The sequence below is a fragment of the Jatropha curcas genome, chromosome 4 (assembly GCF_041381405.1).
Source record: "Jatropha curcas cultivar XTBG-Jc1 chromosome 4, XTBG_Jcur_1.0, whole genome shotgun sequence".
Lineage (NCBI taxonomy): Eukaryota > Viridiplantae > Streptophyta > Magnoliopsida > Malpighiales > Euphorbiaceae > Jatropha > Jatropha curcas.
This window is the reverse complement of record NC_143154.1, coordinates 5,382,511-5,502,205: the sequence shown is the minus strand read 5'-3', so window position 1 is coordinate 5,502,205 and position 119,695 is coordinate 5,382,511. Positions and strand designations below refer to the sequence as shown.

The following is a 119,695-nucleotide window of genomic DNA, read 5'->3' as shown; positions in this document are numbered from 1 at the left end:
AGAAAAATCTAGGCCCATGGACATTTTCCTAGTAAATGAATAGCCTAACGCCATCTTTTAATCATTTAAGGGCTGTAAAAATATAAAATTTCATTCACATGAAAGCTAAATATAGCACATAGCTCTTATTGTAATGATATCTATATGATCTAAAGAGAAAGTTCATCGTTATTTTGAATTGAAAATTTAGGAAGAAGCAAAAGAGTACTTTGTGAAGTAAAGGAATCAAATCAACAGAGGTGAAATTATAGAAGTTGAATTATTGAAGCTTGGACTATGGAAGCTTCTGATGGAATTAACACTAGAAGAAAATATTTAATACAATAACTGTTTGGTAGTAGCGAGAGTGATTCTGAACCATCTGGAGAATCCAATGAATAGGGAAATGATATTGTGGAGTTAGTTACTGAACAAGAAGGTATTGACGAAGGCGTAGAATGCAATTTTGACGGATTACAAGTCGATGTGCATTGCGTTGATAAAGGGTCGAAACACAGTGTGAATTTTGCATTGACTCAATCTGTTTATGAGTTTTACAATGAACATGGAAGGCTGAAAGGATTTGGTGTGACAAAGAAATCAGAATATAAGTATGGGTACATATAAGTACTAGGTTATTAGCTGCAATAGGGGTCAAAAACCTTATTATGAAAAGACAAGCAAAAGGATAGATTGCCCTGCAAGAGTGCATGCAAGGTTGAGATGAACATGGATGGGGTAATTACAAAAGTAGTTTGAGATCATAATCATGAGCTTTTTCTTTTTTTGTACATTCTTATAGTTCCAACGATTATACAATTCATTGGAGGAGAGTTTTAGAACATTCCATGTCTAGGTTAATACCATGTCTAGGTTAATACCATGTCACAAGAAGATACCTCGTACAATAAAGAGAGTGCTTGAGGCAAACGACATATGTGGAATCAGACCTTGCAAGAGTTAAAAGATGCTTCAGGGCTATATGTGTTAGATTATTTAATAATCTATATGTGGCTCATGTAATTAAAGGCCTGGTTCTAATTAAAGTGGCCCAAGATGATGGTTATTGGGCTTAATGGATAAGGACCAGTTAGGGTTTTTAATACCCTTCCTCTGCCTTATAAAAGAGAAAGTAAATCAACAGCGTAGGTTAAGAAAAGAAAATAGAGAGTGTGACGGCTAACTCAAACACATACGGTGATAGGTTGTTTGAGAGAGTGTGAAAAGGAAACTCCCGTGCTGTTGATAATTCTCTGACCATTAAGAGAGCACTTACGGACAACAGGCCAGAGTGAAGAAACATAGATCTGCTGTTACGGTGAGAATCAAATTGCCGCAACGAGGTAATCAATAACTATGGATCAAGGTACGCTTCCGCTTATTGTGTATTCTTATTAAACAAATTCTATGAACTATAAGAGCTAGGCTATATTAAAGTTATTTTAACATGTGGTATCAGAGTCTAGTCCCTGTTCTAGATTTGTTTGATAGTGTTTTATTTGGCTTAATTAATGGAAATTAATTTCGTATTGTGAAGTTGATTAATCTGGTATAAACGAAGCCAAAATTATAGAAGTAGAAAACCGTTTGTTTACTTTATGCTTTATAAATTATTCTGCTGTTATTTATAAAGGAAGGTTATAACATCTTATTGTGTTGTGTCGTTAAAGTTTTGAGATCTTAATTCAATCTCATAAAAGTTTTGCATAAATCAATGTTTAATGAATGAAAAACTTGTTACTCACCAAAGTGGCCTTGTTTGGATTAGTTTAGATATTGATTATGCGGCTTTCAATTGTTCATGTTTGTATGATGCCGTTAAATGATATGAAAGTTAAAATTGAACAATTGAGATCATTGATTATAATTTGTTAGGTTATCCAAAGGTAGACCATTAATTATAATCAATGGCATTAAAGAGACTTATTATTGTACTAATTAATATGAATGTATATCCAAAGATAACATGCATATGGTATGGAGCATTATTGAAATAGTTGAAAGGAATAAAAAAAAAAACGTAACTAGATTCCAGAAAGAAGCACGGGCATGCTATGGACTCTAGAGAGAAGCACGGGGCGTGCTGTAATGAAGCATGGGCATGCCCTGACTTCTAGAGAGAAGCACGGGGCGTGCTATAATGAAGCATGGGCGTGCCCTGACTTCCAGAGAGAAGCACGGGGCGTGCTGTAGTGAAGCATGGGCGTGCTTCTCTCTGACTTGCATAAAGGTTCGCAAGTTGCTCCACATCAATGAAAGTCTGTTAAAGTATTTTCTTCTTGGCATCATTATTAGTTAAAGCTATGTATTTAAGTATTACCCAAAGGTAATTTTAAATGCATAATTTAAGATTGCTATTTGTTTGAATCCATTTATGTTTACTTAAAGTATTAACGTATGAGTATATGTATAATGTTGCAGTTTCTTTTAACATGTTTGCTATGGGCACTGGGTTGATTAAGTTCAACGGATTGAACTATGCTGATTGGTCCAAACAAATCCATTATCAGTTAGGAGTTTTGGACTTGGATTTGGCATTAGTCTCTGAAAAGCAAGTAGCCATTATAGAGACCAGCACTGAAGCTGACAAGTCCCATTATGAGGCTTGGGAGCGGTCTAACAAGTTGAGCTTAAACTTAATGAGGATGACAATGGCTGAAAATGTTAAGCCATCAATGCCCAAAATAGACAATGCTAGAGAGTACATGCTGAAAATTAAGGAATACTCCCAATCGGACATAACTAACAAGTCCATCGTAGGATCCTTAATGAGTGAGCTAACAACCAAGAAGTTTGATTGGTCACAATCCATTCAGAAATTATTCTTACTGTTCATATTATAATCAATATATATAATTATTTTTTTAAAAAATTCATTAAAGTATGGAAAATGCAGATCACAGCATCATGGAAGCTCCTCTCCATGATGTAGAAGGGAAACTTTGAATTCTTTAGGACTAACTTGCAAAAACACATAGTAGTCCTCATATTTTAAACTATAAAATCTCACCATTTTAGCCCAACCCTTCTCAAAGCACGCCACGTGAACTGCAATCCCATCTTTCCTCCTATGAGAAACCCTCACCATATACACAACCAGAAACAACGTCTAGTCGTCTGTTAGCATGCTCACAAGAATGTCTTCCTCTCATGATTTAACATTACAATCGCTTCATGAGGCATCTCCTGTTCAACATTGTGCAAAAAAAAATGTAAATGAACATAAGTGTAAAACTCACTTATCAAGCCTTTTTAAAGCAATCAAATCAAAAAAATTGACTTATGCAAATTGTCATGCTCACCACTTTGTACCTTCACTCTGAATTTTTACGATGCATAAAGAAAGTTAGACAATTTTGCATGTGTTGCACATCACATACTACATAATCATACAATTAAAAATGGCATTTTGAAAAAAAAAAAAAATCAAATTCTTAAAAAGAACAAACCACGATAAGAGTTTCAGTTTATCACTAACTTAGTGGATTTGCTACTGGCACAGGCTCTTCCTCGGTCTCGTTCAGGTTAAACTGCCATACTCAATCTCGTTGTGATCTTTGTCATAAATCCTCACTTTAAAATCCATAGGGAACACGTACAGAAGCTGTATCTCAAATCGAAACTCCATTTTGTAAAGTCCAAGAAATCATTGAACCCATCCCCTTTCATAATGGCGAATCTCAACTTCCCATGTTTTGTCACTAGTCAGATAGAGACGAAAAATATATTGTTCCTCCATAGTGGCCTCTTTCAAGTAACGTATCGGGATAAACTGTAACGTGAAACATTTAAAATAAGCTTTTCAAAGCCCCATTAAATATATCAACACAAATGAAAAGGCAGACTATACAAATGACTCAAAATGAAAATAAACAAAAAAAATCTTATCCTAGCAAAAAAAAAAAAAAAAAAAACATAGAATTACAAACTAGAAGCTTGCATTCAAGCGTGTTTCTAGTCACAATCCTAGTGCAACTACGGGTACCATTTTGAATTTCCAGTATCATTGTTTTTATTAAGGTTGGCTGAGGGAAGACAATATGGAGAGATGGAAGACCTATTGTCACACCTTACCTTACTGTAAGACATAACATGTCGTCCGTAATATACTTAATAAGCACTTAAGTCTTATAAATGCTTACTAAGTATACTACAAGGGACTTAATACTGTTGATTCTTTCATTTATATCTTGTAGAAAAGTAAATTTAGTTATTAAATGTAAAACTCCTTTTGGTTCTTTCACCTGTTATAAAGAAATGTCTTTTTCCGTAATTTACTAAACATATGAAACATAACTTCCATTAAGCTCAATATGATTTCTTAAACATCAATTATATTATCAAAAACATAAAATGGTTCCATAAATCATAAGCCCATGGATGATTTAATCACATACTAGAGTCCTTTTCAAACATTAGATACATAATAGAAAAATTCATACACTCATAATTTACATGTATCTGCTCAAATATACATAGATGTTCTGTTAATGTTTAATACATCATATATATTCCAAAAGAAGTCAAATATACAATAGCTACATCAGTAGCATACTATCTACATCAAATAAAAATGATCCTCTCCTAGTTCTTTTTCCTTGCCTTTTCCTGCGATAGCACAAAAGCAACTATTGCTAAGCATTTTGCTTAGTGGTGTACTATTATAAAAGAAACACAAATTTATCAAATCAAACTCTTTATAGGAAAATAATGAATCATAATTCATAAACCCACCATGTTAAAGGAAATAAGAAAAAAAAAAAACAATACCATTTAAATCATAAATTCATAATGTAGTCTTTACAGCTTTCATAGAGTCAATTCCGAGGGCCATCAGTGTCTAATGTGCATATCTAGACCTGCTATCTACAACCTCAATCTGTGATATGATTTCAACAGAAGAGGGAGCAATCTACAACCTCAACATGGAGGGAGAATTTCATATCAATCATATATCATCTAGTGATGATATCCATGTTCAATCGATCATAATATCAACTTCAACAAATGAAGGGATATTCGGGGTAATAACCATGTCTATATTAGCTGTAAGACTTTTAAACCATTCCATTCATGTAATAATATTAAAATCACTGTGGGCAACATTTCATTTCGCAAACACTACTAAAATCATTCAGTCACGGCCATCTCTCATACTACAGTTATCAATTGGCCAACATCCTTCTCTTTCAAGGTATAAGAATTATAAAATTTATTTGCATGTGTCATTAGGTCGTATGATTTAAAAATAAGCTTTATTCTTTAAAAACTTATGAAATCATTAATACTTTTTATAATTATGATTCATAAAGTAAATCCATTGAAAATATTTTGCAAAATCAATCTCATTTGTTTAAATAAAAGTAAGAAAGGCATAGTACACTAACCTGAGCTAGAAGGCTCCCCTAGCCTTTTTCCTCTAGCAACCACCCTCTCCTCAACTCCCTTACTCTCAGAAGCTGTAGCATGAGATTAATACTCACATTAACTTCATACTACACAATGTACACACATGCATTTCTATAGGAATGCAAATTAAGCATTAGAATGTTGTGTCATGCTTTTTCTTTCATTTTCACTATGCTTGTCCAAGTGTCATATGACCTTAGTTTAAGCATGAAACACTTCATATCCAACACTTAACCACATCCTAGAAACATAATAATAACAATTAAAACAATAGAAGTCAATGGCATGCTAAATTCATTAAATGTTTATGTAATGCAGAATTTCAACATTTGAATAGCTTGCATTCTGTTGGCTATATCTTAAATTCCTCATATTAATTTGCCCTGAAATTTTTACAGCATGTTCCCAACATCTTAGGGTACTACCCTGTAAAATTTCATAATTTTTAAAGCTCATTTGCATTTTCAAATGACATAATTATAGAATCTGAATTTCAGTTTTTCTCATGCTGCGCAGCCTGCATTGATTTAATTATAACTCCATTTCCTTTTATCCAATTGATAGAGATATACTATTAACCATGCATATGTAATAGTATAGCTATGAATGATTTTCTATTGACAATTATTTCTTTGTATTTAATTGGAAATTTGCATTAAATAAATGTTATTAGCATATGAACAATAATTGTGATTAGTACATTTTGTATGTATTTAATTGGACCAAGTAGAGAATGGATGTTTAGTACTGACTGTTAAACATATTCTCTAGGACATTAGAAATAATGTTTATTGTTCTTAATCTTGATTTATTTTAATATGAGCAAACATTGATTGTCTTGTGCTTTGATTCATTAAAGGGTGAGTTTCATTATTGGAATAATATTCTCGGTGAATTGGGCAAAGATATTTTGTGTTTGTGAAATATTAATTAATGATAGAATCCATGTCTCGGTTTAGAGATCGATGATGCACTTTAAGTAAGCTTATAAGGTTTCATAGTATAAACCCTGCAGGTGGATATTGAATCCGACACATGAAATAAGTTGAGCGACAATCTTAAAGTTATATTGTGATTTAAATAAATTGTCAGTAAATTATTTAAATGACAGCATCTGTAATCTTAACGTGGGGAACATTATTTTATTATGTTGTGGAATTGTAAAATAAATAAGGAGTTCAGTCATGAGTTTTTAGTGGAATAATTCATGATTAATTATCATAAGAATATGTTGGTCTACATAGGTTCTTATTATAATTAGTAGCCTGATTTATTTTATTCCTGCGGTCCCTGTAGTGCCCTAATTATTTGGAAAGTTAAGGGTGTATTAAATAATAGATAAATTATTTAGTTTTAAAATAATTGATAATTATTTTAATTAAATATTTTTTTATTTAATTTATTTTATATTAAAAAATATCTTCCTATCGAAGAGAGTTTTTTTTTAATATAAAATTGCAAAACCCTAAGAATAAAGAGACGCACGTTATTCTATTCTCTGCCACTCAGAGAGTTCCAAAAGAGAGATAGTTAGGGATTACTGCAGAAGATCATGGGTGACTCCAAGATCTCTGGAAAGAAGACCGGTGAGCGATTCTGCGCTTCAAGAGGTCAGTTTATTGATTTGTTCGATAATGTTTTTAGTTTGCCTCATATGGTTTCAAAGAGGGTTGTTTCCGCTTTATACCCGCTCCCATCACCAATGGCCTTTCCTTTTTAACATGACCTACCCAACATCTCAGCCTATCTCCATATAAAATTTCATGAATTTTGAAGTTCATTTGCTTAGTCAAATAGGTCAATTACAAAAGCTGAATTTCAGGCAGCCCAACTGTAACAAGTCCAACAATGATATGTTTGCTTAAGCATTCTCAGCTCACTGCTAGCGCCAATTCATGCAATTCAACTCTTCTATTACTTACATAACATCATAATATAAGATATATCAGAATCCCTAGGTCATGGCATATCAAGTACAAACTCAAAATCGTCCATCTTGGTGAATTATGCAAATTAGACTTTGAATTCATGTATAACTAGTTTCAATCATCTTAAATCACCTTAAAATCAATTCTAATCACTTCATCTTCACCAAATCAGAATGAACAAGCAAGAACCTCACTTCAAAGTTCATGGAATTCAAAAATTAATCCATAGAAAAGAAGGAGGAAGTGAAGATAACTAACCTTTTCTTAAGAATTACTTGAAAATTCTTTGATTTTCACCTCCTTTTTGCTTGGTTTTTAATCAAAACTCTCCTCCTCTCTTCTTGACCGACTTGGACTGCAAAAATGGGTGGAAAATGGCGTGGTTATCTCCACCTCTTCATAAAAATATATAATAAACATTATTAAAAATTCCTTCGATGTCCTTTAAATGAAAATTGCAATATAATCCTCCATTTTGTTTTCCCTTCATCCTTTGGCACTCTAATCTTTTAAATCACTTTACTTTAGTCCTAAAAGGTCTCAACCAAGTGTATTTAATATTCTAAACCCCACTTAAGAAAAGTCATACTCAAATTACCGTTTTTCGAGCTTTCCGGGTAAAATCGTGCTTTACCAAGAAGTCATTCCTCTTTACCTCATTTTTGATTTCCTTTAATCTTTCAAATTGATTTGTAATCACATTAATTACCATTTAATTAATATTCACATCCTCAATATATAGTGTTTCCCATTATTCTAGGTTTTCCTTTCATTCGGATAACCGAATTCATCGAAAAAGCTACAATAGCAAGAACTACAAAGTTGAGGATATTACACCTATAGTTATGAAGAAGATAACGTTATGAAAATGAGAGCCTTTAAATATATAGAAGCAAATTAACCCCCTGCAACAACTACGAGATCATTAAATGATCATTTAAATTGACTGTAGACATTTGGCCTAAAAAGATGGGTTGATAAAACTTTATAGGACCCTTGTCTTTTTTGGACGAAACCACACAAATTTTCAGTTCCTCAAGTTGACGATACATTGTCGTTTTTTATTCAGTTATAGTAAATAAAAATATTACGATACATTGTCGTTTTTTAACCAGCCATGGTAAATAGAAACATTATGATACATTGTCATTTTTTTTTATTTAGTTGTGGTACATAAAATCATTACAATATGTTGTCTTTTTTTATTTTTCTCCTTTTTAAGATCTAATTTTACTTGTATGAACTCCCAATAATAGATGGAATAGGAATTTCAAATTTTTCGAAATGATTACTTCGCATTTTTATTATTCTGCTTTATTCCTTTTTTTTCCACAAGGCAATTCGAATTTATTAGGTCAAGTGTAATTTAGGTCAAGTGTGCATATGTATTCTACTTTCATTTCATCGTTAGTCAATTGTTTTGATGTTCAATTGATTCAAATTTCTAATGGTTGAAAACCAATAATAGATGGAATATGAATTTCAAATTTTTCGAAATGACTAATTTGTATATTTATTACTCTCCTTTATCCTAAGCTCACAACAGGACAATTCAAATTTAGGTCAAGTGTAATTTAGGTCACTGTAACTTAGATGAAGTGTACACATGCACACTACTTTCATTTCATCATTAATAAATTGTTTTGATGTTCGATTGATTCAAATTTCTATTTTAATGGCTGAGAACCAATAATAGATGTCATTAGAATTTTAAATTTCCAAAATGAATAAATTGTATTTTTATTATTCTCATTTATTCTTTTTTTCCATAGCGCAATTTCAATTTAGGTGAAGTGTAATTTAGGTCACTGTAATTTAGGTCAAGTGTAAACATGTACACTACATTCATTTCATAGTTAATCAATTGTTTTGATGTTCGATTGATTCAAATTTCTATTTCAGATCTAGCTACAGGAAAACTAGGAACGGGGAGCCCCCTTTTTCGGCCCACTCTTTGGGCGAGTTCGTGGATATGTACTGCTCTAACGAAGACATTCACGAAATTCATTTTAGTTTTTTTGGAAATAATGCTTTCATTGTCATGCTACTTGACCATAGTGGTAGTGCCATTGTTATGGAAAATAGAGGAAATATTGGCACGCAGTTTAGCTTTTGAAACTCCAATTACAACAGTGTCCTCATGTTTGCACAAGACAATTCCAATGTTCAAAGCTATAGTCACACAATATAGTTTGGCTAAAATACTGGTAAATATGTCTTACTTTAAATTCTATTCACAGCTTAACATTTTTTTGGCTATTGTATCGTCCATAATTAATATACATCATTCACATTTTGGTATCCTAGTAAATATATTGTGTTCATGTTATGTAGCATGTCCTAGTCAAATTTGCAAAAACATTCATTTTCCTGACAATATCACTAAGAGAAGCTTTGATTTAAACTAACTCATTTGGAGTATTTACAGTAACTATCACCAAGAGCAAGAATGGGTTATAATTTTCAAGGGTGAGGATAGAGACTGAATGGCCTCAACCATGCTACGAATTAGGTTTGGAAGTGGAGGATGAGCTAACATTTCAAATCATTGATGTTGACAGATTATTCTTTAAACTATCCATCAAGAAGAAGAGAGAAAAGCAAACTAAAGCCATAACACCACAATAGGAACTACTTAAAATTTTAACTGAATTTTTAACTTTGACCCATCAATGTAAAGATGAAAACAACATAGATGTTATTTGACAATTTTATTTGTAACTTATGATTACCAACTAATTTATTGTTACACCCTCAATTATGTATTCATTTATCAGCCTTTTTATTAATAGTATCATTTTTTATGGATTATACCATCTTATAATCTCATTACTAACAATGCCTATGTCAAACTACATGTTTAAGGATAATTTGATTACATTAAAACCATAAATTGAAGTATTCCTATATGAACTTATCACAATATCAATTCTTATTGATATTAATAACTCAGAAAACCTTACGTACCCATTCACAGTCATACTCAAAACAATGCATAAAAAAAGTAAGTCCAACAACAACACTCAATAATTTCTACTTATTATACTAAATTCATGCATAGAAACCAATAAAAGGTCCATATTAGAATTGGTTGACAAAAAAAAAAAAAAAAAATTAAATGTGCAGTCACAGCCAATATGTGTATATAATATCTCCCTATTCCCATGCTTGGCCATACTATTTCCCAACGCACAATTTTCCCTCCAAAATATAGGTCCATAATAAAGGAGTATGCAAAAGGCCTACATAAACATGAACCTTATGCAACCAACCTCACTTCTAAAATAGTATCTGTTAGAAATGGATAGGACTCCTATTAGAAATGGCCAGAATAGTCTTGCTTCTCTGCCTGCGACTCCTGCAACCATCGATAGGTTGTACTCTTCATCTAGAGCCAATATATCTTTAATTAAGTAAGAGCTGAGGGAGTTCCTTAAGAGAATGATAAGATAGCTTGACTTCGATTATCAAAGAAATTCTTCTGAAGGAGAACGCTCTACTTAAATCATATGACATGTTTCTTGAAGTGGAAAAATTGGTTCGAAAAGGATCAGAGATCATCAATATTTCTGATGATGAAAACATCTCTGAAGAAATTTAGCCTTCATGCATTGTTTGTCTTATATGTCTATCATGGACACGTAGTGTAACATCCCTTCCCGGTCCACCCATTAACCCGAATGAACCGAGCTGAGGCGCTACAATCTAGTTGAACTTATGTCCTGTCATGCTGATATCATCCTGTATGCTAAATATGAATACAAAACACTCCCAATTAAACTCCAAACTTCCACCATCTCCAAATAATCATCATAACACAATAACACTTTATATATTTTCATAACTGTATAAATCCTCAATAGCATTTAATATCCAGCAATGAATTGCATTCATTATATATATCAAGTCTTCATGAACTAATCATTCCAACTATTTTAAAATATTTCATATTCAATCATTTCATAAGTATTCTTCTTATCTCCAAATACTTACGCCAAAATAATTACATGCTTCAATTATATTTCCAATCACATAAGCTCTAAAAAAAATGTAATAATTATACATGTCATAATTCTTAATGATACAACTCTCAATCTAGTACTACCAAATTAGTCACTTCTGCTTTGATAGTACTCTTCAAATCTTCAAGTAGCAACCACGATCTTCAACCTACGCGTGATAAAAATCGACGCGCTGAGTATAAAACTCAGTGGCGCTCATAATTCACATACTTACCAAAGTTGCGATGACAACTTACTTAAAATACAAATTTCATAAAATCATTGATAATCATAAAATCATTAAATTTCAACATAAATTTACATTTATAGCAAAGAATAAACTTCTAATTCATAACATAAATAATTTAGTTCTACTTATATCATAACTCCTTTACATAAACATTTAATCACACATATCATGATACTTTCATGATCTTACCTACTGTTCATTATACTGTATGAATTAAATAAATAAACATGTAAGCACACATAACATTATATTTTCATTATCTTACTTGCTGTTCATTATGTTGTATGACCTATGTACTTTTTAGTCAATATCGTATAAGTTATAAATAATAAAATCTCATAACTGTATGGCTCCATAAGAACTAAATAAATAAATAAATAAACTTGTAAGCACACATAACATTATACTTTTATGATCTTACCTGATGTTCCTTATGTTGTATGAATTCTGCAACTTTTATTAAAACTCAGTGGATATCTCAATGAATAAAGAAACTTGTAAGCACATACATATGTATAAATAAACATGTAATCACATATGGATAAATAAACATGTAAGCAATTTTTAGTCAATATAACTGTATAGCTCCATAAGGTATAGCTGCATAACCTTTAACTGTATAACTCCATAAGGTTATAGTGAAACCAAAGTGATAAGAAAAACTGTATGAAACTGGATGAATACTGTATGACTGGGCTGCTATGGCCCATATATAATCATATCCACTCAACGGCCTGTAGCCGGAGTACCAAACTGTATAGGGCACAAATCTGCTATCCTATGTTGCGACATAGCCTTATCTACGTGGTTTCTACCTAACCTCAATGGAGCATATTGTAAGTATATCAATAGGATAAAACAAAAGCCTATTAACTGCTTCATAAATGCATAAACCATATTGTTTACCTGTATGTTGATAGCCTCACAAAGCGGGCAACTTGTGTTATGTTAGTTTCACATCATTTGCATGATTGCATGTCATTTTACATTTGTTCTTATTGTCTTTTTGTTTTAAAGTGATTGTAGGCATACAAGTTAAGCAAAGGAATGCAATTTCATAGAAAAAGAGGTCCAAAAGGCATCAAAACACAAGTCGCGAGCGCGACATTAAAATTCGCGAGCGCGAGAAGCACATAAGAGAGTCAGAGAGTTTACAGGCACAATTCGCAAGCGCGACATGAAATTCGCGAGCGCGAGAAGCACATAAGAGAGTCAGAGAGTTTATAGGCACAATTCGCGAGCGCGACCATGAAATTCTCGAGCGCGAGTCGTGTTTCCACCCTACGCAGTTTGTACTATTTTGGTCATATCTCTCAATTTATAACTCCGATTTAGGTGATTCAAAAACCCACGGACAGCTAAAACATAGAGGAACAAATAACTCATGTATACCACTTCCTAATTCCATCATTAAACAGGGTCAAAATCAAGGTGAAGTTACTGGTCAATTCTCCAGCAAACCTGTTTCAGCATGAAATCAATATCTACTTCATTTATTCATTTCATCCCATGCTTTCTCACCATTTTCAGTCCTCTTACTCAACATTCAGCAACATATCTTCTCATTATCAACACACTACACAAGTTCTCATGCAAGAAAATTTGGTAAACTAAAAGAGATATCAAATCTTCACTTCAAAAGCTTGAAATCTTCTTCTTAACTTCCTTTTTCTTCTACCTTTGAGCTCACCTCTCCTATACATCAGAACTCTTATGAATAATCTAAAATATCACTAAATTAGAGGTTGAATAAAATAGAGCTTCAAGAAATTCTACTTACTTGGATAAAATAGAGGTTGAATTTAATGCTTGAATACCATTTAAAATTGATGAAGATCAAGATGAAGAAGGTAGAGAAAGAAGTTGAGTAAAGGAGATGAAGAAGATAAAGATGAAAATGGGAAAGTGAAATGGAAGTCTCGGGTAGGCTCCAAAATATCATTGATTGTAAGTGAAAAATTACCAAATGGTACCTTAATTGTCAATAGGTTACAACTTAATACCTAAACTTGATCTTTTAGTGCAAGTAAGTCCTAATCCTTATACTTTGATCTTTTTGCTTCATTCAAGTAAGTCCACTTCTTTTCATTATTTCAGTTACATCCCATTCTACCCCACTCTGGACTCTAATGGCTTGAACTGGGTTTTGAGTCAGCCCGACTCGACTCTATTCAACGACTCGATTCAGTAGGATGTCACAGGTAACTTACTATTTCAGACACAGAAAAATGGGGTGTGACACGTAGTCACCTATCTATTAATAAATCTAGTTTTTTCGCTAGCAATTTGTTTGTTTTTGCTTCAACTATTTAGGGTAAAATTTTAATATTCTAGCATTGTGTCTTTCATTTTAACTTGTTCTAGAGACAAAATTAGAAAGGAGAAAAAAAATACAATCTCACGAGTTACGTCTAATACAATCACTCGAAGCCCATTAGTATTATACATGACCTTCAAATTTACAAAAATTTTAAAAGTCCTACAAATGTAGCCCACTTGGAAAAATAAAAGCCCATGTCAAAACTGAAATCTAGTTAGGTCCATATAAACGAACTTGCCTTGCAGCCCACTATTAAACTAGTCCCATATAGAACTTAAATGAAGCCTACAAATAAACCACAAACTAACTACTTGCCCAAACCATATTGTTCATAATATTTTTAAAGAGATTCGAACTTTAATATTGCCCCTATATTTTTGCCATGTCTATTATTATAGCCTAAAACTAATTACGTGAGCCTAAACCCAATTGAAGATATCTTTACAATTTCTTCTAACAGCCTAAACGTCACTAACCGCCATGCTGTCAAAGATCATAAATCTTCAGGCATAGTTTTTCAATAATTAACAATTAAACTCATATATCAACAGAAGCTATAAATGCTAGCCTTCGTCCGGACTTTACCTCCTTCAAAAAGCAACCCATTCTCATAGAAAAATCAACCGCCATATTATAATCACTCAAACAAGAAATGTTTCGCTAAAAAAAGAACTTGAATAATTACAATGGCAGATGAATCATCTTCCCATAGGCTAAGGCTATCTAAAGATGAACACGCTCCTGACTTCTCCATATTAGACTATAATATTTTGGTTTAAATAGCAAGCAAAGTTGCTTCTGTAAACCCCATCAATTATGCCATGTTAACGCTAAGGTTTTTATCAAATTTTGCTTTACTATTTCATGCATGAAAATTTTTATTCTTCATCCTTCTTACATTACTCACTAAAAAAACTTCTGATTTTTCAATAAATCAACTTTGTAATACTATTTTTAATTTATAGTTATTAGAGCTTTTGTGTTGCTTGTAAAGATTCAACTATCTACAAGAACATGAAAATCCCTAGAAATCAACCATGAGAAAACTAGGGCCTTACTGCCTTTTAATAAAATGTTATGACATTGGAAATTCACAACTTCGTTACAAAGTCGAAATGGTACTTAATCACTCAATTAAAACTAAATTTATATTTCAATGGCTCCGTCTAAATTTTAACATAACTTCACCTCTCTGTGTTCTTATAAATCTTTCAGTTGTCTTATTTTTTGAAAAATGACTATGCAAGTGGGTTAAGTGATATGGTTCAAGCTTATAATTCAAGCCAAATGGATGCCATGTATGTCCTTGGGTGTTTATACTGCAACATGGAAGATGATAATAAGAGGAATGAAGGCATTTCGATACTGGCAAAAATCTGAGACTCGCGAAAACTTCACGTTTGTCATTTGAACTGCTCTTCAACTATTTATTCATTGGGTTTACATTGACGCTTCCATGAAATTGAACCAATGAGTCTAGGTTGTCCTAAATATGCTTGGCATGTTAGACATGGTGGTTTGTTTGAGAATAATGTTGACCACCCTGACCAATTTGTAGACTGCAATAGATGTTATGTAGAGAGGGAGCTAATTTTTTTTACCAACTACTGTATTGGCAAACCTAATTTCTTTTACAATTTAGTGTTGATGATCACAGTCTAGCATCATATTAATTGCAATCATTTTATTTTGCCTTATTTTTTTTCACTGATTATGATTACTTACACAGTTACAGGTTCATATATATTTTTTTCCTTCCTAAGCTGAACAATTATTACATTTGTAGTAGTATTTCATTACATATTTGATATTTTTCTCTTCACCATCTGGTCTAACTTTACAATCTATGTTGAAAGTACATTTGACCCATCCACATAATTAGACACGCTCATAATTATATGGCTACTCATTAATTACCTCACTTATCAATTTAAATTACAAAAATATTCAGCCAATTTGGGCCAACTTTATTTTCTAACCCACTTCAGTACCTAACTCAAAACAATCATCCATTGAGCTAATAAGCTGTCATTTTAAATTACCCATTTAATTTAGGTCTAACTTTCACACCTTGGCCCAATTGGCCCAACTTCATTATCTAACACATACATGTGGCTCAGTTATAACCTTTGTATTTCTTACCTTAAAGGTTTTATACCCTATTGCACTGTCTAAAACAAAATGGGCTCAAAATGCATAAGCCCAAAATGCACTTACCTTAAAGGTTTTACACCCTACTGCACCCCACTGAAGTTGTTCAAAAACTCTTTAACAGTATTCTTCTCCTGCATATAAAACTCTTACTAAATCATCCCAATTCAACAATAGTTTTACTTGTAACGTCCCATTTTCTATTGAATCGAGTTGATGCTTAGAGTCGAGTCGGGCTGATCTAAAACCCGGTTCGAGCCATTAGAGTCTAGAGTGGGCTAGAATGAAATAAGGAGAAGAAGTGGACTTACTTGAAGGGAAACAAAAAGATCAAAGTATAAGGATTAGGACTTGTTTGCACTAAATTATAAAGTTGAGGTCTTGAGTTGTACCATTTTGACACTTAAGGGACCATTTGGTAATTTTCACATAAAAATCATGATATTTTGGAGATGTACCCGTGAGTTCCATTTCATTTTCATTTCTTCATCCTTATCTTCATCTTCTTCCTCTACTTTCCTCTTCCACCTTCCTTTCTCCATCACTTTTAATGGTAGTGAAGATTTTAATGGGAGTTAAGCATTAATTCAACTTCTATTCTATCCAAGTAAGTAAACCTTCTTGAATTTCATAATTGAATCATTTGGTGATATTTTTAGATGATTCATAAGAATTCTTATGTATAGGAGAAGTGAGCTCAAAGGTAGAAGGAAGCTAAAAAGAAGAGTTCAAGCTTTTTGGAGTGAAGGTGTGCTATCTCTTTTAGTTTAATTCATTTCCTTGCATGATAATTTGTGTGATGTGTTGAAATGAGGAGATGTGTTGTTTAATGTTGAGAAAGATGACTGAAAATGGTGAAAAAGCATGAGATGAAATGAATAAATGAAGTAGATATTGAGTTTATGCTGAAACAGGTTTTGCTGGAAAAGTAATCAGTAACTTCACCTTGCTTTTGACCCTATTTAATGATGGAATTAGGAAGTGTCATAGAAGAGTTATTTTTTCCTCTATGTGTTAGCCTTCCATGGGTTTTTGAATCACCCAAATCGGAGTTGTAAATTGAGAGATATGACAAAAATAGTACAGACTGCGCAGGCTGAAAAACACGACGCGCGCTCGCGAATTTGGCCTGTGAACTCTCTGACTCTCATTTTGCACTTCTCGCGCTCGCGACTTTCATTGCGCGCTCGCGACTTTGGCCTATAAACTCACTAACCCTCATATGTACTTCTCGCGCTCGCGACTTTGCATGGCGCGCTCATGAATTGTGTTCTGATGCTCTTTTGGACTTCATTTTCAATGCAATTGTATTCCTTTGCTCAACTTGTATGTCTCCAATCATTTTAAAACAAAAAGACAACATGAGAACATGTATCAAACCAACATGCAAGCATGCAAATGATGTGAAATGAGGTAAACACTATGGTGTATGAAGTTATGAATTCTATGCAATTGTATTCCTTTTCTCAACTTGTATGCCTTCAATCATTTTAAAGCAAAAAGACAACATGAACACATGTATAAACACAAAATGCAAGCATTATGCTCCATTGAGGTTAGGTAGAAACCATGTAGATAAGGCTATGTCGCGACATAGGATAGTAGATCTGTGCCCCATACAGTTTGGTACTCCGGCTACAGGCCGTTGAGTGGATATGATTATATAGGGCATAGCAGCCAAGCATACAGTTTCATCCAGTTTCATACAGTTTTTCTTATCACTTTGGTTTCACTATAACCTTATGGAGCCATACAGATATCTTGACATAACATTGCATGAATCATACATTATACTAAACAGCAAGAAAGATCAGCAAGGTAAAATGAAAGTATCATGATATGTGTGCTTACACTCCATATGTGAGGACATGTTTATTTCTACATATGTATGTGCTTACACTACAAAAAAAACGCCATTTTGCGACCGACCAATCGGTCGCAAAATGGCAAAAATCGGTCGCTATTTGTACTCTGCGACCGATTTGCGACCGACAAAAGTCGGTCGCAAAATAACTGGTCGCAAATCTAAATTGCGACCGATGAGAAAATCGGTCGCAAATTAGAGACCGATAAGTCGGTCGCAAAATTGAATAATCGGTCGCAAATTTTGGTCGTGATTTAATTGGAAATTCAGTCGCAAATTTGGTCGCAGAATATCGGTCGCAAATGTTTAAAATCGGTCGCAAATCGGTCGCAATTTATAAATTCAAAAAGTTTTTTTTGGTCGTGAATCGGTCGCAAATCGGTCGCAAAAATGAAAAAGGGAATAAAAAAAATTAAATATTATTTTGAAACCAAAATTTTTCTACACCTGTGAAAGTTGACATAAATGCATATATACACACTCAATTCAAGAACAGTATAAAAATGTAATTTTTATTGTTCTGAACAAATTAAAAAATGAAAATACAAATGAAAAAATAAAAGGTCGGAAATCAAATCTATATATGCTGCTGCTCATCTGCAGGATCCGATGTCGGATCGCCGGGAGGAGTACCTGCTGGATGTGATGTAGCGCCAGGAGGGGTGAGCAAGGTATCGCCTGCAGCATCGGGATCAGGAGCCGATAGTGGCTGCTGCTGAGACGTCGAAACATGTCGGTCTGTAGCAGGCGCAGGATCAGAGGAAGAAGTACCAGCACGGTGCTCACCGGACAGCCGCAGCACATGCGCTCTAAGCTCTGCAATCTGTCTCTGCTGATCAGCAAGCTGAGCCCGTATATCATCATCACAGTGCGAGTCAGTGTGCTCCGGCTGCGGTGCTGCGCTGGCTGTAGAAGCGTGAGCTGCTGAGCCAGTGTAAAACTGTGATGCCTGAGACCCGATGCCGTATACCTTCCTCTTCTTCTCGCCCCCTACAGCCTCGAGATAAAGCGCTACCTCGTCAATTCTTGACTCAGCTTCGGATTCATCGGTCTGAGAAGTAACAATACGCTCCCGAGCTGTAGTATAGTTCTCCTGAAAATAAAAAATTAATTAATTAATGCAATTGCAAGCTTTATTATATTGAACTTTGTACATCTTCGCAATGATTAGAGGGTAAATGTAAATATTATTCATTGTTACTTACATTGACGCTCAGCGCACGTCTGTCGACAAAGGTATTACGATCGTGGTCCTTCGTGTGAGTGTATGTAAACACCTCCATCGGTGTGGGCTCACGACCTAATTCTTTAGCCTGTAATAAATTTTTATTCATGATATATTAATATATATAATGTCCTTTCATTAAACATCAGTTTATTGTAAATGGACTAGGTCACTTACTAATAATCGAGCTGTCTCTATAGCAGATATAGATCCGCCTGTGTGTCGCGAAGGTCCTGCTCCATCACCGCCAGTCTCACTACGCCTGTTTTGTGCAAATATCTCCCGCTTTCTCTTGAATGCAGGATCCTCCCAAGCCTTTTGCCAGCTCTCCCATATCTCCTGAGACACGCACTGCTGCTTCTTACCGCTTTTTCTCATCCTATACGTGAAGTCAGCGTATCGATCGGCGCATATCTTCTCCCAGGCTACTTTCAGCATAGCTGTAATGGCCTCGTCCCATATGAAATGTTTCTGCAAAAAAATGAAATATAGCGTTTAAACACTAAGGATTTATCTTGAATTGTAAACATTGAATGATGATATAACTTAAACCAAAGAGTACCTGGAACTCCTCCCAATAAAAGTCTCTCGCCTCTTGTGGTACGGCATCCCATGTGTATCCTTCTTTATGCAGCTGTAGCTTGATTATCTTCAAAATTTGCCTCGCTGCTCGAGAAGATGGATATATGCTGAAAAAAAAAAAACAAAAGGGAAATATAATTACACGAAAGCATCACAGATATGAATAAGTACAAAATATAATTACAAAATATGCCTACAGAAAATCTGAATAAGTACTTACTGTCCCGCTACCAAACTGAGGGTGATACGTGGATCTGATGAAGCTGCAAAATAAATGACAAATGTTATACATTTCTAGATAATTAATATATAATTAAAATGACAGTTATGACATTTATGATTACCTTGCACAGTGGGTGACTGTGCAGCTGCTGGAGTCTGTAATGGTCCAGAAACGGGGGTAGAAGAGGAAGGAGCAGAAGAGGAAGGAGCAGAAGGCTGTGATGGCGGCAGTACTGGACGCTGAGCAGAGGATGAAGCCCCAGACGTACCTGAAGAAGGATGTGATGGCGGCAGTACTGGTCGCTGAGCAGATGACGAAGCCCCAGACGTACCTGACGAAGGACGAGGGATCGACCCTACTCGTCCACGGGCACTGCGTCCAGGTCCACGACCTCCACGCGAACCACTGCCGGATGCGTCAGAATCAAACGCTCTGCCTCTAGCCATCTGTACTGCAGATATCAGAACCTAGATAAAATGAATTTATACAATTATATGAATTGTAGAACATGTGGTAAATACGAGCAAACAAAGTGAATACCATTGAAATTCTTCATTAATAATATTAATTGCATATACATTTATCAATTTGTAACAGTAAAATTGCTCTAAGTTTTAAGTGTCTTCAATATCATCTGCTTCCTCCTCTTCATCATCTTCCTCTTCTTCATATTCGTCTTCTGAGGTACCCATGATGATTTGATCTTCTTCCTCTTCATCATCTGATGCTCCTATTTCAACATAAGATCGGCTTTCATCATCCAACCTATCTGTTAAATCTTCAACAACTTGCATCGGTTGCGTTTCAACCCTAACTTCTTGAAATGCCTCCGATACTGCGAGTGAAGAAGATTGTTTCATTTCAAGTGCATGAACAACTGATCTAGCCTTGATTTTACACACTGCCATCCAATCGCATCTATCTCGTTTAAACGATGGATATGGGACATAGTACACTTGTGCAGCTTGCATTGCCAAAACAAAAGGTTCATACTTTGTATATCTTCTTCTTTGATTAATATCAACCAGATTATACTTAGGATGAACCTTCGTGCCAATGTTTGGCGTAGGATCAAACCATTCACATTTGAATAAGATTGTGCACTTCATTGGTAGGCCTGGATATTCTAACTCCAAAACCTCAACCAATTTCCCATAAAAATCGTTTGACACGTCACTGTAGTTTGATCCCTTTATGCACACACCGCTGTTCATTGTCTTTCTGCTTCTCCCATAGCCCTCAGTGTGAAACTTGTAACCGTTTACAAAGTAGCCAGAGTAGGCATTAGCAACCGGTAATGGCCCCTTTGCCAGATCCGTAATAAATCTGTTACGAATATCGCTTCCCGAGCTTCGAGCCTATGGGAAATAGTAATGACATGAGTCAGATTTAATAAATGTACATTCCGTGTTGTGTACATTGAAAGTAACTTACATAATATTTGAACCACTCTGCAAATTCCGTGTCCAGCTTTGCATCAACTGCAGTATCAGTCAAATTGAGATTTTGAAGCCGCAGAAGATTGATATATTCCCTATTTATGAACGAACCATATTAGCATAAGTATGCTTTAACAACGGCCCACGTCAAGTCTAGAATGTTTACATTATTTATACTTACTGTACATATGGTGTGATCTCTTCGCAATTCAATAAAATATAGGTTTGAGCCGCTTGTATCTCTGCATCAGTCAATCGTCTTTTTTTTGATTTACCAATCGTACGCCCAGGGTAGGTGAAAATTTTTAGATTTCCTTCAAACTCAGATTGAACGCGATCTCCTCCATCATCGTTACGTGGCACTCTCCGATGCTTGGTGAAAACATGTTGGTCAAAGTAGTGCGAACAGAATGTGGAAGCTTCTTCAACCAAATATGCATTGCAAATGGATCCCTCGACCTTTGCCTTATTGCGCACATTCTTTTTAATTTTCTGCAGGTGTCTGTGATTGTACAATGCCAATATGTAAGTATAAGTTCAAATAAATGATGTAATCATTAGAATGAGATGTTAGTGAATCACCTCTCAAATGGATACATCCATCGATATTGTACCGGTCCTGCTAAACGACATTCATAGGGCAAATGAACCGGCAGATGTTCCATAGAATCAAAGAAGCCGGGTGGAAATTGATAAGGCTGAACTTCTAAACTTACCGGAATGGAGTGGCCTGACCCACTGACAACTCGAGCTTCACCATGATGTATCCATTCATAATAATTTTCCACGAACCCATGTTTGCACAAATGAAGTTTCACTGTATCGATGTCTAAGAAGGCTCGATTTCGACACTTCTTGTGATTACATGGACACCTCAACTTATTACCATCCATAAAACTGGGATTACCAACTGCAAACTGTATAAACGCCTCCAATCCTTGCAGGAACTCTTGTCTTAATATCCCATTGACCTCGAACCTCCAGTACATCCAATCTCGATTATTTTGCATTTTTTTTACCTAATTAACAATGTGTTTATAAAGGGGGTCATGTCATGTAATTGCATTAGTCTAAATCATCCTTAAAACATGCACCTAATGTAAAGTTCAATTTGCAACACTTATAACTAACTAAGGTTATTTCTATAATAAGGGTAACTATATATAAATGTAAAATCACTAAGTTCATTTATTGAATACAAAGACTACTATAATAAAGGTCAGTGTACTATTCCAATTATTGAATTTTCCGGAAAAAAATTCGGCAGCATTTCGACACAACACAATCAAATCTCAACTCAAATACAAAAACAAATCAATAAACACTTCTATATCATACCAACATTCTCCAAAGGCAATATGGCCACTACTAGGCCTCCAATCCAAACTCATCATTCATTTAAGTCAAAAACATACTTAAGAGTAATAATGACAATAATATAAATTAAAGAAAAACACAGCCAAAACTTATCAAGAAAGAGTTGCCAATAATTAAGAACATGTAATAACCTAAACACACAAAAAATAGTTTATATAAATTCCAATTATTCTTCAAAAATCTATATTATATTCTGTCAAAGCAGACTTTGAAACTTGAACGAAGTGTATAAATATATTCTCATTATATTCTATTGCAAACCAAAGTATCGTCATTCCCCTCTGTATAAGATGTTGTTAGTGCCTGAACATGGCATAAGGCTCCTTGTAAGGAAATCATAAATATAGACAAACTATAGATTTTATTTATTTCAAATAAGCTGTTAATTAAGGCTCAGCACAATTTTGAAAAAAAAAAAATTGTTGTTTTAGTTGGATTTGGTTTGTCTTCTATATAATCGATTTTTTTATATTATTATTTTTTTCTATCCATAGCAATACACTTCTGATTACGTTTTTTTGAAAATAATCATTTTTTTTTTTAAATTGTGACATCAAATAAATCTTTTTTTTTTTTTAAAGAATCAAATAGGTCATTTATCTTTAAATACTTTAACAAAATTAAACCAGTGACTAATAAATGGGTTTAGCAAATAAGATGATTACCACCAAAATCTGATAAATTAAATAATTGTTTATCCTATATAAACCGGATGTAATAATTTAATATCTGAATTTTGATAAAAAAAAATTTGTGATATCATGAATTTAATATCTGAATTATTATATGAAGCTACAATAATACTAATAATAATAATAATAATAATAATAATAATTACAATCACAATAATAATAATAATAACATTAATAATAATATTAATAACAACAACAATAATACTAATAATACTAATACTAATAATAATAATAATAATAATAATAAGAACAGTAGTAATAATTTTAATAATAACAATAATAATAATAATAATAATAATAATAATAATAATAATAATAATAATAATAAGAACAGCAGTATATAATAATTATAATAATAACAATAATAATAATAATAATAATAAGAACAGCAGTAATAATTATAATAATAACAATAATAATAATAATAATAATAATAATAATAATAATAATAATAACAATCACAATAATAATAATAATAATAATAATAATAATAATAATAATAACAACAGCAATAATACTAGCTAATAATTATAATAATAATAAAATAAATTAACCATATACAAAATAAATTAATCGCAACCATATACAAAATTCTAACAACAATATACAAAATCAACCATATATAACTTAATATAATAAAAATAAATAAATTCGAAAAACAAATAAATTCGAAAAAAAAAATTTTGACAAATTAATCGCAAAATAAAACTAACCTGTGTGGCTGGCGGAGAGCAAAGGGGGCGGGACTGGCGGCGTCAGGCGAGCTGGAACGGTGTGAGGAAGGGGCTGTGTGGCGCTGCGGACGGAGGAGAGGAGAGGAGAAGGAGAAGAGAGAAAGAAGAAGAAAGAAAAAAGAGAGGGCGCGGCTTGTTTAAAGCCCTAATTTTTGCGACCGACTTATCGGTCGCAATTTCCATAAACTCGGTCGCAATTTTTAATGAGCCGACGTCGTTTGACTAGGCACAAGTTTTGCGACCGATTTGCGACAAAACATATCGGTCGCAAAAAAATCAGTCGCAATTCAGTCTCAAATCGGTCTCAGAACTTTGCCGCATTTTTTAAGCGCGAAATTTTGCGACCGATAAAACGTAGTCGCAAATCGGTCGCAAAATAGGTCGCAAATCCGTAGTAAGGAGGTCGCAAATCACTAACCATTCTCGCGGGAATTTTTCAGCGCCAATATTAGCGACCGATGTACTAGAAGTCGCAAATCGGTCGCAAAATTGCGACCCTTATATGTCGGTCGCAAAAATCGGTCGCAATTGAGCGTTTTTTTTGTAGTGTTATATGTTTCTTTATTCGTTGCGGTATTCACTGAATTTTAATGAAAGTTGCAGAATTCATACAGCATAAAGAACAGCAAGTAAGACAATAAAAATATACTGTTATGTATTCTTACATGTTTATTGATTTCATTCATACAACATAATGAACAGCAGATAAGATTATGATAGTATCATGATGTGTGTGATTAAAGGTTCATGTAAAGGAGTTATGAGATAATTAGAACTAAATTATTTATGGTATGAATTAGAAGTTTATTCTTTGCTATAAAGATACATTGATGTTGAAATTTACTGAATCTATGATTTTCAATGCTTTTATGCAATTTGTATTTTAAGTTAGTTGTCATCACACATTGTTAAGTATGTGAATTATGAGCATCACTGAGTTTTATACTCAGCGCGTCGATTTTTATCACGCGTAGGTTGAAGATCGTGGTTGCTACTTGAAGACTTGAAGAGTACTATCAAAGCAGAAGTGATTAATTTGGTCATAATAGATTGAGAGTTGTATAATTAAGAATTATGGCATGTATAATTATTACATTTGTTAGAGCTTATGTGATTGGAAATATCATTGAAGCATGTAATTATTTTGGTGTAAGTATTTGGAGGAAATGATTGAATATGAAATATTTTACTATAGTTGGTATGATTAGGTCATGAAGACTTGATATATAGAATGAATGCAATTAATTGCTGGATATAAAATGCTATTGAGGATTTATACAATTATGAAAAGATATATAAAGTATTATTGTGTTATGATGATTCTTTGGAGATGTTGGAAGTTTAGAGTTTAATTGGGAGTGTTTTGTATTCATATTTAGCATACATGATGATATCAGCATGACAGGACATAAGTTCAACCAGATTGTAGCGTCTCGGCTCGGTTCATTTGGGTTAACGGGTGGACTGAGCAGGGATGTTACATTACTATCACACTGTTTTGTTTTTCATTCAATCTCTAAACACACGCCTTATCTTTACAAACAATAAAATCGATTTTCTTAACTAAACAAATAGGGCAAAACAACATAAACATCTTTATTAATCAAACCTTCCAACATCAGAAGACATATATCAAGCCAAAATAATAACAAATACAATCATTGCATGAAATCCATATGAAGTCTTCAGCCTATAAAAACCATATTCTCTACCATTGCAAGACCTTGCATTCAAGACATTACAAATTTCAGTCCCTTCATTGTGCTCATATATGTCATAAGATTGTTTGCGTCCTAATTCCTCCTCCTTCAGTTTAGCTTCTTCTATTATGCATGATGAAGCAAAACTCGATTCACCTTTTCCTGTTGCCGGATATAAGACTTCATGTTGGCTTTTAAATAGAGCCAAAGCCTGTTTAGCCTCTTCTTCTGTATCAAAAGATTTGTATATGCTACAACTCACAACAAGAATAAAGGATGAACATTTTTCCTATGAATTATAAATTACAGGCTTCTTACCCTTGAATATTACATAAAACTTCTTTCTGATACCCCTTTTCCTCGACTGTTTCATGCTTTTCAAACTAATAGGGTTATAACCGAACCATATAAAATATGGAGGAGCTTAAAATTATATTCTCACTCCTCAAACATCCAAATATAAGTTCATTCAAAATTTAGTTAACGTTATAATTTTTTTTTTTCATTTAATCTAGGCCTATACATTTTACGATGATAATCTTTTCACGTTTACAAGGATGTGGTCCATAATACACTCATTTCAAATTCAACTTACACAAGGGTTTTTTTTTATATTTGACTTTCTAAAACCACTAAAGATATTTTCAAAACCGCTAATAATCTGGATTATTATGAGCCAAAAATCTTTTTCGATATTATAATAAACAATTTAGTGTAATTAAAATATTTCAAATTTTTCAATGCCAGGCTGGGCATATGTGGGGGTTCAATTTCCACTAAAAGCACCTACAGGAAGGCTAAGCCCCGAGCCGAATTAGACGGTTCGGTGGTTTACATAAAAAAAATTTATATGTATATTATATTTAGATAATTATTTATTAATTTGAGTTCAGATTCAAATTAAATCGACTTCAACCTTAATATAAAAATAAATTTACTTAAATTTTTAATACAAATAAGTGTAGTAAAGTTGAGTTGGAATATCTTAAACATTTTTTGAATCGAAATTTGATTATGAATATTAATGTCACGACCCGTTTCCATGGGCCGGATCGGCACTAGGGCCCATGTAAGCTTAAGGCTCCCGAGACCCGTAGTAAGCCTGAATCACTAATATCTATTATCTCAATATAAATTTCAAACATTCAGCCCATATTAATATGAAAAATATACCTCAAGATTTTATTATACCTCGGCCCAAATTTATCATCTTCAACATTCCACAGTTCGAGCCCCATTTACAATACAACACATTTCTAATATGGGCTAACAGAATTACTTCATCTATATTACTACACGACTAAAATGTATGTAAATTATATAACTGCGGAGTCACTAACCGTTTGATATACATAGCTTCTTATACATATAGTTACATAGCAAAATAATTATGGAACTAGGATAACTTCTTTATAGCCCTGCGGCGAAGAAACATAGCTTAAACCGAATTAAACAGAAACTTACTTCCTGAAAAATTAAACAAGACATGTGAGTTTTCTAAGGAGTAATAATTATTACACAACACACGCAGTCACACAAATGTGTAAACATATCAATCTAGTCATCCGACTAGTTATATGCTCACGCAACCAGTCACACAAATGGCACATCACCAGCACTCACAATTATTAACATCTTCATATAATCACATCACGTGGCAATTAGTCAGTGGAGTCACCGAAATCCGATGAGCCATCCTCCCACATGGCCTATCCACTCACATGTGCACCAGGGAGCCAATCCCCCATTCTGGCTGACCAATATAATCCTCACACTGCCAGTCCTCTGATTATTTTTCCAGTCTCTCTCTCTCTCTCTCTCTCTCTCTCTCTCTCTCTCTCTCTCTTTTATATACCAACAGGCGGCATCCCGGTCGTCTCCCTCAAATCTAGATCATCAGGCTCACACAATAGGAGGCCACCCTGCGGGCTGCGATCAAATCTAGATTATTAGGTGCGCCCAAAGAGACTAACCCGTGGTTTTTCCATATCATACAGATCAGAACAGTAGGTGCACACGGGGGCGCCGATCTCCCATTTACCCGGCTAACAAAAATCAGAATCAGGAACTGTAACGTCCCATTTTTCTATTGAATCGAGTCGTTGTTTAGAGTCGAGTCGGGCTGATCCAAAACCCGGTTCGAGCCATTAGAGTCTAGAGTGGGCTAGAATGGGATGTAACTGAAATAAGGAGAAGAAGTGGACTTACTTGAAGGAAATAAAAAGATCAAAGTATAAGGATTAGGACTTACTTGCACTAAAAGATAAAGCTTAGGTTTTAAGTTGTAACATATTGACAATTGAGGTACCATTTGGTAATTTTCACATAAAAATCATGGATATTTTGGAGATGTACCCGAGACTTCCATTTCATTTTCTCTTTTTCATCTTTATCTTCATCTTCTTCCTCTACTTCCTTTACTTTACTTTCCCTTCCTTTCTCCATCAATTTTCATGGGATTCAAGCATTAATTCAACTTCTATTTTATCCAAGTAAGTAGAATTTCTTGAAGCTCTATGTTATTCAACCTCTAATTTAGTTATATTGTAGATGTTTCATCAAAGTTCTTATGTATAGGAGAGGGGAGCTCAAAGGTAGAAGAAATAGGAAGCTTAAGAAGAGCTCAAGATTTTTGGAGTGAAGGTGTGCTATCTCTTTGAGTTTAATTAATTTCCTTGCATGAGAATTTGTGTGGTGTGTTGATAATGAGAAAATATGTTGCTTAATGTTGAGTAAGAAGACTGAAAATGGTGAAAAAGCATGAGATGAAATGAATAAATGAAGTAGATATTGAGTTCATGCTGAAACAGGTTTTGCTGGAAAAGTAACTAGTAACTTCACCATGATTTTGACCCTATTTAATGATGGAATTAGGAAGTGGTCTAGAAGAGTTATTTGTTCTCTATGTGTTAGCTTTCAATGGGTTTTTGAATCACCCAAATCAGAGTTGTAAATTGAGAGATATGACCAAAATAGTACAGACTGCGCAGGCTGGAAAATGCGACGCGCGCTCGCGAATTTCATGTAGTGCTCGCGAATTTGGCCTGTGAACTCTCTGACTCTCATTTTGCACTTCTCGCGCTCGCGACTTTCATTGCGCGCTCGCGACTTTGGCCTATAAACTCACTAACCCTCATATGTACTTCTCGCGCTCGCGACTTTGCATGGCGCGCTCGTGAATTGTGTTCTGATGCTCTTTTGGACTTCATTTTCAATGCAATTGTATTCCTTTGCTCAACTTGTATGTCTCCAATCATTTTAAAACAAAAAGACAACATGAGAACATGTATCAAAACAACATGTTAGCATGCAAATGATGTGAAATGAGGTAAACAATATGGTGTATGAAGTTATGAATTCTATGCAATTGTATTCCTTTGCTCAACTTGTATGCCTTCAATCATATTAAAATAAAAAGGCAACATGAACACATGTATAAACACAAAATGCAAGCATGCAAATGATGTGAAACTAACATGATGCAAATGATGTGAAACTAACATGACACAAGTTGCCCGCTTGGCGAGGCTATCAGCATACAGGTAAGCAGTATGGTTTATGAAATTATGAAGCAGTTAATATGCTTTTGTTTTATATATTGACATACCAATAATACGCTCCATTGAGGTTAGGTAGAAACCACTTAGATAAGGCTATGTCGCGACATAGGATAGCAGATCTGCGCCCCATACAGTTTGGTACTCCGACTACAGGCCGTTGAGTGGATATGATTATATAATGGCCATAGCAGCCCAGTCATACAGTATTCATCCAGTTTCATACAGTTTTTCTTATCACTTTGGTTTCACTATAACCTTATGGAGCTATACAGTTATATTGATTACAAATTGCATAATCATACAGTATAATGAGCAGCAAGTATGATAATGAAAGTATCATGATATGTGTGCTTACATTCCATATATGAGTACATGTTTATTTCTACATATGTATGTGCTTATATGTTTCTTTATTCGTTGCGATATTTACTGAGTTTTAATAAAAGTTGCAGAATTCATACAGCATAAAGAACACTAGGTAAGATCATGAAAGTATAATGCTATATATGCTTACAAGTTTATTTATTTAATTTTTAAGGAGCCATACAGTTATGAGATGTTGTTAATCATAACTTATATGATGTGACTAAAAGTGCATAAGTCATACAGCATAATGAACAGCAAGTAAGACAATAAAAATATACTGTTATGTGTTCTTACATGTTTATTTATTTATTTAATTCATACAGCATAATGAACAGTAGGTAAGATCATGATATGTGTGATTAAAGGTTCATGTAAAGGAGTTATGAGATAATTAGAACTAAATTCTTTATGTTTATGAATTAGAAGTTTATTCTTTGCTATAAAGATACATTTATGTTAAAATTTACTGATTCTATGATTATCAATGCTTTTATGAACTTTGTATTTTAAGTAAGTTGCCATCGCATTTTGTTAAGTATGTGAATTATGAGCACCACTGAGTTTTATACTCAGCGCGTCGATTTTTATCACGCGTAGGTTGAAGATCGTGGTTGCTACTTGAAGACTTGAAGAGTACTATCAAAGCAGAAGTTACTAATTTGGGAGTAGTAGATTGAGAGTTATATAATTAAGAATTATGGCATGTATAATTATTACATTTGTTAGAGCTTATGTGATTGGAAATATAAGTGAAGCATGTAATTATTTTGGCGTAAGTATTTGGAGATAAGAATAATACTTATGAAATGATTGAATATGAAATATTTTACAATAGTTGGTATGATTAGTTCATGAAGACTTGATATAGATCATGAATGCAATTAATTACTGGATATTAAATGCTATTGAAAATTTATACAGTTATGACTATATATATATAAAGTGTTATTGTGTTATGATGATTAGTTGGAGATATTGGAAGTTTGGAGTTTACTTGGGAGTGTTTTGTATTCATATTTAGCGTACAGGATGATATCATCATGACAGGACATAAGTTCAACCAGATTGTAGCGTCTCGGCTCGGTTCATTCGGGTTAACGGGTGGACCGGGAAGGGATGTTATATGATCTGTATAATAGAAACAGTCTCACAAACCCATGGTGACCCACTTCATCCTAATTCCACACAAACATGGCAAAACATTGTCACATCACAACCAATCAAACATTGCAATTAATTGCAGACATATTGATCAGTCAAACATCGTAATGCAATGCACAATTAGACATCCATACTCAAATGCAAATAAATAAATAATATTAACAATAAACGATAGCGATAAAATAAATAATAACAATAAACAATAATAATGAAAATAAGTAATTGAATAATTAAATGAATAATGATGATAATAATAAAATAATTAGAGCACTCTATGTATTATGTGTAACGCCCTATTTTTTTCTGTGTTGAAATAGTAGTTTATCTGTCTGTGAATAGTACTATCGGTCCGGGAGTCGGTATTATTTTGGTCTAGAAAAATTATTATATATAGGTAATAGGTTCTATCACATTTTTGGAGCATGCATGCATGGTTTTTATGGGTAGAAAGTAAGTAATGAATATTTTTGGAGAATTTTAGAGAATTAGTGCGTAGTGACTTAAGGTGTGATATTAATGAAGGAAATTAGAGGCAATAGTTGTGTGGATGAAATTTGAAATGGTGTTAGATTAATTAAGGAACTTCAAAGAATTATTTTTATGGAGTAAATTTGAGAATTTTGTTGTGTTACATAATATTTTGAAGGAATTTAATTTGGAGAATATTTGTAGCCATTAGATTAGATTTACATTCAATCCTAGCCATCCAATTTTTATGGAGTAAATCATTATCTCCTCCATTAATTGGGCAACACTATCCTTCTTCTTCTTTTCCTACGTCTTCTTCTTCTTCTTCTTCTTCTTCTTCTTCTTCAATTTTTCCTTAGTAAACACATCAAAATCACCCATACAACTTGAGTTAATTAAGACATATTAGAGATTGAAGCTAGAGAAGTAATATTTGGTGACTAATTTCAAGGAATTTGGTGATTTTTCCTACTTGGTAAGTGATTTTAGGATAAGGTATTTATGTTGGGGTTTAGAGTTTTCTTTAGCATATACATTCTAAATCATGCTCCACTTCTTCTTTTGTTTGTGTTTTCTTTGTTTGATTTTGAGTGTCTTACATGTAGAGGGTGGAGAGCCTTCCACCAAGGATAAGGGCAAGACCAAAGCTTGAGCTTGTTAAAGCTTGGTTTGAAGGTTAGTGCAATTATACTTTCACTTGTTTAAGTTGTTTTTACATGGTTAGGCTTTTGAATGAATTTTGGGAATTTTGTATGTATTGGTTAACTTGCTGAATTCATGTTAGATATGTTCTGCCGTGAGATTAGAACTCATTTTCGACCCCTTTATACTCCCCATCTGTTTCTGACTTCTTCATGAAAGTTGCAGCTCTATTTCTTAGCTTTCCAAAACATATTTTTATGTCTAATTCCAGTACTTGTAGCTCAACTTATGATTTAAATACCAAAACTGGTTCTGTTATGGTGTCTTACCAGTATATCCGAAATCATTGTCCATTTTGACCACATAAATGGCCAAATAACGTCTTATGTTCTTCATAAAAGTTTTAGCTTTACTTCTTGTCTTTCCAACCCATCTTCTTGTGTCCAATTTGGCGATACATAGCTCAACTTATGGCTAAAACACCCAAACTGACTCTGTTGTGACAGGCTCCAGGTATTACTCAATTGAGTGCCCATTTTGACCACTATAATGACATTAGTAGGTTCTGAGTTATTCATAAAAGTTGTTTCCCTGTGTCTTGAGAATTCTCTCGTTCTGGATTGGTTTCATTTGAGTGTTTGGTGAAGTAGGAATTCAAGAAACATTGGACTTGGTTCTGCTGAATCAGGTCTGATCTGTTGGTCTATGTTCTGAGCTTTTGTTTGCTATCTTACTCTTTGATCTGGGCTGTGGTCCCTTCTGAACATTTGTAGCATTTTGGCTTAGCTTTCTAATGAATCTAATTTCATTCAATTTGGAGACCCATAACTCAAATTATGTGTTAAAAACCCAGCAAAGGTCAAGTTTATAACAATGCTGAAAAGTTCTTGATTTATGTACTTTTATATTATATTAAGTATATATACATTTATAGTGTTTTGAGTAAAATATTTGAACTGATGAGTACTAAATGAAGAGGTTTTGATTAAGAATTATTGCTTTTGTGAAAGAATGCTTTTGATTTAGGCTCTACTATGCATGATTGAGACGTAGTATGATGAGATGGATTTTCTTATTGTGAAGCTATGATCATATGCTAGGGTTATCAACCCTTATAAATAGGCGGACGCGCTTATTTGTGTGATGGGGTGGTGCTTTCATAGGCCACGGTGGTGCTTTCATAGGCCACGATTGTGTGATGGGGGTGGTGCTTTCATAGGCCACGGTGGTGCTTTCATAGGCCACGAGTATGTGATGGGGGTGGCGCTAACATAGGCCACGATCAAATCTGCTTATGTTCATTCTGTATGAGTATGAGCCTTAACGAAAAATGAAATTTTATTGTTGCTATAAAAGAATGAAGACATATTTGTATTTATAATCTTCTCATTGCTTTCAAAGTATTTGAATTAAATGAATGCGATTTCGGTATTTATATAGTTGAGTAATTTAAGTTTTGCCTTGGCTATTGTTAATTAAATTGTTGGTTATTTAGCACCACTGAGTCTTCCACTCAGCGCGTTGATTTTTATCACGCGCAGGTTAGGAGCGGAGGGTGTTCTTCAAGACCAGAGGACGAGCATCAGAGTAGATATCACATCTTGGGTAGGATATTTTGTAAATGGTGATTTTTGGCATGTATATAAATATTGTGTTGTGAACGTTGGATATAATAAGTTTGTCATGTATTAAGAGTTATGATTATTTAAAGAAATAACACCTTATTATATTTTTGGTGTATGATGATTAGAGATTCCTTGAAAAGAATGTGTTTCGAATATTATGCGTATATTGATGGATATTTAGAAGTGCTTGTAGTATGTTGTTGAATTGGAGGTTTGGGGGTTTAAAAAAAAATTGGAAGTGTGTATATTTTCTTTGTGTGGCAAGTAAATTTTTAGGGGAAACTCTTGTGAAATTTTCGTAGGAATTTTCTTAAACATTATTTTTGTAAAAAAAATAAAAATTAATAATACAAAAAAAAACTGGTAATTACTTGCCTCCTTATGAAAATTTAACCACTTCTAATTTGTGATCTAGCTTTTATAGTGACATAAGATGGTGCTCCGGCACCGATTGTGGCATCCACCGTCTGGTTCTCTGAGATTGGTCTGTGGGTGTTACAATTTTTGGTATCAGAGCATAGGTTTAGACAATTCTAGGAGATATGATTTGGTATGAGAGTTTATCCACTTTGGAGTAATGATATAAGTGATTTAAGTTAAATACATGCCATATTAGTCTGTTGTGGGAATTTCTCTCTGATGCGACTCCGCTGGTCTTTGTAGGTGTTTAGTGATGTCTCAGAACTTGCCGGATGAGGAGGTGGATAGTTATGCCCCTCCAGAGGGTGCTATGGTAGAGGGTGATATGCCAGCTGGTGGTGTCGCTGGTGGCATTCTGGGTTCCGATGCAGTGCGTGCCTCGGTTGTAGGGCAGGCTACTATGGGTCCTGCGGGGCCTAATCAGGGTGATTTGGTACAACAGTTGGTAGCTGCATTGAGGCAAGCTGCGGGAGCTGTTCCCCAGACTCCAGTCGCACCAGCCCCTGTTCCAGTTCATACCCCGGTAGAGAGACTGAGGAAGTATCGTGTTGAGGATTTTATGGGTCGGAGAGATGATGATCCTTCTGCAGCAGAATTTTGGCTCCAAGCTACAGAGAGGGTTTTGGACCAGATGCAGTGTACTCCTGCAGATAGATTGATTTGTGCTGTTTCCTTGCTAAAGGAAGAGGCTTACCTATGGTGGGAGTCTATGGTGAAGACAGCAAAAGCTGAGGATGTTACTTGGGATTTCTTTCTCTCTGCTTTTCGGGAGAAATATGTAGGGGAGTTATACACGGATCAGAGGATAGCAGAGTTCCTTGAGCTTAGACAGGGACGGATGACTATCTCCGAGTATGAGCGAGAGTTTCTGCGGTTGAGTAGGTATGCTTGTAAGTTGGTCCCTACTGAGGCAGATCGGTGTAAGCGGTTTCGGAAGGGGTTACTGGATGAGTATAGGATGCACTTGACATCCCAGCCCCACACTACATTAGCTGGTTTAGTGAAGGCTGCTACAGAGCTTGAGCTTATTCGGAATGAGAGACAGGCTAGAGGTCAGAGGGCCCAGCAGAGTAGTCAGTATAAGAGATTTCAGAGTGCTACATCTGGACAGACTTTAGGGGTCCAGTCTAGTAGCAAGAGATTTAGAGGCGGACCGCAGATGGGGGTCAGACCAGGTCAGACAATTGGTCGGGGTATATATACGAGACCAGCTCCTCCGGCTTCATCTGTTGCTAGTGGTGGAGGTACTGCAGGGTTAGGTCTACCGATTTGCATTCACTGTGGCAGGAGACATGTGGGAGTGTGTTGGGGCATTAAACCTTGCTTTCGATGTGGATCCACTGAGCATATGATCAGGGATTGTCCTATGACAGTGACTAGTCCAACTCACCAGGTTGGGAGGCCAGCTCCCTATGGTCAGAGAGGCAGAGGTAGAGGCCGTAGTGAGGGCTCTGGTACGAGGAGTGAGAGACCAGTTTCTGAGACTGTGGAGAGACCCGAGGCTAGAGCACAGGCGAGGGCTTATGCCATCAGGACCAGGGAGCAGCGGGATGCACCGGATGTCATCGCAGGTACCTTCTCTATCTTTGACACTTTTGTACTTGCTTTGATTGATCCGGGCTCCACGCATTCATACATATGCATCCCTGTGGGTAGATTGGGTAGTATGCATGCTGATACATTAGAGCACAGCGTTGAGGTAACGAGCCCTTTGGGTCAAAGTGTAGTAGTTAATCGGGTGTATAGAGATTGCCCTTTAGTCATTCATGAGTATGTATTTCTAGGTGATTTGATAGAGTTGCCTTTTCAGGAGTATGATGTGATATTGGGTATGGATTGGCTGTCTAGACATGGGGTCATTGTTGATTGTAGACTTAAGAGGATTACACTCCAGACTTCATCTGGTGAGGAGATTATAGTTACGGGTGAGAGGTCGGATTACCTCTCTAATTTTATTTCTGCTTCTTCTGCTAGAAGACTGATCCAGCATGGTTGTGAGGCCTACTTAGCCTGTGTACTTGCTCCAGAGTCAGAATCTCCTAGTGTTCATGATATACCCACAGTATGTGATTTTTCGGATGTGTTTCCAGAGGAGTTGCCTGGTTTACCTCCTGAGAGAGAGGTTGAGTTTGGTATTGAGGTTATGCCTGGTACTGCACCGATATCCATTGCTCCGTATCGAATGGCACCTGCTGAATTGAAAGAGTTAAAAATACAGATTCAGGAGTTGCTTGATAAGGGTTTTATTCGTCCTAGTGTATCTCCATGGGGTGCTCCAGTATTGTTTGTAAAGAAGAAGGATGGCTCACTTAGATTGTGTATTGATTTCAGACAACTTAACAAAGTTACTGTGAAGAATCGATATCCATTGCCTCGGATAGATGATTTGTTTGATCAGTTGAGAGGGGCTAGTGTATTCTCGAAGATAGATCTAAGATCAGGTTATCATCAGCTAAGGGTGAAGGGATCAGATGTACCTAAGACTGCTTTCAGGACACGCTACGGTCACTATGAGTTTTTAGTGATGCCATTTGGGTTGACTAATGCTCCAGCAGTGTTTATGGACCTGATGAACCGGATCTTCCATCCTTATTTGGATCAGTTTGTGGTGGTTTTTATTGATGATATTTTGGTGTACTCTCCGACTAGAGAGGATCATGATCACCACCTACGAACAGTTCTACAGACCTTGAGAGACCGACAGTTATATGCCAAGCTCAGTAAGTGTGAATTTTGGTTGACTGAGATTGCTTTCTTAGGGCATGTTGTTTCTGCCAAGGGTATTCGGGTGGACCCGAAGAAGATTGAGGCAGTGCTTGATTGGAAGCCACCTACGAATGTTACAGAAATTCGAAGTTTCTTAGGTTTGGCTGGATATTACAGGAGGTTTGTCAAGGGGTTTTCTCTTATTGCAGCCCCTTTGACTAGACTTCTCTGTAAGGATGTCCGTTTTGAGTGGACTGATAGATGCCAGAGTAGTTTTGAGCAGCTTAAGGCGATGCTTACTGAGGCTCCAGTTTTGACACAGCCAGCTCCAGGCAGACCATATGATGTTTATAGTGATGCTTCGCATAATGGTTTGGGTTGTGTGCTTATGCAAGAGAGCAAGGTGATTGCTTATGCTTCCCGACAGCTTAAGCCACATGAGAAAAACTACCCTACTCATGATTTGGAGTTAGCAGCTATTGTGTTTGCCTTGAAGCTTTGGAGACATTACTTGTATGGTGAGAAATGCCACTTGTATACGGATCATAAGAGCCTTAAGTATCTGCTTACGCAGAGAGAGCTTAACTTGAGGCAGCGCAGATGGTTAGAGCTACTTAAGGACTATGATTTCACTATTGATTACCACCCGGGTAGAGCTAATGTCGTGGCAGATGCACTCAGTAGAAAGGCATTAGTTGCTCTTCGTGCTATGAATGCACGCTTATCTGTGACTAGAGATGGTACTCTTGTAGCAGAGCTGATGGTGAAACCTAGCCTACTACAACAGATTAGAGATGCACAGCAGGGTGATGAGACTATTACTTTGTGGAAAGGCCTAGTCAGAAAGGGTGAGAAAAAGAGATTTATGATTAAAGATGACGACTACTTGTACTTTGGGGATCGAATTTGTGTGCCTAAAATGACAGAGCTGAGAAAGAGTATCTTAAAGGAAGCTCATAGTAGTCCTTATGCTATGCATCCTGGCAGTAATAAGATGTATCAGGATTTGAAATCACAGTATTGGTGGCCGGCGATGAAGAGGGATATCACAGATTATGTGTCGAAGTGTTTGACGTGCCAGCAAGTGAAAGCAGAGCATCAGTTCCCTTCTGGTTTGTTACACCCTACTGCTATTCCAGAGTGGAAATGGGATAAGGTTACAATGGATTTCGTGACTGGATTGCCTTTAACTCCTAAAAAGAAAGATGCTGTATGGGTAATAGTTGACAGACTAACTAAGTCAGCACATTTTCTTCCTGTTAGGACCGACTTCACTATGGAGCAGTATGCAGAGCTTTATATAGATGAGATAGTGAGATTACATGGAGTTCCTTTATCCATCATTTCAGATAGAGATCCGAGATTTACTTCTAGATTTTGGAAGAAGCTACATGAGGCCCTGGGTACTAAACTGAATTTCAGTACAGCTTTTCATCCTCAGACAGATGGTCAGTCAGAGCGGGTTATTCAGATTTTGGAGGATATGTTACGAGCTTGTGTTATTGAGTTTGAGGGTAGTTGGGAGAAGTACATTCGACTTGTCGAATTCGCCTATAATAACAGTTATCAGTCGAGTATTCAGATGGCCCCTTTTGAAGCACTATATGGTAGGAGATGTAGGACGCCACTATGTTGGTCAGAGTTGAGTGAGGGCAAGATTATAGGTCCGGATTTGATTCGGGACACAGAGGATAAGGTCAGAATTATCAGAGATAGATTGAAAGCAGCTTCAGATCGTCAGAAGTCCTATGCCGACTTGAAGAGGAAAGATATAGAGTATGCAGTGGGAGATAAGGTTTTCCTTAAGGTATCTCCGTGGAAAAAGATATTGAGATTTGGAAGAAAGGGTAAGCTTAGTCCTAGGTTCATTGGTCCATATGAGATTATTGAGCGTGTGGGTCCATTAGCCTATAGACTAGCTTTACCACCAGACCTGGACAGGATACATAATGTTTTCCACGTATCTATGTTGAGAAGGTATCGGTCCGACCCATCACATGTGATAGCAGTGGAATCTATTACTATTGAGCAAGATTTAACTTATGAGGAAGAACCGGTGAGGATACTTGCTAGGGAAGTCAAGGAGCTAAGGAATAAGAGAATTCCTTTGGTAAAGGTTCTTTGGAGAAACCATAAGACCGAGGAAGCTACATGGGAAAGTGAAGACATTATGAGACAACAGCATCCTCAGTTATTTAATTCAGGTGAATTTCGAGGACGAAATTCTTTAAGGGGGGAAGAGCTGTAACGCCCTATTTTTTTCTGTGTTGAAATAGTAGTTTATCTGTCTGTGAATAGTACTATCGGTCCGGGAGTCGGTATTATTTTGGTCTAGAAAAATTATTATATATAGGTAATAGGTTCTATCACATTTTTGGAGCATGCATGCATGGTTTTTATGGGTAGAAAGTAAGTAATGAATATTTTTGGAGAATTTTAGAGAATTAGTGCGTAGTGACTTAAGGTGTGATATTAATGAAGGAAATTAGAGGCAATAGTTGTGTGGATGAAATTTGAAATGGTGTTAGATTAATTAAGGAACTTCAAAGAATTATTTTTATGGAGTAAATTTGAGAATTTTGTTGTGTTACATAATATTTTGAAGGAATTTAATTTGGAGAATATTTGTAGCCATTAGATTAGATTTACATTCAATCCTAGCCATCCAATTTTTATGGAGTAAATCATTATCTCCTCCATTAATTGGGCAACACTATCCTTCTTCTTCTTTTCCTACGTCTTCTTCTTCTTCTTCTTCTTCTTCTTCTTCTTCAATTTTTCCTTAGTAAACACATCAAAATCACCCATACAACTTGAGTTAATTAAGACATATTAGAGATTGAAGCTAGAGAAGTAATATTTGGTGACTAATTTCAAGGAATTTGGTGATTTTTCCTACTTGGTAAGTGATTTTAGGATAAGGTATTTATGTTGGGGTTTAGAGTTTTCTTTAGCATATACATTCTAAATCATGCTCCACTTCTTCTTTTGTTTGTGTTTTCTTTGTTTGATTTTGAGTGTCTTACATGTAGAGGGTGGAGAGCCTTCCACCAAGGATAAGGGCAAGACCAAAGCTTGAGCTTGTTAAAGCTTGGTTTGAAGGTTAGTGCAATTATACTTTCACTTGTTTAAGTTGTTTTTACATGGTTAGGCTTTTGAATGAATTTTGGGAATTTTGTATGTATTGGTTAACTTGCTGAATTCATGTTAGATATGTTCTGCCGTGAGATTAGAACTCATTTTCGACCCCTTTATACTCCCCATCTGTTTCTGACTTCTTCATGAAAGTTGCAGCTCTATTTCTTAGCTTTCCAAAACATATTTTTATGTCTAATTCCAGTACTTGTAGCTCAACTTATGATTTAAATACCAAAACTGGTTCTGTTATGGTGTCTTACCAGTATATCCGAAATCATTGTCCATTTTGACCACATAAATGGCCAAATAACGTCTTATGTTCTTCATAAAAGTTTTAGCTTTACTTCTTGTCTTTCCAACCCATCTTCTTGTGTCCAATTTGGCGATACATAGCTCAACTTATGGCTAAAACACCCAAACTGACTCTGTTGTGACAGGCTCCAGGTATTACTCAATTGAGTGCCCATTTTGACCACTATAATGACATTAGTAGGTTCTGAGTTATTCATAAAAGTTGTTTCCCTGTGTCTTGAGAATTCTCTCGTTCTGGATTGGTTTCATTTGAGTGTTTGGTGAAGTAGGAATTCAAGAAACATTGGACTTGGTTCTGCTGAATCAGGTCTGATCTGTTGGTCTATGTTCTGAGCTTTTGTTTGCTATCTTACTCTTTGATCTGGGCTGTGGTCCCTTCTGAACATTTGTAGCATTTTGGCTTAGCTTTCTAATGAATCTAATTTCATTCAATTTGGAGACCCATAACTCAAATTATGTGTTAAAAACCCAGCAAAGGTCAAGTTTATAACAATGCTGAAAAGTTCTTGATTTATGTACTTTTATATTATATTAAGTATATATACATTTATAGTGTTTTGAGTAAAATATTTGAACTGATGAGTACTAAATGAAGAGGTTTTGATTAAGAATTATTGCTTTTGTGAAAGAATGCTTTTGATTTAGGCTCTACTATGCATGATTGAGACGTAGTATGATGAGATGGATTTTCTTATTGTGAAGCTATGATCATATGCTAGGGTTATCAACCCTTATAAATAGGCGGACGCGCTTATTTGTGTGATGGGGTGGTGCTTTCATAGGCCACGGTGGTGCTTTCATAGGCCACGATTGTGTGATGGGGGTGGTGCTTTCATAGGCCACGGTGGTGCTTTCATAGGCCACGAGTATGTGATGGGGGTGGCGCTAACATAGGCCACGATCAAATCTGCTTATGTTCATTCTGTATGAGTATGAGCCTTAACGAAAAATGAAATTTTATTGTTGCTATAAAAGAATGAAGACATATTTGTATTTATAATCTTCTCATTGCTTTCAAAGTATTTGAATTAAATGAATGCGATTTCGGTATTTATATAGTTGAGTAATTTAAGTTTTGCCTTGGCTATTGTTAATTAAATTGTTGGTTATTTAGCACCACTGAGTCTTCCACTCAGCGCGTTGATTTTTATCACGCGCAGGTTAGGAGCGGAGGGTGTTCTTCAAGACCAGAGGACGAGCATCAGAGTAGATATCACATCTTGGGTAGGATATTTTGTAAATGGTGATTTTTGGCATGTATATAAATATTGTGTTGTGAACGTTGGATATAATAAGTTTGTCATGTATTAAGAGTTATGATTATTTAAAGAAATAACACCTTATTATATTTTTGGTGTATGATGATTAGAGATTCCTTGAAAAGAATGTGTTTCGAATATTATGCGTATATTGATGGATATTTAGAAGTGCTTGTAGTATGTTGTTGAATTGGAGGTTTGGGGGTTTAAAAAAAAATTGGAAGTGTGTATATTTTCTTTGTGTGGCAAGTAAATTTTTAGGGGAAACTCTTGTGAAATTTTCGTAGGAATTTTCTTAAACATTATTTTTGTAAAAAAAATAAAAATTAATAATACAAAAAAAAACTGGTAATTACTTGCCTCCTTATGAAAATTTAACCACTTCTAATTTGTGATCTAGCTTTTATAGTGACATAAGATGGTGCTCCGGCACCGATTGTGGCATCCACCGTCTGGTTCTCTGAGATTGGTCTGTGGGTGTTACATTATGTGTTAAGTTATAGAAGTAATCTAAATGAATTTATGAATTATGTTATTAATTAAAACTAGTCTAGGTCCTACCGAAATTTCGACAGCATCTCCCCTAAAAATAGGACTATCTACCTGTTTAAATATCACAATAATATTATATATTTATCAATCAATGCACGCAGCCCATCCGTCGGGCAATTCACAACAACTTAACCCGTCCGCCATAACCTTATGTTTCAATCATTAGATCAATCAATTCAGACAGCCCATCAACTTCAAGCTACATATATCATCCATCACACTTACATATATCCACTTAATAATTTCAACTAATTAACCTCCAAGCATGATTCAATAATAGTGTTAATTGCTTTATAACTATTTACTTTAAATTATAACTTCTCCTAACAATATTTATTAAAATTTCTAAATTAACTTACATAAATATTAGTTAGAAATTTTTATCTCAATATCAAACCTCCTAATTATAATTATAGCTCATGTAATTTATTTGACAATGTTCTAAACTAATTTGCAATTACGTTATTCTAAAATCCTAAACCAGTGAACTAATCATATTCGCTATCGCAATTACCGCACACTAACCAATCTAATTTATTTACAAAGGACTATAAATGTCTATATATATATATATATATATATATATATATATATATATATATATATATATATATATATTTAAGCTATTCCAATAACCTAATTTCTTATTATTCAATTTAATCTATTTAATTACTCAATTAAATTCATTAATCAATTAATTCTTTATATACAAAAATTGAGAATTGAGTCTTAGAACGTACCAATTGAGAATCGGGCGACGATTCCGTGATCAGCGTGAAGAGAAGAGAATTCTGTCTCTCGGGGCCTCGCCGGAGTGTCGCCTGTCGGTCACCGGAATGCCGCCGCCGGCAGCCATGCACGGTGGCCGTAAAGTCGATCTTGCCCAGAAAATTGCAAGATTACCACCACCCGACTCAAATTTGCGTAAGGAGTTCAAATCTACCATCAATTTGATGAGCCAATGGCTCGTTTGGCCGGAACAAGCCTGACAGTCAAAAAGAAAGCCACCGATCATGGTGGTTTCACCAATCTTCACCAGAAATCCGATCTAACAGAGGGGAAAGGTTCGCACGGAGGAGAAGAAACGATCAACGCCTCTCCTTCTTGCTATAACCGCCGAAAATAGCGAGGATCGCCGGAAATCTTATCTCGCGACCTTGAGATCTCCCAGTCGCGATCTTCGTCGATTCTGGCCTCTATTTTGCGAACCAACACTACCAATGAGCTTCTCTCGTCGAGAGGATGAAGATTGAGGGCTTGGTTGCCGGGGTCCATGGCCGTTGGTCGGAGATCGCAGTGAGCCAGTGGGGAGGGGCTGTCGTGCGCGCCAGAAGAAGAAGAGAGGAAGAAAAAAAAAGAAACTAAGTCGGTTTCTAGATCATTCCGGTTCGATTCGAATCGGTTTGGTCTGATTCAATGATTTGGCTCGATTTGCTTGGTTTTCGGGGTTTTCACATGGTTTGCGGATCCAATTAATTTATTTGAATTGATTTAATATTCAATGCCCAAAATAATTCTTGAAGAGTTTAGAAAATTCTCGGTCAGGGGTTACGGTACTATACTTTGGGCTTGGCCCAACTCTCGAATTAAGATTATACAGTACCTGCAGCCCATACAGTTGAAAATTCTAATTTTTGATTTAATAAAAATTCGAAAGTTTTGAAAATAAAAATTCGGAATATTACAATTAATTAAACCAGATTTCTTTTTTTAGAAGAAATCAAACTAGAAATTTCATTAATTGAAAATTGTATATAAATATGGGATACAGATCGATATGTTTCTATATTTTTGTATAGCAAGTCTAATATAAGCCACTTATACAAAAAATAAAAAAAACACAATCTTAATTTAAAGTATCTGACAGTGTTGACAGAGCATAATATTTATGCATAGACGATTGCTTATTCCTTTTGGTAACTATTCATGGCCATTATTCGACTCCATGGTCTTTCTACAAATCCAATCGGATTACTTTCAAATTTTTTCCTTTTATTGGAGATGAGATCTGCACTTCTTTCTTCATAATTATCCAAAACAATAAAAGACATTTACAAAATCACTATAATTGGAATAACAATAACTCAAAAATAGATCTGAGAATAAAATTCCAAGATATGGTCAACAATAAATTTCAATATTTTTGTGATAATAACTCATAAATAAATCTGAAGATTATTTGCAAAAAAAATAAATAAATAAATAAAGGGATGACCACCATTGAGAGTTCACCAGCGGTCACCTGTGGAAGAAGAAAAGAGAGTTTTAGGTTTTAAGTTTTGAGACGGATAGAGAAGAAAAGAGAGGTTTTAGGTTTTGAGAGGGAGAGAGACGGGACCTAAAGAAGCTTTTTAATTAAACCAGATTAGAGAATAAGGTTTAATCTAAAATATGTACTTTCTAATTGAGTAAAATTCAGATTTCAATTAATGTATCAAAATGATCCCATCACATCATTAATATATGATTATTTCATTTTCCTACGGTACCTTCTGAAAATATTCCTATGTTCGAGAGCAAAAATCGGAGTCTGACTGATATGCATACATCCACATCCGTCGGATTCAATTCATTTCCATCCAACGGTCCTATTCGCTGAAGACCGGCCGTTGAAACATGGACCAATTACATACAGTAACGTCTTCATCAACCTTCCGAGAATATAAGGGCCCTTTTTCTCTCTCCGCCCATTCTTATATATACATTCATTAAACATATTGAATCGATTCTTACATTGCATTTCACTTTCAGCAATTCTTTGTGAGTAACTAATTCTTATTTTATCTTCTTCAATGGCTCTAAACTTTTTGTATTCACTTTCTTTTTGCAATGTTTGCCCTTTCCGGTTTACTGATACTGTATTCTTGTTTTATTTCTTCCTTAAGCTTGTTAGTACTTTTTGGATTCTGCATCTGGTGTGCATGAAAAAAGTAAAAGAAGAACTTGTGGGTATTTTGTAACTATCAAATGGGTTAGGTTTAGTGTTTGCTTTGAAGTGTATATAGTGTTTGATTTACTTCATTCTACCTTTGCAGCTACCTAGTGGCCTGTGGGTTCTCTCTATTGGCTGGTTTTTGTTTCGCTTTCATTTCATTTCATTTTGTGTTTGATGGTACTGTTCTTTTTTTTTTTTTTTCCTCTCTCACTCTTTTTAGGTTGTTTAGAAGAACAAATCTTATTTTTGGGTGGTCATGTTTTGGAATCTGCATCTGGTCTAGAAACCCTCTTAAAAATAAAATTTTTTATATTTGTTAATTTTTAATGGGTTTGGTTTTTCATTGGAATGCAGTACTGTTGATTGATTTCATTGTAATTTGAAGCTTGCTTGTGGGTTCTCGCTGGTCTGAGTTCGCACAGTCTCTCTGCAATCTTTTTCTTCTTTTATCCTGATTTGATTTATGTGACTTTTCTCATCTTTGTTAAGTTTTTTATTTTTGATTTGTTTAGTATTAGCTAGAAAATCTGATTTTTAACTTTATTTTACTTTTTTGCTTGCTTGATTTGATCAAATCCCACAGTGTTTTTTCAGTAAGTATGCTTCTGGGCTTTTTGTTTAACTATTCTTTTTCTTTTTTCTTGGCTCTTGCTTCTCTTAATGGCTCAGAGTATATGATTTATGTAGTAGTCTAATTGAAATGGTTCTGTTCAGCTGGGGGTGATTGTGGTTTATTTGATTAAGCTATAGTGCAAAGTCAATATGGCTAATGATGGTGGAGAAGGAAGCGGGAAAAACTCAGGGTTTCCTCATGTTGTCCTCAATGAAAGGATTCTTTCTTCAATGTCGCGAAGATCTATTGCTGCTCATCCCTGGCATGACTTGGAGATTGGTAAATTTTCCCCAATGCTTTACCTTTAGTTTCTTAATCTTCTGTTTTGGGTACAGTTCCATGATTATAATATTTTGCAATCTGTGAATATTTGCATTCTCTCCTGATTACTTTCAATATTACATTTGGTGCAGGACCAGGTGCTCCAGCAGTTTTCAACTGTGTAAGTTTTGTTTACTTTAGTGTTCTGTAAGCTCTTACTTGGGTACCTACAAGGCATTCGACCAGCATTGATTGAATAATCTTTCTCTTCACATAGCAGAACTGGTGAGATTTGATTGTTCTTGTTTGATTGCATTTGTATTTAATGGAGGAATGAATCTATGGCTGCAGCCTGCAAGCCATGTGCATTAAATAGTAAAATAAATAAATAAATAAATAAATTCTTAAGTTCCAAAGGCAACTGCGAGCCTCAACTTGAAGTCATGTGCCTTAGGCATGGCTTGAGGCCATTGGAGGTGTGTGGCCAAGGGGGTGGATGAGCTTTGTGCCTAGGTGTGCTCATGGTAGTTGTTACTGCAACTTATAGAGTGATGCTTAAAATAGGGATTTATCACTTTGACAGACAGTTATCTCTTAATGCTCTTGTGAAGAAGATTATTGATTAATGAGTCTGGATACATGTATAATTGTTGCTCTTGGTAGATTAGGATGTAAGTTCTTCTGCTGAAGAGGATAATATGGATTTCCTAATGTGGATTTATAATGTCAGGTGGTTGAAATTGGCAAAGGTAGCAAGGTTAAGTATGAGCTTGACAAAATAAGTGGTCTTATAAAAGTACGAACTTCCTCCTTCTTCATCTCAGCTTCTGCATATATTTTGACGAACTAATACTTTGCTCTACTTTTCTGAATATTATTTCAAATGCATTCTTTTGTACAACAAGTTTGTCTCATTTTACTTTATATACTCATAAAATGGTAAAATGCTTGTTGCATTATGGACTTTGGATAAATGTGATGCTCCTTGTCTCTCATCTTTTCTTCTTATTTCAGTTTTAATTTTAAAATTTTCACAACTAGGAGTCCACCCAAATAAATTTTTGCCACTTAATATATTAGTGCAGAAGAACCCATCACTTGTGCATTGGAACCCATCACTTGTGCATTGGAACAAGACCATATGAGTTTCAAATCCTTGAAATATACTAAGGATCATTTGACATTATTGTTTGAGCTGTTGTTGAGGAGAATGCTGCTGAAAATGTTGATTAGATGTCATTAGATTTAACTTTTAAAACGAATTTCACATGTCCCAGTTATGAAAGCTTTAAAATAACTAAACATTCGCAAATGGCTTTAAATGAATTCTTACTTGCATACAATTAGCTTCATTATTTCAGCAGGTGTTCAGAAAATAATTGTCTTTGTTTCATATGATATTTATTGAGGTCACTGTGTTACTGGGGTATTGATGTGAATTTGTTGTGTGTTGTCTACTTGTCTTAAATGAAGAACAAGACAATGGCTAACATTTTCATGAATAGGTTGATCGTGTTCTCTATTCATCTGTTGTTTACCCACACAACTATGGTTTCATCCCTCGAACTATCTGCGAAGACAGTGATCCTATGGATGTTCTGGTACTTATGCAGGTAGTATCTTGTGCCTTGAACAGTTCCAAAATGAGAATAAACATGTGTGTAGATCTCTGTTTACTTTATAATGTGTTCTTGGATTTTCTCTGTCATAGGAGCCTGTGCTACCTGGTACTTTCCTCCGTGCACGTGCCATTGGTTTAATGCCCATGATAGACCAGGTAATAAGTTTTAAATTTCCATGCCTAAGTTTGTATTGTTAATAAACATTCTTAGATAACTGACAGCTGATCGGAAACAGAAGAAATAGCTATCTGAGGTGCACTTGAATGAAGTTTTATCTTTTCCCATGGGCTGATTGAAATTTCGAAGAATGTTTTTCAATCCATATGTCTTATCTGCCAACCTTTGTTGGTCTGAGAAGATAAACGACAATTACATCTTAGTTATAGATTAACTTGACATCAGTGTAACATATGTTATAGATATTTTAAAAGTGCAATATAGGTCTTTCACAAAATAAACCAAGTTAAATGATGTTATTTATTCTATGATATTCTCAATAAGGTCTTGCTTCTTGAAAATAGAATTTATTTGTCCTGCTACTGGCAAATTTCTGAATCAAGTTTAGAATTTTTTTTCCAGGGCGAAAAGGATGACAAAATCATAGCAGTATGTGCTGATGATCCTGAGTTTCGCCATTACACAGACATCAATGAGCTTCCTCCTCATCGTCTGCAAGAAATCCGCCGCTTTTTTGAGGACTGTATCCACACATTTGAACTCTATTGTTTGGGTCACTTGCAGCCATTATTCTTTCTGATAAATATTAAATTTGTTGCTATCCTGTTGAATTTTCTGAATAGTTTATACACCCGATTATGTTTACTATCTTTTGATCATCTGCACTATATGCTGTAAATCCTTTACCGTGAATAACAGACAAAAAGAATGAGAACAAGAAAGTTGATGTGGAAGACTTCTTGCCAGCTGAGGCTGCCATCAGTGCCATCAAGTACTCCATGTGAGTTTTTTTTTTTTTTTTTTCACTTTTTGGCATAAATTGTTAAATTTGTTTAACCTACTATTCATGATCTTTAAATGTGTTTAGTTTTCAGAATAATGAAGTAACCATCAAGTAATATATATCTTGCTAGATCAATACGTCAATTACCATTTCTCTTATATAAATGTAATATATTGCAGGGATCTTTATGCGTCTTACATTGTTGAAAGCTTGAGGCAGTGAATTTATTTGGAGAATGTTCAGTGACTATGACACAATTTAGTATTTATAATACTAAGGCTAGACTTCTTGCTATATGCCCGTTTGCTGAACTTCTATCACTTGAATGTTCAATGGCCAAGTTTCACTTGTGCTTATTATGAATATATAACTGGATATGCTTGTTTCAACTTGTTGAATGAAATTTACTTATGCTTGGGCTATGCTTGGTCAATATTAAAGTTCTAACTGTTTCTCAACCCTTCTTCCCTCGACTTTTCTTTTCTTTTTCTTTTTTTTTTTTTTTTTTTTTTTTTTTTTTTTTTTGTTTTAAATATCAAGACATGAAAAGCTAATTTTGAAAATGGCCGGATAAGGAGTGGAAAAAAAAAAAAAATATTTAGATGAATTTTCAGTTGTACCAAATTTTTAAAAATGTTTGATCGTACCTTAAACTTGAAAGACAGTTTCAGTTGCACCCAGCAGGAAAAATTGAAAAAGATGTTTTAGGCATTATTCGGTAATAATTTTTTTAGTAGTTTTTAGCATTTTGATTAAAAGTTATTTTTTATAGTATTCGATAATATAGTATTTGAATTAGCTTTTAGAGGTTAAAATAACATTTTATAAAAGGTTAATTTATATAATGTTTAGTTTTTTAGTGTTTTATGAAAAACTATTCATACAGTTAAATTAAATTAAACGTTACTAAAATAATTTATAACTATCAAAATAATTAAATTTTGCTGAACATGACCCTTAATATTGCTTTAAATAGTTCTTTCATTTGTTCTCTATTTCCCTCTTTCTGAGTCTAAATTCCATGCAATTTTTATCTTTTGTATGAGAAAAGATTAGATTGAAAAAAGTTGAAAAAAAAAAGCCTTTTTCCATTTAAAAAAGGGTTAAAAAAATGGATACCAAAAAAAAAAGGGGGGGAAATTACCTCTAAGGAGATTCTTTGGGCAACTGGGTATTGCCTAATTGCCTTGATGCAAGCCAGAGCTTGAGAGAGAATTAGTGAAGCAATGGTAGAATCGTTACACCTGTCTGTAATTAGAATATGATTGACATGTATACATGTTTTATATGAGAATGTTACTTGATAAAGTAAACATGTATCTACTTTGAACCTGGGCATTTTCTATAATGCCTTGAAGGAAAGGAAAATCAAGGTAATCAAATTTTTATAATAAATTAAATTTTTAAATGCATAATAATTTATAATAATTTAAAATATTTCTCAATATTCTGTAATAACTAATTATTTTCTGTAAAATAATTTTCACAAAATAAGAAATATGTTCATCAAATTTTGTAATATTTCTTCATATTTCATAAAACATGGATGTTCATTATAAAAATTGATGGGATAATTATAAATTTAGTGTTTAAACATTTTAAAATTTTCTATTTTGGTGTCTGATCGGAAAAGTTTTACAATTAAGTATTTAAATTATTTAAAATTTTTCAATTAAGTGTCTATTGCCTATATGGACAGCCGAAATTACTACTAGGACAGCTGGGATCCACAAAACAATAGTAAATATGCTGAATAGGCTGATTATGAGTGAGCCATGTAGGCTCATATGTACAGCATATGATCTGGTATCTAAAATTACTAACTTGCCCTTTTTATCTCTATCCCCTTCAAGCAGCAAACTAAAAGAGTCATGAAGTCTCAAACCCGGCTACTGTAGAATTTGTTTACATTACACCATCATCTTCCTTATACTCCTCCAAAACCATCCAACAAAATTTCACTCTAGAAATTTGCGAAACAATCTTAATCACGATATCAAAAGATACATTTTAGATCTTTTCCCTCTATCTCAGGACTGTTATACATTTAAGGCTTGCCGGAAAATTTGAAAAATCGATTCCGTTAGATTATTTGAAAAATCTGTTAATGGCAGTCTCTACGGTTGATGGTGATTTCTAAAGTTGACGGCAATATCTAACAATGATTTTTCATAAGTGTACGAAGTCGCAACAAGTAATATAGAATGAGAAGAATATCGTATTTACAGAGATTATATACCAAGTACAAAAATTATGTTAACTTATTGTTATTTAAACGGCAATAAGGGGAATTATATTTAAGAACTAACTTCAGTAAATAAAAGAGAATAAGAAGAAATCAAGCAAGACAATTTGATGAAAAGAAATCAAGGATTAAAAACTACTAGGGATTTTGACTTCACTTAATTCTATCCAATTTATTCTATTAGTTTGATAATCAATTTTAATTGTTCAAGTAGGAGAAACAACCCTAAAATCACTAACAAGCTCTCCCGATGTATTGTTAGTTATTTTAACCCAGTCTAATTATCTATCTTCCAATAGTGCAATCAAACATGAATTAAATCATTAAGTTTTATGGTTTGTTTATGAATTCATAACTTAAGGTCGTTAACTTATGAAAACCCCCCAATGAGTCAAACTATATAGCTTTCGCATCAAGTTATTATTCTCATGTAATTTATTACATTTTTATATCAAAAATCCTTCTCCCGATAGTGATTAAAGAAATAAATCAATCCAGGGAAGAAACTCTGCCTGGAAGTATTAAGTTTAATAATAAATTATGCTTTGAACAAAGAAAAGCAAATCTAATATTATAAATTGAAATCGAAATTAAGCAACATCAAATCCCTAGAACAAAAATTTAGTTCGACATAGTAATTAAATAAAATTCAATTAAACTTGTAAATAATCCTATAAAGAATAATAAGCAAAAAGAGAGTTGAGAAATAAAAACTAGTCAACGATAGGCTTGAACGGCTTCCTTGAATCTTGACACAACTCTTGAGCACTTAAAGTCTTGAAGAGAGAAAACTTTGTAGAAAATAATAGAATAAGAGATGTAATATACAATGAATGGCTCCCTTTCGAATAGATAGTCTCTCTCTTTATATAGACTCTCTGGGATATGTTCGTGTTCGTTTAGAAAAGTGAATCTTTATCGAGTAAGAAATCTTTTAGAGATAGAAAACTGTTTAGACTTTGTATTTCTTCCCAATTAGGACTCTTCCAATGCCTAGATAGGAAATAAGCTGATTTCCTATAAAAATCCTATAAAATTCCTCAAGATCAAGTGAAGTGAAATATGATTCCAGGACGCTTTACACAAAAATATAAATAAAACTAAATAAAAACTAATTAAAGTAATTAAAAAATACTAAAAATCCTAATACAAACTATATTAGATACTATAAAAATAACACCTATCAATATTTTTAGTATCATTTGAAAAATTGATTCTGACAGATCTGATTTTAGATCTGAGATGTGCATTTGTTGATGCTCCATTCAGATTTTACAAATCGATGGAGTTCCATTATTTAAGAATCATAGTCGCTTATTTAGCTTCCATCGACTTTTGTTTTCAAATTCAGATGGAGGATAAGGAAATTAGAAGTATATGTAGATTTGAATATAATGGAAGTAATTTTTAGTTTACGAAAAATAGTAAAGGGAAAGCTTTAATTTTTGGGTTTCTATCGTTTTGTTATGCATGAAGCTTTGATGAGAGAGAGAGAGAAAGAGAGAACAAGCTGGAAGCACAAGAAATCTGGTGGTGCCACTCATATTCTAGCACATTAGACATGAGAGATGGGCAAGGGATAACTTAGTCATTTCAATCTCAAAGACATGTGCATCTCCTACGAGTCCTACATGGCGCACTCATAATCAGCCTACTCAGCGTATTTACTACTGTTTTGTAGGTCCCAGCCGGCCTAATGATAATTCCGGCTGTCCATATAAACAATAAACACTTAATTGAAAAATTTTAAATGGTTTAAGCATATGATTGCAAACTTTTTCCCATTAGACACCAAAATAGAAAATTTTGAACAATTCAGATACCATATTTATAATTGTCTCAAAACTGACAATTTACAAGATAATAATAAGTATTATTGTAAATATGTAGTAACATTTTAAATATCTTATAAAAAATGATTATTTTTTGTAATAATTCCGATTACTAATATTTTGTAATGGTTCTCAATAATTTGTTAACAGTAGTAGTTTTTTATAAAATTAATGGATTACAAAATAATGGCTCCAATTGCCAAGATTTTGTAATATTTTCTGATACTTTGTAAAAAGTAATTGTTATTTGTGAAATTGCCCGATTCTAAAATAATAGCTTCAATGTCAATATTTTGTATAAAGGTGGTTGTTTATTTTTTGTTACTTAGAAAGTTTGCTTGATGTTGACTTAACATGTTTATGAACTGTGCATGTGAGAGAGGCATTCTTCAAGAAGTGAAGCAGAACAAGGAAGTGACAGAGGAGGAAACTAAGAACAAAGGCAGAAGCTTTTCCATTATAGATGGAAGGGAAACCATAGCATTGTATCGAAGGTTCTTCAACTCAACTATCCCTGCACACTATCCAGTTGAAATGATCGAGTATATGCAAAATAATTAAAGAGTAACATTGCTACTTTATATTAATGGACCCAGCAAAACTAAAAATTTAATTTTTTGAATTAATTATTCATTCTAATATTGATAATTAAGTTTAATTAATTAATAATACTATTTATATTCAACGTGCTTCTTCTTGCATCACAACCACTTCAATCTCTGAATTTTCAACAACGCCATAATGAGCCGGAGAAAATTAATCACTCATTACCTTATTTTTATGGGTTAAAATCAAATAACTATAAACAATACCCCATTTTCTTTCGATTTTGCCCCTCAAACTTGCCACAGCAGTTGTTGCTCTTACCCGCAAAACCGATTCTTTGTCAGAAAACTTCAACACAATATTGAATTTTGCAGAATTGGGAGGTACCAACTCAAGACCAAGCTTGACAAATTGTTTACAACCATAGGATTCAAGAGAGCGATCATCTTCCAATTTTTGATCATTACAAGAGAGACTTTGTGTTTAGACTTTGTACTTCAAACTCTTTTCAATCTTTTGCTTTACTTGAAGAATTGTTGCATTCAATGCAATATGAAAATCAGTTGATAATTGATCTATTGTGACCCTAACACTCACCATCTCAACTAAAGGAAAATAATCTTGTTCTTCCATTTTTTTTTTTTTTTCAATTTTTTTCCTTTGATTAGTATGCAAGTTATTAGTGAAATCAACTCTATATACGATAAGAAGAATAGAAGAATCATGATTTTTTTTTTTTAAATATGAAAAAGTCATTTCTTGAAAATTGAAACGTAATTAGATGAATTGTCTAATCACTCTAATGTATATCTAATGATATTTATCATTTATAATCACAATTATATTAACATTTAAAATTATGAAATTTTTTCAGAACATGGAAAAGTCATTTCTTGAAAGTTAATTGTGATAATCGTGTAAGTGTTATGCTTTCTGTCTCTGCTGGCTATGGTGGTGCACTTAAGACAATCCCTGAAGAGATAACAGAGATATATTAACTGCGTCTTATGGGGTCTATAGGATTGGGCTTCTTAGCTAGGGACTGACAAGGTGTTTTTTCAGCAACAAAAAATTTCTTTCTGCAGATAACAGAGGCTGAAGCAATGGCAATATGAGAGGCATTGAGCTGGATCAAAAATGTCTTAGTTTATGTTTATGCAAAGAGATCTGCGAATGAAGCTGCTCATTTGTTAGGAAGGTGGCTCATTTCGGGTCAATGCAGGGAGTGGATTGCTTGCCCTTATTTTATCATTCATGCTTTATGTTTTGAGTGGTCAGAGTTTCCATTATTTCCAAATATATATATTAGATACAAATATTACAATAAAACTTCCTTTCATATTTTTTATCTCAAACAAAACTTGGTGAGTTCTTTTTTCTTTTTTTAGAAAAAATGAAGTATAGAAATAAAAACTAGTCATGTTTACTTGCGATGCACGGATAATGCAAATTTATATTTTTATTGTTTTATATAAAAATTTTTCAGAAAATTCTAATAAAATGTTTACTTAATCACCTCTTATAAATGACAACCCAAAAAAATATAAAACACAATAAATTATAAATATGTTAGAGTAGTAAAATGTCTATATATATATATATTAACATCTTAATTAATTTCAAGAAAAAATATGATATCAAAAACTATGGTTAGTAAATAAATTAATATCCAAATATGAGCTAAAAATATAAAAGAAGTAAGGAATGCGCACAAAAGCCCAGCACCATTGGATATTGCCAACAGTTATATTATAATAGTTAAATATTAAAAAAGATAAAAAAATTCAATAAAAGTATTAAAAAAAGATGAAGCAAGAAAGAGAAAATTAGATATTGTATTTATTAGTGAACAATGGTGGTACATCGAAAAGGAGCCTTTCAATCAGAAAATTTAGTACGCTTAAAATTCTCAAGTTATAAAATAAAAATTTAATTAACATAATAAATTATCAGTAATTAATGGATATTGGATTTTTTTTTTTTTTAATTATAAAGCCTACAATCACCTATTTTTCCTTTATCAAATCAGCATTTCAAAGCTCTATATTCATGCCATGCAACTTTTAAGGTTCTGTTTTTATACATTTACTGGTGCTGAAAGTATATACATAAACAAAACTTTTTATAAACTTCCTAAAAATAACTCCTTATATGAATTCTTTTTTAATAACTTTAAAAAACAACAGAAACTATATAACTAATTATAAATTTAAAAATACAAATAGACACAGATATATTAACTGCTTCAACCCCCTTTCGCTGTCCGCTTGCGTTTAATTTCATATGTATTCCTGAATCGCTCACACAGCAACTATAATGTTTACTTCCCGCCGTTCTATTCGTTACCTCAACGTCCTCGCCGCAATACCCATTAACGGCAATTCTAAAACCACCACTTGTATTTTTAGCATAGCTAGATTTCATTACCGTTATGCTCAGGCCTATAACTTGTTCGATACATTTCCTCAAAGAGAGCTATACTCTCTCAACTCTCAACTCGCTTCTTTTACTCGTAACGGCAACTTTCTTGCCACTTGGTCTCTCTTTTGCGACATGCATTCTGCTTGCCTTGAGTTTGATCCTCACACTTTCACCCCACTTCTCTCCGCTTGCTCTGCTTTGCTTGACCCAAAACGCGGGAAGCAAGTCCATGCTTTGATGATAAAAAATGGAATTGATTTAGGAACTGTTACTAAAACTGCAGTTGTTAATATGTATTCCAAGTATGGTTACTTGAGTGATTCGATTAAGGCTTTTGAAGAAGTGGAATACCCAGATGTTGTAACTTGGAATTCTTTGCTTTCAAGCTTTTTAAGGCACAGTCTTGTGAAGGAAGCATTTGGTGTTTTTGGAGCAATGAGGAAGGAAGGAGTGGAATTTAGTGAGTTCACATTGTGTTCTTTGCTTAAGGCTTGCACCTCTTTTAAGGCTTTTCGACTAGGTAAACAGGTTCATGGCTTGGTAGTTGTGATGAGTCGTGATTTGGTGGTTTTGGGTACTGCTCTTATTGATTTTTATTCTAGTGTTGGGCATGTTAGTGAAGCAATGAAAGTCTTTTCTAGTTTGAGTTGGAGAAAGGATAATGTGATGTGTAATTCTTTGATTGCTGGATGTATTCAGAATAGGCAACATAAACAGGCATTTGCAATAATGAGTACTATGAAACCAAATGTTGTTGCACTTACTAGTGCTCTTGTAGCTTGTTCTGAGAATTCAGATTTGAGGGTTGGGATGCAGATTCATTGCGTGGCAACACGTTTTGGTTTTACCTCAGAAACTCAATTATGCAACAAATTAGTAGACATGTATGCAAAATGTGGAAAAATTTTGACAGCTAGATCATTGTTTGATAGGATTCGTGATAAGGATGTAGTTTCTTGGACTAGCATCATTGATGCATATGGAAGGCATGGGCATGGGCAGGAAGGCTTGGAACTGTTCAAGAAGATGGGACAGGAGGGAACTATGATCTCACCTAATTCAGTGACTTTTCTTGCTGTTTTATCAGCATGTGGGCATTCAGGATTAGTCGAAGAAGGCCGAGAGCTTTTCAATTTGGTGAGGGAAAAATATGGTCTGGAGCCAGGTGTAGAACATTATTCTTGCTGCATAGATATCTTAGGCCGAGCTGGCAGAATAGAGGATGTATGGCACCTTTTTCATGATATGAATAAGAATGGCACTAGACCTTCAACTGAAATATGGGCAGCATTGCTGAATGCTTGCAGGCTTAATCTGGATGTCTTGAGGGGTGAGTTTGCAGCAAAGCAGTTGTTGGAATTACAACCAAATAACCCAGCGAATTATGTAATGCTTTCAAATTTCTATGCATCAGTTGGAAGGTGGGACTTAGTAGAAAGCTTGAGAAGCCATATGAAAGATAATGCACTAATTAAAGAGGCAGGGAGTAGCTGGGTTTCTGTTGCACATTGATTCCAACTTAACTATAAATTTGAAAATGAAGAAGTGTTTAAATTTCTTCACCTTTTAGGCACCGGATGATCTGACAAGCAAAAAAATTTTTTGAGAGGCAGAGACACTGTGAATGAGAACAGAATAAAAGACAAAAGAGGTTTGTCAAAGATAAAAGAATGAGAAGAGATTATACGAGACTAGAGAAGGAAGAATAACAGAGGAGCCTGAAAGAGACTAGAGAAGGAAGAATAATATAGGAGCCTGAAAGAGACAATCCCCAACAGTGTGTTAATGGATGTCAAAAGGCCGCATCTAATTGCACCCAGGCACAAGAATATTGTAGCGATTCAAGATGTAGAAATTCTACTGGTCACAGAGGTAAATGATTTATTCTTCTTTTACTTGTTGCTTGTAATCCTATTCCACCTGAATTTGTTAACCAGCATGTGTGATAGAGCCAGCTGGGCTAAAGATTGTGCCACTTGATTTGTTTTGCGATGCACATATGTGAGAGTAAACTGAACCTGTTAAGTAAATAATTAATGTCTCCTACAGCAGCACCATAATAGGTTTGCTTTGGCTGTTTATGGGCAAGAGTGCAATGATGACAGTGATGCAATCAATCTCAAAGTCCAAGTTAGCAAATCCAAGCTCCAGCGCCATCTGGATTCCAAAACGCATAGCTTGAGCTTCTGCAACTTCAATGTCAAAACAGGCTTAGTCCTTTTCAAACCCTGCTGCTGTTGCTTCCCCTTTGTGGTTTTACACCATTAAGACGAGTTCCAGCTTCCCTGAAGAGCCAAGCGTCTGCCTTAAGTTTGCATTGACCATCAGATGGAGATGTCCATTTATTGGGTCTGCTATGCAGAAAGATCTGAACCTCAGAGGTGTAGAGCTAGATTACAGAGATGCTGAAGAACAGCTGAACTTGTGGTGTGATTTTCATTCCTTAATAGCACAGTGAGTTTTCTGAAATATATATATATATATATATATATATATGTTTTTCTTTTATGTCAAGGAAATCTAACTCTTAAACTTTCAGTCTTATTGCTCATTGGAATGAGGAATTTTTTGATTAAAGAAAGTTAGTTTTTTAGTTTTAACTAACCCTTATCTTTTGGCCCTGCAGGGAAAAACTCCAGCAGAGAAAACATTCGTGAACCTCTAGCTCAGGGAAAAGGCAGAGAGCAATGTAATTAATCAGCTAAAAGAATTATTAAAGTTTTCCATCTCTTCTTTCTTTTTTTAAATTACATTTTTCAATGACTTTTTTATTCACAATTTGTTTGTAGATATTAGCAAAGTCTAGATGGTACTATCAGGTCAAGTACAGAAGAACTGGACTTGCTTGCATTGTTTTGAATGACATGTATGTAGCATTTTCCTTGCAGTACTTTTCCTTTGCATGATTTTGTTCATCTATTTTTTATTTTTTAGTTTTCCTTTGAGTTTAACAATGTCAAAACGGGCTGTCCAGCCGGCGCAGCCCGTGCGGACTCGATCCCAAAACGGACCGAGTCAAAAGTTCGTTAAAAAATATGCCTCTAATATTCAGGCTCGGCCCGGCCCGCACGAGCCCGGACATGTCTGTTTTCTAAAAATGCTTTTTTACTACTTTGGAAATAAAATGCTGTCTTTGTACGGGGATTTTGACGTGAAATGTGTTGTAATAAAATGTTGAACATATTATTACAACAGATTCTTCTGTTGGCAGATACTTGGGCTTCATAGTGATCGGTGCCAGTTCTACGTACTGAAGCTGCTTTAACTTAAGCTTACAGAAAAGCTACTCTTGTGTAAAGTCAAGACAAATTACAACTATGTGATGCCATCATTCAGCTGATGCATAATTGTAAGAAGTTCATTACTCTCTCCAAGGTGCAATCCTGGCATTCTAAATCATATAAATATAAATTGAATGCTCAAAAATTAACACTGAATGCTTTACAATCTTAATCTGGATATTTTAATGTGTGACTTAGCTGCAGAGTGACCCCTTGGAATTGGAAAAAGAAAATTTCAGGGAAGTTTCTGCTTCTAAAATTTCCTTTACATCTTCTTCTATGCTTATTTTTTTATCCCTGCCATTTTCTAGATGCTCAACTAAGTTAAGCTAGAGGTGTATTTGAGTATCCAGAACTTATGATATTTGGTCAAGCTATTTTTCTTGACAATGACTTCTTGTTAAAAAGGGAATAAAGATTGAACTAGCCTCAAGAAAGTTGCGAAAGCTCATATTCAAAAACCCACCAATTAGTGATTCAGTACTTTGTGCCATAGCCGTTACTTATTTGTCAACCACTATAAGTCATCAAAGATCACAGTATTCCAACTGTCTAACATCATGAAGATTATTTTTGCTTGAATTCTGGAGAAAAATATGTTATTGAAAATATTGGTTAAAGGGCATTAAAGCTTTTTTTTTTTTTAATAAATTTGCATATTTTAGTCATATGCTTTTTTTTTTTTTTTTTGGGTAATTCATATTCCATTGCCGGTTTATTGAATTAAAACCGTTGATTTATTGAACTGAGCCTTACCTCTGAAGGAGAAGTTGGATCTTGACTTTAAAGAAAAAATGAAAAAAATTTACAGAAACGGTCAAACTTGAATTTGAAGAAAAAGACATGGCAAGTGATATTTATCTACACATATTAAAAATGACTAATTCTTCTTTCAAAAAAAAAAAAAAAAAGACTAATTCTTAATTAATTATGTATAGCTAATTCATATAAAATAATTAAGTTATTTCTAATATTTGTATTTATAAGACAAGTGTATTAGCTATGTATAAATAATTTTATATGGCAAGTGTATAACCATGCTCGATAGACTTAACAATAGGAATGACCATTGAAGTAGTTTAGACCCAATCAAATTTAAAATAGCAAAGGAATTCCAATCCTAAACCAGTTTTGGATATCAAAACTAATTGAATTGAGACTGGTTAATCATCTGGTTCTACTCTCCCATGTCTTGAATTACTGATTCATCAAATTGAGACCGGTTAGTTTATTCAATCAGAACTATTTATGCAGTGAATCAAAGAATTCTAACCTAAAAAAAAAAAAAGTTTAAATTTGATAGTATGTTAAAGTATAACCTGGCGCTAAATGCATGTATGACTTAAAATAATCTAACTTCCTTTTTTTTTTTTATGCTCAACAACAGAAAAATTGACATTAAGTGGACTTGGCTCCTCACTTTTCAAATTAAAACACATCGTTTCACTTATAAGCGAACTTAAAAATTAGTGGATAAGTGATTGGAAAAATTTAAGTGTTTGATTAATAAGTATTTGAAAATTATTTAATTTCTCATAATTACATAAAAAAACATATACTAATCAAATGAAATTCTAAAAAAATTTAAAAAAAATAGAATATTGTTATTATTTTTTTACTTATTAAAATTTTATAATATACTAGTTAATTAGGTGTAATCTAGTTGATTTTCTAAGTAAAAGATCTTGAATTCAAGTACTCGTTTAAACAAGTAACATTTTATAACCTATTCTCAAATTTTAAATATCAGTATAAACGCTGTGTTAGCCGGTGTTAGTGTTTTGATTGAAAAATAATTGAGAGCTGGCCTTGGAAGTAACTTCGACTGACTTGAAGCGAAATTAATCATTTTTCCTAAAAAAAAAAAAAAATGTCTAGTGATTTTGATCTACAATTATTGAGAATGCATGATTAGGCTCATTTTCCATGAGGGGCTTTGAAATCTGAATTTCAAAATTTTTTTTTTAAAAAAAGAAAAACTTGTTGCGGTGGTTGGAGCTGCACAAGAAGTCAAAAGAAAGTCGGAAGTAGCCACCTTCTTCTCTTCACGATAGGACGAAGAAGAAGAGCCGTGACCGCCTTAAAAAATCTACAGCCTCACCAAACTTGCATTAAACAATACAAACCGTAAGTAACAATTAGCAAACCAATTATGACTGTCTAACCAATAAATATTCTAAACTAAGAAAGCTTAGACAATTTCCTTTCTTAGCTTCCATCATCCATCCCCACCTAATCTCTCTCTCTCTCTCTCTCTCTCTCTCTCTATTTCTTGTAGGTGAAGTCGTGAACTTTATCTTGCAATTCCCATTCATTTCCTTTTACCATCAAAACCCATGTTTAGAGCACTGAGCACAAGAAGAAGCCAACACGGCGGCTATGAAAAGTTGGCCGATGAGTCTACCATCGGTCTTCTTCCACCGGCCGAGGCACCAACTTTGAAGAGGTCTAAAACTGTGCCGTCTAGAGTGCTTGTTTCTTCGACTAAATTACCCTCAGAATTGCCCTTGCCAAAGGTGAAGAAAGCTAATTCTAAGAGTCACCCGCTATTCAGTCTCTTTGATTCTCGCCGGAAAAAGAAAGCTACGGCTAAGCCCGAGTTTACGAGGTATTTAGAGTATGTGAAGGAAGGAGGAGTGTGGGATGTTAATTCAAATATGCCTGTTATATATTATAAATGAGAAGCTATTTATTTATTAATCAATCTTGATTTGTATATATGTTTAGCTCTATTGAATTTATAAGGTTTCATATTCAAATTTTTTGGATTGAAGATTTCAAATTTCATTTTTATGTTGAGTAGTAAGAGATCAACTTCTAAAAATTTTTTTAAAAAAAACTACAGATAAATTTTAGTATATTATTTAAATTATTAGTCCATTAAATATTTAATTTGACTAAACTTGAATATGTGTTTTCATTTTTACAGGATTAAAATCACTTATTATTCTAATTTTTCGGTAAATTTACTCCTTTATTACAAGCATAAAATAGAAATTCATGTGTGGGCGCACATTATTTACATTTTTAACAAAAAAACAATACTCTATAAAATTTTTCTATTCTAAATAGAAAATTTTCTAATCAATTAATCTATTGTTTCTCTTATTTATGTTCAAACAAGTTCAATTATTGTTAAAATTTTGAAAATATAAAGGCATCATTATTTTTTTTTTTCTCTCGATAAATAATTCATTATTATATATTACCTTCGTTCTATAATATTTGACACATTTAAAAAAAAAATTTATTCAAAAAAAATTTATTCTAAAATAATTATCACATTTGTGATTTCAACGAGTAATTAAATTTTTTTTTCCACGTTTATCATTTTTATATGACTAATAATTATTGCTTCAATTCTTCAAAAAGATTTCTTTCTCTTTATTTATTGCTACTTGTTTGTGTTCTCAAAATCTCTTAACCATTATGATCAGACAAAACATGAGAATTGAAGAGTCTAAAATTTAATTTGGTGTTTAGATATATTAAATTAAGGATAGCATAGTCAATTTACTCAATCATTTATTATAATTTAAACAAATTTAATGATTTTCTTAAGAGACGTGAAATTCCAAATGTAACAAGTATAATGGAACAAAAGTAATAAATTTGTTAGATTCGACTAATTTAATTTTTTGCATCGTTCTTAACTTAAACTAGTAAGCGCAAATGTTATTATTTTTTCCCTTAAAGTTTAAGAAAATATAGTAAATGCTATGAAACTCTTATTTTGTACATCAGTCATCCTTTTATATCTTGTATGTACACTTTATTTTGCAATAAATTCACTTTTAAATTAAATAATTAATAAGAGATACAATAAAATAAATATATTTTTCTCAAAAAAATAGAAAAATTAATTCCAAGAATCTTTAATTTTATAAATATGAGCATGTATTTTGAGAATTTTGACAAAAAATAATTCTTTTATAAAAATTAAAATTATTTACAAATCTGATTTCAAATGAAAATTAACTAATTTAATCTTTGTCCTACCATGGAGAGAGAATGTTACATTAAAATTACCAACTCCATTAGCAGTTTCAGTGCAATATAAAAAGTAACTTATATTGACAAAATATGAGCAAAAACTAATCAAATGACCTTTTTACTAAGATACACAATTCATATGGTGATTTTAGTATAAATATGAAATGTGACCACCAGTTAGCAAAAGGTAAACGAGAGAATAGTATTTTGTTTAAAGTCCATCATGTTAACTAATGGTTTCAATAAAAAAAATTTTATTTATTTAAAATATTTTTTCATCAAAACAAACATATTATTTGGTGGTTTTGGTCATAAATATTTCAAGTTAAGTAATAAAAACATAAGCTTCCTTACACAATTATAAATTATCAATAGTAATAAAGTGCTTTGAGTTGAATTTGTATTATGTTAAAAATTTTTTAATAACTAATACATGAAAAATTAGTCATATTAATGTCTATGTCTTCCTGTACCACATCTTGGAGGCCTCCTATTATGACATGAATTTCGGTGCACTACATCTTCTCTATGCTTTGATATTCTTCTCCATGGTCAATATGTACATCGATACTCATGCAAAGAGCTTGAATTATATTCACAATATTTATGTAATGTGAAAAGTGTTTTCCTCTTTAATAAGAGAATGTGAATATGAAAGAGTAGAGTGTTGTACATGGAAGATGGAGCTACATAGTTAAGGGAATCAATTTCCTGCACCATATTTCAATCCATCACATACACCATGATACAATTGTTGTATTTATCATGGCTCGTCCAAATAAAACCTGTATAACTTACAAAAATATATTGACTAGTAGTGTTAATGTAAATTGATTGTACTTATTAAGCTCTCAGAATTTGAGGTGTAATAAATTGTGAATTAATTCATCGTTGGAGTTAATTTGGAGTATATATACTAGATTTAGAATAATCGTGTTAGGACAAGAATTATGAGTCCTACATTATCTATTAGTTAGAGTTTATTTAGGAGTCTAGTATTATTGTTTTATTATTGTATGTTAACAGTAGTTCACGATTAGTTATTTGGTCATCTTATGTCTAAATGTAGTATTTATGTATTTTTAGTGTCTGTTTATTTCATTAGTTCCTTGTTTTTTGCAAGATTTTGTTTTGTTGTTTATTGTGAAGGCTGTCATTTATGACAACTTTATTTTGCAAAGAACGGGGCATTGGTTTTGGGTGGGGGTACTTGAAGAGTTGCCTTATTAAATGAGGTGCCTCTTCAGTTGCCTCACCTAGCCTATATAAGGCCACTTCCTTACTTCATTTGCTTCACTTATCAGAAATTGATCCTCAGAGCATCTGTCTCTAGATTGTTTCTCTCTCTAACTTCTTCCAAGTAAGTTCAATCTGCTCCTTTCCTCCTTTTCCCATTTTGTTGGTTGGGGTCATAGGGTCCTCTAGTGACGAGGATGTCTAGATGTTACATGATCAGTCCGGTGACAAGCATGCTGGGGACATGGACTTGGGGGTGGGGGAAGCCAAGGGTAGGAAGGAGAATGTCAGAATCGCCAACATACCGCTCGATATTGACGAGGGCGAGCTACTGGATGTATGTTTTACATATAACCTTTCACCAGACTACAAACTGATTAGGCCTTCAGAGGTCATGAGGGTAACTGAGCCGTTAGACGGAGATTCTATTACAATGTATGAAGAAAGTTTTCGATCCGGGGTTCGGTTTCCTTTATCCGAACCACTGAAATCATTTTTCAACGAGTACAACATTACTATCAGCCGACTATACCCTAATGGCTTGAGGCTCTTGTATGGCCTAATAGCATTGGCTAGTTAAGAAGGGTACAATGTGACGGCTAGGGCAGTTCGAGAGCTTTATCATTTCTCCATTCGCCCAATAGAGACCACTGCTTCCTCCAAGCAAAGAACAATTACAACATTTTTTCAAATAAATCTAAGATTTCCTCTTTGAAAAATTGGAAATCAAAGTATTTCATTGTCAAATACCCTAGGGGGTTTGGAGTGCCAAACCATTGGTCTGAGGATCCGCTTCGCCACCTTCTTGCTTCACCCACTCCCTATGACCGAAACTGTGTGGAGTTAATAGAGGCTAGGGGACTTGGTTCTGTTAATCTGAGGCGGGTGATAGCCGAGGGTTATCTGACCTGTACCCTCAGTGGACCCATGAGACCCAACCCTTCCTTCTCTAGTAAGCTTTGTCCTTAATCACTTTGCCTTTAGTTTTTAACACTAACATCTCTTAATTTTTTCCTCTCACGTTTGTGTAGGCATGGCTCCTAAGAAGACCAAGAGTTCTAGAATGGCCAAGGTGTCCGAGGTCATGAAGAAATAGGCTGCAACTAATAGTTCGGGGAAAGAAGTTCCTCCAGCAGTGCTGGATCCTCAACCAACTGAGGCTGAAGCTGTTTTGGGAGGTTCTCATTCCGAGTTTGCCCTCTTAAGCCCTACGACGGAGTCTCGTCGAAAGAGGCAGAGAGAAGAGCCGATCCCTATTCCCCCTTTTGTGCCTTCGAGAGCTGGCGAGGCTTTGGATATTCGAGGCTATTTTATAAAGAAGTATGGGGTGAACTACAGTCTCCAAAAGGATGGGCTTAGTCGGGAGATGGCTCGCAACTGTCTTTTTCCAGCAGATGTTTGGTACTTCGATCATATGGATGACATGGCGAGGAAATTTTATCAATCAGTGCCTATTCTAAGCGTTGAACTCTAACAATTTGAGTTTTGCTCGGATAACTAAGCTAAAAGGAGGTTATACCAAGATGGAAGTAAAGAAGAATAAAATGGAAAACACATTAAAGAGCGCTGAAGCTGCTGTGAGGGGGCAGGAGGCTCGGCACAAAGCTGATATCAACGCTCGTGATGCCGAGCTTGAGAAGTTAAAGGAGGAGAACTGGGATCTATTGGCCAAGAACAGGGACTTAGAGCTAAGGAGGTGAATGAGGAGCTGCAAGGACTTCAGAATATGGAGGGGACAATAGCAGAAGATTTGTCAAAGGCGTGCTTGAGCCTTAGGACCAAAATTATAGCTGAGTTGAAGGTTAGGGATCCGAGCAAGGACTGGAGCTGGGTGAACGACATATTTCCTAATGATGAAGAGGAAGGGGAAAAGGAGGAGGGTGCTAAAGAAATTGGAGGTGATTCTTTACAAGAAGATCCTATCATGGATGGCTCGCCTCCACAGCAGGTGGATACTGAGGCGAATATTCACTCCATTTCTTCGGAAGGGCGAGGCCCTATTAGGGATTTGCCTTCAGGGCAAGATGCTTAGCTTAGGAATTGATTTATAGTTGGCTATAGGGAGATCGTTTTGTACTTATCTTTATGTAATAGCCCTTTTGTAATCAATCTATGTAACAATCTTATTTTTAATGAAGGTAGTTCTTATTCTATAAGTGTTGCATTTTCTTCTTTTGCCTTGGTAGTAATTTCTTTTGATTGTATCATGGATTGATGGTCATCTGGGCGAACTATGTATGTCCGAGCTAATGGACTTGGCGAAAAGGACGGCTTAGGTCATATGGGAGAACTATGTATGTCTGAGCTAATGGACTTAGCGAAAAGGATAGCTTAGGTCATACGAAAAGGACTGCTTAGGTCATATGGGTGAACTATGTATGTTCGAGCTAATGGACTTGGTAAAAGGGACTACTTAGATCATATGGGCGAACTATGTATATACGAGCTAATGGACTTGGCGAAAAGGACCGTTTAGGTCATCTGGTGAACTAATGTGAAGGCTGAAAAGAGAAAAATTTTTAAATAAGATCCTTCATGAAAAAATTAATGCAGCATGCACTTTTTATCTTTGAAATGCATGATACATTAAGTGAAAGAACATGATGTCTTATTATTATTCAAATATAAAGTTACTTTAAATATTATTGACTGGAGATATAATATGCATTTTTTAGATTATCAGCGTTCCATGTCCGAGGTAATTTAGTTCACTTAATCTTCCTCAGCTTGTATGTGTTCGGGCCTAATTGCTTTGAAACTTCACAGGGACCTTCCCAGTTTTGCCCTAGTTTACTCACGCCTACCGAGCCTTTGGTGATCTCTACCTTTCGCCATACCCTGTCTCCTTCTCTTAACTGCTTGTTTTGAACTTGCATGTTGAAGTATCTCCTTACCCTTTGCTTGTATGCTTCAACTCGGACTGCAGTATCTTCTCTAAGCTCCTCTCTAAGTCTAGGCTGATCTTTAGACTCTTATTGCTGCCGAGTTCTTATTACACTCTTATTCTTTTGCTGGATATACCTATCTCTACTAGCACCACTGCTTCGGAGAAAGGGGTTTGCCCTATTGTTTGCCGATGTGTAGTTCTATAAGCCCATAATACACTGTTTAGTTCGTTCGTCCAATTAGCCTTTTCCCCGTCCAACCTCTTTTTAAGCCTTGTAGGATGGTTCTGTTGGTGACTTCAATAAGGCCATTAGTTTGTGGATGAGCTACTGATGTAAAATGGAGTCTGATGAGCTAGTCTTCGCAAAAAGATCTGAAGACTCCTGAGTCAAATTGCTTTCCTTTGTCAGTGACAATCTTATGGGGCATGCCATACCTGAATATCACATTGTTTCTGGAAAAGCTTATAACTCGAGCTAGGGTAATGGTGCTGAGGGCTTCAACTTTTACCCATTTGGTGACGTGATCAATTGCAAATACCACGAACTTTCTTTGCCATGTTGTTACAGGAAAAGGTCCTAGAATGTTTATCCCCCATTGAGAGAAAGGCCAGGCCGAACCTAAAGGTTGTAATTCTGAGGAGGGTTTTCTAGGCACCCGGTCATATTTTTGGCATGTGATACAATGGCAAATGTGTTGGCGAACATCTTTTTTCATTATTAGCCAGTAGTATCCTAATAGCAGAATCTTTCTCAGCATAGCGTCTGAGCCTTCATGTGCCCCGCGAACACTTTCATGGGTCTCCCTTATGATATAATTGCCTTCTTTCTCAGTTACACACTTCGCCTAAGGCTGTGATTTTGACCTCATGTAGACTCTCCATTTTCCATTGCATAGTTCGCCTCTTTCCTGCAAAGTTTGATCACCTCTTGTTTATCACGTGGCCGAACATCATTCTGTAAGAAATCAATGATTGGACTCATCCAATTGCCGTTAGGTTGGGATGTAAGGACTATACTTCATTCATAGCTTGGAAAAGTTTGGTGTTCGATCATCACTTCTCTTGGTAAATCTTTTTCCTATGCTACAACTTTGGCTATAGAATCTGCTTCCTTATTGTTTGCCCATTCTATTCGGGTCATCTTCCAAAGACAACCCTTTTCCTCTAACTTGTGTAAGAGAGACAAAGCTAGAGAATGATACTTGACTAGGTTTGACTCTTTGGTGGTGAATGTGCCTGTAATTTGATTGACTATCAGCTGTGAGTCTAGGAAAATATGGAGCACTGGAGTTCATACCTTAAGGGCCAGCTTAAGTCCTATGACAAAACCCTAGTATTCGACACGACGTACTGTATCTTCATCTTCTCTGGCCCTTGTAGGATTATCTCTGCTGCAGCCCCTAAGCTCTCTAAGGCCCCATCAGTGTGTAGCTGCCAAGTACTGTAGTTGGGGTTTGATAGTTTGGCTTCAGGCTCGCATTTTTCATCTTCGCCAGAAAACTTGGTCATAAAGTTTACGAGTACCTGCGCCTTCATCACAGTACGAGGAGCGTACCTGATATCAAACCCTTCTAATCTGATCGACCATTCCACTATTCTCCCAGAAGTTTCGGCTTGTTGTAGGATCTCTTTTAGAGGGTGGTTAGTTCAAACAATTATAGTGTGAGATTGGAAGTAGTGACGCAACCGGTTCGCTGAAGTCAGGATGGTGAATGCCAATTTTTCAATGTTTGGATACCATAGCTCGGAACTCCTGAGGACTAATAATGCTATTAATTTGAAGTTGAGTTTACTTTTTTGTACTTATAACTGTCACTTATGCATTTATCTCTTCTTTATCTCCTTTCTACCCTAAACCCTAAAGGGGGTATTGGGGATTATGATCCTTTCACTCTACTCGACTATTTAGATCCGCCACTAATATACACCACTGATAAATCAAGTACCATTTGGTATATCAAAAGAATTGGCACAATCCCTTATCACTATTACATTTATACCCAAAGCAAATGAGAGGAAATAATCAATTCTCTCTTATGGAACCCAAGACTCAATAAATCCGACCTAAGCTCATGTAATTTACCCTGGTTCCTTCCTCTAAGTTCACCTTAATAAATATATATTTGTTACTTTCGTATAATAAATGCGAGAGGCACCGGTCCAAAATCCTATGATGGTTTATGGGCCCAACCTATATGTCCTAGGGTTTAGAAAGACTTTTGACCTCGAATCATGTGTGGGAGATATAAGGGTGGAGATCATGCATTTCCCAACTCCTGTCCCCTTTGTTTGTGTATAATTGCTATGATTATGTTATGTTTCATTCATGCATCATTAACTTGTTTTCTTATAGCCATTTAGGTATATTCTATCATGGCTCGATCCTAATGTTCAAAGCGCCAAAGGACGAAAGACTTAAAAGAGGTGTTGGAAGCAAAACGAGCTAAAAGAGCTCTTTTCAATAGTGATTACAAGGCCGAAACTCAAATGCCTTTGAGGGAAGCTCCTTTGATCCCGACTTCGACAAAAGAAGACCAATTAGAAGAGGTTCATCAACTTTTGCTTGAAATAAAGCAAGCGCAATTCGAAGCCATGACTCTCTTCTAAGGTGTGAAGGTGCGATTTACACTTATGTACAATATCGCCAACCATCTTGTGGACATTGGCACTTCACTCTAGACGATGCGAAACCATATCAAATCTCTTAGGCGTTGAGGTTTAAGGATTGTAAATTTTTAGTTAGGGCCCCAAAAGAACAATTAATTTAAAGTAATAAAATGAGCATATTTTTGAGCCAAATATTATTAATGCCAAAAATAAAAAAATATATCAAATGTATAAAAATAAATAACCCTATTCAAGCATTGTCACGCTCAAGGCAAAAAAGAAGAAGAAAGGAATACAAAAACAAAAGAGAGTAATAAGTTCACTATAAGTATTTAGCTACAAAATAGGGCACGTTTTGCTCCAGATAGTTCTTGAGAGCGTTTCTCTGATTGTGGATTTGAGCAGTCGTGATAAAGCCATGATGGAATGAATATAGCATTAGTTGCATCTCACGATGTTATGGCCGTATGATTGCATTGCTATATAATATTCCATATCCATCATCCACGCATACATGCATCACGTCGTGTTTGCTAACATTTATTTTATACAGTCAAGATAGCGCCCCGAAGGGCCAAAGCTCCACAAGAAGTTACTTGGTTAAGAGTGAACAATCATTTAGTTAGAGTTGAAGAGTCTTCAACCCCCCTGATTTTCCTAATTTAGTATCTTCCAGTTTTTCGAGCTCCCGCTTTAAGATTGAAAACTCTCCAATTCAAACATATCTGTCAGTTCTAGCTTCTACTTCTGCTGATAAAATGGTTGAGCCAAGCATTCTTGTTTCTAAAATTGAGAAGATGATTGAGAAGATAGTGGTAGCTAGCCTTGAAAAGCTCTTACGGACTGATAAGGGTAAAGAGCAAGTGGTGATTGAAGACGATGAAGCCAAGGGAGAGTCGAAAAGAAAGGAACACGTTAATGACATTTGGCAAGACGATGAGTTCTTTAATAAAATATCTGCCAAGAAGGTTGAGTCTGAGCCAATCGTCTCAAAAAAATTTGAGATGTTAGATAAGAAGCTTGAGAAGCTGCACGTATTCATGAAGTCTAAGGGAATGGACCAATATGTCGACATCGATGATTATGACGATGAGGAACTGGAATTAAAGCAAACTACCACAATAACCTATAAGATGCCGAAAGTGGCAAAGTATGATGGTAATGGTGATCCGAAGGTGCACCTCATGCAATACAAGTTAATCATGGAGTTGGCGAGTCTACCATCGAGGGAAATTCTGAAGATGTTCCTAATGTCCTTAATTGGGTCTACCCAAACTTGGTATTACAATCTCGAAAAGAAGGTAAGACGAGATTGGAACAAGCTCACCACGGTTTTTCTCAAAGAGTATGCTTACAATCTACAAATGAGTGTTAATTTGAGGGATTTGGAAATAACTGTGCAGAAATAAGACGAGACCTTTACTGACTACATGGCTAGGTGGAGAGCCAAGGTCACACAAATGAGGAACCGTCCGGATACCAAAGAGTTTATCAAAATCTTTATCAAGAGGACTCTGCCAATTTTCTGTGAGAAGCTCTATTACATGCCCTTGATAGAATTTTCACAAGTCTATGAGGTGGGGACTACCATCGAGGACAGGATCAGAGAAGACAAAATGTATGGGAACCGTGCTGGAAGTTTTAATAAATCTGGGTTTTAAAGGTAAAGTTCGTCTACCAAAACCCCAAGCACCAACAAGAACACAACTGTTGTCGCTATAAATCTGAGAGCTACCAACGTGCCAATAAGAAGATTTTCCAATTTCGGCACTCCTCTCTCTAGAGTTTTTGAGAAAGTAAAGTCGATGGGTTTGTTACGACTGCTGGCACCGAAACCTCCCCCAACAATTTTGCTAAAGAATTTTGATCAAAGTGCATACTGCCACTTCCACCAAAGCAAGGGTCATACCATTGACAATTGCTTGTGATTGAGACATGAGATCCAAGACTTAATCGATAATGGCAAGGTTACTGATCCTGAAAAGTCAAGGCCAAGCACAAGGACTACTCTACTTCCTAATTTCTGAAACGTGCCGCCTCCTAAGAACTTGTATATGGTTGAGTCTGAGAAGAATCCCGAGGAGGTATTGGTCGAATTTGAGGAGGATAAGGAAAGATAGAGGGAGATGCTGTTGGAACAGATCTATGTTATGGTGCTGAATGTCTGGACAGTGATGAAGAATGGTTGAATCAAAGAGAGGAAGCTTGGGTAGGAAGCGATGATGAGATAATTGTGCATCCCGTTACTCTGGATTTTTGGAGTAGCGAGGAAGAAGAAGAAGCAAGAGTTGTTAACCATATGACCTGTAGCGGTCGGATATATCAGCCGGATATGATCAAGTCTAGAGGAGAAAATGAGAAGGCAAGTTCATCGGATGTGCTAAAGAAAGAAGCCGAAGACAATGCACTATGAGGCAATTGAAAAGAACCCATGTAAATATAAGCATTTGGGACCTGCTTGTCTCTTCAAAGAAACACCGAGAAGCTTTGTTGAAAGCTATGGTTGAGATTCCAATTTCATCATCTATATCTCCAGCTGATTATGTGGCGTTGGTCCAACATAATCCCTCACAATCACCTTTTCTGATGATGAGCTGCCTCCCGAAGGAAGGAATCACACTAAAAGCTCTGTTTATAAAGGCTAAGGTCAGAGGAAGGATCATTGGTAATGTGATGATTGATGATGGATCAGCTTTGAATGTGTGTCCATTAAAGCTGCTTTCCAAGTTCAAAATGAAATTGTCCAATTTAGAACCTTCTGATGTTGTTATTAGAACTTACGACGACTCCAAGGGACAGGTGGAGGGCATTTTCAAAATTGTGATTAAAGTGGGACCGATCGAGAAGGAGACTGAATTTATTGTTATTGACATTCCCCCAACATTTGTTTTGTTGCTAGGGCACCCATGGTACCATTCTTTGGGAGGTGTACAGTCTACACTACACCAAAAGATAAAATTTCCTTTTAATGGTGAAGTCATCACGATTTCTGCTGCCAATGAAAGGAGTGTAGTTATGCTAAATATGGACAAGCAAGTAATCCTTCCATGGACCGATTTTTAGATTGCAGTGTTGAGCACTGACATGGGCGCACTGTCTCCAACATCATGAAGAAGATGAATTATGAAGATTGAAAAGGGCTTAGAAAGAATCAACAAGGCATCACAGAGCTACCTGAAATCCACACTTAGAGAAACCGTTTGGGCCTGGGGTATAAAATTAGAAGCACACCATTGAATACATACGGCTGGTTGGACATGGATGGACGTTTCATCTGTTCGAGTGAGTGTTCCTCTCCATGTCTGCCAAAAGAGTTGTTTAGTGGATTTGTTAGCCATATGAATTGAGAAAAACTATGGGAATTTTTTTTTTTTTTTTTTTTTTTTTTTTTTTTTTTTTTTTTAGGGTTTGAAGGTGTGTTCCACGCTCACCGCACCAATTGTTAAGCTTTCAGAATTTGAGGTGTAGTAAATTGTGAATTAATTCATCTTTAGAGTAAATTTGGAGTATATATACTAGATTTAAGATAATCGTGTTAGGATAAAGATTACAAATCCTACTTTATTTATTAGTTAGAATTTATTTAGAAGTCTAGTATTAATATTTTAATATATTTTATTATTGTATGTTAATAGTACCAACACCACTAGATGATATGTATATTTTGGTGAAATACTTTGAGTAAACAAATATCTTTTCATTGAAACCACTAGTTAACCCGGTCGACTCTTAACAAAATACTATTTTCTTGTGTAATTTGTACCGACCAGTGGTCACATCCTATATTTGCACTAAAAATACCTAATGATTTGTGTCATAGTGAAAATGCCCTTTGACAATTTAAATTTTTTATTTTATATTGAAACTATCAATTGATTTTATGGTTACAGTACAAATGAAAATTATAATTTATTCATCTAATTAATTTTTGCTGACTATTTATCAGTGTAGGTTACTTTTTCTATTGCACTCAAACCACTAATTGAGTTAGTGGTTTTAGTACAACATTCTCGCTCGATGACAAGACAAATATTATATCAATAAATAGTTTCCATTTGGAATTAGATTTGTACATAATATTTTCCTTTTTTTTTTTTTTTGTGTAAACCATTGGTAATCGGACCCCATTATCAAGGACTACCTAATCTAACTCGGGGCTTAGTCACAGTTAAGGCTCCTCGCCCCTTCCCTGTAGGTGAGTTTAGTGGGAACCAAACCTGAAAGCTTTTTCCACATGTTTAACCTGCATTGCCAACTGAGCCACAACCCGTAGGTTGTAAATAGTACTTTGGAAAGCATTATTTTTTTTTTCTTAAATTTGTTATATTTGGAGGCTTGAAAAAAAAAAAAAAAAAAGGGAAGGAATAGTGAATATTTTATGTGGATATGGAAAGGGTATTAAATTCGAAGATTTAAGTGAATAATAAAAGATTTAAATTTTTTTTAAAAAAAAAAATTGTCTTGATTTGACTTGCATACAAATTAAGAAATTTTAATTAATATAGTTAAACTTTAATTTTTCCTTATATACCTTTATATTAATATCTATTAAAATTAAATGCTATATTAATGTCCTTGAAATTACTTAAACTGTAATCAAATATTTGATAATTTTCAAAAGAAAAAAAACATTTGATTATGTAGGTTTTTCTTAAAAGATTAGGAATAAAACTGAATTTGGCCCTTGAGCTTGGAAGCAATATTCATTTTGCCCAAAAATTAATTTTGTTGTACAATTTACCTATGAATTTACGCTCAAAAAATAAAAAACTCAATTTTTCATAAATTTTTTAATATTTTAACTAATAAAAATTATTTTAAAAGATTAAAATTATGAAATAAAAATTATTTAAAAACATAATAATAATTATAAAAAATTATAATATCTTATCTTTGATTTAGAATATAATCAACAATAGAATTAGAAAATATTTGATTGTATGGATATTTGATTTAAAAATATTTATTATTTTTAATTATTTTTTAATTATATTTGATCTAAATCAAATATTTTATTATTTTTTAATTATATTTTGATTTAAATTAAACTTATTTTACGTAATAAAGTGGATTTTTATTCTTTTGTACAAGTTGAGGGGTAGTTTTAAAAAAAAGTAAATTTTTGGCAGACTGAATATTACTCCCAAATTTATGGGGCAAATTAAACTTTATTTCAAAATATTAAAAATTAATATTTTAATTTTCTTAGAACAAGATTTATGCTCTGTTTGTTTCTGTAAAATAAATTACAAGAAAATAACTTATTGAAAAACATTTTCCTTGAAAAATATTTTCTAAATGACGTATTTTCCATTGTTTGGTTGTAATATTGCAAATTAATTAAAAATATTAAAATTTATATCTCATAATACCATAAAAATATTAATAATAATAGAAATTTTATAATTTAAAAATTTTATTGTTAAATATGAGAAGAATGCAAAAAAAAAAAAAAAATGTAAATTATGAAAATGCCACCAGTGGTCGATGGTGGTGGTTAGTGGTAAATGGTGACTGGTGGTAGTGACTATAATGATTAATAAATTAAAAAAATATAGATTTATAAGTTTTGTCAATATTCGGAAATGTTTGACTCTCCCGAAAATGAGAAGTTATTTTCCTTAAAAAAGACTTAATTTTCCTTTAACCAGAGAAATATTTTCCGTTAACTTATTTTTCTAAGTGCCCTAAACAACGAAAAATTGTGAAAAATATTTTTCTGTGAGTTATTTTACAAAACAAATGGAGCCTTAATTAATGCTAAAACAGTAATGTAAGTATTATATTTGTTGACAAAGAAATAGTTTTAAATAAGGATAAAACAGTACGCACTTATTAACCAATTAACTAATGTTTCTTTGGTTTGAATTAGGAGGCAAGCGAATAAGTCAGCTCATTCTCTATCTAGAGAGGCTTGTTCTTATGCTAGTTTTCATTATTGAGATTTAATACCCTCTTGTACATATAAAGTTAGTCTTCTTCTTGACTTACATGAATAAAATGACTTCTACTTCTTCTTAAAAAAAAAGGTCAAAAACTTAAAATTAAAATTAAGGATAAAAATAATTTAATGGCAATAAAAAGTACCTTGTTGTATTTCTTCTCTTTTGAATGTAGAAGTGATTATTTCTATTTAATAGTTTATATGTAATATATTTTTTAAAAGGAAAAATTACAGTACAATCTTTATAATTTGTGAAATACAATTAGTTCATCTCTGTCTTTTTTAAAACATATTAATTTGTCTCTATATCTTGTTTTTGTTATACTATTAGGTACTGTTGTCCAATTTCTGCATCTTTTCCATTAAGTCAACAAAAAAGCATAGAGGTAAAATGAGAGATGCTAAAATATTATACCAGAAAAATTACAGTGTAGTCCTTATAATTTGAAAAATACATCTAGTCTGTATTTTTAAAAATAAAAGAGGTATTTTCGTCATTTCATAAGATAGTTAACGGAAAAAATACAAAAACTGAACGAAAAGACTTTATAGTCCACTGTAAGTAAATTATAAGAACATTTTAATATATTTTCTAAAAAATACAGATGGATTAATTATATTTTATAAACGACATGTATCCTACTATAATTTTTTCTTTTTAAAATAATAGATTCAGTAAAAAAGTAATGCACTAAAAGTTTTTATAGAAGCCGGGAACGGTAGACCCCAGTCTTCCCGCTCTCCATCACTGGATCTCTTGGTTCTAAGGATTCCATCTTAACCACTTGGCCAAGAATTCATTGGCAAGAGCAATATCATCTGCTTCTATTATAATTTAGGACACTTGAATGGTTAAGTTTTTATTTGAGCAGTTCACGTGGGCAACAACCTATTATATAAACCTAACAATATATATATATATATATATATATATATATATATGAACACACCAAAAACAAAAACAAAATTTATTTTTGTTATATTGGGCCATCAAAACAACCGATATAAAATAATATAAATAATGAATACTTTGTATATAGCCACCCCAATATTTATTAATTCCTTATGTATATTTTCCATAGTTAGTAAAATTTTTAAATATGAGATTTTTATAATTAAAAATATTTCTATAATTTTATAAATTACAACTTTTAACTAATTTTAAACCTTACAATTAAATAACAGAATTGTGCTCAATTTCACCCTTTCTCAACTATACACTCTATTACATGGGCGTGCCTAAAATTCAATTTGTTATGCGAACATATAAAAAATTTGAATTGCTGTTATATAAAAGGAAATATGTTAGTTGATGTCAACGGTAACAACTAAGGTGAAGAACATAATATAATTGAAGTCAAATTCTAAAAAAAGAGGATAATCGATAGTGTTATTGAGTCGGTGAGTGAAATATACAAATAAAAAAAATTTCAAAGCAAACGATAATGCGATAGCGACGCCAACGTCGATAATAACTTTAAGAACGAAGACGATGAATATAAAAAAGAAGTTGAATTACTTTCATCGTTAAGGGATTTGAGTTGGCTTGAAACGAGTCCGAAGTAGCTGCAGGAAAACTAAAATTATAAAATATAATGAACATTCCAGTAAAGGTGAGCCACCCTCTGCATGGTGCTTCGGAAGGGGTAGTCCAACTAATTTACAAACATAACCTTGTTCTCAATTGAAATTGACAAAGTGATCCTTTCTCATAATTAATATTCATTTTTGCTTACCTTCTTAAAAGATTCCATTAAAATAGAATAAAATCTGTTGAAATCCAATGGATATATATGACTTTATTCTTGTTGATGCGTTCTATAGATCTTAGCGAGTTGTTGACTCAGTGAGTCACGACTTCCCCATGAGGTAGGTGAGAGGAAGAGAGCAAGTCAAATAAACAATAGGGCCAATGTGACAATTCTTTAAGTTTGAATTTTTTTTAAAAGCATCCATGTCAATTTTGTGTCTACTTTTTAACAGAGAAATAAATAGATTACAGGTTCCTTTTTATATAACATCAATTAAAGTTTTATATTTTTGCATAACAATTTAAATTTTAGGCATGTCAATGTAATGGGTTGTTTGGTTGAGATATGAGGGCTGAAATTAAATCTAGAAAATGAGTTATTAAAAGCCTTAACATGACTTATTATTCTTCTGAAGACAAACACAGCCCTGATAATGTAATAATTTCGTCCGAATAGCTCATACCTCCATGTCCGACCAACTTGGGCCTATATGTAAAAAATGGGCCCAGAGTGAACCCAGTTCGGCCTTCCATATCTACTACATGTCGCCTCTTAAAGCAACCAACAGGTAAACACCAGACCTCCAAACACTTTGGAGAGACAAGTAGACTAAGACAAGCAGACATTTACTTCCACATTACGAAAGACCAAAATACCCTTTGATATCAACAACTTTTGTGTGCGTGCTTCGGCGGTCTTGGTCAAATCACGACTTCCAATATTTTAATACGTGTACACATACGTGTGCCCTAAAAAAAGGAATAAAAAATAAGAAAATAAAAAAGGATATTATTTTATTTTATTTTTCTAAGAATAGGGAAAAAAGAGGAAGATTCAAATATTTGCGGAGAGAAATGAGAGAGGTTACCACTAGCTAGCGAAAGACAGTCGGTTTAGATGCGATAATAGCTTAGACAACTCTCTAATTAAACTTTTATTTTCTTTTTATTTTTTATTTTCCATTTTCTGCCTTGTTCTTGAAGGTCAGGTCAGGGAAGAATCGTGAACTCCAATCCAAAACATTATTATGATCGTGATGATATTCATACAGCTCTGTTCTCCGTTTTCCCACCGTCATTTCTACTCATCTCAGATCCTTTCTTCTTCGATTCTCTCTTATACTTAGGGTTTATCTCCTCCTCCGCCGTCGTCAAGGTAACTGTAAGTCTTTTCTTTTACATTTGTTTGTCATATTTGTTTATTATTTTCGCCTCACCACCTGTATGGTTACTGAGAAAAAAATTTGTTTGAACGGTGAATATGTGTATTTAGGATTATAAGTTGTTGTATATGGTTCTGGTTTTTGTCAGCTGCTTTACGGATGTATTGTGGTTTTAAATTAGGTGAATTTTAGGGTTTCGCTCGCTGTTATATTTATAGCTTACCGAAGTATTTGTTTCACATTCAATATGATGTTGATTTTTCTTTTTTGAAATTTGTTTCGGCTTGGAACGGTGCATTAGGCTTCTCGTAGATTCGGTTCGGCTTATTGTTTGCTTGGAATAACTAATTCGCCTAAAAATTTAGATCAATATCGTGAGACGTGTTTCGTTTCTGGTTCTAGGTCATGAATTTTTATTCATTTATTTGTTTTGGAACATTAGGAATCACTAAATTTAATTTTCAATTAGAGCCAGCATAATTTTATTGCCTTTCAAGGTAGGAGTAGGCGGTTTTATGATATGGCAGATTTGATGGTTCAAGAGGAAAGGTTGGTGGGTTGTTTTCTACTCTTTTTTTTTTTTTTTTTTAATATTTGATTTTCAATTTTATTTTGTTAGCTTGGATTCTTTGTTAAGGGTGGCTAGTTGTGAACTTGTTTGCTTTCATTTATTTGATTTCAGCTGCATATGCTTTGTTGTCTTTTGAGGGTGTGTTTATATAAATATATAATCTATATCTGTTGGATTAATTATGTTTGGCTGGTTGATAATGCAGAGCCATGCCAACTTTTACTGCTATAGCTTTGGATAGGTTGTTAGAACCTGGAGCTTCTAAATCTGTCGACAAGTCTGTTCCTGGTCCAAATCCTGTTCCAAAACCTAAGTTTCTTTCAAAAACTAGGCCTGCTCCTGATTCAAATCTGGAGAGGAGAAACAATATATCAGCTGTGGAGAGGAAAGTTAATCTTCCTCAGATAGTGCCATCACTCTATACCACCCCTGAATCAACCCCACTCCCTGATTCACCATCTTCATTCCCTCCTTCACCATATATTATTAACCATAAACGGCGTGGTCCACGCCTTTTGAAGAGCTTTTCTCAACATAATGTAGCTCCTGGTGGAAAAGCTTTGGATGAGGATAAGGTCAATGGGAGTGCAAAAAATGCAGAAAATAGTAGTATAGATTCTGCTAAAGATCGTTCTGTTACTTTTTCCATTTCTAATAACAGTAGTGATGATTCTACTAAAGATCGTTCTGTTACTTTTTCCATTTCTAATACTGTTGAAGAGAAACACGTAAATGGTGTTCAGGATAGCCCCATCAAAGAAGAGATTGAAAATGGTGTTGATGAGGAATCTAGTGAAGGGGAGCATATGAATGCTTCCTGTGATGGTGAAATAGGAAGCAGCAATGGGGAACTTAATAGCAGAAGTGCTAGGAATGGGTTGGCCATGGGAAATGATGTATTGAAGCTTGTCGCACTCAATGCAGAAAGGGATGGCAATATTGAGGATTTCCTTGATCCTCGGGAATCAATGAGTTACACCAGTAATACTGACGGCGAGGACAGCTCTTTGGTGGAAAGTTCAGTGAGGCTTGCTGCAGTTACACCGATGACAGAGTTTTATGATGCCTGGGAAGGTACTTGGATTTGATTGCCATATATACTTGTGTATTATTTCTTGTTTATTTATTTATTTATTTGGGTGTTGGAGAAGTTTGTTCAGCTTGCCTGTTTTCTTTTATTTGTTTCCATATTCTGGATTGCTATCTTGGTTTTGACTTGCACATTTGCAAGTAGTATCTCATTTTTGTTAGAGAATGTAAATATCCTTAATCATTTCCTATTGGAGATCACATAAATTGGTTCTTGATGTATGTGCACATCCTGTTGTTAAATCTAGGACCAAACGATGCCAGTTCGATAGACCATTTATTATTTTAAGCATGGTTAGTAGTGTACATTGTTATACCTGGCTGAATAAGTGTGCTTATTTTCATTATTTACCATGTGTAGAGCTTTCTTCCGATAGTGGGATGCAGTCTTCTCTCCGGGATATTGACGCAGAATTGCGTGGAATGAGATTGAATTTATTAATGGAGATAGAGAAGCGAAAACAAGCTGAGGAGACTTTGAATACTGTGCAAAATCAGTGGCAGAGGATTAGGCAACAATTGTTGCTTGTGGGATTGACTCTCCCTGAATTTCCCTTTGCTGTTCCAGAGGGTGATCTGTCGCCAGATACTGAAGTTGCAAAAGACCTGTGCCAGCAGGTTCATGTAGCTCGGTTTGTGTCAGATTCCATTGGAAGGGGCATTGCAAGAGCTGAGGCAGAGATGGAGAAGGAGGCTCAGATTGAGGCTAAGAACTTTGAGATTGCTCGATTATTGGACCGCCTTCATTATTATGAGGCTGTGAATCGAGAAATGTCTCAAAGGAACCAAGAAGTTGTCGGTGAGATTTCTGTGCTTTGAATAAGTTATTTTTTTGGTCTATTTACTTGTCTATCTTGCTTGTGGTTTCTGGGCAAATTATTATCGTCACCTCGTCTTTTCTTGTTGATTTTTCATCCTGACATCCCTCATCTAATGTTACATACATTTGCATGAATGCATTGATAGACAGGCAAAATGAATGAAGAGATCTGCCCGTTGTTTTGCTCATTCTACCAGTGAATTACTAGATCAGAGGTCAACTATGTTATTTTGTAAATGAAAGGAATATTTGTTAGACAGTGATTGTTCAATATTTTACTTTGCTCACAATATTTATTTAAGACAGCTTCTCAGTATTCTGGCTTAAATGGTTGTGTTTTTTTTGGCGCGTTGGATCTTATCTTGCTGAACTTGATCCTGCAAAGTTTGAATATAATTGTGTAATGAGATTGTGAAAGAAGTTAGTATGAATAACTACTAACTGGATAATAATCTAAATTTCTTTTTATTTGGCTTTTATTTTTAATCTCATCTTTGTCTTATAGTCAGAAAATTATAGATTAAAAACAGGGATGTTATGTTACTAGCATGATTATCTTAAAATTTTAATTTAGGTGGCTTTCTTGCTGCTTTAATTTGTATTGGTTTATAGCTATGTTCAGAAACTGGTTCATGGCTGCATTTGTTACAGGCATAGTTGGGAATGGGGATCCTGTGAAGTTGGTGACAGGGATGGGGTATGGCTCCCCACCCCAGCCTTTCTTGTCCACTGCCATCCTTTTCTGTTATTATATTGAAAAAATTGGTTATTGAATGTGTTTTTAAGGTTCAATGATGATTAGACTTCGGACTTGGTGGATGTGGTGAAGCAAGCTCGGGATAGTCATGATTATATTTGCATATAATTTTATGCGATCAATATGCATTAAATCTAATCTTTTTTTCTCTTTTATTCAGAGATGGCTCGACGTAATAGGCAGGTCAGGAAAAGAAGGCAGCGATGGGTTTGGGGCTCAGTTGCTGCAGTAATTACCCTTGGCACTGCTGCATTAGCATGGTCTTACATTCCAGCATCAAAGGGATCATCCTCTGCTGGTGATTCTACTGCTCCCGAGCATGACAATGCAGCTTAAGTTATGGACATATCCTGTCCATCAGAAGACTGATGTTGTAGAAGAAAAGAAAATAAAAGGTTGTATATGCCTCCGTGTTAATAGCGATCTCTTTCCTTTACCAAAACTCTCTGAAGAGTACGGTATCGCCAAAGTGGAAGTACATCATATTCATTACTAGCAATCCGTGAGGTGATGAATTTTGTTTTTGATCATCCCATTATTTGGAATGCTTTTCTAGTAGATTAATTTTTGTGGGTTAAAAAGGCTATAGATGTGCATATGCATATTTGACGGAATCTGTGTAGGTCTACTGAAGCACACTATTTTGTCCAAAAATGCTGCAATTTTATTGGCAACTAATACGGAAATAATAATTTCAAACATGTGATGTTCCTTCAAGGGTGAAGGGCAACCTTGAATGCTGTTCTGCAGATTAATGTTTAGTAATTCAAGCTTTTAGCATTTAGCACATATGGTAATTTGTTGCATTGTTTGCAAGTTCTGGTCAAAATGGTGCGGCTATGAAAGCCACTTGAGGCACTATGAGTTATCTGCTTTTTATTAATCCAAAAAGTTCAGAGATGTAGAACGCCCCCAATTTCTCTAGGATCCGAGTCTCGGAAAATTAGAGCAAATCAATCTCGGTTGAATAAATTAATTCATGAATTTTGTTACTTTAATTCTATTATTTTAATCTTATGCATCATTAATATTTTATCTATTAAATATTTTAAGTTATATATATTTCAAACTTATAAATATTAACAGTTTGTTCTTATATTACATGAAACAACCCTAGCCGTTCCTCTCACTCTCTGCGTTCTCTTTTTTTGTGTTTTTTTTTATTAGTGATGGTTTCTTTTTGTTACTTTTTATCGTTTTTCTTTATTTTATTTAATTTTCTTTCTAATAATTTTCTAAAATATGATCATTTGGATCTAGTCTTTTAAATCTACAATAGTGGATAGATTTTGAGTGTTTTTTGTATCTTATTAACAAAGTTATTAATTTTTTTTATCCCTTTCATGGGTTATTAAAGAGTGGATTGTTGGTTGCTTGAAGTTAGGAAATTTTATATCTTCAAATTCGAGCAAGTTTCTTTTGTTGATGTAGCTTGGTAGTGCGACATGTTTTTCAGTTAAAATTTGATATATTAAACTTTTCTGCAGGTGTCGGTTGTAACAAGTTTTCGAAAAAATATTAGGGATAATATTATGGAAGGTTTCTTTTATTGTTGTATTTGAAAAATGAACCAGTTTTTACTCAAAAGATTAATGTTTTTTTGTTAAGATCAAGAACATTTCTAATAGATGATTTTAATTTTTTATATTTGTATTTCTTATTTCTATAAGAATATGATATACTCAATTTAATTAAATGTTTAGTAAATAATTAAAATGCATAAAAATATATTGCTTATATAGCTACACATTAAATTAATATTTTACATAAATTCTTTAAAAATTATTATTTTTAACCTGAAAATATGTGCAATATTACTAAAATTTTGCAAATTCAATTATCTGGTAGGACATTTACAAAGTTGAAGGTGCCACATGATTAGAATTGCAAAGTTGAGATGTGAATTTATGATTTTATTAATCAATATAAATATGGAAATAACACACACACACATACATATATATATATATCATTTCTAGTCATAGTTATTATATCCGAGACAAAGAGTAGGTTGACCAACAAAACTAATGATCTAGACCTTAATTACATTAATTTTTATCTTTTCAACCAGTTAATTAACTGGAATGACTCGATTGAATATGTCACAATCTGTTTTCACGGGCCGGACCGACAGTAGGGCTTAGGTAAGCTTAAGGTCCTCGAGGCCCATAGTAAGCCCGAAACACTATAATCTATTATCTTAGTATAAATTTCAACATTCAGCCCATATGATTATGAAAAATAAACCCCAAGATTTTTATTATTTCTCGGCTTAAGTTTATCTTCTACAACATTCCACAGTTCGGGCTCAACTTACAATACATCACATTTTCAATATGGGCTCACAGAATTATTTCGTCTATGTTAATACACGACTTAATGTATGTAAATCCTACAACTGCAGAGTCACTAATTGTTTGGTATACATAGCTTTTTATACATATAATTACATAGTAAAATAATTATGGAACTAGGAAAATTTCTCTATTGCCCTGCACCGAAAAAACATATCCTAAGTCGAATTAAAGAAAAACTTACTTTCTGAAAAAAAAAAAAAATCAAACAAGACATGTGAGTTTTCTAAGGAGTAATAATTATTGCACAACACACGCATTCACACCAATGTGTAAATATATCAATCTAGTCATCCGACTAGTTATATGCTCACGCAGTCAGTCACACAAATGGCATATTACCAGCACTCACAATCATTAACATCTTCATATAATCACATCACGTGGAAATTGGTCTGTGGCGTCACCGAAACCCCCGATGAGCGGTCATCCCACATGGCCCATCCTCTCATAACGTGTACACCAGGGAGCCGATCCCCCATACATGATCGAACAGTCTGATCCTCACTTGACCAACCCTCTCATTGTTTTTCCATTCTCTCTTTTCTTTTCCATACCATCAGGAGGCCACCTTGTGGTTTTCCATATCATTCATATCATATCATCAGGTGCACACGGGGGCACCGATCTCTCCATACATGGCCGATGATATCGTAGACCGTCCTCACAGTCCCATGGTGACCCACTTCATCTCAATTCCACACAAACATGGCAAAATATTGTAACTAATCAAGCATTGCAATTAAATGCAGACATATTGATTAGTCAAACATCGTAATGCAATGCACAATTAGACATCCATACTCAAATGCAAATAAATAAATAAATAACTAATATTAACAATAAACAACAACGATAAAATAAATAATAATAATAAACAATAATAATGAAAATAAATAAATAATTGAATAATTAAATGAATAATAATGATGATAATAATAAAATAATTAGAGCACTCTATTTATTATGTATTAAGTTATAGAATTAATCTACATGAACTTATTAATTATTTTATTAATTAAAACTAGTCTAGATTCTATCGAAATTTCGGCAGCACCTCCCCTAAAATTTGACCAAACCACAATTCAACAATATAATAGCAAATCCCATCCGTTGGGCAATTCAAATCAACTCATCCTGTCCACCATAACCTTATTTATCAATTATTCAATCAATCAATTCACATAGCCCATCCATCGGGCAATCAATTCAACCAACCCATCCGCTTCAGAACCACCAAGTATTGGATCTTGGTAATAACTTCTTCCTTGTCAAGTTTGATGTTGAGGAAGATTTTCACAGAGCCATATTCGATGGTCCTTGGACAATTGCTGGAAGCTACCTCATGGTTCAACCTTGTAGTCCCAGTTTTGACACTTAGAAACTTTTCCTTGAGACTGCTGTGGTATGGATTAGGTTGCATGGCTTACCATTACATCTATACCATAAGAAAGTATTGCGAGCAATCGGCGATGTGATTGGTAGAGTTATTAGAGTTGATTACAACATAGAGGACATTCTTCGTGGGAAGTTTGCGAGAATAGTAGTCATGGTAGATATAAGTTCTCCCCTTGTTTCCAAATTTTAGATTAATGGCGTATTTTAGGTTGTGGAATATGAGAGTGTCCCGAAGCTTTGCTATGATTGTGGTCGTACAGGCCACCGGAGTGCTTCCTGTCCTCATAAAGCTAACAGTATGTATACCAATATGCAGACAATGTGGAAAATGGTGAAAAACCTCAAGAAACGGTGAAGAAGATTTTTGTTCCGAAATTCAGCTCGTTGATGGTGGTGAATCGAAGACCACGACGAGGTCAACGACAGGCTGTTCAACTACGACTATCTAATCAAAGTTTGAATATTGGAGGATCTCGCTATGGAATCTTAGGCAAAGATGATGGTGATGGTCTAGGGAACAAGAATCCTTGTGATATGGAGTCTTCGTAACACAGAGGACATGCAATCTCATGCAATGCACTCACGCACTAGTTGAAAAGGTAAGGAGAAAGCTTTTTATGAGCCACGTAATAAAAATAATAATAAGGGCTAGCAGAGTTTAAATACCTCAATCCTAAAAACATATCCAAGGCCCATATCCAAACCTAAAAAAACAACTCTAGGGGAATTTTTTGATTTTACTAAATGTAATTATGAAAACTCCTTTACTATCTTCCTTATGAGCACTTCTCTAGATTCCAACTCTCATTCTATTGTGCGTATTATTGAGCAAGCCATTTCGAGTTCTAGTCGGGTTCCCTTGGCCAACATTCTCAATCCAAACTTAATGACCCCTCAAAATATGGAGCTTGAAAACTTACCTCTAGACCCTGATGGGGATATGCACCTAGATTATTTTTCTACCGCCTATTCCTCTAAACCATGGTGATGTCAACGAGGGAAATAGAGAGAAGTTTTATCCGGCTGAATCCGAAAATGTTATGGAGGATGTAACGCTTGATTTTTTTATGTTTAAAATAATAGTTTTATCGGTCTGTGAATAGTATCAGCGGTCTGTGAATAGTACTATCGGTCCGAAATAAGTATTATTTTGGTCCGAAAAAATTACTATCTATGTGTCATATTTTATTTAATATTTTTGGAGTATGTATACATGAGTTTTATGGGTAGAAAATAAGTAATGAATATTTTTGGAGAATTTAGATAATTAGTGAATAGTGAATTATGGTGTTATATTAAGTAAGGAAATTTGAGGAATTATTTTTAAGGATTAAATTTGAGAATTTTATGGAGACAAATAATATTTTGAAGGAATTTAATTGGAGATTATTTGTATTCATTAGATGAGATTACTTTTGACTTAATCTTAGCCATCCAATTGTGGGAAAAGACTAAACTACCCTTTAGTTGCTTTATATGTCAACTTCTCAATTATTAAGCAACACTTTTTCTTTTCTTCTTCTTCTCCATGTTAACGCCAACTCCCTCTTCTTCTTCTCTTTGTTTTTCTTCACTTCCTACTCACTAAATCCACCAAATCTTTTCCACCCAACTTGATTTAAGTTATTAATCCTAAAGATTAAAGCTTGAGAAGTGATTTTTGGTGAATTATTTCAAGAAATTTGGAGATTCTCTACTTGAGCCAAAGGTTGGAGAAACCTCTACCATGGAGTAAAGGCAAATTTAGAGCTTAAAAAGCTTTAATTTAAGCTTGCTAAAGCTTATTTTTAAGGTTAGTGTTCATAAACACACTTACCTTCCTCTAATTTTTGATTTTGTGCCTTTATGCTATCATGTGTATATTTTGGGATTTTGTATGAAATGATTGATTTGTTTAATTTTGGTTGCAATAATATGCTCTTGGGTGATGTTTGATGAGTACTTATTATGTGGTCGACATTTCTACCTTATACCTTTGTTGTTCATGTTCTTTTCATGGTTGAAGAAAGCTGAATTTGGGAAAAATGGGTTATTGAGTGAGATTAAGGACCATTTTCCGATCCTTTTTAGTTTTCATTTGTGTCGGAGTCCTTCATAAACGTTGTAGGTCTACTTCTCAGCTTTTCAACCCATCCTCTTGTGTCCAATTTGGAGATATATAGCTCAACTTAGGATTGAAACATCCAAACTGACTCTGTTATGTCGGGCCATATGCATCACTGAATTGATTGCCCATTTTGACCACTATAATGACAAGATTAGGTTCTGAGTTCTTCATAAAAGTTGTTGCCTTTTGTCTTGAGACTTCCCTGGTTTTGGATTGGTTTAATTTGAGTGTTTGGTTAAGTAGGAATTCAATAAACATTGGACTTGGTTCTGCTGAATCAGGTCTGGTCTGCTAGTCTGTGCTCCTAGCTTTTGTTTGCTATCTTACAGATTGATCTGGGCTATGCTTCCTTCATAATATTTGTAGCATTTTGTCTTTGCATTTTGTCTTTGCTTTCTAATGAATCTAATTTCATTCAATTTGGAGATCTATAACTCAATTTATGTCTTAAAACCCCAGCAAAGGTCAATGTTATTTTAATGCTGGAAATTTCCTATGCCTTGAATCATAGGTTTATTTGGATAAATTTATGTATGAATCATGTGTGATGAGGTTCTCTTGATTATGTGTATATTTTAGGATTTATTTGATTAAAATAAGACATAAGTTTGAAAAGTGTTGTTATGGATATGTTTACATGAATACCTTGGTGCATAAGAGTGATGTTAGTAAACTTGCTTGAAGGAGGAAATTCCTCCCTTTGGTTTTCATTAAGAGGCCGAACCACCCTAAGGTGGTAAGGCTTACTTAATTTCTTTTTATGATATGCTATATATATGACATAAGTATGATTATTTTGATAACTTTTATATGTTTAGAATTTTAAAAAGAAATGGGTATTTAAAGTGTATGTGCTTTGAATTTTGAATACGGAAAGTATGATTTTATATGATAGGAAATGACTTATGATAAATCTCATTATGACTTTAAGAAAGTTTTAAAAGAAAATGAATTTATGAGAAATTTCCTATGTTAAGTAATTATGAATTTTTCTTGAGTTACTTAAGTTCTAAAGTAAGCTTACATTATGATTTCTAGAAGACTAAAGAACAAGACAGGTTTTATGAGAAGTATTATGAATTAAGAATTAAAACAAGGATTTTGGGTTCTAATATACTTAGTGTGAATTTGATGCGTGATTTGATTTTATTATGTAAGATGAGCATGCTCGGCATTTGATGTCATTATGATAAGAAGCTATGATCATATGCTAGGCACGTGAGTGTCTTATGTTAGGGCGGACGCGCTCTATATGTTATGAATAAGATGGCGACCTAAGGCCATTATGAAAACCTATCTGCTTCTCTTTCTTCTAAGTGTATGTGAGTCCTTGGAAAATATTTATAAGACAATTTAACGAATGAGATAATATTATTTTAGTAAACCTTACTTTGGAAATTAATGATTATGTTATCAAATGAATTTTCAAAGCCTGATATTTCAGTACATGGTTTTAAAAATAAATAGTATGTGTATTGGTCTAATAAATGTTCAAGTAATGAATTTATGATTTGAAAGAATTAAATTATTTATGTTATGAATTATAAGTTTATTTGATATTCTAAGTAAAGAACTAAAGTATTTATAGTGACTAAATGTTTAAGTAAAGGATTTATGGTATAAAGAATTAAATTATTTATGTTATTAATTAATAGTTTATTTGATATTTCTTTTGCTATAAATGTAAATGTATGTTGAAATTTAATGATTTTATGAAATTTGTGTTTAAAGTAAGTTGTCATCACAACTTTGGTGAGTATGTGAATTATGAGCACTACTGAGTTTTATACTCAGCGCGTCGATTTTTATCACGCGTATGTTGAAGATCGTGGTTGTTACTTGAAGATTAGAAGAGTAGCATCAGAACAGAAAAGACTATTGTGATAGTAGGAGATAGAGATTTATGTAATTAAGAATTTTGCATATACAATTATTACATTTTCGGAGATTATGTTATTTGCATTATCAATTATGTTTGTTGGCTCAAGGGTCAAATTCTAATCTTGGAATTTTGATGATTAAAACAAAACAAATAAATTTAAATTATATTTGTGCTAATATTATTTTATGCAGAATTCTTATGGAAAGAAAACAAATAAGGCAAGTTCTACAAAATCTATAGTCTGTGAAGATATCCGAAGACCCTGGTGATTAAGTATTTAGGATACATTGTAGGATAGAGAGAAAATTCACTATCAGCACATAAACTAATCTTTCTCTCATCAAAAGTATTTTTCGGAAATTAGATTCTTCAAAAATAAATTCTTTTTGTTTTCGAAAATCCTTTAAAAGAAATCAAAATGATTCAATTACCTAAAATTAAAGAGATTATGTCTCTAACGATTTTTGTAATAAATCGTATGCTTTCTTTTTCGGAAATTTTCTTTGAAGATCTAAAGAATTTTAATTTATTCTCTTACCTAAAACGAAGGAAGATCTTATTCTTTTCGTTTTAGTAAGTAGTATCTTTTTGAAAAATAATTCTCAAATAAATTGCTTTCGGAAAATCTTTATGTTTAAGGAAAGGAAGATCGTCTCTTAATTTCTTACCAAAAGGATAAAACAAATTTTTGGTAACTAAGATTCTCGTATCTTCTAAATAAGGAAAGCAAATATTCTGATTTCAAAATGAGATATTCACTTTCCAAAAGCGAGAGTTACAAATCTCTCTATAAAAAAGAGTTGTCACTCCTTGAACTAAGTGGAAGAAAGAGTTTTCGTTTTAAGAGTATTCATCTATTGATCACATCCTTTATCTCTCAAAACTTACTCTCTACCACCATTTTCTTTTCATCTTTACACATCACGTTTTTATCTTTAAAGAGAAAAGAATTTTTATCACTACTTTTGAAAAACGGTTTTGTGTTCTAAACGATTTTCTAATCTGAAAAACTGTTTTTCCTGTGCTTCTATTTGCATTTTTGTCTGTCTATTTAGATATTGTAATCTTTAGTAGACATGTTTTTATTTGATAAACAATTGTGTAATAGCTTAGGTGAAAAGCTATTGTGAAAGAGGTTATCAAGCAACCTTCTCCGTGAGAGAGATTCTAATGTCTTAAATTGAGTTTCTGTACTCTGCCAAAAACAGAAAGGGTTGAGGTTAACTAGAACCTTTGGAAAATCTAGTGGGATAAAGGGTAGATCTAAGTGTTGATCTATTGCCTTATACTATTGGTTTGTCTCTTACCCTTGAAAAGAGATAACATAGTTGAGGATCTCAATATGAGTCTTGGGGAGTGGATGTAGGCAAGTTAGTGCCGAACCACTATAAATCACTGTGTTGATCTTTTTAATTTCTGAAGTTTTGCTTGATACTGCTTTACTTACACTTCTGTTTATTTTTTAGAGATGCTAAAGTTGTTAATGATTCTGATGTTCTAAAACTAGAATAAGTCTTATCTTCTCTGAATATTAGAACTCTGGAATTCTGATAAGTGAATATACCAAGTTCTAAATCGTTCTTCTATTTACAGTATATTTCACTACTTGGGTTTCTAATCAGTTTTCTAAACTTGATTAAAGCTTTGTGAAGCAGTTCTAATTTCAATAACTGTCTCTCACACAGTCTTATATGATTTTCTAAACTTTATGAGGAAGTTCTAATTACAATAACTTTCCGTCATAAAGCAGTTTTGATATTGAATAAGACATTGTGAAGCAGTTCTAATTAATAGCTGCACTTCACATAGTCTTTCTATTTTTTTATGAATAGAACATTGTGAGGAAGTTCTAATCCATAATCTATTCTCACAAGTTCTTTACTTTTCCACTGCACTTAGAATTCTATACTTTGTTTTTAAAAATCTTAAATTATTTTTGAAAACCCAATTCACCCCCCCTCTTAGGTTGTGCCATACATATACAGGACCCACAATCTGATATCAGAGCTTTGGCTCTTGACTTACCGAAGCTTAACAGCTTAAGAGATAAGATCCCATGGCAACCCCTCTTCCTTTTACTTCCTTAGAAGGTCAATCTGTTTCTAGACCTCTTTTGTTCAATGGTTCTAATTACTCTTATTGGAAAACTAGAATGGAAAATTTTATGAAATCAGTTGATATAAACTGCTGGAGGAACGTTATTACTAGTCCTCGTATTCCCATGAGAATTATAGGAGATGAGAGTGTCAGAAAAATAGAAGAAGAATATACAGATGTTGATTGGAATCATATTGCCATAAATGCAAAAGCTATCAATATTCTTCATTGTGCTTTAGATGCAACAGAATACAACAAAGTGTCTGGATGTAAATCTGCGATAGAAGTTTGGGAAAAACTTAGAGTTACGTATGAGGGTACAGATAGAGTAAAGGAATCCAGAATAAATATCCTTTGGAGAGAATATGAAATGTTTAGTATGAAGGAAGGAGAAACTATTGCAGAGTTAAATTCTAGATTTACTAATATAGTTAATCCTTTGAGAACTCTCGGTAAGGAAATTTCAGAAGATGAGCTTGTTAAGAAAATCCTTAGAATTCTATCTAAAAAATGGGATTCTATAGGAACTGTCATGAATTACAAAGAGACTCCCGTCACTTATGATTATCTTATAGGACCTCTTGTTTCAGAAGAAATGAAATCTTCTTTGACTATAGAAGATAAGAAAAAGAAAGGACTGGCTTTGAGAGTAGATTCTAGTGAAGAAAGTTCTTCTAATCTTGATAGTGATGATTTAGCACTTGTTGCTAAAAGATTTAAAAAGTTCTATAGAAAGAGTGGAAGGCCACAAAAAAGTTTAACAAAAAGAACTTTCCACCCAAAAATGGTAACTTACCTAAGAAAGAACCTTCTGAAGTGGTTTGTTATGAATGCAACAAACCTGGACACATCAAGCCTAATTGTCCTAAATTGAAAAAGAAGTCAACGAAAGAGAAGCTGAAGCAGGCTTTCGTAGCTGCTTGGAGTGATTTAGATAATTCTAATTCTGAAAGCCACTGTGATCAAGAAGAAATTGCTAATATCTGTCTAATGGCTACTCGATTCTGACTCCAAAGAAATCAGTACTCTAACTTCAACACAGAAAGCTGAAATCAACGAAACAAATGCAATGGTCTAGAAGCATGAAGGAAGCACTGTAAGTATTTCTGAACCTGAATCAGAAAATGATCTTCTAGATATTTACAATAATCTTTGCAATGAATTTGAAAAGCTTGTTAGAAAGCATAAAGTTCTAAAGAAAAATTTCAGAAAATTAAAATCTGAAAGTAATTATTTAAAAGATGCTTTTTATCAAAAAGTTACATGCAAAAATCTCATCATAGAAATGAAAGATCTTAAAGATTGTAATAATAGATTTTCTGAAAATCTGATACATCTTGAAGAAAAATGTAAAAATCTGAATTCTGAAAATGAATCTTTAAAAACTGAGATTAGAATTCTAAAATCAATTTGAGAATCATTTTCTAAAGAAAAGACAAGTTCTAGCTATGATAGCATTTCTAAACTGAATCATGTTTCTAATAAGAAAAATGCAGTTTCTAATGTTGTGACTTTAGAATATCAAAGTTTCAACAGAAAGAAAAATCATAGTAAGCTAAATGCATCTGTTACCACTAACCCTCTAGGACCCAATATAAGTTGGGTACCTAAATCTGCTTGATCTTTTCAGGTGTGCCTAAGGAGTGAGCTGAAAACAGAAATATGGCACATGGACAGCGCTTGCTCTAGGCATATGACTGGTGATAGAAAGAAGTTCACCAGATTAGAAAAGAAAAAGGAAGGTACGGTAAGCTTTAGAGACAAAGCAAAAGGTAAAATCGTTGGTATTGGTGTGGTAGGTTCTAATCCTTCAATAGAAGATGTATGCTTAGTAGAAGGATTACATTTCTTGTTAAGTGTTAGTCAGATTTGTGATAAAAATAGAAGAGTGATCTTTGAACCTTCTCATTGTGAAGTTTAGAACATGCATGATAATAAAACCTTATTCGTTGGAAAAAGGTTTGGAAATATATACCTAGTAAATCTCTCTGATATGCATAACCAGGATATATGTTTAGTTTCTATTGATAATTCTAGTTGGTTATGGCATAGAAGACTTGGACATGCAAGCATGCACCTTATTTCTAAACTGTCTAAGAAAGATTTGGTTCGAGGTTTGCCAAAGTTGAAATTTGAAAAAGATCACATTTGTGATGCTTGTCAAATGGGCAAACAAACCAGAACATCTTTTAAATCCAAGGGCATGGTTTCTACTTCTAGACTTTTAGAATTACTACACCTTGATCTATTCGGTCCAATTACTCCTTCTAGTCATGGAGGAAAATTCTATGCATTTGTCATTATAGATGATTACTCTAGATTCACCTGGACACTCTTTCTTAGAAATAAGGATGAGTCATATGACATGTTTGTTCATCTTTGCAAGAGAATACAAAATGAGAAAGGATACAACATCTCAGCAATTAGAAGTGATCATGGAGGAGAATTTGAAAATCAAAAATTCGATGCCTTTTGCAACGAGTCAGGAATCTTCCATAACTTCTCAGCACCTAGAACACCTCAACAAAATGAAGTAGTGGAACGCAAGAATAGAATACTTCAAGAGATGGCCAGAAGTATTTCTAGGCAGAGGCAGTTAACACTGCCTGTTACATTCTAAACAGGGCTTTGATTCTAATCATGAAAAGCAGAATGAACAATCAGAACAACTATAACCGCCAAAAAGTGAGTAGAACACTGATAATCAGGCTGAACCAGAAGTTGAACATGAAGATTAGAATATAGTTGAAAGTCAAATGCCAGAAACAGAAAATGAAGATTCTCAATCACCAAAAGAATGACGATTTCATAAGTATCATCCTCAAGAAGACATTATGGATAATCCTTCAGAAAGGATGATGACTAGAGCTCAACTTAAAAGATATTTTGGTAATGTTGCTTTCGTTTCTCAATTAGATCCTAAAAATTTAGAAGATGCTCAAAATGATGAAAGTTGGATTCTTGCTATGCAAGAAGAGCTAAATCAATTTGAGATAAACTAAGTTTGGAACCTAAAAACCATTCTGTTATTGGAACAAAATGGGTGTTTAGAAATAAGCTTGATGAACAAGGTAACGTTGTGAGAAATAAAGCAAGATTAGTGGCTCAAGGGTACAACCAAGAGGAAGGCATCGATTTTGATGAGACCTTTGCCCTAGTTGCTAGACTTGATGCCATTAGAATGCTCTGTGCATTTGCATGTTTTAAAAACTTCATGTTATATCAAATGGACGTGAAAAGTGCTTTTCTAAATGGTTTTCTAAATGAAGAAGTGTATGTAGAACAACCTCCTGGTTTTGAAATTTTTGATAAACCTAATCATGTTTACAAACTTACTAAAGCTCTTTATTGTTTAAAGCAAGCTCCTAGAGCTTGGTATGAAGATTGAGTAAGTTTCTATTGGAAAATGGTTTTTCAAGAGGAAAGGTTGATACAACACTATTTATAAAAAATAAAGCACATGACATTCTAGTTGTACAAATTTATGTTGATGACATAATCTTTGGATCTACTAATGATTTTCTTTGTAAGGAATTTTCTAAGATTATGCAGGGTGAGTTCGAAATGAGTATGATGGGAGAATTAAACTTCTTCCTTGGACTTCAAATTAAACAATGTGAAAATGAAATTTTCATAAATCAAGAAAAATATAATAGAGAATTGTTGAAACGATTCAAAATGGAAAATGCCAAGGTATGTAGTACACCAATGAGTCCATCATCAAAATTAAAAAAAGATGAAAAAGGTAAGGATGTGGATATCAAGTTGTTTAGAAGTATGATTGGTTCTTTACTATATCTAACGGCAAGCAGACCAGACATACACTTTAGTGTTTGTCTATGTGCTAGATTTCAATCGTGTCCCAAAGAATCTCATTTAATTGCTGTAAAAAGAATATTAAGATATCTTTGTGGAACTTCTAATCTGGGTCTGTGGTATTCTAAAGATGATACATTTGATCTTATTGGGTATAGTGATTCTGATTTTGCATGAAGCATAATAGATAGAAAAAGCACGTCTGGGACTTGTCAATTTCTAGGCAGCGCCCTTGTATCATGGTTTAGCAAGAAACAGACATCTGTTGCTCTTTCTACTGCAGAAGCGGAATATGTTGCTGCTGGAAGTTGTGTTGCACAAGTTCTATGGATCAAACAACAGTTGGCAGACTATGGACTGAAATTAGAAACAGTGCCAATCAAGTGTGACAACATAAGCGCCATCAATTTATCTAAAAATCCAGTTTAGCATTCTAGAACCAAGCATATAGAACTCAGACATCACTTCATACATGATCACGTACAAAAAGGTGACATAGTAATTGAGTTCATTCCTACAAAAAAGTAATTGGCAGATATCTTTACTAAACCTTTGAATGAAAGTCAATTCTGCTCAATTAGAAGAGAACTTGGTATGTTAGTTCTAAACTCATAACTTTAGAACTCTGTAAGTATGTTCTAAACTGCTTTCTATATTCGAAAATAAAAGACCTGCTATGTTCTGATTTTTATGTGTGAAAAACGTTTTTGTCTAAAGAGAAACGCATATTGCTCTGATATGACTTTCTAATGTCACTATCAGAATCTTGCTTTAGACCAAATCCAAAAACAGTTAATTTATTGTGTGTATTTGTTTTATTATGTTTCGTATCCTTAGTGCTTTGGCGGTTTTATTATTTTATTAGTTTTATTATTTTATTTCTTTTATTCTATTTATCGTTTTGAATTTCTTTAAAAACTGTTCTTTATTTTCTTCCGCCACTTAAGTATTCTTGTCTCTCTATTAACTGCTTCATATTCTTTCTCTCGCTCTCTTGCTAACAAAACCCTAAGCTGTTCTGTGTTTCAAAAATCTCAACAATGGCCGAATCAAGTTCCACCTCCTCATCCGATTCCTTAACTGAGCAAGAACTTCAACTCCTAAAAAGGCTTTCAAAGAAATATGAGCAAAAGGAGTCAAAACAGAAAAAGCCAGATGAGGAACCAAAGGAAAGAAAAATCGAAACTGCTACTCCAAAGAAACAAGTAGCTAGGGCACGCGACAAAGGTAAATCTGTTCTCTCACCATATCCTCTCATGCGTTCGTATGTCATTGATTGGAAATTTTTTGGTAGTAATGAGTTTGATTTCAAGGAACTCTTTGAGTTTCAAGGATGGATGAGTTTTCTGTCGTTAAACAGACTGTGTTATGAAAGTTTAGTTAAAGAGTTCTACGGTTCTCTTAAGGATAGTGGAACAGAGTCGATTTTTGTTAAGCTTAAGGGTGAGATCAAAGCGTTGTCTTACGCTGACTTGAGCAAGATTTTTTATTCGCCAAATATTGGGTCTAGGGTGACGAAGATTAAGGATATTTCTAGGGTTAGTGAGTACAAAAAGGAAGAATTTGTGAAGAAAATTGTGAAAAGGGATTCAGCAGACAAACAGGGCACTATTGAATGCTCAAACTTGACAGATAGCATGAAATGGCTATACAAACTGATTGTGCATTATATTTATCCCAAGAGTGCCTCACTCACATATGTGAATCAGGTTGAGTTGTGCATTATGTGGCACATAGTTGAGAAGAAACTCTTCAACCTATGTCATACTATCTTTGACAAAAAGCAGAACAACCCTAAGAAACTGCCCTATGGAATGGCACTTACACCAGTGTTTGAATTCCTGAATGTTGATTTAAAGGAGAGTGATGGCTATAATGTTTCAAAGCTAGACAGTCGGTCATTAAAAATCAAAGATGAAGAAGGTGAAGAAGAAAAAGAGAAAGAAGAAAAGGGAAAAGGAGAAGCTGAAAAAGAAAAGAAAGGAAAAGAAGAGGATGAGAAAAAGAAGAAGAAAGAAGAGAAAGGAAAAGCTAAATTGGGAGAAACAGAGAAGGAAGAAAAGATAAAGGAAGCAGGAGAAGAAGAAAAGAAATTAGAAGAAGAGAAGAAGGAAGAGAAAGAAAAAGAGAAAGCTGCTGAGAAGGAAGCAGAATTAGAAAAAGAAGAAGAAACAGAAGAGAAAAAGGAGTCCAGAAAAGTTGAAAAAGGAAAGGAAATAGAAGAAGTCAGTGATGCTGAGACAGAAAAGCTGGAACTAAGTGATGAAGAAAAGTCAACTAAGGTCAAAACAGAAAAAGAATCTGAGTTCCTATCAGCTCAAAGGAGTAGGGAAGCTATGCTAGGAAGAATGGAGAGAGAGCTAATAGAAGAGCATAACAAGGAACTCGATGAGGCAATAAAGCATTGCAAGACTGTGATTGAACAAAATCAGTCTCTCATTGAGACCCTGGAAAGAATGAAAGATGTAAATGAAAGGAAATTAGCTACTCTGAAAGTTAAAGGAACACCCTACACTCCTACCTCAGAGAAACCAAAGAAAGTCAAGCACACTGCTGGTAAACATAGGACTCATGGAAGAAAGCCTCCATTGCACCCTTCTTCTAAACGGCCAGAAAGCTCTTCTGAAACTGCTCCAGCTCAAAATCTAAGAAGTTCTAAGAGACTTAGAACTGATCCCAAGCCTCTCTGATTTGTCTTTATGTGTTGTGAACAATATTTTTTGCTTTGTCTGTGTAGGTTATATCGTTGGAATTCTGTTTAATTTTCTTTTTATTATGCTCTGACCTTTTTCTAACCCTTTTGTATGATGACAAAAAGGGGGAGAACGCAGGTATTTTGGTGGTATTTTGGATATTTTGGTACGTACTATGCTTTATGGTGACCAAAGTACCTATATCTTAGTGTTTATTGTTTTCTAATCTGTGTTGTCTATCTATATGGTCTATTTTGGTGAGCTATATATATTTTATATGATAAACTGAGTGTTTTAGAACTTAGATTCTTATTCTAATGACTGTTCTACAGGTTGGACATAAGATCTTTTGTTCTATTTCTAATATCAGTCTACAGGTTGGACATATTCTAATGCCCTGATTTTTAGAACTTAGAATATCTTGTCTATCTTTGCTAGTTCTAAAATCAATTTCTAAAATGTCTCCCTAGTTCTAAATCTCACAAATAGTTTTATTGCATCTATTCAGGGGGAGCATAATACATGTTCTAAATTTCGCTTCATATTAAGATCATTTGGCATACTTAGAACTTATATTCCTTTATGCATAAAATTTAGGGGGAGCACATGTTTTATGTTTGCTAAATTTATTCATTTTGTCATCATCAAAAAGGGGGAGATTGTTGGCTCAAGGGTCAAATTCTAATCTCGAAATTTTGATGATTAAAATAAAACAAATAAATTTAAATTATATTTGTGCTAATATTATTTTATGCACAATTCTTATGGAAAGAAAATGAACAAGGCAAGTCCTACAAAATCTATAGTGTGTAAAGATATCCGAAGACCCTAGTGATTAGGTATTTAGGATACATTGTAGGATAGAGAGAAAATTCATCTATAAGCACATAAACTAATCTTTCTCTCAGCAAAAATATTTTTCGGAAATTAGATTCTTCAAAAATAAATTCTTTTTGTTTTCGAAAATCCTTTAAAAGAAATCAAAATGATTCAATTACCTAAAATTAAAGAGATTATGTCTCTAATGATTTTGGTAATAAATCGTATACTTTCTTTTTCGGAAATTTTCTTTGAAGATCTAAAGAATTTTAATTTATTCTCTTACCTAAAATGAAGGAAGATCTTATTCTTTTCGTTTTAGTAAGTAATATCTTTTTGAAAAATAATTCTCAAATAAATTGCTTTCAGAAAATCTTTATGTTCAAGGAACGGAAGATCGTCTCTTAATTTCTTACCAAAAGGATAAAACAAATTTTTGGTAACTAAGATTCTCGTATCTTCTAAATAAGGAAAGCAAATATTCTGATTTCAAAATGAGATATTCACTTTCCAAAAGCGAGAGTTACAAATCTCTCTATAAAAAGGAATTGTCACTCCTTGAACTAAGTGGAAGAAAGAGTTTTCGTTTTAAGAGTATTCATCTATTGATCACATCCTTTATCTCTCAAAACTTACTCTCTACCCCCATTTTCTTTTCATCTTTACACTTCACGTTTTTATCTTTAAAGAGAAAAAAAAATTTTATCACTAATTTTGAAAAACGGTTTTGTGTTCTAAACGATTTTCTAATCTGAAAAACTGTTTTTCCTGTGCTTATATTTGCATTTCTGTCTGTCTCTTTAGATATTGTAATCTTTAGTAGACAGGTTTTTATTTGATAAACAATTGTGTAATAGTTTAGGTGAAAAGCTATTGTGAAAGAGGTTATCAAGCAACCTTTTCCGTGAGAGAGATTCTAATGTCTTGAATTGAGTTTCTGTACTTTGCCAAAAACATAAAGGGTTGAGGTTAACTAGAACTTTTGGAAAATCTAGTGGGATAAATGGTAGATCTAGGTGTTGATCTATTGCCTTGTACTGTTGGTTTGTCTCTTACCCTTGAAAAGAGATAACATAGTTGAGGATCTCAAGATGAGTCTTCGGGAGTGGATGTAGGCGAGTTAGTGCCGAACCACTATAAATCACTGTGTTGATCTTTTTAATTTCTGAAATTTTGCTTGATACTGCTTTACTTACACTTCTGTTTATTTTTTAGAGATGCTAAAGTTGTTAATGATTCTGATGTTCTAAAAATGGAATAAGTCTTATCTTCTCTGAATATTAGAACTCTGGAATTCTGATAAGTGAATATACCAAGTTCTAAATCGTTCTTCTATTTACAGTATATTTCACTACTCGGGTTTCTAATCAGTTTTCTAAACTTGATTAAAGCTTTGTGAAGCAGTTCTAATTTCAATAATTGTCTCTCACACAGTCTTATATGATTTTCTAAACTTTATGAGGAAGTTCTAATTACAATAGCTTTCCATCATAAAGTAGTTCTGATATTGAATAAGACATTTTGAAGTAGTTCTAATTAATAGCTGCACTTCGCATAGTCTTTCTATTTTTTTATGAATAGAACATTGTGAGGAAGTTCTAATCTGTGGGTCCCGTTTATGTACGGCACAACCCAAGAGTGGGGGTGAATTGGGTTTTCTAAAAATTTAACTTTCAAAAACAGAAATCAGAATTCTATTGCAGCGGAATTAGAAAGCATTTGTGAGAGTTAGTTATCAAGTTTAGAACTTCCTCACAAAGCTTATTGCACGATTAGAAAGACTCTGTGAAGAACAATTATTGCATTTAGAACTGCTTCACAAAGCTTAAGCAATTTTAGAATCACTCTGTGAAGGACAGCTATTGCGATTAGAACAACCTCACAAAGCTTAAGCAATTTTAGAAAGACTCTGTAAACAACAGTTATTGCGATTAGAACAGCTTCACAAAGTTTATTGCTATTTTAGAAAGACTCTGTGAAGAACAGCTATTGCAATTAGAACAACTTTACAAAGTTTATTGCTATTTTAGAAAGACTCTGTAAACAACAGTTATTGCATTTTAGAACTGGTTCACAAAGCTTTAAGCAAGATTAGAAAACTGATTATAATTCATATTGTGAATTACACTGAATATAGAAGGACAGATTAGAACTTGGTAAAATCACAATACAGAAATCCAGAGTTCTAATATTCCACAGAGATAAAGCTTATTCACGATTAGAATCAGAAACTCATTAACAACATCGCATTTCTAAACAGATTAACAGTTGCGTAAATAGAATATAATCAAGCAGAACTTCAGAAAGTAAAAGAAGATAAACACAGAGATTTATAGTGGTTCGGCACTAACTCGCCTACATCCACTCCCCAAGACGCATCTTGAGATCCTCCACTATGTTATCTCTTTTCAAGGGTAAGAGACAAACCAACAATACAAGGAAATAGATCAACACCTAGATCTAACCTTTATCCCACTAGATTTTCCAAAGGTTCTAGTTAACCTCAACCCTTTCTGATTTTGCAGAGATCAGAAACTCAAATCAAGACATTAGAATCTCACACAAGGAGAAGGTCGCTTGATAACCTATAACACCATAGCTTTTCACCTAAGCTATTACACAAAAGTTTTCAAATAAAGAGCCTGTCTATAATAGATTACAGAATCTATATAGACAGAGAGAAATGCAAATATAAGCACAGGAAGAACAGAAAATGAATTTAGAAAACAGATTTAAAGATTAGAACTGTTCTTTAGAAAATGTTGTTAATAAATTTTCTTTTCTCTTAAAATTTTTTCATGAAGCAAAGAGACGAAAAGAAATAGGGGGATTGAAGAGAGAGCTTTGAGAGATTTAAACTTTGAACAATAGACTCATACTCTTTTGCAAAACCCATTCTTTTTACAAGAGGAAATGGTTTTTATATGAAAAGATGATATTCTCTTTTGAAGTTAACGTTAAGATTATTTTTGCTTTAATGAGCAATAAAGTTTCTGATGTTTTTAAACTAACGAGGCAATGCATGGGTTGCAATTAAAAGGGCTGTTGACCACATTTAATTTTCACACATGCAAGGTTTGAAGATGAAAAGTTCAGTTTAGAAAACAGTGTAACATTTATATCAGAAACAGCCAGCTGTATCAGAAACAGATAGCTGTATTAAATCAGTTTAGAAAACAGTGTAGCATTTATATCAGAAACAGCCAGCTGTATCAAAAACAGATAGCTGTATTAAATCAGAAACTGCTTTTTAGATCAGAAAATGCTTTTTGCAGAATATCATTTAATAACAACCAAGAATATTTACTCCAAAAATATTTTAGATGGAAAAACGTGAAGAGTAAAGATTTTGGCTATATCCTCTTAATAAATTTATTCAAAAATATTTCAAAACAATTTTGAGAGAGATAAAATAGATTTGTGCTTATAATATCATTTACTCTCTATCCTACAATAATTTCCTAAGACTTATTATAATACTAACCAATAGAAAATATCTTCATTAATCTTCATGGTCTTCAAATAAAAAATCTTGGGATGTAGGAACTTCATTTCTTCAATAATTTCTGCATAAAATAATATTAGCACATACAAGAATATTAAATTTATTTGTTTTGTATAATCATCAAAATCTCAAGATAAAATTGACCCTTGAGCCAACAATCTCCCCCTTTTTGATGATGACAAAACCAATAAATTTATCAAACATAAAATCATGTGCTCCCCCTAAATTTATGCATGTCAACAAAATACAAGTTCTAAACATAACAGATTTATCATGAAGCAAGATTAGAACTTCTATAAAACTCCCCCTGAATAAGTGCAATATAATATCTGTGGGGATTAGAACAGAATACAGATTTAGAAACTGACATTAGAATTAAAACTGAGTTCTAAGTCTTTTAATCAGAGCATACATTAGAATTGAAACTAAGTTTTAAGATCTAACAATCAGAGCATGTAAAGCATATTCTGTTCACATAGAAACAAAATATTAGAACAAAAATATCACAGATTAGAACATTATAAGCAAAGTGATTAAGTACTTAAATAAATATACTATGTGCTCCTCCAAGTACTCAAGCATCAAGTGTACTGTGTTCTCCCACATTATAATAAAAATATCACAGATTAAAACATGATAAGCAAAGAAATTAAGTACTTAAATAAATATATTATATTCTCCTCCAAGTACTCAAGCATCAAGTGTACTGTGTTCTCCCCCTTTTTGTCATCAGAGAAAAGGGTTAGTAAATCAGAGCAAAATATAAATAAAAAAATTCTAAACAAACAACTGACACAAATAAAAATTAGAGCAAATAACAGAAAATTGTTCACAAAACAAAAATAGAAACACAATCAGAGAGAAGATTAGAAAGAAATCAAATAGGTTTACCAATTTAAAAAGAAAGCTAAGAAAAAGAATAAAATAAAAGAAATAACAAAAAAAAATAAAGAAACAAACTAAGATGAAATAAATAAAAATAACATAATTAAAAAAAATTGATTTTTTTTTTTAAAATCTGATGTAGATGAAGACATTAGAAATCGGTGACATTAGAAATCCACATCAGAACCTCATATAGATCTTCTAAACACAAAACACAGAACAGGTTTTTCAATATCAAATATAGAAAGCATTTTAGAACATACTCACAGAGTTCTAAAATTAAGAGTTTAGAACTAACATACCCAGTTCTCTTCTAATCAAGTAGAATTGGCTTTCATTTAAAGGCTTAGTAAAAATATCTGCCAATTGCTTTTCTGTAGGAATGAACTCGATCACTATATCACCTTTTTGAACATGATCACGTATGAAGTGATGTCTGAGTTCTATATGCTTGGTTCTTGAGTGCTGGACTGGATTCTTAGATAAGTTGATAGCGCTTATGTTGTCACATTTGATTGGAACAGTTTCTAATTTCAGACCATAGTCTGCCAATTGTTGTTTGATCCACAGAACTTGTGCAACACAGCTTCCAGCAGCAATATATTCTGCTTCTGCAGTAGAAAGAGCAACAGAAGTCTGTTTCTTGCTAAACCACGATACAAGGGCGCTACCTAGAAACTGGCAAGTTTCAGACGTGCTTTTTCTATCTATTCTGCTTCCTGCAAAATCAGAATCACTATACCCAACAAGATCAAATGTATCATTTTTAGAATACCACAGACCTAAATTAGAAGTTCCACAAAGATATCTTAGAATTCTTTTTACAGCAATTAAATGAGATTCTTTGGGACATGATTGAAATCTAGCACATAAACAAACACTAAAGTGAATGTCAGGTCTGCTTGCAGTTAGATATAGTAAAGAACCAATCATACTTCTAAACATCTTAATATCCACATCCTTTCCATTTTCATCTTTTTCTAATTTTGAGGATGAACTCATTGGTGTACTACATACCTTGGCATTCTCCATTTTGAACCTTTTTAACAATTCTCGAGTGTACTTGCCTTGGTTTATAAAGATTCCATCATCGCATTGTTTGATTTGAAGTCCAAGGAAGAAGTTTAATTCTCCCATCATACTCATTTCAAACTCACCCTGCATAATCTTAGAAAATTCCTTACAAAGAAGGTCGTTAGTAGAACCAAAGATTATGTCATCAACATAGATTTGCACAACTAGAATATCAGGTGCTTTATTCTTAATAAATAGTGTAGTATCAACCTTTCCCCTAGAAAAACCATTTTCTAACAAGAACTTACTTAATCTTTCATACCAAGCTCTAGGAGCTTGTTTTAAACCATAAAGTGCTTTAGTAAGTTTATAAACATGATTTGGTTTATTATAAACTTCAAAACTGGGTGGTTGTTCTACATACACTTCTTCATTTAGAACACCATTTAGAAAAGCACTTTTCACATCCATTTGATATAACATGAAGTTTTTAAAACATGCAAATGCACAAAGCATTCTAATGGCCTCAAGTCTAGCAACCGGAGCAAAAGTCTCATCAAAATCGATGCCCTCTTCTTGGTTGTAACCTTGAGCCACTAACCTTGCTTTGTTTCTCACAACATTACCTTGTTCATCAAGCTTATTTCTAAACACCCATTTAGTACCAATAACAGAATGATTTTTAGGTCTAGAAACAAGTTTCCAAACTTGGTTTATTTCAAATTGATTTAGTTCTTCTTGCATGGCAATAATCCAATTTTCATCATTTTGAGCATCTTCTAAATTTTTAGGTTCTAATTGAGAAACGAAAGCAACATTACCAAAATATCTTCTAAGTTGAGCTCTAGTCATCATCCTTTCTGAAGGGTTGTCAATGATGTTCACTTGAGGATGATACTTGTGGAATCGCCACTCTTTTGGTAATTCAGAATTCTCATTTTCTGTTTCTGGCATTTGACTTTCTGTTGCGTTCTGACCTTCATGTTCTATTTCTGGTTCAGCCTGATTTTCAGCATTCTGCTCACTTTCTGGATGTTCTAGTTGTTCTGATTGTTCATTCTGCTTTTCTTGATTGAAATCTACAACATCATCATCATTTTCTAATATTCTAGAAGTAGAATCAGATTCATCAAACACAACATGGATAGATTCTTCTACAACTAGAGTTTTCTTATTAAACACCCTATATGCTTTACTATTACTAGAATATCCTAGAAAAATTCCTTCATAAGATTTAGCATCAAATTTAGCAAGATGATTTTTCTTATTATCTAGAATAAAACATTTACACCCAAAGATGTGAAAGTAACCAATGTTTGGTTTTCTACCTTTGTATAGCTCGTATGGAGTCTTTTTCAGTTTAGATCTTACCAATGCCCTGTTTAGAATATAACAGGCAGTGTTAACTGCTTCTGCCCAGAAATACTTTGGTAACTTACAATCACTCAGCATGGTTCTGGCCATTTCCTGGAGTGTTCTATTCTTGTGTTCTACAACTCCATTCTGCTGGGGTGTTCTAGGTGCTGAGAAGTTATGGAAGATTCCTGATTCTTTGCAAAAAGCATCGAATTTCTGATTTTCAAATTCTCTTCCATGGTCACTTCTAATCGCAGAGATGTTGTATCCTTTCTCATTCTGTATTCTCTTGCAAAGATGAACAAACATGTCATATGACTCATCCTTATTTCTAAGGAAGAGTGTCCAAGTGAATCTAGAGTAATCATCAATAATAACAAATGCATAAGATTTACCTCCAAGACTAGAAGGAGTAACAGGTCCAAATAAATCAAGGTGTAGTAATTCTAAAGGTCTAGAAGTAGAAACCATGCCCTTAGATTTAAAAGATGTTCTAATTTGTTTGCCCAATTGACAAGCATCACAAATGTGATCTTTTTCAAACTTTAGCTTTGGCAAACCACGAACCAAGTCTTTCTTAGACAGTTTAGAAATAAGGTGCATGCTTGCATGTCCAAGTCTTCTATGCCATGACCAACTAGAATTGTCAACAGAAACTAAGCATATATCTAGGTTATGCATATCAGAAAGATCAACTAGGTATATGTTCCCAAACCTTTTTCCAATAAATAAAGTTTTGTTATCATGCATGTTCTGAACTTCACAATAAGAGGGTTCAAAGATCACTCTTCTATTTTTATCACAAATCTGACTTACACTTAACAAGTTATAATGTAATTCTTCTACTAAGCATACATCTTCTATTGAAGGATTAGAACCTACCACACCAATACCAACGATTTTACCTTTAGCTTTATCTCCAAAGCTCACTGTACCTCCCTTTTTCTTTTCTAATCTGGTGAATTTCTTTCTATCACCAGTCATATGCCTAGAGCAAGCGCTGTCCATGTACCACATTTCTGTTTTCAGCTCACTCCTTAGGCACACATTGCTTTCATCACATTTTTGGCCTTTTTCATTTGCTTCACTACTTTCAGCTTTCTGTGTTGAAGTCGGAGTTCCTTTAAATTGCCACCAACGTTTGAACCAATTAGGAATTTTACCAATCTTAGCAAAAGTAGTTTGGTCAAAATAAATTAACCAAGAGTGTGTATAAGTGGGATTTTGAATACTAAAAACCTTTTCCCACGCTTCTTTATAATCAAAATAATTATAAGTAGTACAATGGTTATACAAATGTTTAAATTTTACTGGGGTATAAAGAGAAGATACGGGCCATTCCTTAGGATGGATGACACATTTTATTTGTATAGAGGAATAAGAAATTAAATTTTTAATATTCTTATCAAAAGTATGTTTAATTTTGACTGATCCTGTGTCAATCAAAATGTTACTATAGTACTCCTGAGTTTTGGAGAAATCAGTTGGCATAAAATACCAATTCTCAGGATAAAAAGATTTTATTATTTGCCAAGGGTTGATATTATTATATCCTTCCTCGATTTCTATTTCAAAATCAAACATAGGTTTTGAAAACCATTTATGTATACTATTAGTATATTTAGATTGGATTTTTGGCAAATCCACAGCCATCAACGGATTTGATAATTTTTTACCATCTACCGTTTGAGATGGAATAGCCGTATCATGAGCGGATACGATCGCTTTAGATTTAGAAGACATACCTGTATCCTCCGCTGAAGAGGAAGCCATAGACTGTAAAGCTTTAAGAACTTCTGGAGATTGAGAGAGTTCCTCAATCCATTTTTTAAGGTCTTTACTGGGAGTAGGTTTAGTGTTTAAGGTTTTACTAAGTTCTTCAGAGTGCTCAGAAAGAGCTTTACTAGGTGAGGTAGATTCCTCTTTAGGTTCTTTCCTTTTCTCTTTATCTTTCCTTCGACCCATTGTGCTGCAAGAATTCGCAGGTTAGAAAGTCCGGAATATCATTTTTAGTACCAGGAATAAATTCAATATCAAAAGCAAAAACACTTAATAATGCTTGCCATCTTGCAAAAATTTGTTTAGAGGCAAGATTTTTAACATCTTTTTGTAAAACATCTTTAGCAGATTTACAATCAATACGTAATAAAAATTTTTGATTTAAAAGATCAGACTGAAATTTATTTATACATATTACTATACTCAAAATTTCTTTTTTAATAGTGGAGTAGTTAAGTTGAGCTGGGTTCCAATGGCCTGAAGTGTATTGGATTATACGTTCTTTACCATCAAGTTGTTGCTTTAAAATACCACCATATCCTATATCCGAAGCATCAGTTTCAACAATTTTAAATGCTATAGGATTAGGAATATATAAATAAGGAATTTCTTTGACTAAAGATTTTATTTGTTTAACTAGTTGGGTATGCTTATCTGTCCAAGGACTAGCATTTTTTCTTAATCTATCATGCAGAGGTTTTATCATACAATTTAAGTTTGGATAAAAATCTATGACATAATTTAAACATCCAAGAAATCTTTGTAATTGGAGTTTATTAGAAATTTCATCTGGAAATTTTTCTCCAAATACCAAAGTTCTTTCTATAGGTTGAATTGTACCTTGCTTAATATAATGACCCAAAAATCTGATTTTGGTTTTAAACAAGTCCATTTTAGTTTTACTTAAGGCCAAACCATTTTGCCGAATTACCATACAAAATGTTTTTAAGTGTGTGAAATGTTCATGAAGAGTTGTACTAAAAATAAGTACATTATCAATATATACAATACAAAATTTAGAATAAGGATTAAAAATATCATTCATAATCCTCTGAAATTCAGAAGGAGCATTTTTTAAACCAAAAGGCATTACATTCCATTCATATTGACCAAATGGAACTGTAAATGCTGTTTTATATCTATCTTTAGGATCAATTTGAATCTGCCAGTAACCAGATTTCATATCAAATTTACTAAAAATATTTGCATTATATAATTTCTTTAAAAGATCTTTTTTTATTGGGGATTGGATATCTTATCCATTTTAAAGCTGTATTTAATGGTTTATAATTTATTACTAATTTGGGAACACCTCGTTCTATTTCAGCATATTTATTTACATAAAAAGCTGCACAAGACCATGGGCTTCTAGATTTAGATATTAATTTTTTATTGAGTAAATCCTGAATTTCATTTTTACAATGCTCTATCAATTCAGGATTCATCTGAATTGGTCTAGCTTTAGTTTTAATAGTTTTTTCATCAAAATCTTTTTCATATGGTAAATCTACTATGTGTTGTTTACGATCCCAAAAAGCATGTGGATGATCAGCACATAGTTCCTTTTCCATAAATTCTTTTAATGTTGTGAATTTATCTTGTATTTCTTTAGTCTCTAATTGTTGTTTAATTGTGTTTAAACACATATTATTTCGTGCATCTTTTAAATCTTCTTCTCTAGATTTAATTAAAGAATTAATCTCTAATATTTTAATTGAATGAGCTTTTAAGAGATTTAATTGCTTCTTCTTTGGTTTTTCAGTGAATTCTAACTTAACTGTACTATTTCTTATTTTAAATTTAATACAATCCTCTTTAACTGAATATGGTGTTATTAGATTGATAAAAGGGTTCCTAATATAATCATATAATTTATTTGAGGTGATAATAAAAATACTGTGTTTATTTCTAAACCTTGGTTTACTATTTGTGCATCTGTTTTACCTATAATTTCTAATTTAGATTTATTTGCAGTACTTAGTTTTTCATTAGTTTTTGACCAATATCTTTTAGGGATTAACTCTGATTTTATACAATTTAAATCTGCACCTGTATCAAACAGTGCAATTGCATCTATCACAAAATCATTTACCTGAATGGTTATTTTGACCAAATATTTTCTTGAAGTTATTTCTTGTAATAAGTTTAGAAAATTACTATCTACATCTTCATCCAATTGATTTATTTCATCTTTATCTGGTTCTGCTTCATCAGAAGAAGAACTAGAAATAAGTTGAGATTCTAATACCTTTATTAGTTTATCATGAAGTTGAAATTGTCGTTTTAATTCACTAACTTCCTTCTTTAGATTTCTAACTTCATTTTTTAAATTACTAGTGAAATTTTCTGCTTCTACTTTTTTATGCTTATTTTTATTTAATATAGTTGTGAGATCATAAGTATTATGTTGAATTTTAGGAGTTATATCCTCTTTTACTATCTGGGTTTCGTCAAAACTTTTAATGAGTTTTTGAAGGAGTTTAGCTTTAGTGTCTTGGTCATCTATAGAATTTACTACTTCCAAAAGTGTACTCTGATCTTTAGTTAACATATTTATAGAATAATCAGATGAACTAGTTGTTGTACCTAATTCATCAATTTGATTTTCACTCTCAGATTCTGAAGAATCAGAATCAAGATATAATTCGTGGATTTTATTTAACACTTCTTCATCTAAATGTAATTCATTTAACTTTCTATTAAATTTACAAAATTTCGAAGTATGTCCCTTTTTACCACAATTATAACAAGTTAAATCTTTATAAGAGGTTTTATTGAAATTTTTTGCTTGTTGCTTTCTTTTAGACTTCCTATGGGGTTTATATTTTTCTTTAGAATAAAATTTATCTTGACTAGGTGTAGACCTGTATTGTCTTTTATGATATTTATTTTTATACTGTGTTTTAGATTTATGTGTCCGCAAGCATTGTCCATCACATTTCTGTGGAGATTTTAAACTATAATCAAATTGTTTACAAAATGATCCTAATTCTTTTTTAGTTTTCTGCATTTCATATTTTATTGTTCTTTGAAGTTTTAAGTCATGACAAATCTGCAAACCTTCTTTTTGAATTATACTAATTAATTGACCATAAGTTAATTTATTGTATGGTATAGGTTGACCATATTGTTGTTTAATATTGTTCCTAACTTTTTCTCCTAAGAAATAAGGTAGTCCAGCCAAAAACTTTTCTTTCCAAAAGCTTTGATTAGAGTCTTCCCTTAACATTAACCTAGTTAGAAAAGTAGTTTTATATTCTTGAAAATTACCTAAGTGTTTACATTTTAAATTACTAAGTAATTCTGCATTTTTATCTTTTAAGTGAGATGGATCCCCAATAAAATGAAGTGAAATAGTGAGAATTAAAGATGACACAGCATCCTGAATTACTTCACCATTTTCATCATATATAGGTTCACCTTCATCATTGACTTGAATTGAATTTAAAATTTCTAGTTGTTGTTGTTCAGTGAGATGATAGTCCCACCAACCTTTAAGTTGTCCAGTAAATCCAGTAATAAGGATTTCTGCAATAGCTTTATCAGAAATAATTGACTACGTTTTATAAGCATTTGCAGCCATAGTCATTTGTTGCAAAATACTTAATATATTATATTCACTTAAACCATCTATGTTCCATTCATAGATTGTTGAAGCATTATATTTAAATTGAGATATAGTGTTAGGTTTATCAATAATGCCTAAGTCTGGTGCCCTATTTACTATTTCTCGATGATGATTTATAGGATTTAATTCAAATTGTTTAGCATTTTCGGAGTAAGGTTCACTGACATCAGAGTTGGTGTTTTCTTCTATAATGTTTATATTTCGTGATGCTTGAGGAGTATTGGGTGCTACTTCTTGAGTAGTTTCAGAATGAACTTCAATTTTACTTAATTAATCCTTTAATTTATTCACAAATTCTTTTTTACTTGACTGAGAAATTTGAAAAGGTTTAAAAGGGTGAGATTTAATTTTTTCTTTACCTTTTTCAGTTAAAATTGGTTTATCTTCTAATAAATTTTCTATTCTTTTTAATTGTGTATTTAAACAAATTAAACTTGCATTACTAAAATTATTTTGTTCAATTACCTTTTTATTTATATCATTTTCTTGGGCAATTTTATATGGAGCACATATAACTTCATTATCTTGATATTTTAATTTACTAATTGTTTTAGGTGGAAAATCACTTTTTATGGTTTGATCATTTACTATCCATTGTGGTCTTTTATCTCTTATAGTAATTGGATTTAGACTTTTATCAGATTTATTTTCTTTAATTAATTCATACCATTCAAAGAAATTAATTTTGGTTTGATTATTGATTTTATATTCTAAATATTCATATTTTAATTCTTCAAAAGGATAAAGTTTTAATATCTTTTTCATTTTAAGTAAATTTTTAGTTTTAGATATTTCTTTTATTAAACTTTTCTCAATATCTATTTTACTAAGAACATTTAATTCTCTGTTTATATCATTAACATTTTGAGTGATAGCTGAAGCTGTTGGTGATTCAGGTGAATTAACTAAGGTTGACTGTTGCGTTACATAATTATTTACAGGGTTATAAACTGCCTGTGGTATAGAATTACTATAATCAATACCTTTCATTTTTAAATTTGGAATATCAGAAGTAGAAAATCTTGGTTTTACTAATGTTTGAATTATTGGTTTAGGCTCAGTCTCTTTATATTTAGCATAAATAACAGAAGGTATAGATGAAATAGGTTTATCATTTTCATCTGTAGTTACAGAGGAAGATGACCCTATATACCTCATACTTTGACTTCTATTAAATTTTAAAGTTACTTTACCATCTTCAAATTGTTCAATTTTTTGCAAATTGATGTTTGGTTTTACTTTATCAATAACTGGAGGAGGTACAACCCCCTCTAAAATCCATTCGTCTGGAAGTGTTATATCCTTCCATTGGATGGTTTTAGGAATTACTGTGTTTGTTTTAGTCAAATCTGTTTGAAGAAATCTTGTTTCACCAATTTTAGGTTGTAATTTATATTTAGTACCAAAAGCTGAATTCATTGCCTTATAATGAATTTTATAAATTAAAGCTATAGGAATTGATCCTTGCTTCATTTTATAATTATGAGTTTTAATTTCCAAAACTATACTTTCTAAAATATTTAAATCATTTAATGAGACAGTCATATCTGGATAGACCTCAAAGGAGATCGGTCCTTCACTTAAGCTAGTTTCAACTGATCCTAATAAAGAATCTTGAAAATTTAAAAATCTAGCATCTCTTACTACTGCAAGTATACTAGTATTTAATCCTTCTCTGGTTAAAGGTTTTATTCCTACTTGAATTAATCCTATATGAATATATTTATATTTTTTACTTTTATGATGTTGCAAAGTTTTAGAAGATAAAAGAGTTATTCTTTCAAAGGGTTTACTTAATTGAAAATCTCTTTTTTCGGTTTTAATTACATAATCTGTTTTAAATAAATTAAATTTAGAAACTTTATATATTTGTTCTTTATCAACTTTAGGAATTTCCCATTCATCAATTGCTTTACTAAAATCTTGCAAAATTAATTCATTCTATTTATGACTCTTTTAATTTCTGAGTTATCGGAGTCTTCAGATTTATTACTACTAGCCTATCTACATAGGAAAGGATCCATTTTATAATATACGATAAAATTTTTTGACTACCTGGTTATACCCTTCCTGGTTATACCTGTTAGACGCCACTCACATGGGACTTACTCATGGGTTCAGTAGGCGTGGGTTCAGTAGGCAAAGCCAAAATCTTTTATTATATATCATAAAATGAAGACTTTATATGTATCTCTACCACGTAGCTCTAACAGGCTCTGATACCAACAAAATGCCTCCCAGCGGTCTCCCATAAAACCGTGGATTTTTCAGTGAATTCTAACTTAACTGTACTATTTCTTATTTTAAATTTAATACAATCCTCTTTAACTGAATATGGTGTTATTAGATTGATAAAAGGGGTTCCTAATATAATCATATAATTTATTTGAGGTGATAATAAAAATACTGTGTTTATTTCTAAACCTTGGTTTACTATTTGTGCATCTGTTTTACCTATAATTTCTAATTTAGATTTATTTGCAGTACTTAGTTTTTCATTAGTTTTTGACCAATATCTTTTAGGGATTAAATCTAATTTTATACAATTTAAATCTGCACCTGTATCAAACAGTGCAATTGCATCTATTACAAAATCATTTACCTGAATGTTTATTTTGACCAAATATTTTCTTGACGTTATTTCTTGTAATAAGTTTAGAAAATTACTATCTACATCTTCATCCAATTGATTTATTTCATCTTTATCTGGTTCTGCTTCATCAGAAGAAGAACTAGAAATAAGTTGAGATTCTAATACCTTTATTAGTTTATCATGAAGTTGAAATTGTCGTTTTAATTCACTAACTTCTTTCTTTAGATTTCTAACTTCATTTTTTAAATTACTAGTGGAATTTTCTGCTTCTACTTTTTTATGCTTATTTTTATTTAATATAGTTGTGAGATCATAAGTATTATGTTGAATTTTAGGAGTTATATCCTCTTTTACTATCTGGGTTTCGTCAAAACTTTTAATGAGTTTTTGAAGGAGTTTAGCTTTAGTGTCTTGGTCATCTATAGAATTTACTACTTCCAAAAGCGTACTCTGATCTTTAGTTAACATATTTATAGAATAATCAGATGAACTAGTTGTTGTACCTAATTCATCAATTTGATTTTCACTTTCTATAACCTCAGATTCTGAAGAATCAGAATCAAGATATAATTCGTGGATTTTATTTAACACTTCTTCATCTAAATGTAATGCATTTAACTTTTTATTAAATTTACAAAATTTTGAAGTATGTCCCTTTTTACCACAATTATAACAAGTTAAATCTTTATAAGAGGTTTTATTTGAATTTTTAACTTGTTGCTTTCTTTTAGACTTCCTATGGGGTTTATATTTTTCTTTAGAATAAAATTTATCTTGACTAGGTGTAGACCTGTATTGTCTTTTATAATATTTATTTTTATACTGTTTTTTAGATTTATGTGTTCGCAAGCATTGCCCATCACATTTCTGTGGAGATTTTAAACTATAATCAAATTGTTTACAAAATGATCCTAATTCTTTTTTAGTTTTCTGCATTTCATATTTTATTGTTCGTTGAAGTTTTAAATCATGATAAATTTGTAAACCTTCTTTTTGAATTATACTAATTAATTGACTATAAGTTAATTTACTGTATGGTATAGGTTGACCATATTGTTGTTTAATATTGTTCCTAACTTTTTCTCCTAAGAAATAAGGTAGTCCAGCCAAAAACTTTTCTTTCCAAAAGCTTTGATTAGAGTCTTCCCTTAACATTAACCTAGTTAGAAAAGTAGTTTTATATTCTTGAAAATTACCTAAGTGTTTACATTTTAAATTACTAAGTAATTCTGCATTTTTATCTTTTAAGTGAGATGGATCCCCAATAAAATGAAGTGAAATAGTGAGAATTAAAGATGACACAGCATCCTGAATTACTTCACCATTTTCATCATATATAGGTTCACCTTCATCATTGACTTGAATTGAATTTAAAATTTCTAGTTGTTGTTGTTCAGTGAGATGATAGTCCCACCAACCTTTAAGTTGTCCAGTAAATCCAGCAATGAGGATTTCTACAATAGCTTTATCAGAAATAATTGACTGCGTTTTATAAGCATTTGCAGCCATAGTCATTTGTTGCAAAATACTTAATATATTATATTCACTTAAACCATCTATGTTCCATTCATAGATTGTTGAAGCATTATATTTAAATTGAGATATAGTGTTAGGTTTATCAATAATGCCTAAGTCTGGTGCCCTATTTACTATTTCTCGATGATGATTTATAGGATTTAATTCAAATTGTTTAGCATTTTCGGAGTCAGGTTCACTGACATCAGAGTTGGTGTTTTCTTCTATAATGTTTATATTTCGTGATGCTTGAGGAGTATTGGGTGCTTCTTCTTGAGTAGTTTCAGAATGAACTTCAATTTTACTTAATTGATCCTTTAATTTATTCACAAATTCTTTTTTACTTGACTGAGAAATTTGAAAAGGTTTAAAAGGGTGAGATTTAATTTTTTCTTTACCTTTTTCAGTTAAAATTGGTTTATCTTCTAATAAATTTTCTATTCTTTTTAATTGTGTATTTAAACAAATTAAACTTGCATTACTAAAATTATTTTGTTCAATTACCTTTTTATTTATATCATTTTCTTGGGCAATTTTATATGGAGCACATATAACTTCATTATCTTGATATTTTAATTTACTAATTGTTTTAGGTGGAAAATCACTTTTTATGGTTTGATCATTTACTATCCATTGTGGTCTTTTATCTCTTATAGTAATTGGATTTAGACTTTTATCAGATTTATTTTCTTTAATTAATTCATACCATTCAAAGAAATTAATTTTGGTTTGATTATTGATTTTATATTCTAAATATTCATATTTTAATTCTTCAAAAGGATAAAGTTTTAATATCTTTTTCATTTTAAGTAAATTTTTAGTTTTAGATATTTCTTTTATTAAACTTTTCTCAATATCTATTTTACTAAGAACATTTAATTCTCTGTTTATATCATTAACATTTTCAGTGATAGCTAAAGCTGCTGGTGATTCAGGTGAATTAACTAAGGTTGACTGTTGAGTTACATAATTATCTACAGGGTTATAAACTGCCTGTGGTATAGAATTACTATAATCAACACCTTTCATTTTTAAATTTGGAATATCAGAAGTAGAAAATCTTGGTTTTACTAATGTTTGAATTATTGGTTTAGGCTCAGTCTCCTTATATTTAGCATAAATAACAGAAGGTATAGATGAAGTAGGTTTATCATTTTCATCTGTAGTTACAGAGGAAGATGACCCTACATACCTCATACTTTGACTTCTATTAAATTTTAAAGTTACTTTACCATCTTCAAATTGTTCAATTTTTTGCAAATTGACGTTTGGTTTTACTTTATCAATAACTGGAGGAGGTACAACCCCCTCTAAAATCCATTCGTCTGGAAGTGTTATATCCTTCCATTGGATGGTTTTAGGAATTACTGTGTTTGTTTTAGTCAAATCTGTTTGAAGAAATCTTGTTTCACCAATTTTAGGTTGTAATTTATATTTAGTACTAAAAGTTGAATTCATTGCCTTATAATGAATTTTGTAAGTTAAAGCTATAGGAATTGATCCTTGCTTCATTTTATAATTATGAGTTTTAATTTCCAAAACTATACTTTCTAAAATATTTAAATCATTTAATGAGACAGTCATATCTGGATAGACCTCAAAGGAGATCGGTCCTTCACTTAAGCTAGTTTCAACTGATCCTAATAAAGAATCTTGAAAATTTAAAAATCTAGCATCTCTTACTACTGCAAGTATACTAGTATTTAATCCTTCTCTGGTTAAAGGTTTTATTCCTACTTGAATTAATCCTATATGAATATATTTATATTTTTTACTTTTATGATGTTGCAAAGTTTTAGAAGATAAAAGAGTTATTCTTTCAAAGGGTTTACTTAATTGAAAATCTCTTTCTTCGGTTTTGATTACATAATCTATTTTAAATAAATTAAATTTAGAAACTATATATATTTGTTCTTTATCAACTTTAGGAATTTCCCATTCATCAATTGCTTTACTAAAATCTTGCAAAATTAATTCATTTCTATTTATGACTCTTTTAATTTCTGAGTTATCGGAGTCTTCAGATTTATTACTACTAGCCGATCTACATAAGAAAGGATCCATTTTATAATATACGATAAAATTTTTTGACTACCTGGTTATACCCGTTAGACGCCACTCACATGGGACTTACTCATGGGTTCAGTAGGCGTGGGTTCAGTAGGCAAAGCCAAAATCTTTTATTATATATCATAAAATGAAGACTTTATATGTATCTCTACCACGTAGCTCTAAATCTATGGCTCTGGATTTTTCAACGACCATCCTGGGTACCTCAGAACATGTTTTACGGCATGGGACCCGGCCAAATGCACAGACAGTCACCATATCTTGCCTCACGACAAGGCCAACCCCCCGCTGTGGCTAGCCGCCCGGGGTCTTGGTAAGGTAAGAGCCAGTATTTCGTCACAGGTCACACTGTGAGAACCCTTACTCAAGATTCCGAATCTCATAGCCATCTTGTCTAACAGGCTCTGATACCAACAAAAAACAAAGACTTTGAAAACAAAAGCAAAACACGTAAGAATTGATTTTAAACAAAAGACTTATTGACTAATGACTTTAATACCAAAGACTTATGCCTTTTAATGACTTATGCTTTTAATTTTTATCGTATATAAACTTTTAAGGATAAAGACCTTTAAGACTAAAGATTTACAGGTCATATATATGTAGAGAGCTAAGATTATTACTGGGATTTAAATAAATACAGATACAAATATTTAAAGATAAATTATAAATGTGAACTAAAATACTATGAATAATTGGGTTTATATGAATACTTATATAGTTCATTAAGTATAATTTTACTTCAGAATCAACATACAATTTACACAATATTTCTGATGTGGAAGATCAGACTAAGCTGCATTCACAGAGCATACTTATAACAAATTTAATCAACAATTTAGCACAAAGGTTTAGGATATAACACTTCCAGACGAATGGATTTTAGAGGGGATTGTACCTCCTCCAGTTATTGATAAAGTAAAACCAAACGTCAATTTGCAAAAAATTGAACAATTTGAAGATGGTAAAGTAACTTTAAAATTTAATAGAAGTCAAAGTATGAGGTATGTAGGGTCATCTTCCTATGTAACTACAGATGAAAATGATAAACCTACTTCATCTATACCTTCTGTTATTTATGCTAAATATAAAGAGACTGAGCCTAAACCAATAATTCAAACATTAGTAAAACCAAGATTTTCTACTTCTGATATTCCAAATTTAAAAATGAAAGGTGTTGATTATAGTAATTCTATACCACAGGCAGTTTATAACCCTGTAGATAATTATGTAACTCAACAGTCAACCTTAGTTAATTCACCTGAATCACCAACAGCTTCAGCTATCACTGAAAATGTTAATGATATAAACAGAGAATTAAATGTTCTTAGTAAAATAGATATTGAAAAAAGTTTAATAAAAGAAATATCTAAAACTAAAAATTTACTTAAAATGAAAAAGATATTAAAACTTTATCCTTTTGAAGAATTAAAATATGAATATTTAGAATATAAAATCAATAATCAAACCAAAATTAATTTCTTTGAATGGTATGAATTAATTAAAGAAAATAAATCTGATAAAAGTCTAAATCCAATTACTATAAGAGATAAAAGACCACAATGGATAGTAAATGATCAAACCATAAAAAGTGATTTTCCACCTAAAACAATTAGTAAATTAAAATATCAAGATAATGAAGTTATATGTGCTCCATATAAAATTGCCCAAGAAAATGATATAAATAAAAAGGTAATTGAACAAAATAATTTTAGTAATGCAAGTTTAATTTGTTTAAATACACAATTAAAAAGAATAGAAAATTTATTAGAAGATAAACCAATTTTAACTGAAAAAGGTAAAGAAAAAATTAAATCTCACCCTTTTAAACCTTTTCAAATTTCTCAGTCAAGTAAAAAAGAATTTGTGAATAAATTAAAGGATCAATTAAGTAAAATTGAAGTTCATTCTGAAACTACTCAAGAAGTAGCACCCAATACTCCTCAAGCATCACGAAATATAAACATTATAGAAGAAAACACCAACTCTGATGTCAGTGAACCTGACTCCGAAAATGCTAAACAATTTGAATTAAATCCTATAAATCATCATCGAGAAATAGTAAATAGGGCACCAGACTTAGGCATTATTGATAAACCTAACACTATATCTCAATTTAAATATAATGCTTCAACAATCTATGAATGGAACATAGATGGTTTAAGTGAATATAATATATTAAGTATTTTGCAACAAATGACTATGGCTGCAAATGCTTATAAAACGCAGTCAATTATTTCTGATAAAGCTATTGCAGAAATCCTCATTGCTGGATTTACTGGACAACTTAAAGGTTGGTAGGACTATCATCTCACTGAACAACAACAACTAGAAATTTTAAATTCAATTCAAGTCAATGATGAAGGTGAACCTATATATGATGAAAATGGTGAAGTAATTCAGGATGCTGTGTCATCTTTAATTCTCACTATTTCACTTCATTTTATTGGGGATCCATCTCACTTAAAAGATAAAAATGCAGAATTACTTAGTAATTTAAAATGTAAACACTTTGGTAATTTTCAAGAATATAAAACTACTTTTCTAACTAGGTTAATGTTAAGGGA

At 33.2% G+C, this 119,695-nt stretch overlaps 4 protein-coding genes and 1 long non-coding RNA gene across 15 annotated transcripts; all 5 read left to right on the top strand.

Moving 5' to 3' along the window:
- Positions 1-31,702: 31,702 nt before the first annotated feature.
- Positions 31,703-33,811, top strand: LOC149496759 (uncharacterized). The gene is made up of 3 exons (XR_016320333.1): positions 31,703-31,904; positions 32,035-32,104; positions 33,613-33,811. It is a non-coding gene; the product is annotated as an uncharacterized LOC149496759 (long non-coding RNA).
- A 10,890-nt stretch (positions 33,812-44,701) lies between these two features.
- On the top strand, positions 44,702-48,897 carry PPA2 (pyrophosphorylase 2). 4 transcript variants are annotated; one of them, XM_012235688.4, is made up of 9 exons: positions 44,702-44,843; positions 45,763-45,910; positions 46,045-46,073; positions 46,623-46,688; positions 47,398-47,505; positions 47,604-47,669; positions 48,094-48,214; positions 48,391-48,472; positions 48,655-48,897. In XM_012235688.4, the coding sequence occupies exons 2-9, from the start codon at positions 45,781-45,783 to the stop codon at positions 48,695-48,697; spliced, it is 645 nt and encodes a 214-aa protein (XP_012091078.1). In that variant the 5' UTR covers positions 44,702-44,843; positions 45,763-45,780; the 3' UTR covers positions 48,698-48,897. The 4 variants fall into 4 exon arrangements, with proteins under 4 accessions (XP_012091078.1, XP_012091077.1, XP_012091080.1 ...); XM_012235687.4 differs by having other exon boundaries at positions 45,733-45,910; XM_012235690.4 differs by having other exon boundaries at positions 44,710-44,843; positions 45,769-45,910.
- A 6,263-nt stretch (positions 48,898-55,160) lies between these two features.
- Positions 55,161-59,043, top strand: LOC105649134 (Tetratricopeptide repeat (TPR)-like superfamily protein). Of its 7 annotated transcripts, none has more exons than XM_037641037.2 (5): positions 55,161-57,391; positions 57,609-57,973; positions 58,146-58,208; positions 58,309-58,385; positions 58,715-59,043. In XM_037641037.2, the coding sequence occupies exon 1, from the start codon at positions 55,415-55,417 to the stop codon at positions 57,029-57,031; it is 1,617 nt and encodes a 538-aa protein (XP_037496965.1). In that variant the 5' UTR covers positions 55,161-55,414; the 3' UTR covers positions 57,032-57,391; positions 57,609-57,973; positions 58,146-58,208; positions 58,309-58,385; positions 58,715-59,043. The 7 variants fall into 7 exon arrangements, with proteins under 7 accessions (XP_037496965.1, XP_020540929.1, XP_020540930.1 ...); XM_020685270.3 differs by having other exon boundaries at positions 57,572-57,973; XM_020685271.3 differs by having other exon boundaries at positions 57,569-57,946.
- Positions 59,044-60,827: 1,784 nt separating this feature from the next.
- On the top strand, positions 60,828-61,559 carry LOC105649132 (uncharacterized). Its single transcript, XM_012235685.4, has one exon. It carries the CDS (start codon positions 61,137-61,139, stop codon positions 61,479-61,481), a length of 345 nt encoding a protein of 114 aa, XP_012091075.1. The 5' UTR covers positions 60,828-61,136; the 3' UTR covers positions 61,482-61,559.
- A 16,475-nt stretch (positions 61,560-78,034) lies between these two features.
- LOC149496758 (uncharacterized) lies at positions 78,035-82,406 on the top strand. 2 transcript variants are annotated; one of them, XM_089720704.1, is made up of 4 exons: positions 78,035-78,373; positions 79,157-80,025; positions 80,402-80,839; positions 81,778-82,406. In XM_089720704.1, the coding sequence occupies exons 2-4, from the start codon at positions 79,161-79,163 to the stop codon at positions 81,951-81,953; spliced, it is 1,479 nt and encodes a 492-aa protein (XP_089576830.1). In that variant the 5' UTR covers positions 78,035-78,373; positions 79,157-79,160; the 3' UTR covers positions 81,954-82,406. The 2 variants fall into 2 exon arrangements, with proteins under 2 accessions (XP_089576830.1, XP_089576829.1); XM_089720703.1 differs by having other exon boundaries at positions 78,035-78,379.
- The last annotated feature ends 37,289 nt before the right edge of the window (positions 82,407-119,695 follow it).

What these genes read in the sequence shown, in the direction of transcription:
- PPA2 (XM_012235688.4), top strand. Translation starts at nt 45,781, where the DNA reads ATGGCTAATGATGGTGGAGAAGGAAGCGGGAAAAACTCAGGGTTTCCT. An exon ending in CTGGCATGACTTGGAGATTG is followed by an intron (nt 45,911 to 46,044) that starts GTAAATTTTCCC and finishes CATTTGGTGCAG; the next exon opens with GACCAGGTGCTCCAGCAGTT. An exon ending in ATGTTCTGGTACTTATGCAG is followed by an intron (nt 47,506 to 47,603) that starts GTAGTATCTTGT and finishes TCTCTGTCATAG; the next exon opens with GAGCCTGTGCTACCTGGTAC.
- LOC105649134 (XM_037641037.2), top strand. Translation starts at nt 55,415, where the DNA reads ATGTTTACTTCCCGCCGTTCTATTCGTTACCTCAACGTCCTCGCCGCA.
- LOC105649132 (XM_012235685.4), top strand. Translation starts at nt 61,137, where the DNA reads ATGTTTAGAGCACTGAGCACAAGAAGAAGCCAACACGGCGGCTATGAA.
- LOC149496758 (XM_089720704.1), top strand. Translation starts at nt 79,161, where the DNA reads ATGCCAACTTTTACTGCTATAGCTTTGGATAGGTTGTTAGAACCTGGA. An exon ending in GTTTTATGATGCCTGGGAAG is followed by an intron (nt 80,026 to 80,401) that starts GTACTTGGATTT and finishes TACCATGTGTAG; the next exon opens with AGCTTTCTTCCGATAGTGGG. An exon ending in AAGGAACCAAGAAGTTGTCG is followed by an intron (nt 80,840 to 81,777) that starts GTGAGATTTCTG and finishes TCTTTTATTCAG; the next exon opens with AGATGGCTCGACGTAATAGG.